Source organism: Carettochelys insculpta, chromosome 2, assembly GCF_033958435.1.
Source record: "Carettochelys insculpta isolate YL-2023 chromosome 2, ASM3395843v1, whole genome shotgun sequence".
Lineage (NCBI taxonomy): Eukaryota > Metazoa > Chordata > Testudines > Carettochelyidae > Carettochelys > Carettochelys insculpta.
This window is the reverse complement of record NC_134138.1, coordinates 2,115,747-2,229,912: the sequence shown is the minus strand read 5'-3', so window position 1 is coordinate 2,229,912 and position 114,166 is coordinate 2,115,747. Positions and strand designations below refer to the sequence as shown.

At 57.8% G+C, this 114,166-nt stretch overlaps 2 protein-coding genes across 8 annotated transcripts; both read right to left on the bottom strand.

Annotated features, from left to right (window-relative positions):
- Positions 1-218: 218 nt before the first annotated feature.
- Positions 219-67,604, bottom strand: WDR97 (WD repeat domain 97). 5 transcript variants are annotated; one of them, XM_074986435.1, is made up of 26 exons: positions 67,439-67,604; positions 65,962-66,087; positions 65,463-65,611; positions 64,305-64,888; positions 63,415-63,536; positions 53,293-53,956; positions 50,906-51,054; positions 49,297-49,533; positions 46,849-46,939; positions 45,296-45,428; positions 44,770-44,903; positions 41,829-41,904; positions 41,252-41,407; positions 35,407-35,562; positions 34,921-35,076; positions 34,242-34,397; positions 33,840-33,950; positions 30,502-30,639; positions 29,332-29,424; positions 22,978-23,103; positions 21,490-21,687; positions 19,818-19,939; positions 18,154-18,319; positions 16,481-16,674; positions 15,509-15,570; positions 219-928 (listed from the first exon to the last, which is right to left on the bottom strand). In XM_074986435.1, the coding sequence occupies exons 2-26, from the start codon at positions 65,993-65,995 to the stop codon at positions 726-728; spliced, it is 4,410 nt and encodes a 1,469-aa protein (XP_074842536.1). In that variant the 5' UTR covers positions 65,996-66,087; positions 67,439-67,604; the 3' UTR covers positions 219-725. The 5 variants fall into 5 exon arrangements, with proteins under 5 accessions (XP_074842536.1, XP_074842535.1, XP_074842538.1 ...); XM_074986434.1 differs by lacking the exon at positions 67,439-67,604 and having other exon boundaries at positions 65,962-66,329; XM_074986437.1 differs by lacking the exons at positions 30,502-30,639; positions 67,439-67,604 and having other exon boundaries at positions 65,962-66,329.
- Positions 67,605-69,419: 1,815 nt separating this feature from the next.
- On the bottom strand, positions 69,420-100,346 carry MAF1 (MAF1 homolog, negative regulator of RNA polymerase III). Of its 3 annotated transcripts, none has more exons than XM_074986431.1 (8): positions 100,004-100,346; positions 81,699-81,838; positions 75,082-75,210; positions 74,373-74,538; positions 72,976-73,097; positions 72,331-72,450; positions 71,768-71,887; positions 69,420-71,492 (listed from the first exon to the last, which is right to left on the bottom strand). In XM_074986431.1, exons 2-8 carry the CDS (start codon positions 81,779-81,781, stop codon positions 71,471-71,473), a joined length of 762 nt encoding a protein of 253 aa, XP_074842532.1. In that variant the 5' UTR covers positions 81,782-81,838; positions 100,004-100,346; the 3' UTR covers positions 69,420-71,470. The 3 variants fall into 3 exon arrangements, with proteins under 3 accessions (XP_074842532.1, XP_074842534.1, XP_074842533.1); XM_074986433.1 differs by having other exon boundaries at positions 81,699-81,842; positions 100,004-100,305; XM_074986432.1 differs by lacking the exon at positions 100,004-100,346 and adding an exon at positions 99,760-99,774 and having other exon boundaries at positions 81,699-81,842.
- Between the last annotated feature and the right edge of the window lie 13,820 nt (positions 100,347-114,166).

The following is a 114,166-nucleotide window of genomic DNA, read 5'->3' as shown; positions in this document are numbered from 1 at the left end:
GTCCAGGCATATATTGTACCACTTCCCCTCTCCAGAACAGCTTCTGCACTGCTGGTTCCCTACAGGCAAATGGTATCATGTTTTCAGGAAGGGATAACAGCATCCTTCCAGGGACCTAATCCAGGGAAAAAATGCTGAAAGGCCGTTCACTCCTTGTGTAGCTCCACTCATGCAGTGGAGGTACACCAGGGAGGACCACTACCCAAAATCAAAAGCCCTTACAAGCCTGCATTGTAAACTCCACTCTGCCACTGGTCAGGGTGTGTTTTCATCCTTGCTCTTGTCTTCTTATGCATATGTGAAAGTGCTGTCTGTCCTGATACCCTGGACTTCCCCTTCCCACAGGCAGGCGGGGATCTGAGCAGGGCTTACTCACACCTTGCCACACATTTTTATTTTCGGATGGAACAAGAGACTTGGTACCACACCGTATCCAATCAATGAATTCTTCATCCCAATTCAGGAAAAGAGAAGAGGAGATTGTAACGAAGCTATTGAATAGAACATTTATTATTTCCCCAGTGCGTTTGTTTTGTGTCGCTTGCTCTATCCAGTTGTTGGCAGACAGCTCCCAGCTGAGCCTCCCATCTTTACCAGACAGATGGTTAAATTCGTTCCTCACAGCCAAATCTAGAAAATCCCATTATCATTCCGAATTCAATGGCCTCTGCTAATTATCAAGTCCGGGAGTCCACCTATGCAGAGCCATCGAGGGTGGCCATGCTTCAAGGATAGCTATCTGCAAATGAGAACTTTGGGATGAAATATTTCTGGACTTTCTGACGCATGGAGATGAATGTATTTTCTGAAGACGGCATGTCAGAGTCCGATGGAAATGGGTTCATGTTGATTCTTGGCACTGGCAATTTAATAGCATGTACAAATCCCTTCAACAAAGGGAGTGGAAAGATGCGGGGAAGGTAGAAACCTGTGTTTCAAGCAGAGAAACAAAAATATATTAAACTAAGACTAGAAAAAGGAAGTGTGTTTTATACATATCTTGTCTGGCACTGGTAAAGGGCTTACCCTCTGTTACTATAAGACTAGAAAAGAGACACACAACAGTTCTGAATAGTACCGTGATGGCTGTTCCTTTCCATCAGGTGCGTTCCTACCGCTGGCCAAAACGGATGTTAGTGTGTTACCCAAATATCATACAATCATCCACACATTTATGGTATGAACTTAAGATTGCCAATAGTGCACGTACTGGGATTGAACTTTCACAACAGCCCCTGTGCCCCAGAAATGACTGACTAGAGGAGAGCACATACTATAAAAATGGCCTGAATGGGTCAGAGCAATAGCCCAGTAACCTGTCTTCCGACAGGTGCCAGTGCCAGGCGTTCAGAGGGAATTAACACAACTGGGCAATTTCAAGTCATCCATGCCTTGTCGTTGTCCAGTCTTAGCTTCTAAGAATGGGAGGTTTAAGGACATCCAGGGGATACGGCTGTGTCCCTGACCATCTTCGGTAATAGCCATTGAAGGATCTGGCTTCCGTGTACTTATCTAACTCTTTGCTTTTGGCCTCCACACCCTCCCCTGGCAAAGGAGTTCCACAGGTTGACGTGTTGTGTGAAGTACGTCCTTCTGTTTGTTCTACACCTGCTGCCTGCCGATTTCATTGGGTGAACCCTCGATCTTCTGTTATGTGAAAGGGAAAATAACATTTCCTTCCTCATTTTCTCCATAGCATGCACGATTTTATAGACCTCGGCCATACCCTGTTAGTCACCTCTCTCCTAAACCGAACAGCCCCAGGCTCTAATCTCTCACTGGATGGAAACTGGTCTACAACTCTAATAATTGTTCTCGTCCTTCGCTGAACCTTCTCCAGGTCACACACTGTGTATTTTTTGAGATGGGGCAACCAGCACCGCACAGCTCTACATACAGCTGCAGCTGCTGACTGATCCCTGGCTTGGTGGGAATATAAGAATAAAAGAACGTAAGAACGGCCATACTCGGTCAGACCAAAGGTCCATCCAGCCCAGTATCCCGTCTGCCGACAGTGGCCAATGCCAGGTGCCCCAGAGAAGGAGAACAGAAGACAATGATCAAGTGATTTATCTCCTGCCATCCATCTCCTGCCCTTGTTCTGAAGGCCAGGGCACCATACTGTACCCCTGGCTAATAGCCATTTATGGACCTAACCTGCAAAAATTTATCAAGCTCTTTTTTAAACCCTAACAGAGTCCTGGCCTTCACAGCCTCCCTGTTTTAATTATCCCTTCCTGTTTTAATTATCCCTGTTTTAATTATTCCTAACATCCTATTTGCTTTACTGACTGCCGCTGCACATTTTGTGGATGTTTTCAGTGAACTATCCACTATAATTCCAAGATCCCTTTCCTGATCTGTCGTAGCTAAATTTGCCCCCATCATATTGTATGTATCATTGGGGTTACTTTTCCCAATGTGCACGACCTTACACTTACCCACATTAAATTTCATTTGCCATTTTGCTGCCCAATCACTCAGTGTGCTGAGATCTTTTTGAAGTTCTTCACAGTCTGCTTTGGCTTTGACTATCCTGAACAGTTTGGTGTCATCTGCAAACTTTGCCACCTCACTGCTTAGCCCCTTCTCTAGATCATTGACGAATAAGTTGAACAGGATCGGTCCCAGGACTGACCCTTGGGGAACACCACTAGTTACCCCCCTCCATTGTGAAAATTTACCATTTATTCCTACCCTTTGTTTCCTGTCTTTTAACCAGTTCCCAATCCATGATAGGATCTTTCCTCCTATCCCATGACCACCTAATTTACATAAGAGCCTTTGGTGAGGGACCGTGTCAAAGGCTTTCTGGAAATCTAAGTATACTATGTCTACTGGATCCCCCCTTGTGATGGGGTTCGGGGTCCCCCAAGCTCTGCACCCCATCTGTAGGCAGGAGTGACTCTCACTCAGTAGGAAAACAGTGGGTTTATTAGCCGACAGGACACAGCATCGAACAGAGGGCAGAGACAGGCAGTCCAATCCATGTTGGTGAGACGAGGCCCTGAGGGGCCCCTGGAGCCAGAGCCTTACCCCCTCCTTGGTCTCACTCTCTCCCAGCCCAGACTAACTGCTTCCAACAACAAGTGGGTCTGTCCCACGAAAGCTCACCAAATAAACTATTTTGCTAGTCTTTAAAGTGCTACTTGACTGCTTTTGGTTTTGATACTGTATAGACTAGCACGGCTTCCTCTCTGTTGCTTCAAACTCCCAGTTCCAATTCAAACCCATCAGGCTCCACCTCCTCCTTTGTCTCCAGTACAAAGGTGTTACCTGGTCGTCAAGGTTACCCTCAGCAGGAGCCCCACACCTTCTGTGAGCCACTCACATACACACAGGTATCCCCCACTCCATCACACCCCTGTCCGCATGCTTTTTAACCCCTTCAAAGAACTCTAATAGATTAGTAAGACACAACTTCCCCTTACAGAAACCATGTTGAGTTTTGCTCAACAAACCATGTTCTTCTACGTGTCTGACAATTTTATTCTTTACTATTGTTTCTACTAATTTGCCCATTACTGACGTCAGACTTACCGGTCTATAATTGCTAGGGTCTCCTTTAGAGCCCTTTTTAAATATTGGTGTTATATTAGCTATCTTCCAATCACTGGGTACCGAAGCTGATTTAAAGGATAGGTTACAAACCACCGTTAGTGGTTCCGCAATTTCACATTTGAGTTCTTTCAGAACCCTTGGTTGAATACCATCCGGTCCCGGAGACTTGTGACTGTTTAGCCTATCAATTAGTTCCAAAACCTCCTCTAATGACACTTCAGTCTGGGACAGTTCCGCAGATTTGTCACCTATAAAGGACGGCTCAGATTTGGGAAAGAAAGGTTACTCACCGTAGTAACGGTGGTTCTTCGAGATGTGTCCCCGTGGGTGCTCCACATTAGGTGTCGGGCTCGCCCGGCGCCGCAGATCGGATCTTCCAAGCAGTTTCTGCCGGACCGCACATGCGCCGGTGCGCGCCGCTCCCCCGCGCGCTCCCGGCCATGTGCGCGATCCGGTCCCCGCCAGTTCCTTGACCAACCGCCTCGGATGCTCCTGCAAAACACTAAACAGAGATCCGGAGCGGGGAGGATGGGCGGGTAGTGGAGCACCCACGGGGACACATCTCGAAGAACCACCGTTACTACGGTGAGTAACCTTTCTTTCTTCTTCGAGTGTCCCCGTGGGTGCTCCACATTAGGTGACTACCCAGCAGTAACCCAAGATAGGAGGTGGGTAATCGGATTATGTGCAGCTTGTCCCCGAGAGGACCGCTGCCAAGAGACGGGTATCCTCTTGGAATACCCTGTGAAGGGCGTAATGTTTGGCGAAGGTGTCACAGGATGACCAGGTCGCCACGCTGCAAATGTCTTTTAGCGCAACGCCCTTGAAAAAAGGCTGTTGATGCTGCCACCGCCCTAGTGGAATGAGCCCTGGGCGTGGCCAGTAAAGGAGTCTTTTTGAGTTTGTAGCACATTTTTATGCAAGATACGATGTGCTTAGAGATTCTCTGCGAAGAGAGACATTCTCCTTTTGATTTGGGAGCGATAGAGACTAGGAGCCTATCCGTTCTCCGGAAGGACTTGGTCCTGTCCATATAGAAAGCTAGCGCCTGCTCACGTCCAGGAGGTGTAGGCGCACCTCTTTGTTAGAGTTATGAGGCTTTGGATAAACAAGGGTAAACAATAGGTTCGTTAGTATGAAACTCAGAAAGAAACTTTAGGAACAAAGGCTGGATGCAGCCGTATGGTTACCGCCTCCTTGGAAAAACAGCGCAGGGCGGCGTTGCCATAACTGCCTCAAGCTCGCTCACCCTGCGAGCTGACGTGATTGCGAGAAGAAAGGTCGTCTTCATCATAAGGAGGCGGAGGGAAACCGTGGCCAAAGGCTCAAACGGTGGTCCCCTTTTCGCATTAAGCACCAGGTCCGAGTTCCACAGAGGTGGAAGCGGTTTCTGAGGGGGGTATAGGCTTACCAGCCCTTTGAAGAACCTGGTAACCATGGGATGGGCGAACACCGTGTGCCCTTCCTCTTCGTGTCTGAACACCAAAATGGCGGCCAGGTGGACCTGAAACAAGGATAGCGAGAGTCCTCCTCTCTTGAGGTCCAGTAAATACTCTAATATCACAGCCATAGGCACCGAAAGGGGGCTAGCTGTTTGGTAGAACACCATGCCGTAAAGCGAGTCCATTTCTGCTTGAAGGTCTTCCTGGTGGAAGTCCTCCTGCTACTTTCTAGGACTTGCTGCACTTCCTCCGTACATGTGCTCTCTAGGGAGCTGAGCCATGGATTAACCACGTTTGTAGTCGCAGGCTTTGGGGGTGCGGATGCACTATGGACCCCTGGGCTTGCGTGAGCAGATCCCGCGCCACCGGAGGGGACATCGGTGGCCGGTCCGACATGCGCAGGAATAGGGGGAACCATTGCTGTCGATCCCACGTTGGGACTATCGGGATCATTCAGGTTCCTTCCCTCCTGGCTTTCTGCAACACTTTGTGGATGAGCACTGTGGGAGGGAAAGCGTAAAGCAGGGGGCCCCTCCATGAGATCGCGAAGGCATCCCTCAGGGACCCCCGTCCCAGTCCTGCCCTGGAGCAGAATCGTGGGCACTTCTTGTTGTGCTGAGTAGCAAACAGGGTCTATCTGGGGAAAAACCCCATGCGTGGAAAAATCGGTTGCAGCAGATCGGGACGGATCTGCCACTCGTGCGTGAGTGCGAAACGCCTACTCAGCTGGTCTGCCTTCAGATTGCGAGCGCCTGGTAAGTACGAGGCTTTCAAGGTTATATTGTTGGCGATGCAGCAGTTCCACAACCGGACTGCTTCTACACATAAGGCACGGGACCGAGCTCCTCCTTGCCGATTTATATAAAACATGGTGGAGGTATCGTCTGTACTGATCCCGACTACCTTGCCTTTCAGTTGGTCTCGAAAGTGTCTGCAGGCGTTGAACACTGCTTTGAGCTCCAGTATATTTGTGTGCAGTGACTGCTCCATAGAGGACCACAGCCCTTGCGTCACCTCTTCGCCCATGTGTGCTCCCCACCCTATGAGGGGGGCATCTGTAGTAAGAAAAACCAATACGTGTGGTTGGTGGAAGGGTACCCTTGTTAGCAGGTTCTCGGGGTTTACCCACCATTGCAGGGATTTGCGCACCTCCGTTGTGGGCGACGCCATCCTGTGAACGGTGTGTGCTGCCGGTTTGTATACGCTCGCCAGCCAATGCTGCATGCTGCGCATGTGTAACCTGGCGTTCTGTTCTACGAAACGTCGCTGCTGCCATGTGGCCCAGCGGCTGTAAGCACGTCAGAACCGGCACCATAGGGCTGAAGGTGAAGCCTTGCGCGAGGGAGCCGATGGCCCGAAAGCGAGTCTCTGGTAGATACGCCCTCGCTGTAATAGAATTTATGCGTGCCCCTACGAACTCTATGTCCTGTGTGGGGTCTGTCTTTGATTTTGTCAGATTGATAAGCAGGCCGAGCGAAGAGAACGTGCCTGCTGTGACACATATTATGCGTAGTACCTCCTCCTTTGAGGCCTCTTTGAGTAGGCAGTCATTCAGATACTGGAATATAAATACCCCCTGTCTGTGCAGGTAGGCTGACACCACTGCCAAGGTCTTGGTGAAGACTCTGGGGGCTGAGGAGAGCCCAAACGGTAGGACCTTGTAAGTCGAGGGCTGCGAACCAATCTCCATCGTCTAGTGCCGTAAGGATGGAGGCGTTTGTGATCATCCGAAAACGTTGCTTGCGCAGGTACCGGTGAGGCCTCGAAAATCTAAGATGGACCTCCCCGTGAGGAAGTACCTCGAGTAGAACCCTCTCCCTTGCAGTTGCTCCGGCACTCTTTCCACTGCCCCTACGAGCATGAGATGGTCTACCTCCTGCTTGAGCCTCGCTACATGGGAGGTCTCCTGGAGGTGGGGCCCCGGGTGGAGGTCATGGCGGTGGGAGCAACTGGGAGGGGATGGCGTACCCCGTGGCTATGATCTCCAGCACCCATGTGTCTGTGGTGATCCTTTGCCACTGGTTATAAAATGGTCGGATGATGGCCTTGAGCACTGGTTTCGTGCCCTCTGGAAGCGAGTCCATGAGGGAGGTCAACCTAATGTGGTTGTTGAAATTATGGTTCGCTAGATGCGCTGCGTAATTTGCCATTGGCAACAGTAGCGTGGAGGAGGAGTAGACCTTTCTGCCCAACAGCTCTAGCTTTTTGGCATGTTTGTTTATTCCCCCACGTTGCGATGACTCCACCACCAAAGAATTTGGTTGTGGGTGGCTGAACAGGAACTCCATGCCCTTCGTGGGCACGAAGTATTTTTTTTTTTTTTTTTTTGCTCTTTTGTGGACAGGCGGAATAGTCGCAGGAGTCTGCCATATCATAGTGGCAGACTCCAAGATTGCGTCATCAGCGGTATTGCTATTTTGGAGGAGGCCGGAGGTCTCAGATTTTTGAGGAGCTTATGGTGTTGCTCTTGCACCTTTGCTGTCTGGAAGCCTTGCGTGAAGGCCACCCTCGTAAAACAGCTCTTGGAACTGTTTGAGATCGTCCGGAGGATGGACGCCCCCCGGGGCCGTAGCCTCATCCGGGGAGGAAAGCGAGGAACCGCTGGGGTACGTCTTTCTGGACCCTTCCGGTTCCTGCTGATGATGGTACACCCTCTCACTAGAGGTGTGCGAGGAAAAATCTTGGGGTTCCATAACCAGTCCCCCCTGAGATGCTTAAGTCTCTGTCACCGGTCACAATTGCCCTCGGGGGTACGAGATCGTTCGTAGGGATCTTTCCCTAGTAGATTGCCGATGGTGTCTATGCCCTGCGTGGTAGGGGCGACCACGGCAGTATAAGCACTGGTCTTGGGAAGGTGACCTAGACCACTCCCTTGGTGCATACCCTTTGAGTCTGGGGGAGGGAGACCGTCGAGACCCTGGAGAGAGCGACTTTGCCTAATAGTCCAGCGGTTCAAATCCCAGGAAGGGTGGAGGTGGTCCCAGCCAGGGTGAGGCTGGTTGCAGAAATGGAGAAGGGGGCTCCGGGTAGGCCAAGGAGGGGGGGGACCCCTGCCTTCTAGTTGGAGTCTGCAACATAGCGGAGGGCTGTGAGAAAGCAACTACACAGCCCTGTGCGGAGAGGGGCTGCAATGCCTCCTCTTGTGTGCAGTCTTCCCCCTCCCTTGAGGAGGTAACTGCGCCCCTGACATACAGGGGATCCCGGTCCCGTCCGCACCGAGCTCGGCACACTCGAAGTCGGTGCCGCATGTGCGGTGTCCTTCGGTGCCGGCAGGCTGCGTGCCTGCGCGCTCTGCACCGCCGGTTTTCCGGGGGTCGGTGGTACCGGCGCTTGTTTAGCCGCCGCCCTGCCCGCGGTGCGGGGCGGCTGGCTGATTATCGAAGGGTGAGCCGCTTGCATGTGGCTCTCCGTGCCGCCGCCGATCAGCTGTTGCTGCGGCTGGGGGCTGCTCGCTCCTCCTGTCCCGCTCGTTGTTGCTGCCGGCAGGGATCGGGCTGGGGGGCATACAGGGCATTCCGGCGTCCGCACCGAGCTCGGCACGCTCAAGGGCGGTGCCGCACGTGCGGTGTCCTCCAGTGCCGGCAGGCTACGTGCCTGCGCGCTCTGCACCGCCGGTTCCCCAGGGGTCGGTGCCGCTGCCCGCGGTGCCGCTGGTACCAGCGCTTGTTTAGCCGCCGCCCTGCCTGCGGTGCGGGGCGGCTGGCTGATTATCGGAGGCTGAGCTGCTTCCACGTGGCTCTCCGTGCCGCTGCCGATCAGCTGTTGCTGCGGCTGGGGGCTGCTCGCTCCTCCCGTCCCGCTCGCTGTTGCTGCCGGCAGGGATCGGGCTGGGGAGCATACAGGGGATTCCGGCCCCGTCCACACCGAGCTCGGCACGCTCGAGGGCGATGCCGCATGTACGGTGTCCTCCGGTGCCGGCAGGCTGCGTGCCTGCGCGCTCTGCACCGCCGGTTCCCCAGGGGTCGGTGCCGCTGCCTGCGGTGCCGCCGGTACCGGCGTTTGCTTAGCCGCCGCCCTGCCTGCGGTGCGGGGCGGCTGGCTGAGTATTGGAGGCTGAGCCGTTTCCACGTGGCTCTCCGTGCCGCCGCCGATCAGCTGTTGCTGCGGCTGGGGGCTGCTTGCTCCTCCCGTCCCGCTCGCTGTTGCTGCCGGCAGGGATCGGGCTGGAGATACTTTCCTCCGTTTCTGCGCTGATGGAGTGAGGGAGGCAGCTTTCCTTTTAAGGGCCCCGGAGGGTCCCTCCTGCTGCGGCCGCTCCGGCGCTTCTGGCTGGAGGGCCTTATCAAGAAGCAGCATTTTTTTTTTTTTTTTAAAGCCTGAAGAGGACATTGTTGGTGAGTCTTTGAGTTTTTAAGTGGGTACTTAGCACCTTCTTTGTGCCGTTTTCCCCGTCCGATGGTCTGCCTTAGCAGGAGGGCTGATAGCCCTAGCTCCTGGCCTCCGGCGCTTGTTACTGGGACTGGCTGAGCTGTCCCTCTCCTAGCTTGTTCGTTGTTGTTTTTTTTTTTTTTTTTTTTTTACAAAATAACAACCGGCTAGCTTATAGTAGCCTAAGTGCCTGAAAAAAACTTTAAGAAAAAACAGATAAAGTCGTTGAATACACTACTTGGCCTTAGCCTAGTTGGATTCCGTCTGCAGCCGACGGCGGTTAAGAGGAACTGGCGGGGACCGGATCGCGCACATGGCCGGGAGCGCGCGGGGGAGCGGCGCGCACCGGCGCATGCGCGGTCCGGCAGAAACTGCTTGGAAGATCCGATATGCGGTGCCGGGCGAGCCCGACACCTAATGTGGAGCACCCACGGGGACACTCGAAGAAGAATCTCTCTAACATCCTCAGCTGTGAAGACTGAAGCAAAGAAATCATTTAGTTTTTCCGCAATGGCATTATCTTCCTTGATTGCTCCTTTTATGTCTCTATCGTCCAGGGGCCCCACTGTTTTTTTAGCAGGCTTCCTGCTTCTAATGTACTTAGAAAACATTTTACTATTGTTTTTTGAATTTATGGCTAACTGTTCCTCAAAATCTTTTTTGGCTTTTCTTATTACATTTTTACATTTAAGTTGGCAGTGTTTATGTTCCTTTCTATTTTGATCACTAGGATTTGACTTCCACTTTTTAAAAGATGCCTTTTTATCTCTCACTGCCTCTTTTACATGGTTGTTAAGCCACCGTGGCTCTTTTTTAGGTCTCTTAGGCTACGTCTACACGTGAAGCCAACATCGAAATAGGCTATTTCGATGAATAACGTCTACACGTCCTCCAGGGCTGGCAACGTCGATGTTCAACTTCGACGTTGCGCGGCACCACATCGAAATAGGCGCTGCGAGGGTACGTCTACACGCCAAAGTAGCACACATCGAAATAAGGGTGCCAGGCACAGCTGCAGACAGGGTCACAGGGTGGACTCAACAGCAAGCCGCTCCCTTAAAGGGCCCCTCCCAGACACAGTTGCACTAAACAACACAAGATACACAGAGCCGACAACTGGTTGCAGACCCTGTGCCTGCAGCATGGATCCCCAGCTGCCGCAGCAGCAGCCAGAAGCCCTGGGCTAAGGACTGCTGCCCACGGTGACCATAGAGCCCTGCAGGGGCTGGAGAGAGAGCATCTCTCAACCCCCCAGCTGATGGCCGCCATGGAGGACCCGGCAATTTCAACGTTACGGGACGTGGATCGTCTACACGGTCCCTACTTCGACGTTGAACGTCGAAGTAGGGCGCTATTCCGGTCCCCTCATGAGGTTAGCGACTTCGACGTCTCGCCGCCTAACGTCGAAGTTAACTTCGAAATAGCGCCCGACGCGTGTAGCCGCGACGGGCGCTATTTCGAAGTTAGTGCTGCTACTTTGAAGTAGTGTGCACGTGTAGACACAGCTTTACTGTGTTTTTTAATTTGGGGTCTACATTTAAGTTGGGCCTCTAATATGGTATCTTTGAAAAGTTTCCATGCAGCTTGCAGGGATTTTACTCTAGTTACTCTACCTTTTAATTTCTGTTGAACTAACCTCCTCATTTTTGTGTAATTCCCCTTTTTGAAATTAAATACCAGAGTGTTGGACTGCTGCGGTGTTCTTCCCAACACAGGAATATCAAATGTTATTATGTTACGGTCACTATTTCCAAGCGGTCCTGTAACAGTTTCCTCTTGGACCAGATCCTGTGTTCCACTCAGTACTAAATCAAGATTTGCCTCTCCCCTTGTGGGTTCCTCTACCAGCTGCTCCAAGAAGCAGTCATTTCAGGCATCAAGAAATTCTCTCTCTGAATCCCTTCCTGAGGTGACATGTACCCAGTCAATATGGGGATAACTGAAATCCCCCATTATTAGTGAGTTTTTTATTTTGATAGCCTCTTTAATCTCCCTTAGCATTTCAGCATCACTATCACTGTCCTGGTCAGGTGGTTGATAATATATCCCTAGTGCTATATTCCCATCAGGGGAAGGAATTGCTATCCATAGTGATTCTGTGGAACATTTTGATTCATTTAGGATTTTTATTTCATTTGATTCTGTATTATCTTTCCCATACAGTACCACTTTGCCACCCTCTCAACCCATTCCGTCCTTCTGATATATTTTATATCCCGGTATGATAGTGTCCCACTGATTGTCCTTATTCCACCAGGTTTCCATGATGCCTATTATTTCAGTCTCCTCCTTTGATATGAGGTACTCTAATTCACCCATCTTATTAGACAGACTTCTGGCATTTGTGTAAAAGCACTTTAAAAAACTACCACTGTTTATATGCCTGCCCTTCCCTGACGTATTGGATTCTTTTATATGTGATTGTTTCTCATCTGATCTGGCCGATACTCTATCATCTCCCTTCTTCTCTTTCTGACTGAAATCTAGAGAATCTCTATCAGTGGAGTCTTGCCTAAGAGAAGTCTCCGTCCGATCCACGTGCTTCGCCGCACCAATCGGCTTTCCCCCATCTCCTAGTTTAAACTCTGCTCTACGACCTTTTTAATGTTTAATGCCAGCAGCCTGGATCCACCTTGGCTTAGGTGGAGCCCATCGTTCCTGTATAGGCTCCCCCTACCCCAAAAGTGTCCCCAGTTCCTAATAAATCTAAACCCTTCTTCCCTGCACCATCGTCTCATCCACGCATTGAGACTCTGAAGTTCTGCCTGCCTACCTGGCCCTGCGCGTGGAACTGGAAGCATTTCTGAGAATGCCACCACAGAGGTCCTGGATTTCAGTCTCCTTCCTAGCAACCTAAATTTGGCCTCCATGACATCTCTCTCCGACCCTTCCCTATGTCATCGGTACCTACATGTGCCACAACCACCGGCTCTTCCCCACTACTGCATATAAGTCTGTCTAGATGCCTTGAAAGATCCGCAACCTTTGCATCAGGCAGGCAAGTCACCATATGGTTCTCCTGGTCATCACAAACCCAACTATCTACATTTCTAATGATTGAATCACCCACTACTAACACCTGCCTCTTCCTAACAACTGGTGTTCCCTCCCCCAGAGAGGTGTCCTCGGCGTGAGAGGATACCATAGCACCCTCTGGAAGGAGGGTCCCAACTGTGGGATGGTTTCCCTCTGCCCCCATTGACTGCTCTCCTTCCCTGAGCCTTTCATCCTCCTTACGAGCATCGGGGCTGTCAGATTGGAGGTGGGACAGCCCTACTACGTCCCGGAAAGCCTCATCAACATAGCTCTCTGCCTCCCTTAGCTCCTCCAGTTCAGCCACCCTGGTCTCCAAAGCCCGCACTCCGTCTCTGAGGGCCAGGAGCTCCTTGCATCGAGTGCGCACATACGCCACCCGTCCACAGGGTAGGTAATCGTACATATTACACTCAACACAATAAACAGGATAGTCCCTGCTCTCCTGCTGGTCCTCTGCCTGCATTTCCTCCTCTGATTTAATTTAACTCTATAGGGGGTTTTAAGTGAAAGTTTCAGAGGGGGATGTTATAAAAGATTTAAGGATGTTAGAAGTAACTAGCTCCCCCTCTAAACTCCCCTCTCCAAACTCCCGCCTGTTAGCAGTCGCCCAGTTTGCAAGAGCCCCGGTCGCAGCTGCTGCAGCCAGACACAGGGAGGTGGGCACCCCTTGGCTTTATATAATAGCATTATGATATTTTCTTGTTCTTTCTCCGTTTCCTAAGGATTCCTCCAAGTCTCAGTTTTTTTTGACTGCCACTGCAGCTTAAGCAGATTATTCAGAGAACTCGCCACAGTGACTCCAAGAGCTTTTGAACGATAACAGCTAATTTAGGTACTGTCATTTTGTACTCATGTTGAGGTGATTATTTCCAGTGTGCACTACTTTGTATTTGTTAGCATCAAATTTCACCTCCCCTGGTGTTGCCTGGTTTGTGAGATCTCTTTGTAATGCTTCACAGTCAGCTTTGGACTTAACCATCTCTCACAATGGGCAGTCTATAGGCAGTCTTGCCTGGCGGTGTGAGCAGGAATAGGAAATCAGGCCAGGCCAGTGCAGAGATGGAGCTAGTACATTTGCAACCTAAGCAGAAATATTGGGCGGGGGGGGGAGATTTACTTCTCATCCCTCCCCTAAAAGTACTAATGCTTTATTTCCATAAAACAAAATATCTACACAAGCTGTGCTAATGCACTTGTTACAGAGCCCATGTTCAGTAGGAGGAACGGTATTGCCACAGACTCACAGAACATTACAGCTACAAGGAACCCCGGGAGGTCATTGACTGCAGTGTCCTGCCCGCATGGCAGGTCCACGCACAATCTGGAATGATCATCCCTGACAGCTGTTTGTCCAGCCTGCTCTTAAGACTCTCCCGTGACAGTGATGCCACAACCTCCCTAGACAATTTATTCCAGTGCTTACCCAGCCTGACAGGTATGAAGCTTTTCTTAATGTCCAACCTAAACCTCACCTGCTGGAATTTCATAGCATCCTAGGGCTGGAAGGGACCTCAGGAGGTCATCTAGTCCAGCCCCCTGCTTCATAGAATCATAGAACGCTAGGACTGGAAGGGGCCTTGAGAGGTCATTGAGTCCAGCCCCCTGCCCTCATGGCAGGACCAAGTACTGTCTAGACCATCCCTGATAGACGTTTAACTAACCTGTTCTTAAATATCTCCAGAGATGGAGATTCTACAACCTCCCTAGGCAACAAACACGATCAACCCCAACTAAATCATCCCTGCCAGGATCTCGTCAAGCTGGGACTTAAAAACCTCTAGAAATGGGGAATCCACCACCTCTCCAGGTAACGCATTCCTGGTGAAGTAGTTTTTCCTAATATCCAGGACACAACCAGCAGACCAATCATTAATTTGCTTCCCCGCCTCCCTGCCAAACACAGCTGGAAAGGGTAAGTCCCACTCTTCCCAGCCATGAGTTCTAATGCACTCAGGACATACTCAGGGCTTGGCCAAGGGGCTGGAATGAGAACCACGCTGTGATGGGGTTCTGGGGTCCCCCAAGCTCTGCACCCTGTCCGCAGGCAGGAGAGTCTCACTCAGCAGGAAAACAGCGGGTTTATTAGCTGACAGGACACAGCATTGTATAGAGGAATTAGTACAGCAGGCAGAGACAGCCAGTCCAATGCATGCTGAGGACAGGAGGCCTCGAGGGGCCCCCAGAGCTGGGGCCTGGCCCCCTCCTTTGTCTCTCTCTCTCCCAGCCCAGACTAACTGCTTCCAACTCCCAGTTCCAATTCAAACCCCTCGGGCTCCACCTCCTCCTTTGTCTGCAGTACAAAGGTGTTACCTGGTCGTCAAGGTTACCCTCAGCAGGAGCCCCACACCCTCTGTGAGCCACACACACACACACAGGTATCCCCCACTCCATCACACACGCAAGAGAGATGTTGGTCACCTACTCCTCCAGTTCCCTGCCTCTCTGGGCCGAGCTGCGCTCAGGGACAGAGCGAAGCGGCCGCTGGGGCAGGAAACCATTTTCACTGCCTCAGCCTGGCAGCAAGCAACATTCCCGCTGGCCTCAGACCGCAGGTGACAACGACTGCAGAGATGTGGCCCTGCTCCAGGCACCCGCTGTGGGCCACTAGGACAGCAGGGAACTCCCACCACCGGCTTTATTCAGTCACATGCCCCTTTTGTAACTGAGCTGGCTGCAACCCAGGTCACACTAGTGGAATGGCTGTTCCCACGGGAGCCCTTTTATTCCCCCGCCCCCGGAACGGCTGTGGCTATGGGAACCATTTGCTCGATGCCCCGCCCCATATCCATAGGTTGGTTGGTTGGCTGTACTCGTTGGACATCTGGTCCCAAACTGCTGTTTGAGCTTTCTGCCAGGAGATCTGCTCTCTCCCCGCGTGTTTGTCCTGGCCCCAGTACCTCAGGGCCCCAGTCCCAGTGAAGGCTTCGGTACTGAACTCAGAGCCCTGCGCCTGACCAGGCAAAGCTTTTTGGGAGGTCACTATTAACGCAGGCGAGAAACAGCCCACATGGAGGCAGCAGGTGGCAAAGCAAGGACCAGGGCAAACTGTGAAAGTCCATCTCCTGGAGAGTGCGCTAGTGAAGGGGGGAGCCATTACTTACGCTGGGGTGGCCTCTTTCGAGCCAGAGCATTGGTCTCTCCCAGACGCAGGATGGCCTGGCTCCTGGCATAGAAACAGGAGTTACTCTCCGCCCTCTGCCAGGAGAGGGTGCGACAGGGAACCTGCACGCGTGAGCCTGCTCCTGGCTGGTGTTATGACATCCCGCCCCGCCCCATGAAGTTGCTGTGTGGGATTTCCACGTGCCATGTTTCTGTTTGGCGCTGATGGGATGGGACAGCAGCGTGGAATGAACAAGAATCAAAGGCCAGCAGCTTTAAAAACCGCTTTAGCCCAATCTAAGGGAACGTCTGCACAGCAGCCAGACGCCAGCAGCCCTGGGTTCAGACAGCAGGGCTATAAAACCACAGTGTACGTACACAGGCTCGGCTGGGCTCTGGATGCCCGCAAGGGGGCAGGCCCCAGCCTGAGCCCAGATAACTGTGCTGTGATTTTATAGCCCTGCCGCCCGAGTCAGCTGGTGCAGGCTGGCTGCAGGTGGTTTACCTGGAGGCTTCAGCCACTGCTTTACACTAGTGACTATCTGAGGGTTATTGCTCTGCATCCCTGCAGGGCACAGGGACGGTTGTGTGGTGCCTTAATTATGGATTTCCAGGTCTTAGCACATTTAGACCTAAGTTTAACCCGTCCCTAACTGTGACAGGGCACTGTGCCGACTCAGGGCACATTTCCCAAAGCTCTGACTGCGAGCGCTTTGAGCCAGGCTCTGAGTCCCTTATTGCTCTGCTAAGCCCCCGGCATTGTAAGCATAACAGCAGTACAACGCAATCAGACCCCACCTCCTCCCAGCGCCCGTGGCACTTGCTGTTACACTCGGCACCGTGAGGCTGGCTTTGCCTACAGGGCTCAGAAGAACAAACTGCTGTAACCCTTTGCAATGGCCACCCAAGGGCTTCTCGGCAAAGCCATGGGGACCACACAGCCTGCAGTGCGCACACCCCTCAGCGGCGCTCACCTCCCAATGGACGGCAAGGCCAGCACTGCGTTCGCACATTCCCATCTTCCAGCAGATTCTGGCTGCTTCAGATTCTCCAAATCCCTCTTCAGTTGCATTTTACAGAAATGGTTTATTGCGTCGATTGGCTCCACGGAGGCCTCTGGGCTGCTGGCAGCTGGAAAAGCCTCGCTCCTGCCCGCAGCTCTCTTGGCCTGCCAAAGGAAGCCAGACTCCGGTTCACATGAGCAAGGGCTGCCTGTGCAGGGGAGGTGCTGCTGCAGGTGTGACAGGCCACACATGGGAGACAGGCAGCCCCCACCAGGTGCATCCAACATGCCAGGCTCTGTCCCTTGTGCAGGGGAGAGCCTTTGAACACGCAGGAAAATCCTTCCTGCAGACACCCCCAACGTGAACACAGCGCCCCACGTCCCTGGTACCTGAGTGGCAGGACACACCCCTTCCGACGAGTGGGCACTAGCTGTGGGGGCTGCCTCTTGGGCTAGCTCACCCCATCAGCCCCTGGAGGGGCACAGCTGGGCCCCCTCTCCTGTGCGGGATCAGCCTGTGCTGGCCCTGCTCAGCTGCAGTAACTGCATCGTTACAGGGCTCAGGCTGCAGGCACTGGAGTGGGGGTTGGCCCAGGCCCCACCCTCCCCAAGACAGCCCTGGCTGCAGGTACCCGGCGGGGCTGGGGGGAGGTGAGGAAGCAGCAGGAGCAGGCAGGTGGTGGGGCTGGCGTGGCATTGCGATGTGTCCCTGGCAGACACTGGGCCGTGCCATGGCAGCTGGGCACGAGAAGGTCTCCACGCACCGACCTCACCTTTGGGCCACTGCCAGGGAAGCGCCTTTTCCCCACCCGGGCCTGGAACGGCTCCTCCTGCTCCACCATGCTGCTCCGGTGACCCGGGAGCAAAGGGACGAACCCAGCCAGCGCTGACCCCCACCCCCGCTCGCAGCACGCCGGGAGGGGAGGGGAGGATGTGGGAAGGCCACACTGCCCCAGAGCCGTGGCCGCCCTACAGCCCCATTGGGTTGCGCTGGTGCCACAAGCTGGGGGAGAGGGGTGAGCGGGCAGGAGGCGGCTGGCGCCAGGCTGGGAGCAGCAGTGAGACGCAGCAGCTTCCCCTGCTCTTGCAGCCCTGCCCCGGTGGTGCTGGAAAGGCCGGGCGTCCCCCCAGCAGTGTGCAGCCGCGGGATGAAGAGAGGAACCACACGGAGCTGGGGGGCCTAGTGGGTGCAGGACTTGGCTGGGCATGTTCGTGTGACGGGATTTCCAGCGCCCAAGAGAGGGCCCTGACCAGGGAGGCCAAGGAGCAGTGTGTGGGCACAGCCCCTTTCACTGAACCTGGCCCTCCCTTCCCCTGCCCCCACATCCCAGCAGCTCCGGCCCCACCCCGGCTGCTGGGCTTCACACGTGCACAGCTGCAAGGGAAGAGAAGGCCCCACGGGGTTCCCTGCGGGGCCAGCCCTGAAGCCCCCCTCATCTCCCGCATCCCACCTGGGTGTGTCAATTCCCTGCCCCCGCCAGGCCCCCTCCAGCACAAGCATTCCAGAAACCTGGCAGCCCTCAGCCCTGCCTGGCCGTGGCCGTGCACCAGTTGCACTGGGGCTCCCAGCCGTCACCTGCATCCCTCGGCCAGGCCCAGGTTGGTCCAGGTGAGAGGGTGCTGGGGGTGGGGTGGGGGTGGCACCTGGAGATCCTGCATCACTCCCTCGAGCCAGCGCGCGCAGGTCCGCCTCAGGGCCGCGGCGCTGCCAGGCTTCTCCCGGGCCAGGTCCCAGGCCTCCAGCTCCTGGTAGAAATAGCTGTGCGGGTCCTCCAGGCCCACGTCCCTGAAGAGAGCCTTCAGGGGGCCCCTGCGAGCGAGGGCGAGAGCAGCGCTAGAGCACGCGGGCCCCCCCCGGGGACCCTGTCCTCAGCCCTGGCTCAGAGAGCGCCACCGCGGCCCTGCTGCCCAGGGAGCCGCTGGCAGCAACCGCCTGACCCCAGGGGCTCTGAGCAGCTTGTGCTGCATGTACCCGCCCGCCCCCCACCAGGCCCGGCACGTGGGGAGCTCTCCCTCTCTCCCACTGGGGGCCTGGGAGGGGCTCTGCGGCTGGCCGGCCCAGCTCCCCCAGCGGCTGCCTGCCCTGGGCGCCCCGCCTGGCCCCTGGGTTGGAGTGTAGGGCGCATGTGCGGGAAGTGGGGGTGCAGCGGGCGCCACAGCAGCCCAGGTGTTGGGTGTCCTGACCACATGCCCCGTCACTCAGGGCCCCGGCTGGCAGCCTTGCTGGTGCCCAGGTCCCACTTGGCTCCCTGCTCCCGGGTTCCACACAGCTGCTGGCCCTGACTGGGGACCCTGCAGGAGGGGTCCCGGCTGCTGGCCCCAGCTTGGGGGGCAGAGGGGGGGTGTGTGGCTCAGCACGCCCACTCCAAACACAGATCCAGCACCGCAGAGGGGAGGGCAGGAGGGGACCCCTCCCACCTGCACACCTGCCCCCAGGGATGGGCCCCCCTGAGAGCCGGGCATGTGCCCCAAAGTGCTGCTGGAGTCCAGCCAGCCAGAACTCAGGCCCTCTGCCCCAGGGGGTGGGGGCCTGTCAGGGGTCCCCGCGTCCCTCTCTCACTATGCACCGGCTGGAGCCTGGACCCTCAGCCCCAAGCAGCCTGGCAGCGTGGCCAGCCTGTGACAGGCGCTCCTGTGCTCTGGGGCCAGTCGGCTTCCCCGAAGGGCAAAGCCGACCCCAGAAGTGATGCCCCCGGCCCCCCCACAGGCACTGAGCTCCCAGGCACGGGCTCTTCCGCCATGGGCATCTCCTCCGCGTAGGCGTGTCCAAAGCGCCCCTGCCCGCCAAGGACAGCGGGAGGGCAGCACAGGGCCCAGCCAGCCAGGGTGCATCGGCCCCGCTCGCTGCCGCGGACGGACCGGGCTCCGAGGCAGCGAGGGAGCAGAGGGGCGAGCTGGTGCCGATCCTGGGCCTGCCCTTGTTCTGTCCGGGAGTCTGGAGTCAGCCGACGGGCGCCTGACGACCGCGGCTACTCCCCGGCTTGGGCTGCCCTCGCTGGGCTCCCTGCCCGCTCCCAGGACTGCGCGCACAGCCCCTTGACTGGGGCGCGGGCACGAGGGCGGCTGGGCGGGGGCCATCCTGGCACGGCCTATGATCGCAGCACGCTGAGCGCAGCCCTGGTGTGAGGCATGTTCCCCAGACTTCCCTCAGCCACAGCATCCCATCCCCCCAGAGCCACAGCCCCAAGCTCCCCGTGTGGGGCAGAGGAGTCGTCTGAGGGCCCTGACAGAGCGTGGGGCCCTACACCCCGCTCAGCTCCCCTGCCGCGCTGCAGGCTAGACCGCCCTGCCCACCGCCAGGCTCACACCTGCTGGAGGCGGGACTGCGCAGAAAGGTTGCCATCAGCTCCAGCAGCAGCTCCTCCTGGTCCCTGCAGAAGGCTACGAGGCCCTTCAGGGCTGCCAGGACAAACCTCCTCTGAGTCCTCTCCTGAGAGGCGAGAAGACAGAGCCTGAGTGGGCCCCAGTTGCCAGCAGGAGGGTGATCCCCCAGGACAGCTCAGGGGCTCAGGCTGGGGCTGGCTAAGAGCGCTGAAAAGGTACTCACACGGCAACATGCTGGTGCAAGGCGCAGGGCTCAGCAGACGAGCTGCTGAGCAGGGGTGGCCCCGGAGGGCAGGGGCACGTCGGCAGGGACAGCTCTGGGCTGCCGAGACCCCACTCCTGCAGGAGAGGGCAGGGAGGGGTGGGCACCTGCCCACAGCCGCCCAGAGAGTGGATGGCAATGGAGCCGTGTACACAGCTGTGCGGTGCCAATACTAGTGAGTGAGTGCTCACGCGCCATCCCTAGCAGGCACAGGCTGCCCCAGCAGGGCCTGGCATGCCCCTGGCAGGCTGCCCGGACTCCCAGATACTGGCACTGGGGTGCAGATCCAGGAGGCCACTTGCACATGATACGTGTGTATCCCACACACCTGGGGAAGGGGTCACTGTCCCAGGGATGGCACCCACACCTCCAACACAGGGGCAGGGGGCATTGCCCCTCTGGCCTTAGCTGGGGGCAGCTGGCTTCTAGCTCGCTCCGCAGAGGCCCCTGCGCTGAGCTCCAGAGGCCGCCCGTGCGTGGTCACGCACGCACTGAGTGCCCATGGCAGGTTCACTCGGGCACTTCCCGCGCTAACACACCGGGTGCTGAGGCCGTACCTGTTCCTATCCACCTGTCAGAGCACTGCACGGGCTGGCCCTGACCCTGAAGGTGGCACCCGTCACCTCCGGGGGATGTGCCCCCGCGTGCGCGGTGCTTGGGGGGACAGAGCAGGGATCCCTGTTCACCAAGCACCGACTCTCCGGCACAGGGCTCCATGCACACCCCCGTCCACCCGGCAGCGGGTGCCACGCGCGGCCTCTGCTCAGCCACACCCGGCAGAGGGAACTGGGCCTGGTTAGCACGTGCCGCAGTCCTGCCTCCAGGCACGAGCTACCCGGCTCAACCCCTCCTCCGGGTCTTTCTGTGGGTCCCGGCTTCTCACACCAAGCCCTTGGCTGGGCCTCACCTCAGACTGGGCCTCTCAGCCCCTCGCTTCCAGCACCTGCAGCTCCCTTGGCCCCTGGAGGCAGCAGAGTGGGGGCTGTTACTCTCAGGCTGCCCCCCCGGCCACTCCCTCCAGCCCTCGCGCACCCCTGGTCTCCCCCTGTGGCGCAGGGCTTGTCTCCTCTGCCGGCTCCCGTCACCAGGACAGGGGCTCTGACAGCGCGTGGGGCTGTGACCAGGCCACCGGACTGCGGGCAGGAAAGCCCCTCTCCTGTGCTCTGCTCCAGAGGGGCTGCAGACGCCCCGACCCAGCCACTCGGGCCAGAGCTGCCTCCAGCTCCCTGCAGATCACGGCAGTGGCCAGGAAGGTTCTGCACACGGAGGGAAGGTTTCGACCAGCCGGCGGACAGGGGCGGCGCAGGCTCACCGCTGCCCTTCCACGGCCACGGGTAGGCAGGGTGCCCTTAGCCCAGCCAGGGCGTGCCAGCCCCTGCCCCAGGGACCCTTACCGCCAGCGTGGGTGGGTTGCGCCGGTGGAGGATGTGGAGCAGGGCCTTGCAGACCTCCTGGCCGCTCCCCAGCCCCACCTGCTCGTGCAGCGTTAGGATAGCTTGGACGATGTCTGGCTTCAGAGCGTCATCCACGGCGAGCAGCGCCTCCAGGAGCTGGTGCACAAATCCGCTCACGCTCAGCCCACGCAGGGAATCCTGCCAAGGGAACCATTCTGAGAGGCTCCTCTGCCCTCTCCTGCCTCCCCGCCGGTGGGGGGAGAACTGGCCTGCTCAGAGCTGCCTCCCCAGCCACAGCCAAGCCAGCTGCCGAGGGTCTGCCATGGCAGGGCATGCACGGGGGCAGCTCTGCAGCGTAAGGAACAAGGCAGGGAAAATCGTCGGCCTGCAGAAATTAGCGCTAACCCCAGTGCCTCCTGGGAGAGGCGAAAGGGCCTGGCCGCCGCTGGCAGAGGCGGGAGAAGGGAGGAGCAGTACCAGGCATGGGGAGCCGCCGCAGTGATCACCAGCACCGTGCGTGCACGCACAAGCACGAGCCAGTGCACCGCCCTGTGCCGTGCTGACATGGGCCCTCCCTGCCTCCTGCCAGGGCTGCAGAAAGACAAACCTTCCAGCCCCAGGCAATGGGCAGGCAGCTTCTAACTCTGCATCACACCAGTACCTGGGAGCAGGGCTGCCCTCAGGGCAGGGGCACGTGGGGCAGTTGCCCTGGGCTCGGCGCTCTGGACACTGCTAGTTTGGCAGATGCAGCAGCTGGTGTCCAGGCCCCTTAAAAACGCCACGGCCGCGCTGCTCTGGCTGCACACAGCTGTTGTGGGGGGGGCAGGCCTGCAGTCTGGGCGGCACTGGGAGCTGCCTGCCCTTGGCCCCACCTCTTCTGGGCACAGAGCTGGTCCCTCGCCCCGGGGCCGTGACGCAGCCCTCGACAGCCGTGGTGGGCGCGAGAAGGCTCCTTCCCCTCTGTGGGCCGCAAGCTCGGCGGACCCAGTTTTGCTCTCTGTGCTGGCGTACCTAGCATGTGGGGGCTGGGTCGGGGGAGCGGCAGCCGCATTCTGATTGGCTGCAGAGGGAGCACGTGGCTCTCGCGGCCAATGCGGCGCCCAGTCACCGCCCTGCCTGTACGTGTGGGTCCCGTACGTTACTGGTATGACCAGGAAGAAAACGACGTGGACAGAGCCCACTGGCTGCACTGTGGCACACATCTCCCGTGCCACGCGCAGAACCCCCCAGGGTGGCACGTGGCCGGCGCATCATTGCTTGATAACCGCACAGCGCTGGGCCACTGCTAACGGGCTAAATGGCAGGGCCCCGGGAGGCAGCTCCACCTCATTGCCCCACTGGCAGGGCGCCGGCTCGCCTGGAGCCACACAGCGAGGGCCTGGCCCAGACAGGGCTAAACCCAAGGTGCTCCTCGCTCCCAGGCCTGTACTCAGCCCCCGGGGCCCCGGCTGGCTCCCGCCGGCAACGCCGACAGGGGCAGATCCTCACCACTGCGCCGCGGAAGAGGTAGAGCTGCTGGAACCAGTCCATGGCCTCGAACTGCAGGATGAAGCCGGGGATCTCGCCTCGGAGCCGGCCGTGCTCAGACGCGTCCGGCTGTGTCAGGAGAATGCTCTGGAACGAAAGCCGGCTGAGTCAGCAGAGCCCACTGGTGCCCCGGGGAAGCCGGCGCCTCTGCCGTTAGCCACCTCCCTGGTCCGCAGAGTCCTGCCCGCCCTGAGGGCTGTGATGAGAGCAGGGCGCAGCATGAGCAGGCCTGTGCTGTCCTCCGCAGAACTGGCACTCCGGCCGTGCTTGTCCTGGCTGCTCAGCTCGGCTGCTTCACTCCTGCCACCAGCCCTGGGGCTCCGCCAGCACCCTCACCTCAGGCCACATCTGCACCTTTCTGGCCCTTCCAGTCCTGCCTCTCGCATGCGGGCTGTGACCAAGTGCAGGGAGAAACGGTGCGAGGTGTCTAATGAGAGCTGAGGACACCCTGAATCAGAGTCTGCTACTTAAGTGTCTGTATCATGTTTGTCGGCAGAATTACGCCTTTGAGCTCTCTAGCTGCATTAGCAATCTTTCAGTGCTAAGCTTCGCATTAGCAGGCGTGACCTCAGCCCCAGCCAGGATACCGGGCTGAACAATGGGATGGAAACCAGGTGCTCAGACAGACGAATGTACATCCTAGAAATGTGGGATGCAGTCCACTGGTCAGGTGACCTGGGCTGAGCAAAGGAACTGAAATGAGAGATGCCCAGACATCATTCCCACCTGTCATGTAAATAACTGGGACGTGCTGGCGAAACCAGCGACCAATGGCAGTTTGTTACAGCAGCTCACCTTGGTCAGGTGACTTTGACCCTCAGGTGTCTGATGGGAAGGAGAAAGGGCTTTGTGCCTGGACACAAGGGAGGACCATGAGGTGGACCTAGGCGCATCCACCTTGAGGAGAGAAGCCTCTTGTACCCATTCCAAAGATCCATGTTCCAGCATGGCCAGATCTACAATTCTCCAGGAACTAAGATTAAGTAACCAAGAATGGACTTTCAGACTTACAAGAATCAGCAGATAACACCCCTGGCCTGCATCGACAGCTGTAACTGGCGTACGTAAAGTATCACTTTAACAATTTTTCTCTCTAGCCCTGTTCTTTCTCTTTGCTAATGAACCTTTAGATGTTTAGATCTGAAGGACTGGGGAGCATGGTTATTTGGGTAAGACCCAAGTGTATGTTGACCGAGGGGCTGTGGCTGGGCCCTTTGGGGCCTGCAAGAACGTGTGGAGTTGGTGAAGAGGTTTAATAGCCTCTCACCTGAAGTTGGGGGTTGTTGGGCTGGGCTGATAGAGCAGCTGGGAAGTCTGTGGGCTTGCTTGTGTGGCCAGTGGGGCTGCAGAGGTACTTTTGTGGCTGATTGGAATTGCCTTAGTGAGAAGGAAATCCCAGCCTGGGGATGTAAGTAGCCCGGTTTGAAGGAAAGGTACCTGGACTGATTTTTCTAGCTGTGTCCAGAAACCCGACCATATTACACCCGCATCTCAAAAGGGATGTACTGGTATTGGAAAAGGTTCAGAAAAGGTCAGCTAAAATGATTAGTGGGTTGGAACAGGTCCCAAATGAACAGAGATTACAGAGACTGGGATTTTTCAGCTAAGAAAAGAGGAGACTAAGGGGGGATATCACAGAGGTGTATAAAATTATGAGCGGTGTGGAGAAAGTGAGGAAGGAAAAATTATTGACTTGTTCCCATAATATCAGGACTAGGGGACACCAAATGAAATTAATGGGCAGCAAGTTTAAAACAAACAAAAGGAAATTCTTCACACGGCGCACAGTCAGCCTGTGGAACTCCTGGCCAGAGGAGGCTGGGAAGGCTGGGACTGTAACGGTTTTAAAAAGAGCTGAATAAATTCTCAGAGATTAGGTCCATTAATGGAACGGTGGCCCTCGCCTCTGTTTGTCAGAACCCCAAGACGGACGGCAGGAGAGATCGTTACCTGTTCAGTTCACCCCTTCTGGGGCAACTGGTATTGGCCGTGGTCAGCTGACAGGATGCTGGGCTAGATGGACCTTTGGTCTGACCCAGTCTGGCTGTTCTTATGTTCTCTAGTTTACAAACAAACACTAAATTGGGGAAAGTGATAGCACTGAATACAGGTCAGCAATTCAGGCACTTCATAAAAGGAGAAGCTAAAAATTATAAATGAAAAACCTATAGTCAGGAGAATTAAGAATAAGAAGAAGGAATCATTTGAATACATCATGAACAACCCCTAGTAATTGTATAGGTCTCATACTAGATAAGGATGGTAAAGCGATCAATCATGATGAAGAACAGACAGAAGGATTCAATCAGTGTATCCATTCTGTGTTCAGAAAGAAGCAGGGAGATGCGTTTATGTTTTGCGGTGACAATGAAACCCTTTCTCTTCCATCTGTAATTAGACAAAACAGCAGTCATGTAGCATTATAAAGACTAACAAAATGATTTATTAGCTGATGAGCTTTTGTGAGACAGACCCACTTCTTCAGATCTGTAGCGTTTCCAGTCCAGAAGAACAGTATATAGCACAGAGGTCCAAAACACTGCAATAAAAACTGACAAATCAAATACATAGGACTGAAGGAGGGGGTGAGGGATGGGGGATGTTACGTATCTTGCCTGAGGTCATTACAAACATCAAAGGAAGGGAAGTCGTCCTTATGACGTGGGAGGTAGTTGCTGTCTTTGTTCATACCGAGTGTTAATGTGTCGAATTTGAGCATAAACCCCAGTTCACAAATCTCCCAATGCAATCTGCTGCTGAAGTCTCTTTGCTGTAGGACGCACAGTCTCAGGTCTTTAACAGAATGGCCCACTCCACTGAAATGCTCACTGCCACGTAAGCGACATGACAGTTGGTTTGTTTTGTTAGAATACAGACTAACACAGCTCCTGTTCGTCTGTAAGTAGGGAGGATATAGACAACGACTACTAAAGTGAGTCTGTTTGAAACCCCCAGCACCAGAGACCAGGCACCAACTGGTGGGGGAGCGTTCTCAGTAGGGAGACCATATCTCCCTGTCCCAAGTACAGGACAGGGAGATATGAGCGGAAGGGGCAGCTCTTCCCAGCTCCACCAAGCCCTGGGGAGCTAGGAAGGAGGCTGCAGCTGCAGGCCTGCCTGGGAGCCCAGGGAAGCGGCAGCTGCCAGAAGCCCCGGGGAGGCAGTAGCCATGGGCACGCCCAGCCCCAAAGAAGCAGCAGCTGGAAGGCCCAGGGAAGCAGCAGCTGCTGGCATGCCAAGCCCCGGCGCCCTGGGGAAGCAGCCGCTGCTGGGAGCCCTGAGGAAGCAGCAGCATCCAGGAGCCCCAGGGAAGTAGCAGCAGCCAGGAGCCCTGGGGAAAAGGCAGGGCTGTGGCAGCCACCCCCTCTCCCCCACCTTCCTGAGGCTCAGGGAAGTGGCACCTGAGCAGCTGCTGGTGGGAAAGGTCAGTGGCGGGGATGGCTCAAATATGGGACAAATTGTCCGTTTTAAAAAATAAGTCAGGACGCCTTTCTGGCGTCCCCAGTACAGGACTGTCGCACCCAATGCCAAGCTGGGAGGGGTTGCAAGTGCTTTGGAGGAGAGGGTCAAAATTCAAAATGATCTGGAGAAACTGGAGAAATGGTCTGAGGTAAACAGGATGAAGTTTAATAAGGACGAATGCAAAGTGCTCCACTTGGGAAGGAAAAATCAGTGTCACACATACAGAATGGGGAGAGACTGTCTAGGAATGAGTACAGCAGAAAGGGATCTAGGGGTTATAGGGGACCACAAGCTAAATATGAGTCAACAGTGTGATGCTGTTGCAAAAAAAGCAAACCTGATTCTGGGATGCATTAACAGGTGTGTTGCGAACAATACACAAGGAGTCATTCTTCTGCTCTACTCTGCGCTGGTTAGGCCTCCGCTGGAGTATTGTGTCCAGTTCTGGGCACCGCAGTTCAAGAAAGATGTGGAGAAATTGGAGAGGGTCCAGAAAAGAGCAATAAGAATGATTAAAGGTCTAGACAATGTGACCTGTGAAGAAAGGCTGAAAGAATTGGGCTTGTTTAGTTTGGAAAAAAGAAGATTGAGGGGGGACATGATAGTGGTTTTTCAGGTATCTAAAAGGGTGTCATAAGGAGGAGGGAGAAAACTTGTTCTTCTTGGCTTCTGAGGATCGAAAAAGAGGCAACGGGCTTAAACTGCAGCAAGGGAGGTTTAGGTTGGACATTAGAAAAAGTTCCTAACTGTCAGGGGGGTCGAACAGTGGAATAAATTGCCGAGGGAGGTTGTGGGATCTCCATCTCTGGAGATATTTAAGAACAGGTTAGATAAATGTCTATCAGGGATGGTTTAGACAGTACTTGGTCCTGCCACTGGGGCAGGGGGCTGGACTCGATGGCCTCTCGAGGTCCCTTCCAGTCCTAGTGTTCTATGATTCTGTGAATGAGGGACGGATGGGCACCCCAGCTCCGAGCCATTCATGTGGAGTCTGAACACACCTTGCAAGGCTGGGGAAGTCCCAGAGGCCTAAGTTAAACATCTGATGCAATGCGTGTGTTTGCAAAGGGAAAATGGACCAAGACAGGAAACTTCAGGCCAGGGAGCCTGCACAGATCCTGGTGAAGTCCGGGGCCGGCTGATAGGGGATGCAGCCAGTGAAGGAGTGTAATTAATACCCAGCAGTGTAATTAATACCCAGCCACATGGCTTCATGAAAACCCCTTGTCAGACCAATGCGAGACCCTTTCGTCAGATTACAGCTTTGGCTGATAAAGGTACGCGCTGCCAGGTGATGCCTCGATAAAAGAATTAGCTCCATTCACAGTCAATGCAGCCTGCAGCAACCGGAGTAAAATCCGGTTACCTGAGAGGTTGGAAACATGCTGGTAAGTGGGGAACAAGGCCTCAGCCGTGTGGGGGAGGAGGCTCGTACAGTTCTGCTGAGCTCTGTTCTCAGACCAATGCTGCTCAGTATCTCCATCAGTGAACTCAAGCAAGTGGAGGATAGAAAGAGGAACCTCAAACAGGCAGGGCCCAGGGTGTAGCAAGACCCCACGTCCTTCTCTGCAGCCCTGGTTACACCCTGCACCCCGAGCTGTTAGGCCAGGGCCCAACACCCCAACGTCCACCTGCCTCGCCCCCCGGGGTCGCCCCCGGGCACAGCAACGCCCCAGCGAGGCAGTCGAGAGGCCGTGGGAAGGCAAAAGAGGAGAACGAGAGCAGCCAGGAGGTCTGGGCGGGGGCTCCCGGCAGGGCTCGCACACGGCAGTGCCAGCAGAAGGGCCCCAGCCCTCTCTCTGCCTTCGGAGGCGAGCACAGGGAGATGGATGGCGCGAGGGCAGTGCCCAGCCTCAGCCGAGGGGACGAGACGGCAGCGATGAGGAGCCTGACACTTCCTAAGGAGGTCGAGTGAAGGGAGGAAGCCTGGAAACCGAGGCGGTGGGGGAGCCCAGAGACCTGCTGGGGGCTGACGGGGGAGATGGGCAGGACGGTGCAGCCGGGGCACAGGGGGTGGGGAAGGGGCAGCTGGAGGCAGCTCAGTGCTCCCAGCAGCGCCGGGCAGGGGCTGTGCTCCGAGTGAGGAACAGAGAAGGGGATGAGGCTGCAGAGACCAGGGAGGAGCCCGTCCTTTGAGGAGGGCTGTTCACCGGGCTCCCAGCTCCCTGTGTAATGCCCACGGCTGGGCCGAACCTTCGCTCGCTCCTTGATTCCTGCAGCAGAGGCTTCCGGCCCTGGCCTGGGGGAAGGCTGGGGCTGGGAGGAGGCCAGATCACCGCGGCTTCCGGAGCTGCATCACTGTGCAGTCACCAGGGCTGGCAATGCCCTGTCCTGGCCTCGGAGCCCAGACTGCAGGTGCGCACCCAGAGCAGCTCTGAAAAGGCACTCGTCAGAGCCGGGCTGGGCTGGGGGAGTGCGCTGAGGCCACCAGCTGCTGACCCCTGCAGTGACACACTCCCCCAGGAGGGCTCAGGCCAGCGGCTGCAGCACAGCCCTGGGAGGGGGTGCAAGGCCCACGCAGGGAGGGACCTAGGCGTACCGGCACCAGAGACTCCTGGATGAGAGGTGCCGGCGTGAACCCCGGGCTACCTCGATGGGCCCTGCTGCCACGTGTCACTAGCCTGCCCTGCCCTCCCACCCAGTCCCACCATCCCGTGCGGCCCCTTCTCCCCGAGCCACGGCCCTTCACCAGCTGCCCCTCGGGCAGGACACCTGCGCAGGGCCTGGGGCTTGTGGGAGGAGACATGGCATTCAGTAACGCGCTGTGGGATGGCCCTGGCACCCTCCCTCCCGCATGCAGCGTGGGCAGCCGGCACAGCCCTGGCCCTGCTGCTGCGAGGTGTCTCCACTTACCTCCTTCCTCCCGGGCACAGGCAGGGGGACGCTGGACAGCTCTGGAATCACCACGCTCCTGGCCACCTCCTTGTCTTCCTCCTCAGCGCCATCCTAGCAAGGAGGAGGTGGAGTTGCCCCTTTCTGCCTGCTGCAGCCCCACTGTCCCGTCCTTGAAACTCAGGGATCTGGGAGTTTAGAGCTGGAAATTCACTGTGCCTGAACACCGGGGGGCAGGCGGCTGTAAGCAGCACAGGACGGGGTGCAGGTGCCTGGGGGTGACCCCAGTGGGTAACTCTGGGGGGCTGGGGGGGCAGGCAGCTGTGAGCAGCACAGGACGGGGTGCAGGTGCCTGGGGGTGACCCCAGTGGGTAACGCTGGGGGCTGGGGTGGGGCAGGCGGCTGTAAGCAGCACAGGACGGGGTGCAGGTGCCTGGGGGTGACCCCAGTGGGTAACGCTGGGGGCTGGGGTGGGGCAGGCGGCTGTGAGCAGCACAGGAGGGGTGCAGGTGACTGGGGGTGACCCCAGTGGGTAACGCTGGGGGCTGGGGTGGGGCAGGCGGCTGTGAGCAGCACAGGACAGGGTGCAGGTGACTGGGGGTGACCCCAGTGGGTAATGCTGGGGGTGCAGGGGGCTGTGAGCTGTCACAGGGTCTGTGAGAAGGGCCAGGAGACCCGTCATGGCAGGAACTCCCTGCTCTGCTCTCCTGGGTCTGACCTCAGCCACAAGAGAGGCCCTGGCTGCCCATCTGGGGCTCTGCCCCGTGCCCAGCCCCCCGCAGGGGAGGGAGTGAGGAGACCGGCACTAACCTCAGGGGCGAGACAGGGCCCCCCCCGTGTGCTCTGCTCCTGGCTCCTGGCTCCAGCTGCAGCCCCATCCCTGGCACGGCGAGGCCAGGAGATGCTCGGCCCACGACCCCCATGCCCACCACGGCTGCCTGCCCCACCACGGGGAGAAGGCTGGGCTACTGCAGGCAGTGGGGCCCAGGCCCCCAGCAGGGCCCAGCCTGGCCCCCGGCTGGACAAGCAGAGCGCCAGGCAGGGAACCGCAGACTAGGGGAGAGCAGAACACCCCTGGGGGCCTCAGAGCAGCGCCCCGCGGCAGCTCCTTGGAGAAGGGGGGGGAGCAGCAGCACCCTGGGGCGCACCTGTGCAGAGCACCTTCGCTGTGGGCCCCTCCACACTCCCTACCTCCTGCTCTTCCAGCCCCAGTGCCGGCACCGAGGCCCCTGGAGACTCGACGTCCCGCTGGCGCCAGAACTGCTGCAGCACCACCGAGTTGGGCAGGGAGCCGGGCGCCAGCCGGCGGGCGTGGAGATGGGACGCGTCCTGAGAGACGGAAGCGAGCGTTGCACAGCGGCTCCCTGGGGACGGGGCGGCCGACCCGGGCCTCTGGGGCCACACGTGGGTGCCAGCTCCGGGGCTGGAGCCGCAGGTGCCCCCTTTCCAAGGTGCCGGGGTGCTGGCTGCCCCACCCTGCCCCTTACGGTCTAGTCCGGGGCGTCCAACACACTGACGTGGCCGAGCGCGGCTAGTTGGCGTGAACAACAAATCCGTCTTGCGACGACCGCGGCTGGTTCTCCACAGCAGCAGCCACGACCGCGGTCACGGCGCCAGAGCGAGCCGGACGCCCCAGGCCGGGCCGGGCCGGTGCTTGGGCTCGGCACCAGCGCAGGGACCGGACCTAATGACTTGCAGGCTCCTGCCACTTCCATGACTCGGTCATTCCCCAAGTCCCGGCCATTCCTACCCCCGCCACGGGGCCTGCCGCAGCCTCGCTCCTCCCAGCTGCCCTTGGACCGCCTGCGCTGACAGCTGGCGGCCTCGGGGAGGAGGCACGGGGAGGCAAGGGGAAGGGCGGATGGGCAGGAGGTGGGAGCCGCTGACATGTTACTGTGGCTCTTTGGCAACGTACGCTGGTAAATTCTGGCTCCTTCTCACGTCCAGGTCGGCCACCCCGGCTCCAGCAGTGTGACAAACCACAGCCCAGAGAGCCGGGCTGGGGCTGCTCCGCCATCACTGCCCAGGACAGACACCGGGCTGGGCCATGCAACCACTGCATGGCCATCGCCACGGAGGGACCCAGGCCAGGCCGCACAGCTGCTCTGCCACCACTGCCCGGCGGGAACCAGACCGGGGGCCACTCCCTCGTCACCGCCCATGGCGGGAACCGGGCTGGGGGTCGCTCTGCTATCACCGCCCATGGCGGGAACCAGGCTGGGGGTCGCTCTGCTATCACCGCCCATGGCGGGAACCAGGCTGGGGGTCGCTCTGCTATCACCGCCCATGGCGGGAACCAGGCTGGAGGTCGCTCTGCTATCACCGCCCATGGCGGGAACCAGGCTGGGGGTCGCTCTGCTATCACCGCCCATGGCGGGAACCAGGCTGGGGGTCGCTCTGCTATCACCGCCCATGGCGGGAACCAGGCTGGGGGTCGCTCTGCTATCACCACCCATGGCAGGAACCGGGCTGGAGGTCGCTCTGCTATCACCGCCCATGGCGGGAACCGGGCTGGGGTTGCTCTGCTATCACCGCCCATGGCGGGAACCAGGCTGGGGGTCGCTCTGCTATCACCGCCCATGGCGGGAACCAGGCTGGGGGTCGCTCTGCTATCACCACCCATGGCGGGAACCAGGCTGGGGGTCGCTCTGCTATCACCGCCCATGGGGGGAACCAGGCTGGGGGTCGCTCTGCTATCACCGCCCATGGCGGGAACTGGGCTGGGGGTCGCTCTGCTATCAGTGCTCATGGCTGGATTCAGAGAGGGGCTTGAGGGCTGCAGCTGGTAAAGCCCCCCTGGGCTTAGCACAATGCTCAAACCACTGAGCAAGCCCTGAGCCCTGCTACACCCTCGGCCCCACCCAGACCCCCCACCCCCGCACACTCCCCCTCCCCAGAGTTCAGACTTCAGCGGGCGCGACCAGCACATGCTGCAGCAGAGCAGGGGGCAGTGAGAGCATTGGGGGGGGCAGACTGAGGACAGTGGGTCGGCAGTGATCCTGAGTGTGCCCCTCCGCACCCACCGCCCCTGGGGGAACTGGGCTGGGCCCCACCGCCACTCTGCATCCTCTGCCCTCTGGGGTAACCAGGCCCCACAGCTGCTCTGCAGCTGCTGTCACTGGGAAGGGGGGGCGGCGTGCAGGCAGCTGAGAGCTGGAGGGAACAGACAGCAGTGAGGCAGATGGCCACAGGCAGGGGAAGGAAACATGCTGAGTCCAGGGGTTGGAGAGAAGCTGGGGCCTGGGCAGGGGTGACGCAGTGTGAGGGAGGGTTTATTCTCCTGGTTAGGTAGCACGTGTTTCCTATACTGCGGCAGTAACCCGAGGTAGGTGCCTCAGTTTCCCTCAGCACAGCATCAGTGCATGGTGCTGAGGGGCGTTTCGGTGTGATGACGTCTCACACGTAGGCCAGGCCCTCCCTGCACTGTGTAACCCACGCAACCAGTTGAGCTCTTTCTTCCCCAGGAAACAGGACAGAGGGGGCGGAGGGGCCTGGCAGGTTTGAATGGGACCTGGGCAGTGGGGAGGGCAGGCTGGGCTGGGCAGGCTGGAGAGGGAGGGAGGGGGCCCAGGCCTGGCTTGGGGACCCCTCTTCCCAGGATGGATTGTACAGTAGACCCCTGACTTACACAGTTTCAACTTTTGCGTTTCTTGTAATGGTGTGAGTGGAAATCCTGAGCGGTGAGGAGCTGGGAACCAAGCGTCTGACTGGCTCCTGGCTCCCCTCCACCTGCAGGAGCCGGGAAACTAACCAGTGCTACTGAATATCTGAATAGCTGTTAGTCTGTGGGGTGCCACAGGACTTCTCGTTTTGAGGAGAAAAGGGGTGGGTGGAGCTTGCCCCATTTGAATTGCAACAGGGAGTTGGAAGGCAGGTAGCTGGGACTAGGGGAGAGGCACAAGGGATGGGCAAGGCCCTGGTTTGGGAGACTCCCCTCCCCAAAATGGTTTGAATTGCCTGTTTCTGGCTGTACCACCCTGCATCCCTGTCACCTAATAACCCTCCTGTTCTCATAGAAGCAAAGAATCCCAGGGCTGGCAGGGACCTCAGGAGCTCATCTTGTCCAGGCCCCTGCCCCCCGCTCAGGATCAACCCCAACTAAATCCTCCCAGCCAGGACCTTGTCCAGCCAGGACTTAAAAACCTCCAGGGATGGAGGATCCACCACCTCTCCAGGCAACACATTCCAGTGCTTCACCTCCCTCCTGGGGAAGAAGTTTTTCTTAATATCCAACCTACACCTCCCCCTCTGCAACTTCAGACCATTGCTCCTTGTTCTGCCCCCTGACACCACTGAGAACAGTTTCTCACCCTCCTCTTTAGAGCTCCCCTTCAGGAAGTTGCAGGCTGCTGTTAAATCTCCCTGCTGAGAGAGAGTCATCCTGGCTGCGGATGGGGGGGCAGGCCCCTGAACCCCGTCACAAGAATCACCTCTGCCTGGAGGCCCCCCTCCCCAACACCAAGGAGGTCTAAGGGGCAGGCCCAGGGTGCCGGGCAGGCTTTGCTCATCTTGGACAGCTGACTGCTGACCTGAGACGTGGAGTGTTCCCGACTCTTCCCTGTGAGGATCTTCCGTGACGGGGACCAGCTCCGGCTGCTGCTGTGCTGGTTCTTGCTGGCTGCAACGGCCACCTGGCGAGCCTTGGGCGGCCAGATGCAGAAGGGATTTATTCCACTCGTACTGCCAGCTGTTCTGGCTGTGTCTGCACCTTCTCCCTTCGCCCCGCCCCAACCCAGCACATGCACCAGTGCCACAGCCACGGCAGGGCAGGCCTCCGGGTAACAGCTTTACCACCCAGCCAGCTGTGAGGCTAGAGATCCCCTGACCCAGCCAGCCCCTGGACCCCTGCCCCAGCCAGAGCTGGGTGAGCTCAGACCCGGCCAAGGACCTGCTGCCAGCCCGAGCAGCCTGCCGCCGACCCCAGCCCTCACCTGCGATATCTGACCGCGGACGGCTGCCAGTGAGGTGCTGCACAGGGCATCACCCAGCAAGTCAGACGTGTTGGGGGCTGGAAGAGCCGAACGTGAGCCATGGCCTGTGCGAGGCTCCGGGGTGTCCTCTGGGCAGAGCCCATCTGCTGCGGGCGCCTGGGGGTCAAAGGAGCTGGGTGGGAAGGCGCTTTTATATTGGCCTGTAACCAGAGCTGGGTGAGCCAAACACGAGCTGCCCTGCACCCGTTGCCAGCGGAGTCCGTTCCTGCTGCACACAGCTCTGCCAGCGCTCGCCTGGCCGCCTCACGCCCTCATGCAGCAGCAACCAGGCCCTGCCCGATGCTGTGTGGCTGCTGCCCACACACCCGCCGGCCCCGCTGCCTGCTCACCCCGTGGCTGCTCCCCACAGCCGGGCTCACTGCAGAGCACCCATGGCCCAGGCTGCTCCCAAGGGAGGCGAGTCCCAGGGCCAGAGGCTCAGAGGGACCCGGGTGGCTCTGGGACCTCGCTGCCGACAGACATGTGGGGGTGGGATGGGAGCTGGAGGGTTTGGGGTTGATGGAGACAACCTCAGCCAGACAGCCCCTGGACCCCTGCCCCAGCCAGGCCTGGGTGAGCTCAGACCTGGCCAAGGACCCGCTGCCAGCCCGAGCAGCGTGGTGCCGACCCCAGCCCTCACCTGCGATATCTGACTGCGGACGGCTGCCAGCAAGGGGCTGTGCAGGGCGTCGTCCAACACTTTGGACGTGCTGGGGGCTGGAAGAGCCGAACGTGAGCCACGGCCTGCGCGAGGCTCTGGGGTGTCCTCTGGGCAGAGCCCGTCTGCTGCGGGAGCCTGGGGGCCACAGGAGCTGGGTGGGAAGGTGCCACTCAGCAGGCAGCCCCCCGCGGCACAGTGAGGCAGACAGATCCGCAGCCCAAGGTCTGGAGAGGAACGTTGGCAAGGGAGCAGTGCGGGGGACGGGGACTGGGAAGAGGCCAGGGGTCCCCAGGGCTTCTCTGTTGCCCCAGGCTTGGTGCGCCAGGCAGGCCACCCCTCACCTCCCCACCTGCAGTGGAAACAGCATGGCCTAGTGGCCGGAGTGCCCGAGTCCTGGCCTGCCCTGACCCAACGCCCTGGCTGCCTGGGGTGAGGCCACCTGCCGGAGCCGTGCTGCACATTCACCTTGAGCAGTGGGGGGTCGGCGTGCTCCTCGGCGCCGCAGGGGAAGGCCCCCAGGAAGGGGTGAGACGCAGCCGGCACGTAGAGGTACGGCACCGACTCACCGGCGAGACAGGCCTCCAGAACCATGTCCGCATCAAAGGCGTCCGTGTGGGGGATCTGCATGGAAAGGCAGGAGGAGGCGTCAGCCAGCTCCGCCTGTGCCCCCAACCGTGCCCTGAGGCGCTCAGCCTGGGGAGCTGGCTGGGGCAGCCGCCACCCACCACACACGAGGCTCGGCACTGCCACGAGGTCCTGGCTGCCGCACGCGTGGGCTGTGCAGCTCTGTGGCCAGCTGCTCACCCCCAGCACCCAGGGGAGGGCACGTCAGTACATCCAGCCGAGTGCTGTGCAGACACTGCCCAGCCAGCCACTTGCCCCCAGCACACGCTTGGTAACCTGCCAGCTGGCCTGCACCTGGCGGGTTCACATTGCCACACTCTTGTGCCCCACCAGGGGGCGGTCACGCTCCCCTCACCGCCAGCTCCCGAGCAGCCATGCCTGGTAGGAATGGCCAGGCTGGGTCACAGCGCCAGCAAGCACAGGGCCTTGTCTGGAGACTCCGGAGGAAATGAGCAGAGCCGGGCAGCGTACAGAGTGATCCACCCTTGGTGGCCAGTCCCAGCTTCTGGCAGTCAGAGATTTGAGATACCCAGAGCCCAGGGCTGAGTCCCACCACAACTGCCACAGGGAAGTCAGCCGTGGAGCCGTCCTCCGGGGATTCAGCTCGCTCCTTCTTAATTCAGTCGCAGTTTTGGCCTTTGCAACATCCCCTGGCAGACGGGCCCACAGCTGGACTCTGTGTTGTGAGAACAAACACGCCCTTTTGTTAGGTTTAAACCTGCCGCCTGTTCACTTCACCTGGTCACCCCTTTGGTTTGGTGCGTGAAGGCACAAGTGCTACTTCCTTCTGCACTCTCCCTCCCATGCATGATTTCACAGACCGCTCTTGTATCCCGCCAAAAGCGTCTCTTTTCCCTCGTTCCCGTCCCGTCTTTGCAACTCCTGCGTGTGGGATCCGTTCCATGCCCAGCCATTCTGGTTGTCCTTCCCTGTATCTTTGTAAATTCGCAGAGATCTTCTTGGAGCTGGGTGACCTGAACTGCATGCAGCGTTCTAGCTGTGGGTGTACCATAGATCTGTGTGGTAGCATTGAGAGCGAGAACAATTTTTCGAAGGAGGAAGGAGAAAGAGCAGTGAAGCAGCTAAAGAACAATAAGAGCCCTGGAAGTTATAAGATCACAGGAGAGATGATCAAATACGGCAGAGAAAGTGTGACTCAGGAAATACACCGGCTATGTAATATAGTGTGGAAAGAAGGGAAGGCACCTAAGGAACGGACAACATCCGTGCCAGTGACAACACACAAGAAAGGAAGCCCGATGGAGTGCTAGAACTACAGAAGGATTGCCCTGACCAGTCACCTAGGCAAGGTGCTGGTGACGATACTGACAGAGAGACTGAGGTCACAGATAGAAGAACATCTGGCCGATGAGCAAGCAGGGTTCCAGAAAGACAGAAGTACCATACAGTAGATATGGCACTAAGACTGATAGTGGAGAAAGCTCATTGAATGAACAACAACATCTACAATTGCTTCATCAATTTGCAGAAGGCATTTGACAGTACAGATCAGAAAGTGACTTGGGTGCTGTTGGAGTCGCACGGAGTGGATAGCAGATTGATATGGTTGTTGAAGGACATCAAAGACAATGCGGAGGCGGTGGTGGGAACATGCAGGGAGTTGGAAAGTTGGTTTAGAACAAGTACAGATATGAGACAAAGAGATCCGATACTGCCAAGTATCTTCATCGCGCTCCTAGAGAGAGTGATGGACAAGATCAAAGAAGAGGTAGAAGGGACATCTGTGCACAGCATAAGAATTAACAACTTGAGGTTTGCAGATAATATAGTTATCACTGAGGAAGATGAGGAGAAGCTAGCAAAAACAAGAAGTGTGGAGTCCTGCACGGGGGCAGAAGAATCCCAAGCATTGTTATAGGCTGGGGACCGACTGGCTCAGCAGCAGTACAGTGGAAAGGGACCTACGGGTTATGGTGGATGAAAGGCTGGATATAAGTCAACAGTGTGCCCTTGTAGCCAAGAAGGCTAATGGCATATTGGGGTGCATTAGGAGGAGTATTTCAAGCAGATCTAGAGAAGTGGTTTCTCCCCTTTATTTGGTACTGGTGAGGCCACATCTGGAATATTGTGTCCAGTTTTGGGACCCCAGTATAAAAAGGATGTGGATTTGCTGGAGCAGGTTCAGCAGAGGGCAACAAAAATGATTAAGGGGCTGGAGCACATGACCTGTGAGGACAGGCTGATGGATTTGGGCTTGTTTAGTTTGCAGAAGAGAAGTCCGAGGGGCGATTCGATAGCAGCCTTCAACTTCCTGAAGTGAAGCTCTAAAAAGGAGGGTGAGAAATTGTTCTCACTGGTGTCAGACGGCAGAACAAGGAGCAATGGTCTGAAGTTACAGAGGGAGAGGTGTAGGTTGGATATTAGGAAAAACTACTTTCCCAGGAGGGTGGTGAAGCACTGGAATGTGTTGCCTAGAGAGGTGGTGGATTCTCCATCCCTGGAGGCTTTTAAGTCCCGGATCGACAAGGTCCTGGCTGGGATCACTTAGTGGGGGGTTGATCCTGCTTGAAGCAGGGGGCTGGACTAGATGACCTCCTGAGGTCCCTCCCAGCGCTCTGATTCTATGGTGCAGGTGCTAAAGGAGGACAGGAAGCGGTCTGGACTGATTATGAACATCGATAAAACAAAAACAATGGTATTTGGAGATAAGAAAATAGGAAGGAACATCAGGGTAGATGGGATCGAACTAGAAAACGCAGACAAGTTCATGTATCTGGGGAGCAACATAACGTATGATCTAGACTGTAAGAAGGAAACAGCGAAAGCAAGAGCGAGTTTGAAGGCGATGGATAAGATCTAGAAAAGCAAAGCAATTAGCTTAGGAAGAAAGCTGAGTGTCTTGAAAAAGTGTGTATTCAGCAGCATGTTGTAGGGCTGTGAGACACGGGTGATAATGAAAGATTCAAGGAGAAGAATATTGGCATTCGAGAGAAATTGTTCTAGAAAGATTCTGAGAATAGGATGGATGCAGAAGGTCACCAACGAGGAATTACATAGGAAGATACAGCTGAAGGAGAACCTACTACAGAAGGTTACACAATGCAAGTTACAGCTATTTGGGCATATTTGCAGAATGAACGACAAATGAATAATCAAGACCCTGGTATTCGACATAGCGGACGGTTTGAACAGGAGAGGCAGACCCCACAGGGAATGGGTAGATGATGTAGTAGATTGGTGCAGCGGTGGTCAACAGAAACCAAGCCACTCTGCACTGGACAGGGAAAGAGGATGGAAGGAAATATTGAGGGAAGCATCAGACTCCAAAGGGAGCTGAGCCTGTGGTGGTGGTGGTTGTTGATGATGATATATATTCTGCCTCGTTATCCGACTCTTTCCTAATGGATCCAAACATTCTTGTCGCTCATTTCACTGTTGCTGCACGGTGAGCCAATGTTCACAGAACATTATGCACCATGATTTCAAGATCTTTCTTAAGTGGAAATAGCTAATTTGGTCCCCATTGTTTTATATGTACAGGTGGGATTATGTTTTCCATTTGCATTATTTTGCATTTATCAACATTGGAACTCGGAACTGCAAACTTGCTTTGTTAGGGCAGCAGCATGGTCAGCGTTTGCCCCGGTCATGTCATGGGAGCAAACAGTCCTAGTCTATCGCTAGAAGCTTTGATTCACCATCAGGCAGGAATAGGAGCATTTAGGATGAAACTTGACTGGAGGAGCATTCTTGCTCATGGGTCTCTTTGAAGGTTCTGCTAACCTGTATGTGCGCTGTTTAACTGTTGACTCTTCCTCCACAAAGCTCGGCCGCCAGCGTCTGGAGTCACAGCTGTGTTCTTTACCACACTTCCAATCAACTTGCCTATTACTGCAGTTAGATTTACCAGCTGGTGTTTTCAGGATCAGCTCTGGGGGAGTGGTCCTGTAAGTTGTGTGCTTGGGCGGCTGCTCGGGGGAGAGCCCAGTGCCACCCAGCAGGGCGACCACAGACCCCTCCAGCCGGCAGCGTGTGATTCTGCTGGGGGTGCACAGACCAAACTTCCTTAGCTCGCGGATGGAAAAGAGTAGAGGCCCCGTTTCTCTGGAGCGTCCCTTTCGCTGTCCTGCCGTCACCAGGCACAGGCGCTGGCTTAAGTGACAGGCTACAGCCGCACTGCGTAATTCTGCAATCTCACACGCGCGTTCCCGGGCGCGATGGGGGATGTGAGGAAGTCACGGCACTTCGATTGCGAAGGACTCCTGGGTTCCTTTCAGATTTGAACTACTGTGACTCCAGGCTCGCTGTGACGGATGGTGACGCTCCCGCCGCCAGCGCGGCCAACGCTGTCACTCCTGCCTACCTTAGACCGGGGTCCTGGGGGTTATGCTCCAGCCACCACTTCCGGGCAGCCTGTTACGTCAGTTCCCTGTTTGAAATAGGTGCTCAGGCTCCCCCGTGTCAGCGTGCAGGCTTCCAGCCTCGTGTCCAAGCACTCAAGGCACCTCTCGTACCTGCCTTCTCGTGATGTCGCTGACCGAGACTCTCGTATTGGACAGTTTCTCGCTTTCATCCTCTCCTCTTTACTGGGCTCGAGAGAGTCCCGGTAACGCTCCCTCCCCTAAGGACTGTCTCCATCCGAGCCACTTGGGCCTCTGCTCCTGCTGCTTTCCCTCAGCTCCCAGTTTCAATAGTCCTCCATGACCTGCGTGCTCTAGCGGTCTGGTTCCAGCCTGGCTCAGGTGGAGCCACTCCTTCTCTGCAGACGGTTCCCTGGTTCCTAGTAACCCTAAATGCCTCCCCCCCCGACCCCTCTGTCTCACCCACACTGAGCCCGCAGGTCTGTCCTGCTGGCCCTGCGCATGGAAGTGGAAGCACAGCCAACGCTACCATGGAGGTTCTGGACTTTAATCTCTTGCCCACATTTGATCCTTAGGAGCTCTCTCCTACATTCCCGTACGTATGTTGCTGGTATCCCCATATGCCACAACCACCGGCTCCTCCCCAGCCCTGCACACACGTCTGGCTGGAGGTCTCAAGCGATCTGCAGCCATTGCAGCAGGCAGGCGTGTTCGTCCCATCCAGGGGTGCGCAAAGTGGGGGTGGCTGAAATTTTGCTAAGGTGAGTGCAGTCTGCGGCTCACCCAGCTCACGTTGCCATATGCTGCTGGTTTTCAGCCCGTGCACTCAGGTTTACAGACCGGTTAATAGCGCTTTGCCTTCCACCGACTTGTTTTCTGACACGTGCCGAAAGGGTTTGTTTGATATTCCCGTCGGCTTGGTTGACGTTAGACAGGTGGGGAACGGGGGGGCTGCTATTTGCAGGGAGGAAAAGCAGGGCCCCATGTAGAAAGCTCAGTTCATGCAGGTGCTCAGACCAGCCCTGGGGAAGGCACTTCCTGCAGCGGACGTCAGCTCCTCCTTCTCCCGGCACGCCCAAGACCAGTCCTCATCCGCCTGGGACTTCCAGCAGCTCAGAGGCGCACGCGGCCTGTCCCAGCCATCACAAGCCCAGCTACCTGGTTCCCGTTATTGGCTACCCAGTGCAATTCCCCGTCTCTTCCTCCTGCCTGGGAGTCATCTCCCTGTCTGCCCCGACAGGTGCTGTCTGTGCCAGGGGACGCCATGACACCGTCTGAAAGGAGAGTCCCCCACAGGGGACAGCAACCCCCCCTTGTCTGTCCTGCAAATGCCCAGCCAGTCACCTCCCTGGCCACACTGTCACCTGGATCCTGGGCTGCTGCCTGTAGACAAGATGCATGTAGCGTTCAAAGGCCTCGTCCCGCAGCTGCTGGTTCAGCCTGGACTTCTGGGGGGTGGAGAGCTTCGCCTGCTGGATGAGGAGCAGATCCTGGTCCCTTGCAGCCAGCTCGGCGCAGGCCTGCAGCATTCAAAGGGCTCCCGGTCACACCACGCAAGCAGAGGAGGCTGGCTGTCTGCGGAAGTGGCAGGGTGGGGACGTGGGCCAGCTGCCCAGCAGCCACTGGCCCGCAGCAGAGAGCAGCTATGAGGGTAGGGGCGGGGTGCAGGACGCTGGGACTAGCAGATGTCTGCCCAGCTCTGGGGGCTGTGCAGGGACTGATGGGACGGGGCTGCACAGGGACCAGAGGCGCAGGCCTGGGTGCCCACGGTCTGAGACCAGGGCCCATTCCTCGTCCATCTCTCAGCCCCTTGCTCCAGTGCCCCACCCCGCTTGAGGAGCACCCAGGGGTGAGCTCTGGGCCTAGTGGGATGGTGCTTCGGCCCATCATGCAGGTACTCGGACCAGTCCTGGGGAAGGCGGCACCGGCAGCGGACGTCACCTCCTCCTTCTCCTGGCACGCCTGAGACCAGTCCTTGTCCGCCTGGGGCTTCCAGCGGATCAGAGGTGCATGCAGCCTGCAGAGAGGGGACATGCCTGTCAGTGGCCAGGCTCCCAGCCGCCCACGAACACCCACCAGCCCTTGGCCAAGTGGCCGAGGTAGGAGAACCACACGTGGCCCTCAGCCCTCAGGGAACCAAGCGACGCTCAGCAGCTGCAAACAGCCCCAGCATCCCTCAGGGATCTCAGACAACCCCACGTGCCGCACACCCCCTGCGAGGGCACCAGGGCAGCTGAGGCTGGGCTGCCCCTCCACTCCCTTTCAGGGGGACAGGCTCCTGCCAGGGGCTGCCCTCAGCCCGCCCACAGCCAGGAGCCACGACCCAGAGCAGCAGGGGGGCACCCAGCACTGCCCCATAGAGAGCCACACAGCTCAGCCACAGACTGTGCAGGGCACGTTGAGAGGTGGGGGACCCTGTCTGTACGTCTGTCTGCTTCACCCACGTGTGTCTAGCTGTGGGGGAGCGGGCGTGCTGGGGGGTGGGGGTGGGGCTCTGTGGCCGTGGGGCAGTGGGTGTGCCGGGGGTGGGGGAGGGGGAGCGGCTCTGCAGCCATGGGGCAGCGGGGCAGCTGGGGGCAGGGGCGGGGGCAGGGGCGGAGCTCTGCGGCTGTGGGACAGCAGGTTGGCCAGGGGCGGGGGCTGGGGCGGGGCTCTGCGGCTGTGCGTCAGCGGGTGTGCTGGGGGTGGAGGCGGGGCTCTGCAGCCATGGGGCAGCAGGTTGGCCGGGGGTGGGGCTCTGCAGCCGTGGGGCAGCAGGTTGGCCGGGGGCGGGGCTCTGCAGCCGTGGGGCAGCGGGTTAGCCGGGGTGGGGGCAGGGCTCTGGGGTAGTGGGTGTGCCAGGGCAGGGGCAGGGCTGTGCGGCCATGGGGCAGTGGGTGTGCCAGGGCGGGGATGGGGCTCTGCGGCCGTGGGGCAGCGGGTTGGCCGGGGTGGGGGTGGGGCTCTGCGGCCATGGGGCAGTGGGTGTGCTGGGGGTGGGGGCAGGGCTCTGCGGCCGTGGGGCAGCGGGTTGGCCGAGGGTGGGGCTCTGCGGCCGTGGGGCAGCAGGTTGGCTGGGGTGGGGGCGGGGCTCTGCAACTGTGGGGCAGCGGGTTGGCCGGGGTGGGGGCGGGGTTCTGCGGCCGTGGGGCAGTGGGTGTGCCAGGGCGGGGGCGGGGCTCTGCAGCCGTGGGGCAGCGGGTGTGCTGGGGGTGGGGGCGGGGCTCTGTGGCCATGGGGCAGCAGGTTGGCTGGACTCTGCGGCCGTGGGGCAGTGGGTGGCTGGGCTCTGTGGCTGTGGGGCAGCGGGTTGGCCGGAGGCGGGGCTCTGTGGCCATGGGGCAGCGGGTGTGCCGGGGTGGGAGCGGGGCTCTGTGGCCGTGGGGCAGCGGGTGTGCCGGGGCAGGGGTGGGGCTCTGCGGCCATGGGGCAGCGGGTGTGCCAGGGCGGGGGTGGGGCTCTGCGGCCGTGGGGCAGCGGGTGTGCCGGGGCAGGGGTGGGGCTCTGCGGCCGTGGGGCAGTGGGTGGCTGGGCTCTGTGGCTGTGGGGCAGCGGGTTGGCCGGGGGCGGGCCTCTGTGGCCATGGGGCAGCGGGTGTGCCGGGGTGGGAGCGGGACTCTGCAGCTGTGGGGCAGCGGGTGTGCCAGGGCAGGGGTGGGGCTCTGCGGCCGTGGGGCAGTGGGTGTGCCAGGGCGGGGGTGGGGCTCTGCGGCCGTGAGGCAGCGGGTGTGCCAGGGCGGGGGTGGGGCTCTGCGGCCGTGGGGCAGCGGGTGTGCCAGGGTGGGGGAGGGGCTCTGCGGCCGTGGGGCAGCGGGTGTGCCAGGGCGGGGGCGGGGCTCTGCGGCCGTGGGGCAGTGGGTGTGCCGGGGCAGGGGCAGGGCTCTGCGGCCGTGGGGCAGCGGGTGTGCTGGGGCGGGGGTGGGGCTCTGCGGCCGTGAGGCAGCGGGTGTGCCGGGGCGGGGGTGGGGTTCTGCGGCCATGAGGCAGCGGGTGTGCCAGGGCCGGGGTGGGGCTCTGCGGCCGTGAGGCAGCGGGTGTGCCGGGGCGGGGGTGGGGTTCTGCGGCCATGAGGCAGCGGGTGTGCCAGGGCCAGGGTGGGGTTCTGCGGCCATGAGGCAGCGGGTGTGCCAGGGCCGGGGTGGGGCTCTGCGGCCATGAGGCAGCGGGTGTGCCAGGGCCAGGGTGGGGTTCTGCGGCCGTGAGGCAGCGGGTGTGCCAGGGTGGGGGTGGGGCTCTGCGGCCATGAGGCAGCGGGTGTGCCAGGGCCGGGGTGGGGCTCTGCGGCCGTGAGGCAGCGGGTGTGCCAGGGCGGGGGTGGGGCTCTGCGGCCATGAGGCAGCGGGTGTGCCAGGGCCGGGGTGGGGCTCTGCGGCCGTGAGGCAGCGGGTGTGCTGGGGCGGGGGTGGGGCTCTGCGGCCATGAGGCAGCGGGTGTGCCAGGGCCGGGGTGGGGCTCTGCAGCCATGGGGCAGCGGGTGTGCCAGGGCGGGGGTGGGGCTCCGTGGCCATGGGGCAGCGAGTGTGCCAGGGCAGGGGTGGGGCTCTGCGGCCATGAGGCAGCGGGTGTGCCAGGGCCGGGGTGGGGCTCTGCAGCCGTGGGGCAGCGGGTGTGCCAGGGCGGGGGTGGGGCTCTGCGGCCATGAGGCAGCGGGTGTGCCAGGGCGGGGGTGGGGCTCCGTGGCCATGGGGCAGCGGGTGTGCCAGGGCCGGGGTGGGGCTCTGCAGCCGTGAGGCAGCGGGTGTGCCAGGGCGGGGGTGGGGCTCTGCGGCCGTGGGGCAGCGGGTGTGCCGGGGGTGGGGGAAGGCCGCGGTCGTGGCGGTTTGGAGGCGTGTACTTGCTGCGCCCAGGCCTGGCAGGCGCTCAGCACATCCAGCCCGGCCCAGGCAGACCGCGGGGGGCTCACTTGGCGGGGCGGGTGCGGGAGCTCGGCTCCAGGAGCAGCCGCTGTCGGGCGTCCCCGCCGAGGGCTTGCTGGGCGCTCTGGCTGACGGGGAGTGGCGAGTCCGCGACGGGGTCCAGGAGGCTCGCGCACAGCAGCTGCAGTGGAAGAGGCCCCGAGTCGGGCCCGCTGCGGAGGGGCAGCCGGCTCGTGGGGCAGAGCAGCGCCCAAGCAATGGCACCGACAGGGAGAACCGGGCCCCTGCTGCCCCCGCTCTGCTGCTCAGTGCGCCCACGGGGACCCCACCCCGGCGTCTCCCAGCGGGCGCTGGCTTTGGGGGGCTCCCAGCAGCCCCGGCCCAGCAGGGGCGCCGTGGGGGGCAGGGCAGGGTGCTGGCTCGGGGTGCGCCCCATGACTCCAGCTCCACGGCTGCCCGGCGCTGGCGGGTCTGGCAGGGGCCTGGCCGGTGCCACCGGGGTGCAGGCGGTTCGCAGAGGAGGCTGCTGGGCCAGGTGTCCCCGAGCTCGCTGGCCTGCGCGGCCGGGCGCACCTTGGTGAGGTACGGCCGGGGCAGGTACTGGCTGTGGCGTACGCAGTACAGGTGCTGCTCCAAGCCCAGCAGCAGGTCGCCGCGGTCGTTGGCAAAGGCCAGGCTCTCCGGGACCGCGTTCAGCCGGAGGTGCCTGAGGGGAGAGGCCTGGGGCAGGGGAGCGTCAACTGGCCCAGCCTCCCCTCCCCAGCAGCGCCCGCCAGCCGCGCAGCCGCCTCCTGCTCTGCGGGGAGGTCCGACTGGCACAGCGAGCACGACGCAGCCGGCCCTGCCCTGCCCTGCCCTGCCCTGCCCTTCCCCCCGCCGCGGCCGGCCCTGCCCTTCCCCCACACTACAGACAGCCCTGCCCTTCCCCCCGCCGCGGCCAGCCCTGCCCTTCCCCCCATCGCGGCCGGCCCTGCCCTTCCCCCACACTACAGACAGCCCTACCCTTCCCCCCGCCACGGCCGGCCCTGCCCTTCCCCCGCACTACAGACAGCCCTGCCCTTCCCCCCGCCACACCCAGCCCTGCCCTTCCCCTGCACTACAGACAGCCCTGCCCTTCCCCCCGCCGCGGCCAGCCCTGCCCTTCCCCCACACTACAGATAGCCCTGCCCTTCCCCCCACCGCGGCTGGCCCTGCCCTTCCCCCTGCCGTGGCTGGCCCTGCCCTTCCCCCACGCTACAGACAGCCCTACCCTTCCCCCCACCGCAGCTGGCCCTGCCCTTCCCCCACACTACAGACAGCCCTACCCTTCCTCCCGCCGCGGCTGGCCCTGCCCTTCCCCCACACTACAGACAGCCCTGCCCTTCCTCCCTGCTGCGGCCAGCCCTGCCCTTCCCCCCACCACGGCCGGCCCTGCCCTTCCCCCACACTACAGACAGCCCTGCCCTTCCCCCCGCCACGGCCAGCTCTGTCCATCCCCCACACTACAGACAGCCCTGCCCTTCCCCCCACCACGGCCGGCCCTGCCCTTCCCCCACACTACAGACAGCCCTGCCCTTCCCCCCGCCACGGCCAGCTCTGTCCATCCCCCACACTACAGACAGCCCTGCCCTTCCCCCCACCACGGCCAGCTCTGTCCATCCCCCACACTACAGACAGCCCTGCCCTTCCCCCCGCCACGGCCAGCTCTGTCCATCCCCCACACTACAGACAGCCCTGCCCTTCCCCCCACCACGGCCGGCCCTGCCCTTCCCCCACACTACAGACAGCCCTGCCCTTCCCCCCGCCACGGCCAGCTCTGTCCATCCCCCACACTACAGACAGCCCTGCCCTTCCCCCCACCACGGCCGGCCCTGCCCTTCCCCCACACTACAGACAGCCCTGCCCTTCCCCCCGCCACGGCCGGCCCTGCCCTTCCCCCACACTACAGACAGCCCTGCCCTTCCCCCATACCACATCTCAGCCAGCCCCGCCCTTCCCACGCGCCATGGCCAGCCCTGCCCTTCCCCCTTCCCCCGCGGCTGGCCCTGCCCTTCCCCCACGCTGCAGTCGGCACTGCCCTCCCGCCCCACCACATCAGCAGCCTGGGCAGGGGCTGGGAGGCCTCAGCGGGTGCCTGCGCCTCTCACCTGAGCAGCTGGTTTCGGGCGTTCCAGACCCTCACGGACCCGTCCCTGCTGGCAGAGGCAAAGAGCTTCAGCCTGGGACAGCAACACAGGCCTGCAGGGCAGGGGAGAGCCACCGTTACACAGGGAGACCCACCCCCACGCCACAGCTGGCTTCGCCCCACATGCCCCGGCAGGGCCGGCCCGAGGACACAGCGGAAAGCTGGCAGGCCGGGGCCAGCGCACGCTAAGGCCCTTTTGTCTTGAGGGAGGGCTGGGGCCAGCCCGGCGTGAGCGTATCGTTGCTGGGTCGTGAGCTGAACGCTCAGATCAGCGTTGCAACCGCCTTGCTAGGTCTGCCCCAAGTCTTGTACCACGTGGGCCGGGCGAGGGGTCAGTGCAAGGCTGACGGTCCGTTCGCTGGCTCAGGCTGTGCTAGCTGTGGGGATCTGTGTGATGGAGTGGGGGATACCTGTGTGTGTATGTGAGTGGCTCACAGAGGGTGTGGGGCTCCTGCTGAGGGTAACCTTGATGACCAGGTAACACCTTTGTACTGCAGACAAAGGAGGAGGTGGAGCCTGAGGGGTTTGAATTGGAACTGGGAGTTGGAAGAAGTTAGTCTGGGCTGGGAGAGAGAGAGAGACAAAGGAGGGGGCCAGGCCCCAGCTCTGGGGGCCCCTCGGGGCCTCCTCTCCCCAACATGGATGGGACTGGCTGTCTCTGCCTGCTGTACTGACTCCTCTGTACGATGCTGTGTCCTGTCGGCTAATAAACCCGCTGTTCTCCTGCTGAGTGAGAGACTCTCCTGCCTGCGGACAGGGTGCAGAGCTTGGGGGACCCCAGAACCCCATCACAATCTGTCGTCTGTGCACTCGAAGACACGCACACGAGCTGTGTGTCTGTACGTCACACGTCAGCCCCGGAGTCGCGCCACCGAGCGTCCAGCCAGCCTGCCCGGGGAAAGCTGCTCAGGGTGATCGGCCCATCACGGACCATTCCCCGGACGATGAGCCTGGGAGGCCCCGGCGGCACTGACCGGACTGTCCTGCAAACCCTCAGTCTGCAGCGTGGCGCTGGCGTCCGCCTGCACGGAGCCGAGCCAGGCCTGGACAGGGACCGGCCCGTGGGACTCCGGACTCCAGCGTGGGACAGACTGTTCCAGAGAGAGCAGCAGGAGCCCCGCACACGGCCCAGGCGATACAGAGGGCCCTGGGAACCCCTCCACTGCGTCTCCAGGCCGGCTCCTCCCCTCCAGAGGAGCTTTGCCGTGAGCGGGGGCTCTGAGCAAAGGACTGAAGGACCCGGCCCAGCTGCGGATCTATTCCAGGGACTTAGCAGAAAGCTCCCGCTCTGCTACAAGCGTGACCCCGGAGCTGATCCCTTTAACAACTGAGCTCTCACCCTGTCTTTCTTCCCCTTTATGAACAAACCTTTAGATGTTAGATTCTAAGGGACGGGCCCAGCGTGGTCTCTGGGGTCGGATCTGAGGTGTAAACTGACCTGCGGATGTGGCTGATCCTTCATGATAAGCAGAATTAACAGAACAGGGCAATTTCCTGAGGGAACCTGATTCTCTCAGCCGGTCCCAGCTTTTGGCCGTCAGACACAGACACCCTGAAGTTCTGTCCTTGGCCATCTTTTAAGCGGTTTCTGATTCGCAAGATACTTTCCCTCTTCTCCACAACGTGGACTTCGCTTATGAGGTGTTGGGTGGAACCCTGGAAAGGCTCCAGGGTGTCCGAGTCGGGGGTGTAGCTGGATGACCCTCGCCCACGTCTTGACCCTCTCAAGGAGTTCTAGCAGCCGCTGGGCCGTGACTTCCCTTTCCAAACGCCCTGCTGGCCCTGACCCCCAGGCCAGCACGCTCGGCTGTGCGCTGAGAACTCTGTGCTTTACTGTAGCTTCCATCCGTTTTCCAGGAACTGAAGTCAGGCTTAACTGCCTGGATCCCCTCCAGTCTGAGGGAATTGCTCCCCTGGGGAACAGGATGGGGGCAAAGCACCCCAGGGCCCGGCCGGGACTCTCTGGTCTGGCTGCTGTAGGGCCTGAGGAACTCACACCTGTTGTGCTGCTGAAGCCTAAGTACAGAGCTAGAAGCCAGTGTGGGGCTGGGGCTGGGGCTGGGGCTGGGGCCGGGTCCTGGCACACTGCCTGCCCTGGGGCTGGGTCCCCGCACGCTGCCTGCCCTGGGGCTGGGTCCCCACTCTGGAGCCATGGCAGGCAGTTTGACTCACCGCTTCTCTCTGGAGCATGTCCCCTTCCCAGGCCAGACACTCCCCGGGCACCTTCAACCCCCACCCCTTGGGCTGGGGGCTCCCCAGTCATGCGCTGCTAACCCCTGGGCATCCCCCAGACACCAGTGCTGGATGCTCCCCTGGGGCAGCACCCGCCCCACCTGCATGCCAGGCTCCTGCTCTGGGGCCCACGCAGGCCGCTGGCAGAAGCAGGAGGCCCAGGCAGCAGGGCTCTTACCTGTGATCTCGTCCAGTGGGTCGTCCTCGGGGCTGTGCTCCTGGCGGCTCTGGGCCAGCAGGTCGTACTGGACAACGCTGTAGGTTGCGGTCTCGGGGTCTTGGAGGGCGGCGCCCAGCGTGGAGCCCAGCAGGCACATGTGCAGCGCGGGCTGCGGGCAGGAGAAGCTCAGCAGCAGGGTGAGGCTCTCCTCGACGTAGGGAAAGATGCGCCAGAGCTTCACTGTGCGATCGCCACCTGCACCGGGCAGGGCGGAGGGGCACTGCCAGCCTGCTCCCGCCCTGGCTGCCCCACCCTGCTCCACGCACGCCCCCTGCCCTCGCCCTGGCCGCCACCGCCTGCCGGGGTGCCGGGCTCCCATGGGCTCGCTGCACACGCCCAGACCGTGCCCCTCAGGCGCCCGTCACGGAGCTGTTCGTTCGTTCCACAGAACGCAGGGGGTGCGTCTCCGCTGCAGCGATCTGCCGGCGCTTCCGACAGCGAGCGCTCGCTCGGCCCCTGCTCTTTCCAAAGGGTGGGCCGGGACCGAACCCCGCCGCCAGGAGGACTGCTCCTTGGGAACAAGGGCCCCCCTGCTCTTGCGAAAGCTTGGAGCGCCGCCGGACCCGAGGGCGGAAGGGGCGCCCCGAAGAGCAGGATCGGAGGAGCGCTTTGTGTGTGGGCGCTCGGCGGCATTTTCCCAACGACCTTGCGAGCACAGACGTGGCCAGGGAGTGGGCGGAAAGAGGGACAATCCCTCAGCTGCAACCGAGAGACGCTCCCCCAACCCAGGCACGAGGGAGCGCCCCGCCTTCCCTCCCTGGACACGAGTGAAAGCCCTTTCCCCGGGCACGAGGGAACGCCCTGTCGTCCCCCACAATCCAGGCACAAGGGAACACCCTGCCCCCCTTCCCCAGGCACGCGGGAACGCCCTGCCCCCCTTCCCCCGGGCACCAGGGAACGCCCTGCCCCCCTTCCCCAGGCACGCGGGAACGCCCTGCCCCCCTTCCCCCGGGCACGAGGGAACGCCCTGCCCCGCTTCCCCCGGGCATGAGGGAACGCCCTGTCCCCCTTCCCCCGGGCATGAGGGAACGCCCTGCCCCCCTTCCCCAGGCACGAGGGAACGCCCTGCCCCACTTCCCCCGGGCACGAGGGAACGCCCTGCCCCACTTCCCCCAGGCACGAGGGAACGCCCTGCCTCCCTCTCCCTGGGCAAATGTCCTGCCCTGCCTCCAGGTGCTGGGAAATGCCCTAAAGAGAAATGCCTCCTCCCTGCCAGGGCACGGGGAACATCTGGCCTCCCCCGGGGCACGGGGAACACTGGACCCACCCCGCCCCCCAGCATAGGGGAAGGTGCTGCCAGGCCATGCCTGAGGCCCTGGACTCTCCTGGCGGCACAGGGTCCCCCCCTACCCTGAGGCTCACTTCCTTTTAGTGACGAGGTTTTGGGCTCTCTAGGGCCAGGACTTCTCCAGCCCCAAGGGCGCAGCCCCTGCAGGCCCTGTCCATGCCGTCAGTGCATGGGGCTGTGCTGACCTCCAGGCTGCACGGGGACCCTGCCCCACGCCGTCGCTCAGGCAGGGTGCACAGGCAGCTGTGCCACCTGGCCCTCGGGGCCCAGTGTGCTCACCAGCCGAGATGATATAGGTGTCGTGGGGGGAGGCAGCCAGCGCAGTCACCCTCTCCCAGCTGTGCGCTTCCACCCGGTGCTGAACATGCCCCGTGAACCAGTGCAGCACACAGAGCGAGCCGTCCTCCTGCCCCAGCACCAGCAGGTACCTGCGGGCAACAGTCATCCGGTGCACGTCACGAGCTACCACTGCACCGCAACAGGCAGCCCACAGATCGGGGGGCAGTCGCCAGGAGCTGCCCTCCACCAGCGCTCCTGTCCCACCGCCCTCAGCACCTCCTGCTGAGAGCTCACCCTGCTCCCCACGGCACCCCCGGCTGGCAGCTCCCCCGGCACCACTGCCCGGCCCTACCCTGCTCCCCACGGCACCCACGGCTGGCAGCTCCCCCTCCACCACTGCCCGGCCCTGCCCTGCTCCCCACGGCATCCCCTGCGGGCAGCTCCCCCGGCACCACTGCCCGGCCCTACCCTGCTCCCCACGGCACCCCCGGCTGGCAGCTCCCCCGGCACCACTGCCCGGCCCTGCCCTGCTCCCCACGGCACCCCCGGCTGGCAGCTCCCCCTCCACCACTGCCTGGCCCTGCCCTGCTCCCCACGGCACCCCCGGCTGGCAGCTCCCCCTCCACCACTGCCCGGCCCTGCCCTGCTCCCCACGGCACCCCCTGCTGGCAGCTCCCCCTCCACCACTGCCCGGCCCTGCCCTGCTCCCCACAGCACCCCCGGCTGGCAGCTCCCCTCCACCACTGCCCGGCCCTGCCCTGCTCCCCACAGCACCCCCGGCTGGCAGCTCCCCCGGCACCACTGCCCGGCCCTGCCCTGCTCCCCACAGCACCCCCGGCTGGCAGCTCCCCCGGCACCACTGCCCGGCCCTGCCCTGCTCCCCACGGCACCCCCGGCTGGCAGCTCCCCCGGCACCACTGCCCGGCCCTGCTCTGCTCCCCACAGCACCCCCGGCTGGCAGCTCCCCCGGCACCACTGCCCGGCCCTGCCCTGCTCCCCACAGCACCCCCGGCTGGCAGCTCCCCTCCACCACTGCCCGGCCCTGCCCTGCTCCCCACAGCACCCCCTGCTGGCAGCTCCCCCGGCACCACTGCCCGGCCCTGCCCTGCTCCCCACGGCACCCCCTGCTGGCAGCTCCCCCTCCACCACTGCCCGGCCCTGCCCTGCTCCCCACGGCACCCCCGGCTGGCAGCTCCCCCTGCACCACTGCCCGGCCCTGCCCTGCTCCCCACGGCACCCCCGGCTGGCAGCTCCCCCGGCACCACTGCCCGGCCCTGCCCTGCTCCCCACGGCACCCCCTGCTGGCAGCTCCCCCGGCACCACTGCCCGGCCCTGCCCTGCTCCCCACGGCACCCCCGGCTGGCAGCTCCCCCGGCACCACTGCCCGGCCCTGCCCTGCTCCCCACAGCACCCCCGGCTGGCAGCTCCCCTCCACCACTGCCCGGCCCTGCCCTGCTCCCCACAGCACCCCCGGCTGGCAGCTCCCCCTCCACCACTGCCCGGCCCTGCCCTGCTCCCCACAGCACCCCCGGCTGGCAGCTCCCCCTCCACCACTGCCCGGCCCTGCCCTGCTCCCCACAGCACCCCCGGCTGGCAGCTCCCCCGGCACCACTGCCCGGCCCTGCCCTGCTCCCCACCGCACCCCCAGCTGGCAGCTCCCCCGGCACCACTGCCCGGCCCTGCCCTGCTCCCCACGGCACCCCCGGCTGGCAGCTCCCCCGGCACCACTGCCCGGCCCTGCCCTGCTCCCCACGGCACCCCCTGCTGGCAGCTCCCCCTCCACCACTGCCCGGCCCTGCCCTGCTCCCCACGGCACCCCCGGCTGGCAGCTCCCCCTCCACCACTGCCCGGCCCTACCCTGCTCCCCACGGCACCCCCGGCTGGCAGCTCCCCCTCCACCACTGCCCGGCCCTGCCCTGCTCCCCACGGCACCCCCGGCTGGCAGCTCCCCCGGCACCACTGCCCGGCCCTGCCCTGCTCCCCACGGCACCCCCGGCTGGCAGCTCCCCCTCCAGCACTGCCCGGCCCTGCCCTGCTCCCCACAGCACCCCCGGCTGGCAGCTCCCCCTCCACCACTGCCCGGCCCTGCCCTGCTCCCCACAGCACCCCCGCCTGGCAGCTCCCCCTCCACCACTGCCCGGCCCTGCCCTGCTCCCCACAGCACCCCCGGCTGGCAGCTCCCCCTCCACCACTGCCCGGCCCTGCCCTGCTCCCCACGGCACCCCCGGCTGGCAGCTCCCCCGGCACCACTGCCCGGCCCTGCCCTGCTCCCCACGGCACCCCCGGCTGGCAGCTCCCCCTCCACCACTGCCCGGCCCTGCCCTGCTCCCCACGGCACCCCCATCTCAGGGCCCGGGGTGGGGAACGGCGCCAGTGACGTTTCTTACTTGTTCTTGTCCTGCAGCTTCAGCGGGAGCTGTGCCCAGTTCCTCCTGTCCCCGCCCTGCTCCCTGATCTCCTGCCACTGGGCGTAGGCTTTCTGGGGCTCCACGAGCTGGCTGTAGAGGAGCAGGCAGCAGGGCCGTGCCGACTCGCTCCTGGGCACCACGGTCTTCTTGACCCGCATGGGGTTGACGGCGGCGTTCACCCTGAGGAGCTGGCCCTGCTCCAGCAGCACAAAGAGCATCTCCTTGGGCAGACAGTACGCCACCTCCATGGCCTGGCAGGGCCTGTCCAGCAGCAGTGTGGAGACGACTTGGCCAGTGTGCGCAGCCACGAGCCGCACGCAGGAGTCCTGGCACACGCACACCGCCCGCACCGGGAAGCTGCCCACACCACTCAGGTCCACGGTGCTGATGCGCGTCACGGCAGCACCCAGACGGCTGTGCAGGGAGTACAGCTGGTTGACCTTCCAAAGGTCCATGGTGGTGCCAGACAGCGAGACCACGTACCCCTCCTCTGGGTGCGTCTGCAGCTGCTCCACCACCTCGGCCACGTGCATTTCATCCACCTGGTCAATGGTCTGCAGGTTCCAGGTGCGGAGGGTGCCGTCCTGCGAGGCAGAGAGGATGAGAGGTCTCTGGGGGTAGATGGTCACAGCCGTGACAGGCCCTGCCAGAGAGGAGGAAGCAGGGCTGGGTCAGAGCCGGGGCCAGGCTGCCTGTGAGCTTATTGGGTTGTGAGAGGAACATCCAACTTGTCGTGCAACCGCCGTGCTCAGAGTGCGCCAAGTCTAGCGCACGGTGGGCCGAGAGAGGGCTGGAGAAAGCTGAGGAGTGGCTGGTGCTGTTTGTGCTGCTCATGTGCAGGGAGCTCGTTTGGATTAGACGTTCAGAGTGCTGGCTCTGCACTGGTATTTCACGCGTGTGCTTCTGGGCAGCCGGGCGCTCTGGTGAAAGGGTCCCTGGCCTAGCAAAGAGCAGCACTTCATTGCGTCTGGGCCGCCGGCGGGGCCACGCCACAGCTGATGAGCTTTGCTGCGGCCGTTCAGACAGCGGGAGAGCTGTCCAGGAAGGACGGAGTCAGGCATGGACAGGGGATGGCTCAGGTAACAAGCGCTATCCTGGGTCACACTTTCACGCAGCCAGAGCAGTGGGATTCTCCCTGCATGGGTGAGAGCTATAGTGGGGGCCCTGGGATTCCTCCGTGTTGGGCTTCCTTCTAGCTCATCTCCTCTGGAGCATCTCTGCTATGACCCAAACTCGGACGGACGGACAGACGGACGGCTCATCCAAAGAGCGGACGTGTGCCGGAGACTTGTTTTAAGACAGCAGGCTCGTCCCCTCTACCAGCCTGCCCCAGGGACTTTGCAATCGGTCTAAGTAATTTGATTCCTTCAACAGCTTTTCTATCCACCTTTTCAAGAATAAACCTTTAGATGCGAAAGGCCAGGCCCAGTGTGCTCTCTGGGGTCAGATCTGAGGTACATTGAGCAGGAAAATAACAAGTCCTGTGGTACCTTATAGACTAACAGGTATTTTGGAGGATAAGCTTTCGTGGGCAAACACCTGCATTGTCAGATGCATTGGTGTGATGCATGCAGTGTGATGGGGTTCAGGGGTCCCCCTGCACTGCACCCCATCCACTGGCAGGAGTGACTCTCACTCAGCAGGTACAACAGGAGGTTTATTAGGCAACAGATGCCCAGTTTCTCACAGAAGTGTCAGTGCAGCCAGCAGAGACAGTCCTTCCAACCCGTCCTTGGGAGAGGAGCCCGAGGGGTGCCCCTCTGGGGTGTAGCTTCCCCCTCCTCAGGCTGGCTGCCTTCCAGCTCCCTCTCCCCCCAGCCTCTAACTGTTGCCCACAATTCAAAACCAGCTTGGTGTGATGGGGTTCAGGGGTCCCCCTGCACTGCACCCCGTCCGCCGGCAGGAGTGACTCTCACTCAGCAGGTACAACACAAGGTTTATTAGGCAACAGATGCCCAGTTTCTCACAGAAGCGACAGTACAGCAGCCAGAGACAGCCCTTCCAACCTGTCCTGGGGAGAAGACCCCGAGGGGTGCCCCTCTGGGGTGTAGCTTCCCCCTCCTCAGGCTGGCTGCCTTCCAGCTCTCCCTTTTCCTAGCGTCTAACTGCTGACCCCGATTCAAAACCCAGCTCAGCTCCTCCCTGCTCTTTGTTCAGGCAGAGGCGTTACCTGCCAGTTGTAGCCCCAGGGTCATCCTTAGCCACTGGGAGCTGCTGCTTGCCTCAGACATCCAGCCTGACTCACACATGCACTCCCCCCACTCCATTACATCTCTCCCCGCTTCCAGACCGAACTGAGCGGGGTCACTTAGCCAGTGACCTGGGGAAGTTCGGGGCCCTCCCTGCGTGACAGGGCATCGGCTATAGTGGTGTTGTTCCCCTTTACATGGACCACCTCCATGTCGTAGTCCTGCAGGAGCAGACTCCACCGCAGGAGCTTGGCGTTGGCCCTTTTCATGTGATGCAGCCAGGTCAGGGGTGAGTGATCGGTGTACACGGTGAAACGCCGTCCAAACAGGTATGGCTGCAGCTTCCCCAGTGCCCACAACATGGCCAGACATTCCTTCTCTATGGCTGCGTAGTTCTGCTCCCGGGGCAGCAGCTTCTTACTCAGGTACACGATGGGGTGTTTCTCCCCTTTGTCAGTCACCTGCATTAGCACCGCCCCCAGCCCCACGTCCGAGGCATCGGTGAACACCAGGAAGGGCTTGTTGAAGTCTGAATTTGCCAGCACTGGGGCCCTGACCAGAGCCTCCTTCAGTGCGCAGAGGGCCTCTTGGCACTGCTCGGTCCACACCACCTTGTCAGGCTTTCCCTTTTTACATAGCTCCGTGAGGGGGGCTGCGATGGAGCTAAAGTGGGGCACAAACCTCCGGTAGTACCCCGCCATCCCAATGAAGGCCTGGACCTGTTTCTTAGTTTGGGGTGTTGGCCAATCTCTGACAGCCTCCACTTTAGCTGGCTCTGGCTTTAAGCAGCCGCTGCCCACCTTGTGGCCCAGGTAGGTCACCTCAGCCATCCCCACCTTGCACTTCCCTGCCTTGATAGTCAGACCAGCCTTCTGGAGTCGGTCCAGCACCTGCTTGACCTGGGACACATGGTCCTCCCATGTCTGGCTGAAGATGCAAATATCGTCCATGTAAGCCAGGGCAAAGCTCTCCATCCCTTTCAGTAGCTGGTCCACCAGACGCTGGAAGGTAGCAGGTGCCCCCTTGAGGCCAAAGGGCAGGACCAGGAACTCGTAGAGCCCCACAGGGGTGATGAAAGCCGACTTCAGCCGGGCATCTTGGTCTAATGGCACTTGCCAGTACCCCTTGGTGAGGTCTATGGTGGTGAGGTAACGGGCTCCCCCCAGCTTGTCTAAAAGGTCATCAGGCCTGGGCATGGGGTAGGCGTCCGATACAGTGATGGCGTTAAGCTTGCGATAGTCCACACAAAACCGAACAGACCCATCTTTTTTAGGGACTAACACCACGGGAGAGGCCCAGGGGCTGGAGGAGGGTTGGATCAGCCCCAGAGCCAGCATGTCTTCAACCTCCCGCTCTATGTCCTGAGCCGTCCTCCCTGTGGCTCTGAATGGCACACACTTGATAGGGGCATGGGTGCCTGTCTCTATTCGGTGGACAGCCAGGTCAGTGCGTCCGGGTCTGTCCGAGAACAGCTGTTGATGCGAATGCAGCACCTCCTTGATCTCCGTCTGCTGGGCAGGGGTCAGCTGGTCTGAGAGGGGAATAGACTCCAGCAAGGAGCCGGCTCCAGTCCTTGTGAGTAAATCCACCAAGGGATCATCCCCCTGCCCCTCCCAGTGTCTGCACACGGCCAGCACCAAGTTCTGTCTGTCCCAGTAAGGTTTCATCATGTTCACATGATAGACCCGGTGGCTGTGGGCCCGGTTCGACAGTTCCACCACATAATTCACGTCATTTAGCTGTTTGACGACCTTGAAGGGCCCATCCCAGGGCACTTGCAGCTTGTTCCGCCGCACAGGTACAAGGACCATCACTTGATCCCCGGTGGCACAGGCTCGGGCCCGGGCGTTACGGTCATACCAGACCTTTTGCTTCCTTTGGGCCATGGAGAGGTTCTCCCTGGCCAGGCCCATGAGCTCGGTGAGTTTTTCCCGGAAGGTCAGTACATACTGTACCACTGACTCCCCTTCAGGAGAGGCCGTCCCCTCCCACTCTTCTCTGAGCAAGTCCAAGGGTCCCCGTACCCTCCTTCCGTACAGCAGCTCAAACGGGGAGAACCCCGTGGATTCCTGGGGCACCTCCCTGTATGCAAACAGCAGGTGGGGTAAGTACTTGTCCCAGTCATGGGGGTATTGATTCATGAAGGTTCTCAGCATCTGCTTCAGAGTCCCACTGAACCTCTCCACCAGTCCATTGGTCTGCGGGTGGTCGGCTGTGGCCCAGGTGTGCCGGACCCCACACTTGTCCCACAAGCTTTGCAGTAGGGCCGACATGAAGTTGGACCCCTGATCTGTGAGGACCTCCTTGGGGAACCCCACTCTGCTGAAAATGGACAGCAGTGCATCCGCCAGGGTGTCAGCGTCGATAGAGGTCAAGGCCACAGCTTCTGGGTATCGCGTGGCAAAATCTACCACTACCAAAATATATTTCTTCCCCGAACGTGTTGCCTTGCTGAAGGGTCCCACTATGTCTATAGCCACTTTCTGGAAAGGCTCCTCTATGATGGGCAGTGGCCTCAAGGCAGCTTTCCCCTTGTCCCGGCTCTTCCGCACCCTCTGGCAGGGATCGCAGGACAGGCAATACAGACGGACAGCTGCAAAGATCCCTGGCCAAAAAAAGTTCTGTAACAACCTTCTCCTGGTGCGGTGGATCCCCTGGTGTCCCACGAGTGGGACCTCATGGGCTAGGTACAGCAGCCTGCGCCGGTACTTTTGGGGGACCACCAGTTGCCTCTGGACCTTCCATGGCTCCGCTTTGCATCTGGGAGCCCATTCCCGGTACAGGAATCCCTTTTCCCACAGGAATCTCTCCCTGCAGCCCTCCCCCAGCTGTGGAGCTGGGCTGAGACTGGCCAGTTCCCTCAGCTTCTGCAAGGAGGGGTCTCTCTGCTTCTCTGCCTGGAATTCTTCCGCTGGGGCAGGGGCGGATGCTACTCCCCCATCCCTGCCTGGCTCCAGCACCCCAGGCCTGTGAGATCTGGTTTTTGGGGGCCCCCTTTCTCTCAGGGTTGGCACCTGTGGCTCCTGTGACTTTGGCTGGGCCTGTACCCCTGAATCTGGGGAGCGCACCCCTCGTTTTCTTTGGCTATGGGTCAGGACCAGGGCACGAGGGCGTTCACCTTGCCAGTTCTCCAGGTCAGCCCCCATCAGTACACCCACTGGCAAATGGCTGTGCACGCCCACTTCCTTGGGGCCTTCCTTGTTCCCCCATTTCAGGTGCACCCTCGCCATGGGCACCTTGAAAGGGGTCCCGTCAATTCCTGTTATCGTCAGGTGGGAATTGGGTATCATGCGGCCCGGTGCCACCACCCTGGGTCGGGCCAGCGTCACGTCAGCGCCTCTGTCCCAGAACCCCGTGACCTTTTTCCCGTCTACTTCGAGGTGTTTGAGACACTTGCTCCACAGAGGTAGTGCCGACCCCACTCTGTAAACTGACCTCTGAGCATTTGGTCCCCCTGAGGAGCTGGTCTGTGGGGCGGACTCGGCCCAATCCGAGTGCCCATTGTCAGCACCACCCGCCTTGGCCGCCAGCCCCTCTGGCTTCTGGGACCCCACCTAGTTGACTCTATGACCCCCCGGCCTGCTTAACCTGTCTGGGAGCCTGGGGCACTGGGCTGCTCTGTGCCCCTTTCGCCCACAGCGGTAACAGCCTGGGTCTTGTTGTGTCCCTCGGGCCGGCTGCTCTGTCCGGGCTCTGTTTGGCTGTCTGGGGGGTGGGTGGCTGGCCCCTCTTTCCTGGGCTTGCCCAAGAGGTGGTCCCCTCTGTCGTACAGTTAGGGACCGGTCTCTCTGAGATTCTCGGTTTCTCCGGGACTCCCTCTCTCTCCGAGACTCCCTCTCTTTGTGGGGCTCACTTTCAAACCTGGCCCGGCTGTTTGTGAAGTCATCTGCCGGTTTCCCTGCATCGTGTGAGTCCCCCGGCTTCCGGTCCACGAGCCACACCCTCAGGTCAGGTGCGCACATCTCGTAGAATCGCTCCACGACCGCCAGCTCGATCAGGTCCTCTACGGACTGGACTCCCATCCCGAACGCCCACTTCCGGTAGTATTGCCTCAGGCGGGCGGTTGTATCTACATGGGTTTCCTCTGGCCTCTTCTGCACCTCCTGGAACTTCTTCTTGTACATCTCCGGAGTCAGCCCGAACTTATGCAGCAGGGCCTGTTTGAACCGTTCATAGTCCCCAGGCTGCAGCCCCTCCAGCTGGCTGAGCACCGCTGCAGCCTTCTGGCCCAGCAGGGGGGTGAGGTGCTGGAGCCACTCATCTGGGGGTACCTCATGCAACTCACAGGCTCGCTCAAAGGCGGTAAGGAACTCGTCCACGTCCCCTCTGTCCTGACACTGGGCCAGCACACGCGTCTCCAAGTGACTGGCCACCCCGAGCCGTCTGGCCCTCTCCCCGCTTACCGCAGCTGGGGCCTCTTGGCGTCTCGCCTCTGCCATGGTTCGCTCATGCTCCCGCTCTCGCTCTCTCTCCTCCCGCTCTCGCTCTCGCTCTGTCTCCTTCCGTTCTCGTTCTTTCTCCTCCCGCTCTCACTCTCTTTCCTCCCGCTGTCTCTCTTGTAGCTGGCGCTCGTGCTCCCTCTGCCGTTCCTGGGCTTCCAGTTCCTTTAATTTCACCTCGAGTTCCAGCCATTGCAGCTCTGCGGTGGGGGACTCTGCCCTCGATGGACCACCGCTAGCTGAGCGCAACCTGGCGGGCACCGCGTCTGTCTGACGGCGTCGAGCCCCTGCTCCTGTCGGAGAATCCGAAACGCTTCCCGAGGCTGACCGGCCACTTTCTGCCGGGACAGGATCTGGCCCCCTGGATCGGTCATTCTCTTCCAGCTGGGCAATCAGCTGGGCCTTGGTCGCCTTTCCCACGGTCAGGCCCCTCTCTCTGCACAGCCCCGCTAGCTCTGCCTTTAGGAGTCGGATATAATCCATCTCCCCGCTATCTCCCGGGGTATCCACTCACCAGCAGCAGCTGCAGGAATGGCTCTGTTCCCCCTCTGGCTCTTGTGAGACTCCTTCCTTCTCTTGTACTCAGTCAGCCACTGCTGGGAGCTCATCCGTGGGTGCAGTGCATCCCACTGCTGACACCAGTGTGATGGGGTTCAGGGGTCCCCCTGCACTACACCCCGTCCGCTGGCAGGAGTGACTCTCACTCAGCAGGTACAACACAAGGTTTATTAGGCAACAGAAGCCCAGTTTCTCACAGAAGCGACAGTACAGCAGCCAGAGACAGCCCTTCCAACCTGTCCTGGGGAGAAGACCCCCAAGGGGTGCCCCTCTGGGGTGTAGCTTCCCCCTCCTCAGACTGGCTGCCTTCCAGCTCTCCCTTTTCCTAGCCTCTAACTGCCGTCCCCCTATTCAAAACCCCAGCTCAGCTCCTCCCTGCTCTTTGTTCAGGGCAGAGGTGTTACCTGCCAGTTGTAGCCCCAGGGTCATCCTTAGCCACTGGGAGCTGCTCTGCTTGCCTCAGACATCCAGCCTGACTCACACATGCACTCCCCCCACTCCATTACACTCGGCTCCTCCCTCCTCTTTGTTCAGGGCTGAGGTGTTACCTGCCAGCCTAGGTTACAGCCCCAGGGTCATCCTTAGCCACCGGGAGCTTCTCTGCTTGTCTCACACACATCCAGCCTGAGTCTCACACATGCACCCCGCCCCAACTCCATCACCCCATGGCAGTGGGGCATTGCTGGCACACGATGGCATATATTGTATTGGTAGATGTGCAGGTGAATGAGCCCCTGATGGTGTGTTTGATGTGGTTAGGTCCTGTGATGACGTTGCTGGTGTAGATATGTGAGCAGAGCTAGCAACCAAGGTTTGTTGCAGGGATTGGCTCCAGGATTAGAGTTATTGTGGTGTGGCCTATAGGTGCTGGAGAGAATTTCTTTCAGGTTGTTGGGCTGTCTGCAGGCGAGGACTGACCTGCCTGCAAAGGTCTGTGACAGTGAGGGATTGTTGTTCAGGGTGGGTTGCAGATCACTGATGATGCGCTGGAGAGGCCTTAGGTGGGGGCTGTATGTGATGGTCAGTGGTGTTCTCTTGTTTTCCTTGTGAGGCCTGTCTTGCAGCAGGTGGCTTCTGGGTAGCTGCCTGGCTCTGTCAGTCTGTTTCCTCAGTTCCTTAGGTGGGTGTTGTAGTTTCAGGAAAGCTTGGTAATGGTCTTGTAGGTGTTTGTCTGATTTGAGGACAATTTATACCTTCGAATCAGTGGCACTGCTATGGGCACCCGCATGGCCCCACACTATGCCAACGTTCTTATGGCTGACCTGGAACAACCCTTCCTCAGCTCTCGTCCCCTAGCGCCCCTCCTCTACTGCGCTGCATTGATGACATCTTCATCATCTGGGCCCATGGGAAGGAGGCTCTTGAAGAGTTCCACCCTGATTTCAACAGTTTCCTCCCCACCATCAACTTCAGCCTGGACCAGTCCACACAAGAGATTCACTTCCAGGACTCTACTGTGCAGAGAAGTGGTGGTCACATAAACACCACCTCATACTGGAAACCCACGGCCTGCAGTGCTTACCGACACGCCTCCAGCTTCCACCCAGGGCACACTACAGGATCCATCGTATAGAGCCAGGCACTCAGGTACAATCACATTTGCTCCAATCCCTCAGACCATCAGGGGCTCTTTCACCTGCACATCTACTGATATAATACATGCCTTCATGTGCCAGCCATGCCCCGCTGCCATATACGCACTTCAGTCTCCCTGGACACTCAGTAACAGACTTAAAAGTAGCCGTCCTTAAGCAAAAAACTTCAGAAACAGACTCCAAAGAGAAACTGCAGAGCTGCAATTCATTTGCAAATTTGACACCGTCAACCAAGGACTGAACAGAGGCTGGGAGTGGCTGGCCCCTTACAAAAGCAGTTTCTCCACTCCTGAGGTTCACACCTCCACATTAGTACTGATAACGGGCCACATCCTCCCTGACTGAACAGACCTTGTCAATTCTGGCCCTCCCCTTGACTCCCTCCTTCTCATAACCCTATATTCAAACCCTCCTCTGGACCCTCCACTCATGCATCTGATGAAGTGGGTCTTTGCCCATGAAAGCTTATGCTCCAAAACACCTGTTAGTCTATAAGGTGTCACAGGGCTTGTTGTTGTTTTTGAAGGTAGACACTAACTTGGCCACCCCTCTGGTACATTGACCCGGAGAGGTGGCAGGGCCTTGGGCACTGGAAGAACCTGTGTGGAGGTGGTGAGGTTGGTTCCATAGCCTCTCAGCTGTGCGAGGAGGGGATGGGCTGTGGCCCACGGGAGGCTGGAGTGTGTGAGGGAATTGCTGGTGGGACCTCTCGCTGGCCGGCGTGGTGACAGCTGTGCTCTGTGTGATGGGTTTGGGGCCTTGTCTTGGAGGACCCCAGACCTGGGCTGTATCTAGCTCTGCCTCCCTCAGCAGTTCACCCTGAATTGACCCCCTGAACGGTGCCCCAGAAACCTCTTCCCTTACACTGTCAGCTGGGGGACACTGCCAGTCCAAGAGGCAAGTTTGCTCCAGGACAAGAGTCTCTAGTTGACGGCCATGTGAGAGCTGGGGAGCTACCTTATAAAAATGTGCATGTAATTGGAGCTACACATCTCCTGGAACTGGAAGGGATGTCACTGAGTCCAGTCCCCTGCCCTCTTGGCAGGACCAAGCATCATCCCTGACATCTATTTGCCCCATTCCCTAAGTGGCTTGCTCAAGGATGGAGCTCACGACCCTGGGTTTCCAAGCTTAATGCACAAGCCACTGTATCATGAGTCCCCACCCCCCGCGTGATGGCAGTGGCAGGGCAGCCTGCATGGGGCCTGAGGGCAGCCCGAGACAGGGATCCGGGCAGGGAACAGCCAGTTCAGATGGCACCCGCTCTGCCCCAGAGGGGGAGGGCGTTTGCAGCACTGGGCTCAGCCCTGCCCCGCTCACCGGTGTGTCCCACGAAGATAGTCTGAATCAGCCACTTCTCGTCCCACACCTTGATGGTGGTGTCGCGGGAGGCGGTCACCACGCACGCCGCTGCCTCACAGTACGCGAGGTCAGTGATGGCCCTGGGAGAGAAGCAGCCTTGAGCCCTCCTGCCTGCCCTGGCTCCCTGCCCCCTCCCGAGGCCCCACAGGGCAACGGGCACCAGTGCAGGCACAGGCAGGGTCACCCTAGGAGCGCACGAGCCCAAAGCACCTGGCTAACAGAGGTGGTGGATTCTCCATCCCTTGCGGGGTTTAACTCCTGGCTGGACAAGGCCCTGGCTGGGATGACTTAGTGGGGCTGATCCTGCTTTAGGCAGGGGGCCGGACTCAGTGACCTCATGAGGTCCCTCCCAGCCCTAGGACTCTCTGATTCTACGATTCTAACTGCGCTGGTGCCTGAGCCTGGGGGTGGAAGCCTGGGGGGCTGGCAGGGCTGTCTCAGTTGTCGTGTCCATGAAACAGCAGCGCCAGGAGCCAGGGAGGTGCAGGGAGGGCCCAGAGAGGGTTCTGTAGAGCCCCAGCCAGGGCTTGAGCAGGCAGTACATGAGCCTGTCTCTCTTTCTGAGCGTAGAGACAAGAGCAGCCTCTGACCGTGGGCTTCAGCCAGATGGGAGGTCTTAGTGCACATGGAGGAGTCCTGGCGCACAGACCTGGCCAGCCGCACCCCATCCACTCCCCCAGGCCAAAGCTGGGCAGCCGCTTCCATCGCTCAGCACCTCAGCCCCACCCCCATCCATTCCCTGGGCAGCTGCCTCCCAGGGCCCAAGCCCTCCTAGGACGGGGTGAAGTTCCCCGGAGGGGCACCCGGGGCTGGCGGGGCAGCGTCCCACTGCCTCGCACAGCCGTTACCTGTTGTGAAGGTCCCGCTGGAAGGTGACCAGCTCCCCCTGGTCAATGCTGAAGACAGCGACCCCAGTGCCGCTGGCAGCGAAGCAAGCCTGGCTGGGGCCGGTGCCCAGGGCCAGGCGGGTGAAGGCATCCCGAGGAGACAGGCCCTGCTGCACGGTGAGCTGGCACTGCAGCTGGTGAAAGCCGTAGCGGAAGGCCCAGACGGACAGGCTGCCCGCACCGGTGGTCACCACCTGGTTGAGCTCGGGGCTGTAGAGACAGCAGTGGACGCCGTGCAGTGCCGACACCTTGGAGAGGACTTCAAAGGCCGGGCCCAGCACCTGCAAGTTGCTCTGGTCCCAGGCCACGTACTTGTTGACTGGGGCGGCGTAGAGCAAGCCAGTGATGGGAGCCGGGGCCGGCACGCCGCGGCTGAGCCAGCCGTCGGCCCTGTGCAGGTGCATCCGGCTCTGCGCGTCCAAGACTGCGAAGAGGCTGGCGCGGCTGTTGTAGGCCACCTGGCGCACGGGCTGGGAGAAGCTGAGGTGGCGCACGTGCTGGAGGCCGTGGGTCAGCTGAGCTGCCTTCAGCTCCTCCTTCTTCATCTGCCAGGAGGAGGGGGAGGGTCAGGCAGCGCTGTGAGCCCCCCCTCTGCCTGCACGGCTCAGCAGGCAATAGGCAGAGGGCCGGGGTAGCCCCAGGTCCCAAAGCACCCTGCGGCTTCCCCAGACGAGGGCGCTGTGGATCCGGCGCCCAGCAGCTACCAGGGAAGCTGGCTGCCCCATGACACACACTGCCAGGGCCCCGGGCCTGCTGCCGGTGGGCTGGGCTGGGCTCCTGTCCGGCGCCCGCCATTGAAGAGCAGCCCCCTGGTGCCCCTCTGTGTGAGGCTCCAGCAGAATGACCTGGAGGGGCAATCGGCCCCAGCTGCAGCCACAGCTGGCCCGGTGAGCAGCCACGCAAGGGCAGGTCACTGCCGCACAGGCCTCCACGGAGGTCAGGGGAAGGCAGGTGCCTGGGCAGGGCAGCGTGAGCTGAGCGGACGGGCGTGGGGGTGTGAGGCCTGGTCATTGTGGGGGAGCAGCTGGCCCAGCCCAGCCCAGCCTGCTCATCACTGCCAGATGCCCCAGCACCCGTGGGACACCAGGCCTCGGGCTGCTCCCCCGCCCCACCTCATACCTTCTCTGTCGTGGCCTGGATGCCCTGCCGGAGCAAGGCCCAGAGCCGGCGGGCACTTGTCGGACAGGTCTCCTCCCTTGGCCCCAGCTGGGCGTTCTGGGGCCTCATGGCGACTGTCCTCACCAAGGCCGCTGCTGCTGGAAGAGAGGCTGGAAACCCCGTCCCATTCATTCACACGCCCCCCGTGTCCAGGCAGCAGGGCTCGCGTGCTCCTGCCCCCTGCCCCGTGCCGGGCACACATCTGCTCTCGGGACTCCCGACACACGGCTGGGGCCCCGCGGGCTCCAGGTAACAGCTGGGAAGATGCATGTGCCAGAGGCACCAGACTGGCGGCAGCAGGAGGGAGGCCATGGGTCAGAGGGACCCGGCTTTGCACCAGGGTCGGCTTGGCCGCCGTGCACAGAGAGGCTGTGCCTGCAGCCTGAGGCATGGAGAGCCATGCAGAGTTAGCAGCCGGGGCTGGGAGGGGCATGTTGAGGGCAGCACTGGGGCAACTTACAGCCAGGAGCCTGCGATTCCCTTCTCTCCACCATGGCTGTGAGCAGCAGCTCCTCCGGTCACCGTCTGTCCCAGAGCCCCGCAGACGGCTCGGCTGGGCCGCGGCGAGTGGCTCACCTGCAGGGCTCTGGGGGCGAGAGGGAGCCACTGCAGAGCCCAGGGCGACCCCCTGCCCAGAGGTGGCACCAGCACCCCCATAGCAACCCCCCCAACTCACCTGGGGGGTCCTGGCAGCTGTGTCAGCCCCCCAGCAATAGCTCACCAGCACACGGGGCACTGGGTCCCCTCCTACCTGCCAGCCCCTCCCTGCCAGCTCTCAGCCCCACGCTGCAGCCAGGGCTGCTCAGCACAGGTCAGCCAGGGCCAACGTCTTCCATGGGCACCGCCTCCCCTCCCCGCTGGCGCCCGAGCTCCCCCACAAACCCCATGGGCGTCACCCCTCCCCCCTGACCCGAGCTCCCCCACAAACCCCGCGGGCATCACCCCTCCCCCCGACCCGAGCTCCCCCACAAACCCCGCGGGGTCACCCCTCCCCCCGACCCGAGCTCCCCCACAAACCCCGCGGGCATCACCCCTCCCCCCGACCCGAGCTCCCCCCACAACCCCCCCGGGCATCACCCCTCCCCCCTGACCCGAGCTCCCCCACAAACCCCGCAGGCATCACCCCTCCCCCCAACCCGAGCTCCCCCACAAACCCCGCGGGGTCACCCCTCCCCCCTGACCCGAGCTCCCCCACAAACCCCGTGGGCATCACCCTCCCCCCCGACCCGAGCTCCCCCACAAACCCCCCGGGCGTCACCCCTCCCCCCGACCCGAGCTCCCCCACAAACCCCGCGGGGTCACCCCTCCCCCCGACCCGAGCTCCCCCACAAACCCCGCGGGCATCACCCTCCCCCCGACCCGAGCTCCCCCACAACCCCCCCGGGCATCACCCCTCCCCCCGACCCGAGCTCCCCCACAAACCCCGCGGGCATCACCCCTCCCCCCTGACCCGAGCTCCCCCACAAACCCCGCGGGCATTACCCCTCCCCCCGACCCGAGCTCCCCCACAAACCCCGCGGAGTCACCCCTCCCCCCGACCCGAGCTCCCCCACAAACCCCGCGGGCATCACCCCTCCCCCCTGACCCGAGCTCCCCCACAAACCCCGCGGGCGTCACCCCTCCCCCCGACCCGAGCTCCCCCACAAACCCCGCGGGCATCACCCCTCCCCCCTGACCCGAGCTCCCCCACAAACCCCGCGGGGTCACCCCTCCCCCCGACCCGAGCTCCCCCACAAACCCCGCGGGCGTCACCCCTCCCCCCCGACCCGAGCTCCCCCACAAACCCCGCGGGGTCACCCCTCCCCCCGACCCGAGCTCCCCCACAAACCCCACAGGCGTCACCCCTCCCCCCGACCCGAGCTCCCCCCACGTCCCCAGCCGGTCCCGAGCCCCTCAGCAGCCGGGCCGGTCGGGTCGGGTCGGGGGTCGTTACCCACCCGGCTCCCGCAGCAGCCGCAGCGCTGGGAACGGCGGGTTGCCGGGGAGACGGTTCTGTTTGGAGCCGCCGGATTTCCGAGCGTGGCAAGGCGGGGGGGCAGGTGTCTGGCCGGGGGGGCAGGTGGCTGGTTTGGGGGTCAATGACTGAGGTGTAGGGGCCCAGGTGCCTGGTGGGGGACAGAGAGGGGTGCAGGGGACCCAGGTGCCTGGCAGGGGGTGTTGATGGGTGTGGGGGCTGCTGGTGTCTGGCGGCAGGCACAGGGAGGTGCAAGGGCCCAAGTGCCTGGTGGGGGGTGTTGATGGGTGTGGGGGGTCACAGGTGTCTGGCGGGGGTGTTGATGGGTGTGGGGGGTCACAGGTGCCTGGCGGGGGTGTTGATGGGTGTGGGGGTCACAGGTGCCTGGTGGGGGGTGTTGATAGGTGTGGGGGTCGCAGGTGTCTGGCGGGGGTGTTGATGGGTGCGGGGGGGTCACAGGTGCCTGGTGGGGGGTGTTGATGGGTTTGGGGGTCGCAGGTGCCTGGCGGGGGTGTTGATGGGTGTGGGGGCCCAGGTGTCTGGCAAGAGGTGTTGATGGGTGTGGGGGTCACAGGTGCCTGGCGGGGGTGTTGATGGGTGTGGGGGCCCAGGTGCCTGGCAGGGGGTGTTGATGGGTGTGGGGGTCGCAGGTGCCTGGCAGGGGGTGTTGATGGGTGTGGGGGTCGCAGGTGTCTGGCAAGAGGTGTTGATGGGTGTGGGGGTCACAGGTGCCTGGCGGGGGTGTTGATGGGTGTGGGGGCCCAGGTGCCTGGTGGGGGTGTTGATGGGTTTGGGGGTCGCAGGTGCCTGGCAGGGGGTGTTGATGGGTGTGGGGGTCGCAGGTGTCTGGCAAGAGGTGTTGATGGGTGTGGGGGTCACAGGTGCCTGGCGGGGGTGTTGATGGGTGTGGGGGCCCAGGTGCCTGGCAGGGGGTGTTGATGGGTGTGGGGGTCGCAGGTGCCTGGCAGGGGGTGTTGATGGGTGTGGGGGGTCACTGGTGTCTGGCAGCAGGCACAGGGAGGTGCAGGGGGCCCAAGTGCCTGATGGGGGGTGTTGATGGGTGCAAGGGGCCCAGGTGCCTGGTGGGGGTGTTGATGGGTGCGGCGGCCCAGGTGCCTGGCAGGGGGTGTTGATGGGTGCGGGGGCCCAGGTGTCTGGCAAGAGGTGTTGATGGGTGTGGGGGTCACAGGTGCCTGGCGGGGGTGTTGATGGGTGTGGGGGCCCAGGTGCCTGGCAGGGGGTGTTGATGGGTGTGGGGGTCGCAGGTGCCTGGCAGGGGGTGTTGATGGGTGTGGGGGGTCACTGGTGTCTGGCAGCAGGCACAGGGAGGTGCAGGGGGCCCAAGTGCCTGATGGGGGGTGTTGATGGGTGCAAGGGGCCCAGGTGCCTGGTGGGGGTGTTGATGGGTGCGGCGGCCCAGGTGCCTGGCAGGGGGTGTTGATGGGTGCGGGGGCCCAGGTGCCTGGCGAGGGTGTTGATGGGTGCGGGGGGTCACAGGTGCCTGGCAGGGGGTGTTGATGGGTGTGGGGGCCCAGGTGCCTGGCAGGGGGTGCTGATGGGTGCAGAGGGTCACAGGTGCCTGGCGGGGGTGTTGACGGGTGCGGGGGGGGGTCACAGGTGCCTGGCAGGGGTGTTGACGGGTGCGGGTGGTCACAGGTGCCTGGTGGGGGTGTTGATGGGTGCGGGGCGTCACAGGTGCCTGGCAGGGGTGTTGATGGGTGCAGCAGCCCAGGTGCCTGGCGGGGGTGTTGATGGGTGCGGGGGTCACAGGTGCCCGGCCGGGGTCTGTCAGTGCCTGCAGGGGCCCATGTGCCTGGCTGGGGTGCGTTAAGGGCAGAGCAGCAGGAAGGGGGATGCTCTCCCTCCAGTCAGCAACTCCAGCACCACCTGCCCCAGGCTGCACCCCTCACCCAGCCTCCCGCCCCCAGCCCCACACGTGGGCTGGATTCTTTACAGGAGGGGGCATCTGTCACAGACGAACTTTATTGGTGTAACGATACATTGTTATGCAGTAAAGTCAAACCTCACAGGGAGTTAAACACGGAACTGCCCCAGCGCCCTGCCAGGCGCGCAGGAGACCAGAACAAGGCACCGCACGCGCTGCCGCTGGGGAGTAGCTACAAGCTCTCGAAGCAGCACAGGGGGCAGCAGCTGTGCCCTACCCGGGGGAGCAGGGACTCCTGTGCCCAGAGACCCGCTGTGCACCACTGGGGCCAGACGGTGACCACAGCACAAAGGCAGGCGCGGGAATGCCAGGTTCTCGGTGGCTGGGCTGCGAATTGGCTCCCAGCTCAGCCGTGGATACTGGGCACATGACCCAGTCTGGTCAGCGTGGTGGAGCTTGCTGTGCTCCCCAGCCCTCTGCCCTCACACCCCTGCAGAGATGCCCCCCGCACCCAGGGGGTGGAGGAGTCCCACCCCGCAGGGCTGGTGCCAGCACGACTCCCCGCCAACGAGTCTGCAAAGGTTGGGAGCTCTGGCCAGAGGGCAGGGGAGGCTGTGCCACTAGCAGGGCTGCTCAGTGCACGTGGGCAGGAGGTTACAGCCATAGCCCCGCGCCAGGAAGAGCAGCCCCTATCCACCTGCAGGTTCCCTCCACCCGCCAGCAAGGCCCAGGCACAAGGGGGCAGATGGTTCCGGTCATGACAGCCCTTGCCAGCAGTGACGGCAGAGCTGATGAGCACTACCCCCGGCCGACAAGCGAAGGACCAATGCCCCCCACCCCTCCATGAAGAGGTGGCTCTGGGGGTAGCCCGCAGGCCCTGGGCTAGCCAGGCAGGGCTCTAGCTGTAGGGAAAGCTGCAGCTCAGCCCCACTGCCCTAGGCAGCTGCTGCCATTCCTGGGGCAAATTCCATCAGTCCAGGTGGAGGCTGGGTGATGAGCCAGCTAAGGTGGCCAAGGCTGGTGCGTGAGCCAGCAGCAGAGCCAGGGGCTGCTGCAGCTTTCCCCAGGGGGCTGAGGGTGGCAGGGCACAGCTGGCTTAGTGAGGGAGGACCTGCCTGTGCTCCAGGGCTGCATCCCACTCCTGCTACGGCTCTGGGACAGGCTCACCCCCAAGGGCGGGGAGAACCTGGCGGCCTGCTGTAGGTGTACCAGTGCTGGGGCCCTGGCTGAGCAGGAGGGAGTTAGAGCAGAGCATGAGTCAGGCCTGGCAGTGCTGAGCTGAGCTGAGCCGAGTGCCCTGCCAACCAGCCCTGCCCTTCTGGAGAGTGGAGCTGCTCCCACCTCACAGCTGCTGCCAGAAGTCATAGGTGGTTTAAAAACAAAACCAACTGGCCAGTGGCCCCCGCCTGCTCTCCCAGCCAGGTCCTCCGCACAGGAGCAGTGCTCAGCAGGACAGCTGCTATGGCCTCCGAGGTGAGCAGGAGCCAAGCAACCCTCCCCACCAGGGGCTCTTCCCTGGGGAGCAGGCTGGTGCCGTGGGGGAGGGGGGCGGATCGCCACCCGTTCTCAGAGGAGATCCAGGTCAGCTCAGCTCAGACAGGGGGTTGGAGGAGGGTGCCCCACCACTGTTGCTGCTGTGGCAGGAGGCCGTTTGCTGGGTCGCTATCAGTAGAAAAGTGCCCAAGGAGCGGCCTGCCCTGCTTCAGAGACAGCAGGAGCAGGACGGTCAGTGCAGCCAGCAGGTCAATTCCTAAAGTGCACTGCAGCGTCTCAAGGCCCTGCACAAGCCTGTGGCGAGCTGGAGCCCAGGCTGGCAGAGAGAGTGCAGCCACTGCAGCCCAATCACACATCACGAGGGACGTGGCTGGAGGGAACCAGTTTGGAGCAGCACCGGCAGCTGAGGGACGTCTGCAGCCCAGAGGCACCAGTTGGTTTCCACACCCACTGCTGTGATGCAGGCGCTAGGGGTGCTCCAGAGCCCCCAGCGCCGAGAAGCAGAGCAGTGCTGCAGGCTGGGTGCATGGGAGAGATCAGGTGATGGCCAGGGCGGGCCCATCCTCCACGCTGACGCACTGAAGACTGGAGGGCGGGCTCAGCGGGGCGAAGTACTTCTTGGAGCTTGTGTGACGCTCACATGCAGATAACCTGCACCCTGCAAATAAGCACAGCTGTCACTGCTCCCGCGGCCGCCAAGGGCCCACACAACCTGCTTTGGGGGAGCACAGCTGGCCACAGCCTAGAGCTGCCCCGCCCCGCCCCGCCCCGCGGCTGCAAAGGGAGCAGCCAAGTGCCCCTCCACCTGTACAAGTTTCAACTCAATAAGGCAGGGCTGGAAGCTCTGGTCCCATCAGGGCAGACGGGCTGTCAAGTCCTGGGGGCAGCCCTGCGCCACGCACGCCCTGCCAGCCGAGCGCCGAGCTCACACACCTGTCCTCCTCGATACTGCTGCTTTCCTTGTCGTAGGCATCCATGCTCCCCTCCTTGTCGTCTTCCCCCAGATCCATATCCAGCTCGTTCCCCGACTCCGAGCGAGGGTACGTGGACCCACTGGGGAAACAAAGAGCAGAACCTCTGCTAAGGCACAGACTCACTGACACCAGTCGGCAGCACCAGCCTCTTGGCGGGAATCCTGCCTGAACTGAGCAAGGCCCCCATTTGCCCAAGTCAACCCCCAGCTGGCAGAGGGAGGACGGGCTTGTTGCAGGGAAGATGCCCTTTAGCGAGGGAGGGCCTGAGTGCCAGGCAAACAAGTCCCTCTCCCTGGAGCTGCAGCACCCACCCAATTTGTCCTTCAACATGAAAGAGAAGCTGTACGCTGCAGGAAGATCAAAGAGACCAGGGTGCCCTGACAGATCTGTCCTTCCCTCTCCTGGGGAAGTGGGGTGCAGCTCTAGCTCAGGGCACTGCTGGGAGTGCTGGGCCACAGGGATCCCCATGCAGGAGGCACTGCTTTCAGGCAGGATCACTGCTCAGCAGTCGGGCAGCCTGACCTGATGGAGCGGCAGGTGAAGAAGACAATTCTCTTCAGTCTCTTGTTGTAGAAGAAATAGTTGAAGGACCAGAGGCTGCCTTCTTCGCCAAAGGGGTCCGAGTCCAGGTCTGGGTTGTAGCTGCAACACCAATGGTGCAGGGGGTGAGAAATGCTCTGCCTCGGGTTGCCTCTATACGAGGGGCTCGCAGCACCCAGATTCCTGCTCTTAGCCTAGGCACGCTGCTCACTCAGGCCTGGCACGGATGAGACAGAGCAGAGCCAAGTCTTGACACTATGTGGCCAGAGCACCAGACAACTGGTAATGACCCAGCCACCCCCACAGACCAACCTCCAAAGCAGGCTGGTGCCAGGATCAGTGTCATGCAGAGAGAAACTGATGCAGGTTGATAGCCTGTTGGGCCAGCAGTCCAGCCCTCAGCTACCTGAGCAGCGAGCTCATGATGGAAAAAGTGTGGGATCCTCCCTTTCTGTCTACCTCGACAATGGTGCCCCTGCAGCCATGCCAGCACCGGCAAGCTGTTCCCCAGGATCAGCCACGCTACGCACACCCAGCCTTGAAGACAGCCCCTGTTCCGTATTCCCCAGTGGCACATGGCCGGGCCACTGCAGGGCCTGGGGCTGCCCTATGTCTAGTGGGACAGACCTGTAAATGTCACACTCTGAGAGACAGATCTCTTCATCCACAGCATCCCACAAGTGAGGCTTCAGGGCGTTGAAGTCCTCCCGGACTGCTGAGAAGAGGCTGCAATTCACAGCATTCACCACCTGGAGGAGACCACGACACGCACCTGTCAGGACCCTGAGCTTTCCAGAGAGGAGCAAAGCATCCCTGCACAGGGGCTCTGCCATGCCTGGGACAGGGCCCAACTCCACTGCACCCCAGGGGCCAGGTGGGCATGTCCAGAGAGTCTGGAGGGGAAGGCTGGGACACTGGCAGGCCCTGAGGCCTCTCTCTTCCAATGGGAAGGATCCATTGCTTCCCAGGGCACCTGCTGGAAGGTAACATCAGACCAGGCAAAGCAATTGGTAGTCACACAGCACTTTCCACGAAAGTCAAGTGTCACTGGGAGGCCAGGGGGCAGGAGGAGGGGAAGCAGCACCAAATCCAGAATACAGGCAAGGACGCCAGACGGATGCTGGGCAACGGGCACCCGCGTTGGGCACAGAGAAAACCTCGGGAGAAGCAGGAGAAGATGCAGGAACACACTGTGGGGCAACAGGAGCAGCGGGGGGCCTGCTGCTGCCACAAGTCCCATCATACATCAGATTACAAGGAGCTGCGCTTGGCTCCCCTGAAGCTGTCTGGGAACAGGGCACACTACCCCACCTCTCACCAGCAGACGCAGCCGGCTCAGTGCCCAGGAGCACTCTGGGAGCTCTTTGCTCTGTCAGGGTAAAGCATTACCCACTTCTCGGGGCAGCGGGGAGGAGGGGCTGGGCAGGTAGGGTAAACCATAGAGCAAGAGGGTCTCAAGCCACTGGAAAAGTCTAACTCAGCCCCCACTTCTACCCAACCAACAGCAATGCCATGCCAGGCCCCCATCCCCACGGACAACCCTACTACCAGGGAACAGACCAGTCTAGCTGAGCCAGCACAGCCCAGGAAGTCAAACCCCTCAGGCACCCTCCCAGGAAAATGGCTGAGGTCACAGAGCTGCTGATTTTACATGGGCAGTGCTCAGACTCGGCGGTGACGGTCGGTGGGCCCGTCCCTGCAAGCCGCACAGGACAGGCAGAACTTCACTCCGGGGCAGAGGGAGCAGAAGGGGAAGGTGTCACATAAGAGATGGCAGAGCATCTCATGGGGAAGAGCTGGGCTGCAGCCCCCCTCACAGTGGGTGGACATCAGAGATCTAAACCCCCGGGTGGGTCCCTGGGGGCCCCCCCAACATACTGAGCTGGAGGGAGGCCCTTTTCAGCTGGTCTGAGAAGGGGCGGGACAGGCAAGACCCCCAACTCTGCCACACTCCACCACCAGGAGCCCTCTGCCCCCAGGCTACCTCTGAGGGAGCCTGGCTGTGCTAGTGCTCCCACCCGTACCCAGTTGAGGCTCGGCTCCCTGCTGAACTCGTGGCTCTTGGCAGCACTGAAGTCGTAGTCGGGCCGGAAGGACTCATTGAGCGTAGCGATCAGGTAGAAGAGGGTCTTGCGGCTGCACTTGTCATTTAGGGGCCCCTCTTCATCCCTGCTCTGACTCTTACTGAGCCTGTCAACACAAGACAGCTGGTGGGCAGCGCCTGCCTGCCTGCCAGCCACCCACAGGAGGCAGTTGCCAGCAGTGCCCCTCCACTCCCAGGGACAGGAATCCATCAGGAACAGCTCATCAGCTTTGGCCCCAGGGACATCCTCAGGTCACCCTGCACCCCTCAGGACAGCATGTGGTCGAGGCACTTCCCAGACGGCCTGAGCCGAATGTGCACTTAGACCCACCACAACCCAGGGGCACTCAAGGTGCTCAGCATGCCAAGCTGCACATTCTACCTGCACAGAGGGGGGACCTGGGAGACCATAGGCCCCACGCACACCGCTGCACCTCAGCCTCTGAAGCTCAGGAACAGGGAGCGCTAGCTCCAGGCTGCCCGTCCATAGTGGGACAAGATCAGCTGCAATGCCTGGGCCATCTTGGGGCCACACCACATGTCTGAAAGGGGGCTTCTGCCCTAGCCCCTTGCTACCTCTTTTGCAGGGCCTCCCAGCAACTCCCTGCAAAAGTCACATGCTGCCCAGTCCCCAGCCCAGCCTGGCCTACCTGCTGGGGCTGATTCCTGCGGTTTGTGGCGGTGAGAGTGCTTCAAGAACATGAGGCTGGCCCTCTTGGCAGAACTGCTTGAACATATGCTTGTCATCACCCGCCATCTTACAGGAGTAACTCTCAATTCTGCAAAGAGACAACACTGCGTGAAGCAGGGCAAGGACTCTGGGCCCACACCTCTCCTCGGAGCAAGCATGGTAAGGGAAAGGCAGGGGACCAGTGCTGGGCACCTGGCCCCAGTACACAAAGAGATCGTCACTCACAGCACTGGCACCGAGCAGGGACAGGCCAAGAGGAGCCGAAGCACTTCCAGCACAGACACAGGAGTCTTGGAAATCTCCTAGGCTATAGCTACACTTGCCCTGTACTTCGAAGGGAGACTTTGGGGAGTAAAGGCACTTCGAAGCGCCTGCAGCTACACAGCATGCCGGCACTTCTACGTTTGACACTTCCAAGTTGCTGTGGGGGAGCATCAGCCTAATGAAATGCTGCATATTTGTCGCAGCACTTCATTAGTAATCTCTCATTAGCCTGATTACCAGACCCCCTTCCAAGTACAGGGCAAGTGTAGACACAGCCCTAATGCTCCGCATCAGTCCATCCTGGTTCCATCCAGGGCTGCAGAGGCTGCCACTTCAGAGAGACTTTAACTAGGGCTGTAGATTCATCACAGATATTTCACATAATTCCCTTCAAGTAATCTTGATAAATCACAGTTCTAACTGCACTGTTACACAGGCTGCCAGTTGAAATTCATTAACTACATTTGAACATTCTTTTGTGTGTTCAAGTGCATGCATTGATTTCAGTCACAATACAGACTACAAAGTGCTCAGTGCTCACTTCACATTATTTTCATTACAAATATTTTGATGGCAAAAAGTGATAACAGTATTCTGCAGTTCACCTTGTGCAAGTATTGTAGTACATACAATCTCTTTCTCATGGAAGTGTAACTTACAAATATAGAGGGTTTTGTTTGTTTTTATAATTACCTAGCTGCACTCAAAAACCAGAGCCTACAAACCTCTGTCCTACTTCTTGTCCAGCCAATCGCTCAGGCAAACAAGCCAGGTTACATTGACAGGAGATCCAGAGGATATTGTAAACAAGAAATGGGCAGCCTCACATGCTGTAGTTAGTGCTGCAGGATAATTACACACCAGAGCCATGTCTACACGTGCACGCTACTTCGAAGTAGCGGCACTAACTTCGAAATAGCGCCCGTCACGGCTACACGCGTCGGGCGCTATTTCGAAGTTAACTTCGACGTTAGGCGGCGAGACGTCGAAGTCGCTAACCCCATGAGGGGATAGGAATAGCGCCCTACTTCAACGTTCAACGTCGAAGTAGGGACCGTGTAGTCATTGCGCGTCCCGCAACTTCGAAATTGCGGGGTCCGCCATGGCGGCCATCAGCTGAGGGGTTGAGAGACGCTCTCTCTCCAGCCCCTGCGGGGATCTATGGTCACCGTGGGCAGCAGCCCTTAGCCCAGGGCTTCTGGCTGCTGCTGCGGCAGCTGGGGATCCATGCTGCAGGCACAGGGTCTGCAACCAGTTGTCGGCTCTGTGTATCTTGTGTTGTTTAGTGCAACTGTGTCTGGGAGGGGCCCTTTAAGGGAGCGGCTTGCTGTTGAGTCCGCCCTGTGACCCTGTCTGCAGCTGTGCCTGGCACCCTTATTTCGATGTGTGCTACTTTGGCGTGTAGACGTTCCCTCGCAGCGCCTATTTCGATGTGGTGCTGCGCAACGTCGAAGTTGAACATCGACGTTGCCAGCCCTGGAGGACGTGTAGACGTTACTCATCGAAATAAGCTATTTCGATGTTGGCTTCACGTGTAGACGTGGCCCAGATGTGTTAAAGATTCATCGGTCCCTTCATGCTTCAAGCCCCATTTCAGAGAACATGCATCCAAGCTGCTGACAACACCGAGAAGCGCAGATGCTCATTTTCACTCTCATGAACCGAGTCAGGGACCACCAGCACAAGGCTGACTTTCCTTTTCTGGTGGTTTGAGCTCTGTAGCTTCCACATGAGGGCACTGCTCTTAAAACTTCAGAAAGCTGCTGAATACCTCACCCCTCAGATTCTGGGTGGCACTTCAGGTACCTGCACCTTGGGCTGAGCACTGCAGCTTGTTTTAGAAATCTCACATGCTTTGTGTTTTGTCTGATCTGTAGTGAAAGTGTTCTTAAATCAATGACAAGCTGGATCATCACCTGAGACTGTTCTCATGTCAAATACATGGCAGAATGTGGGTACAACAGCAGCAGATATATAGTTCTCCCTCAAGGAGTTCAGCCAGAAATGTAATTTACCCTTTTGTTTAAAAAAAAGGCTTCCCCTGCGGGGAAGAACATACATCCTCTGGAATGGTGGCCAACGGCTGAAGGGGCATACGAAAGTTCAGCAGATCTGGTGTGTAAATATCTTGTGATGCTGGCTACAAAAGTGCCATGTAAATACCTGTTCTCGCTTGCAGACGACATTGTAAAACAAGAAGTGAGCAGCTTTATCCTCTGCAAATGTAAACAAACTTGTTTGAGCAATTGGCTGGACAAGGGAAGGGCTGCTTGGGCTTGTAGGCTCTACAGCTGCACACTGTTTTGTTTTTGAATGCAGGTGTTTGTTTTTCCTTTTTTGCCCACAATTCTATATTTGTAAGTTCATCTTTCACACAAGAGACTGCACTACGGTACTTGTAACAGCAACGAAGGGTCCTGTGGCACCTTATAGACTAACAGAAAAGTTCTGAGCGTGAGCTTTCATGAGCACAGACTCACTTCATCAGATGTGAAAGCTCGAAAGCTCATGCTCAAAACTTTTCTGTTAGTCTATAAGGTGCCACAGGACCCTTCGTTGCTGTTACAGATCCAGACTAACACGGCTACCCCTCCGATACGGTGCTTGTGTAACCCACACACCTTCTGGGTGCGTTGAATGGTACCAGGTAGCGGCACTGAGACCACTTACAGAGAAAATAATAAGCCTGGGTGCTACTAACCAGCAGGCTAGAGGCTCATGTGGTAGATGTTTACACACTAAGCTCCAGAGGTCCAAGGTTCGATTCTGCCCGCAGATGACTGGGGTCTGTCAGTGTTACACTCGCATGAGGTAAACTGAAAATTACTACTTTATCTTTTCAGTGTAAACAGATGTAACCAAAAACACAAAATTAGCACTGTACACCGTGTATTCTCTGTTTTAACCAACAATCAATGTATTTGAAAAATGTGGAAAAACAAACAATTTTTTAACAATGTGAGTGGTCTTTTTATTTGCTCAACAGCCTTAACTCACATGTGACCATCCAGGCATGCTGCAGAAGGGGCAAGAGGAGAGGGATGCCGCACAGGACCCAGCCAAACTTCGCCAGGCAATGAGACACGGACCATGCCCACAAACTGTTCTAATGAGGTCCTATGCACAACCGCAGAGCACCCCACCTGGGGCACAGAGGGGCAGAAGCCCAGCTGACCAAGGCAGCACCCTGACCCACACTAGGTTCTGTCCACACCAGGAAGTTCAATGACTGCCAGTACGGTTGTGAGAAAAGAATTCCTGAGCCAGTGCTGGAAATGGTTTAATGGCCACACTGCACCAGGACTGAAGCCCCCCAGCACACACTTTCCACTACTCTCAGACTCTCTGCGCTGGCAACTAGCCAATACTGCCCCAGTGCAAGGACAACAGCAAACCAGGCACTGGTCAATTCCAGGTGCAGCAAGGCAGATGTGCTAGGCAGGGACACTCCAGCTGCGGCTGAAAAGCCCTCCTGAGGGAGCTTTTGGATGGGTGGTAAGGTGGAATCCCAAGGAGACCGGTACTGCGGGGCCCACCTGTTTTCTCAGAAGGGCCCTGGGTGAAAAAAGTCCCCAGGGCCGCCTGGGGAGGAGAACAGATACAAGCCTGGGAGGCAGAGGAGGGAGCTGGCTTGGCAGTGGCTCTAGCAGCCCTTGGAGAGCATTTGGTCTTAGTCCCTGGCCAGCTGATGCTGGAGCACTACAGAAGCAGCCATCTGCTCCGAGGGCAAAAGGAAAGACAGACCGACCTCTGCTGCCTGCTGACATCCTGGCGGACTCAAGAGGCCGCTGAGCTCTTTGGAGCAGCAGGAGCACCTGGGTGACACCATGGCACAGAAAGGACAGGATCTGCCACCCAAGGAGATGCTGCTGGCTCTTATCCCCCACTCAGAGGAATTAGCAAGCCACGGTCTGCTCAGAAACCAGTCCAGGGCCAGACCCACACTTAAAAATTCGATCAGCTCAGCGACACTGCACAGGGCCAACGTGCAGCAGTTAGGGCGGCCTAGCCCCGAAACACAGAGGAATTCTTGCGCTGACCAAGCCAGCGCCTGCCTGTCAGAGGTGGATTAAGGACAGCACAGTGGCTATGCCGTGGTACAGCTGCAGCACTCTAGCTGTGCTGTTGTAGCAGTTGTGCAGACACGCAGCTGCCTGGGCCACCAACACCGAGAGCAGTCACACGTCACATGATCTGGCAATGAGCCCACCCCCCTCCTTTTTCCTTTTTCTCCTGTTTAACAAGAAGCCAGTCAGTTTCACCTCTGATTCTCATCACTTCTGGGCTGTCTGGGCTCAAGCAGGGTGGGAGCTGCTAGACACACACACCTCATGTCACCTGTTCATGGACACATTTCTATAGGCCCCCTAGAAATCCTGGGGAGACCCCGCTCCTGGCTGCCCTGCGAATGAGCTACCCAAAGGAGGAGTGAGCTGCACACACTGCCAGCTGTCACTAGAGCAGGAGCTGGGAGTCTGCAGCCTCCAGTTAGAGGCTACACCCAGGCACTGGTGGGGCTCCAGACACTGGGAGTGGGCGTGAACAGGACGTGTGCTGCCCAGGCTTGCAGACAGGACATGAGGGGCCCGGCAAACACAGGGCCATGTCATCGTCAGAGGCCTGCTAGCTGTGGGGGAGGGACAGACTCCTGTCCCCTAGCTGACCCCCTGGGCACACAGCACTGACGCTGGAAGCCTACACAGAGCTGTGGCCCGGCTGCTCTAATGCTCTGTCCCAGCAAACTACAAGGGAGACACCTATTACCGAGATGTCCTAGGCTGCTGTCAGGATGAGCTTTGCTCAGCCAAGGAAACTGCCATCACCTCCTCCCACCTTGCTCCATGGCTGACCGGGGTGTGACAAGCACAGGTTGGTCCATCCACCATCTCAGCTGCCCAAGTAGAATGGGAGTTATTAGCTGACTGGCTCCATCCCCCCGGCTCAGTCAGGCCTAGAGAGCAGATGGCTCTTCACAGCAGAGAGGGACCAGGCTGAGGCTAAGTGTGGTGCCCCGCTCACTGGACAGATTCAGAGAGGAAGTGCACGGGGCCAGTGACAGCATGAGCACCAGAGCCTGGGAGCCTACAAGCGCTGCCCTAGCCACACCCCCTCACTGAAACCCCCCCACCCGACTGTAAGCACCTGGAAACCAGGACATTGCTCGTAAGCTTGGATGGGAGCTGGACCAGCACCTCTGACCTGCCGTCCCCACCCCAGCTCTGTCAGATACATGGGTCTCAGAAAGGAGCCATCCAGGTGCTCGAGTGCAGGCGCTCAGGCTGGCCTCTGCTGATCCAATGGCCAGTGAGTCCTCAGCTCCGGGGCCTTGGAGAGGCCCAGCCAAGAGTCACACATCACTCTGCTAGGACGCCTGTAAACATGCCTGGAGAGCAACAGCTGGGCGAGCCCTGCCTGCAGGTCCCTCTCTCAAACCCTTCTCCCTTCCCAGCTGCCCTCCGACAGGAGCAGGACCTCCCAGGCAAACAGCGACACTGAGGCAGGCGGACATGCCAAGGGTAGAAATAATAAGTATAAATAAATATTAATAAGGATGAGCATCAGCCACAGTCCAGGGAGCACAGTGGCACCTTTTGTTCCCAAGTCTGCCTGAGACGGCACGCTCTGCCCCGCTGCTGCGTGGCATGTGCAAGGTGGGGCCTGTGAGTATCTGTGCACACAGCCTGACTCTCTCCCCTTCTCATCCCACTCCCCCGTGCAGCCGTTCAGAGCAGGAACAGCTCTGCTGGGCGGGAGGGACTGTAGACAGGCGTTAAGGCAACGGCACCCAGGGTAACTGCGGGGAGGCTGGAAGCAGAAAGCTGAGCTGTATGTGCTATGCAGGAGCACACCGCGCAGCACAGGAGACTCCAAACCCCACAGAACCAAACAACTGGAAGGGCCTTTAGAGGTCGTCAAGTTCAGCCCTCTGCCCTCAGAGCAGGGCCAAGCACCATTTAGCTTGTTCTTCTACATTTCCAACTATGGAGATTCTACAACCACCCTCGGCAATTGACTCCAATGCCCATGGTAGGTTGGAACGTCACAGGCAGCTGGGTGGAGGCAAAGAGGTCTGTAAAGTCTATGAAGTTCATTCCACCCCACATATATGTTAGCAGCAACTACCTGGCCAGCACCCATTCAACATTCTGCTGGTACATTGGCCACGCCAGCTTTAAGTGTTCCACCTGGGTGCTCCCCAGCCGAGCAGCTCGCACAGCACTGCCAGAGCACTCAAGCTTGTACGGCCTGTCTTAGGGACCTTCTGGCTCCAGTCCCTGGGAAAACGTGGAAGGAAGCTTTGACAACACTCACCTGCCAATGATGTGAGCATCTCCCGTCTCCACTGTCAGCTGAGAGTTTATTGCTTCAAAACTTGAGTTCTCTAAGAGCTTCATCGTCCCACCTTTGGCTCCAGAGCAATGGTCAGTGCAACGACTGCAGCAAAGCTGGTACTGCCTAGCACAAAGAGACAGGCTCTATCAGCTGCCCTCCCAAATGCAGCATAGCAAGTCTGCAGATGAGACAAAAACAGCCCTGACTCCTGGGCAGCCCACCACTGTGCTCAGAGGTCAGCCCGGCAGCTTGAAATGGGTTTGGGTAGACTGGCAGGCAGTGATAACCCAGTACAGAGTTGAGGAGGGGAGGGAGAGGTCAGGAGGCAGACGCCCTGCTAAGCAGAGAAAACAAGAAGAGATCTCACATTCCTAGGCCCGAGCCAGGCAGTCTCCCAGCACTGCTCTTTCTCTGTCCCAAGTGAATGATGCTCCATGCCCTACAAAAGGCAAGCTGATCTGCAGTTCTCCACACTCACCAATCATATTCTCCAGCAATCAGCCCCTCCTCAGCACCTAGGCCTTACACCCCACCCGCCAACCTGAAACAAAATCTCACCAGTAGCTACACACTACACCACAGTACCTCTAGCTCAGGAACCAATCCCTGAAACAAACCTTGGTGCCAACTCTGCCCACATATCTACACCAGTAGCACCATCACAGGACCTAATCACATCAACACCACCATCGGGGCTCTTTCACCTGCACATCTGCTAATGTAATATATGCCATCATGTGCCAGCCATGCCCCACTGCCATATACTTTGGCCAAACTGAACAGTCTATGTAAAAGAAAAAATGGACACAAGTCAGATATCAGGAGTGGTAATGTACAGAAACCTGTAGAAGAACACCCCAATCTCCCTGGACACTTAGTAACACATTTAAAGGTAGTCATCCTGCAACAAAGTCACTTCAAAAACAAACTCCAAAGAGAAACTGCAGAACTATAATTTGCAAATCTGACACCATCAACTAAGGATTGAACAAGGACTGGGAATGGCTGACCAACTACAAAAGCATTCTCTCCTCTCTTGACGTTCACACCTCCACACCAGCAGCTGGAAGAGGGCCACATCCTTCCTGACTGAATTGACTTTGTCAGCTCTGGCCTTCTTCTTGATTGGGGCTCCCTTCTCTTCATGAGCCTGCATAATTAGACCTCCCTCTGGAATCTCTGTTCCAATTCATGTGAGGAAGTGGGTCTTTGCCCACAAGAACTTATGCTCCAAAAAACCTCCGTTACCCAAAAACAAAAAAACTGTTAGTCTGCAAGGTGCCAGAGGACTTCTTGTTCTTCTTACAGATACAGAATAACATGGCTGCCCCTCTGATACTCCAAAGGGAGGGCTATAAATGCCCCTTCAACCTCCAGGGCTAGGTCTTCCAACCCCTAACCCCCAGGGAAGGCACTTCTTCCCAGCCACACACAGCCTGTGCTCCATGATGTTACCTGTCCCGCTCAGCCAGGGCAAACCTTTCCCTTTGATATACCAGCAGGATTTGGAATGCTCCTGGATTCAGCAGGGCCTCCCCAGCAGAGAGCCTTGGCTCCAGTATTTGCTCCTTCCATGGTCACTATGGGACCTGAGGACACAGTCCCCCAGCTATTTGGTTACCCTGGCCTGAGACAGTAGGTGGGGATGGCTCTGGCTCTTACTCCCCAGCGCTGGCAGACAGAAGAATCTGGGCTCTTAAGACCTATTTCCATTTAGGGCAGTTTCACCCCAGACAGGCTTTGTCTGAAGTATACAGACTTTGTCAGACATGCTGAGGGGAATCACTAAAGTCCCTGCTGGTTCCTAAGTGGGAGACATCCCTATTCCAGAGCTCCATGCCCCACCCTCTCCTGCCCCCAGCTGGGGCCTGTTGTGCAATCTTTGGCTGCAATAGAAGAGGCAGTAAACAATTAGCAGCTATGGAGGGCGGGGGGAGGAGGGCACCAAGCCTCTCCAAGAGCAGCGATCCCTTAGCAGCCTGCTCTGGGAGGCGCTGCTGGCTGCTCCAGACACAGGGAGCCAATGTGTTTTCTGATAGGAGCTGAGGAGATAAGCCCTGGCAGAGATGTCCTTGGGAATGTGGAGATTCAGGGCCAGCTACTAACCACACCTATGCAGCTGAGTCCACCTCAGCTCCAGGCACAGAAGTGAGCAGCAGAGCACAATGGTAGGTAGGCAGGCATCCTTCAGTCTGCACAGACTATGGATCGCGCCCTTTAAACTTTCAATTGAGGACTTCATTTACAGCGTCTATTGTGACTATAAAGACCCACACGAGAGTGACAGTCCTTGCTGCATCTCTTGCAGATGTGGTGGGTGTCTGGCAAGTCCTTATTGTGCTTTCTGTGCGCTCGCTTCTCCTCTGCTAGCTGTCTGATCTTCATCTCGCCCTTCTGAAGGCCCTTGTGTAACCCCTGCCTCCATCTGCTGCGGTCGTCTGCTAGTTCTTCCCAGTTGTTCAGCTCGATGTCTACCTCCATGAGGTCTCTCTTGCAGACGTCTTTGTAGCGCAACTGGGGACGTCCGGGGGGGGGTCTTTTGCCAGAGGCTAGCTCACCATACAGGATGTCTTTTGGAATCCTTCCATCATTCATCCTGTGGACGTGGCCAAGCCAGCGGAGTCGACGCTGCCTGAGGAGGGTGTGCATGGTTGGGATTCCAGCTTGCTCGAGGACGGCGGTGTTGGTAACTGTCCTTCCATGATATCCCAAGGATGCGCCTGAGGCAGCGCAAGTGGAAGACGTTCAGCCTCTTTTCCTGGCGGGCATACAGGGTCCAAGTCTCGCTGCCATAAAGGAGGGTGCTGAGGATGCAGGCTCTGTAGACTTGCATTTTGGTGTGAGTGTACAGCTTGTTGTTATTCCACACTCTCTTGCTGAGTCTGGACAGAGTTGTGGCCGCTTTTCCGATCCTCCTATTTAGCTCAGTGTCCAACAACAGGGTGTCAGTGATGGTGGACCCGAGGTAAACGTACTCATGGACGACCTCTAAAGTATAGTTGTCAATGCTGATTGATGGGGATTCAGCAACATCTTGACCAAGTACATTTGTCTTCTTTAGGCTGATGGTAAGCCCAAAGTCCTTGCACGCTTTGGAGAACTGATCCAGCAGTTTTTGAAGCTGGTCTTCTGTGTGAGACACTACAGCAGCATCATCTGCGAACAGCATCTCTCTGATGAGGACTTCTCGCACCTTAGTCTTAGCTCTCAGCCTTGCAAGGTTAAACAGTTTCCCATCAGATCTTGTGTGCAGCAAGATGCCCTCTGTTGAAGATCCAAAGGCATGCTTCAGGAGGAGTGCGAAGAAGATCCCGAACAAGGTCAGAGCAAGCACGCATCCTTGTTTGACGCCGCTCCTGATTCTGAAAGCATCCGATAATGCGCCGTCATATTGGATGGCTCCTCTCATGTTTTCGTGGAACGACTGGATCAACAAGAAATGAGAAACATCAACAATTTAACCTTGCTTGCTGGAATGTGCGGACCATGCTGACCGGCTTGACTGAAGATCTTCAGGCCATCAGTGACACCCGCAAGACCGCTGTCATCAATGAGGAACTGAAAAGGCTCCGAGTTGATATCGCTGCACTGCAAGAGACGCGACTTGCAGTTTCGGGATCTCTAAAGGAAAAGGACTACACCTTTTTCTGGCAGGGTAAAGCCCAAGATGAACCCAGAGAGCATGGTGTTGGCTTCGCTGTCAGAAACACCCTTCTACAAATGGTTGATATAGTCATGGGCGGATCAGAAAGACTTCTTCAGATCACGCTTCAAACGTGCACCGGTCCTGTCCACCTGATCAGCGCTTATGCCCCAACCCTGTACGCCGCACTGGAAGTAAAAGACAAGTTCTATGACGTGCTTAGTGCTGCTGTAGCGCAAATACCTGCTTGTGAACAACTGTACGTCTTGGGTGACTTCAATGCAAGAGTCGGAGCTGATTGGGCCTCATGGCCTTCCTGCTTAGGACACTTCGGTGTGGGAAAAATGAATGACAATGGACAGCGTCTCCTTGAACTGTGCACGTACCACAATCTGTGCATCACAAACACATTCTTCGGAACAAAGCCACAGCACAGAGTGTCGTGGAGAGACCCACGCTCGAAGCACTGGCACCAACTAGACGTGGTCATCACTAGGCGTAATAACCTCAAAAACATCCTTCTGACACGCAGCTATCATAGTGCTGACTGTGATACAGATCACTTGCTAGTTTGCTCGAAGCTCAAGCTGAGACCCAAGAAGCTGCACCGCTCTAAACCTGCTGGAAGGCCCCGCATTGACGCCAGAAAGACGGCAAACTCGGAGAAAGCTGAAAAGTTCAGAGACCCTCTCCAGGAAAATCTGCGCAGCGGCCCTAGGGGCGCCGATGCGCCATCCAAATGGCAACATCTGAGAGATACAGTTTACAACATGGCCTTGTCGGTGTTTGGAAGAAGAGCTAGACACACTAACGACTGCTTCGAAGCTAACTCTGATGAGATGATTCCAGTCATTGAAAAGAAGCGCGCTGCACTCCTGGAGTACAAACGCTCACCGAGCCAGAGTACCCAGCTAGCGCTTAGAAAGGCCAGAAGAACAGTACAGCAGACAGCCAGGCGCTGTGCCAACAACCACTGGCTCCAGTTATGCAGCAGCATCCAGACCTGTGCCGACTTTGGTAATCTCAGAGGAATGTACGAGGGTATGAAGGAGGCATTAGGACCCACCCAGAACAAGATGGCACCTCTGAAATCCAAATCTGGTGAAGTCATCGCTGACAAAGCCAAACAGATGGAGCGCTGGGTCGAGCGCTACTCCGAGCTGTACTCATGCGAGAATGTTGTGGTTGACGTAGCCCTCGATGCTGTCGAGCTCCTACCAGTAATGGACGAACTGGATCAAGAACCGACTGTGGATGAACTGAAGGCAGCCATCGACAGCATGGCAGCAGGAAAGGCCCCTGGTCAGGATGGTACCACCAGAGGTAATCAAATGTGCCATGGACACACTCCTGGAACCCCTGCATGAGCTGCTGTGCCTGTGCTGGAAAGAGGGTGAGGTTCCACAGGATATGCGCGACGCTAACATTGTAACGTTGTATAAGAACAAAGGAGACAGAAGCGACTGCAACAACTACCGTGGAATCTCCCTCCTAAGTGTCACTGGTAAACTGTTCGCTCGCGTCATCCTTGGCAGACTCCAGAAGATTGCTGAGAGGGTGTACCCCGAATCGCAGTGCAGATTCCGTGCAGAGAGGTCTACCATTGACATGGTCTTCTCTCTAAGACAGCTTCAGGAGAAGTGCAGGGAGCAGAGAAAGCCACTCTATATAGCCTTCATCGACTTGACCAAGGCTTTTGACTTGGTCAGCAGGGATGGTCTGTTCAAACTGCTCCACAAGATAGGCTGTCCTCCATGGTTACTCAAGAGCACAATGCCAGACCAGGAAACCCACCCTCCCACCCAGCAAGGTCAAAGAGAGGGCAGCTGTGGAGGCTTGGAGGCCCAGCCAGGTTGCACCACATGGAGGACTGAGGCTGCTGATATTCTTCTCTGGACAGAGTCCCAGAGAGGTCACGTGTTACCCTGTAGCTTCACAAAACAAACCAGCAATCATATAGCACTTTAAAGACTAACCAAATAACTTACTAGGAGATGAGCTTTTGTGGGGAGACCCACTTCTTCAGATCTGGAAGTATCTGGAAGAAGTGGGTTTACCCCACAAAAGCTCATCCCATAGTAAGTTATTTGGTTAGTCTTTCAAGTGCTACTTGACTGCTGGTTTGTTCTCCAGACAAAGCCCTGGGCGCGCGGGGGGCGGGGGGGGGGAAGAGAAATTAACACAGGCACTTGCCAGGCACAGACATGCAGAGCCTTAGCAGTACTATGCAACCCTGACTGTGCTCCCCCAGACAGCCCCAGGGAACCTGCAAAGAACAGCCACTCTCCAGCCCGAGCATCACAGAGGCCACAGGGTGCCAGGTCAAGGGAAAGGCAGCAGATCTCCGCACAGACACTCCAGGATGCAGCTCCTTGCCTCACAGGAACGCCACAGCAGCTAACCACCTCCCACGCTGGGGTGGGAAACTCTCACCAAGGGGCCAAGCCACAGCAATGAACAAGTCCTCAGGAACCCCAACTTTTCTTTCAGGAGTCTGCGACCCCTTGGATTCCCCAGCCCAGTCTCTCCTGGGTGCAGACACTTGCCATGTCAGTCCCCCAACAGGTAGAATCCTGCATTTCCCAGCAGTGCCTGGATCAGTCCCGTCCAAACTCTTTAATGGCGCCAGCGGTTCTCGGACCAGGAGGAGAAATGAATGAGTCCTCAGCAGGGAAAGACAGGCTCTCAGGCAGAGAAGTAGCTGCTAAATGAGCAAGATGTACCAGAAATCTAGTGACCACAAAAATACTTTCACAATCGTCTAGGACTAATTTGGTCCTGGCTCAGCAGCACTGTCAAACCAAAACATATACTACATCATGCTTCAGATTGCAAGTACATCTGAAGGTCCTGCCTGTCATCTCCAGGAAGGGGGAAGAGTCATAAGAAACCTACAAACCTGATCTGGGACACACTGTGAGAACGGCTACTACAGGCTGGGGAGGCAGCCTCAGACTGCACAAGAATACACTCTCCTTGTTGTGACATCGGCTACTGCAAGGAACAGCCATGGCGGGGGGGGAGGGAACCTAGCAGTGAGAACGTTGCAGGCCAAATGCCACAGCCTCAAGCATGGAAACGATACTTGGGTAATACTGCTACATTAGCACACAGAGGTCTCAGCCACTGTGAGGAGATGGAATAGCTGAAACGCTGGTCTGACTCACTATGGCCATTCTGATGTTAGTCTTTGTGGCCAAAAGTGTCACACAGGACGTTCACATTCAGCTGACTGGAAAACAATTGGGGGTCAAGCAGTGGACACAGCCCCTGCTTCTCAGGCCAGTCTCCCATCCTATAAGCATGGCCGTCAGTCTTTGCTCCTAAACTTGTATATTTAGCATATTAAAACACACACTGTATGCTTGTATCCAACTTCTCAAGTGAGCTGGATTGCTCTGTATCAGTGACTTGTCTACGTTATCATTTGCCATGTAACCAATTCTGGATCTTCTATAAATTTTATCAGTGACATAAAAGTGTTCAATAACCCGAAGCCAAGAACCTGTTCCCCTCAAGATCCCTCAGGAAACACACTTGCACAATGGCAGTTCCCTATTTAGTCTCAAAGGCCGTGTCTACACTAGCCCCAAACTTCAAAATGGCCATGTAAATAACCATTTCGAAGTTTACTAATGAAGCGCTGAATATGTATTCAGCGCCTCATTAGCATGCGGGCGGCCGCAGCACTTTGAAATTGATGCGGCTCGTCCCGACGGGGCTCCTTTTCGAAAGGACCCCGCCTACTTCAAAGTCCCCTTATTCCCATCTGCTCACAGGAATAAGGGGACTTTGAAGTAGGCGGGGTCCTTTCGAAAAGGAGCCCCGTCGGGACGAGCCGCGCAGCGGCGAGCCGTGTCAATTTCTAAGTGCCGCGGCCGCCCGCATGCTAATGAGGCGCTGAATATGTATTTCAGCGCTTCATTAGTAAACTTCGAAATGGTTATTTACATGGCCATTTCGAAGTTTGGGGCTAGTGTAGACACGGCCAAAGTGTAACAAGAATCAGCCAGACGTTAATTCAGTAAGTGTGCACCCTGAGACTGTATCATTCAGAGTTTTTCATCAGAATGTTGGGAGGTATCAAGTCGAACACCTCACAGAAATCTATGTACAGTATAGCAACAGTTCCACCTCTATCAAGCAAACTTGTAATCTGATCAAAACAAGATATCAAGTTAGTTTGATAACTGAATGAGCCCATGATGATTTGCATTAATTACAGCAAACGCCTTTACGTAGTTATTAATCAAATCTTACATCAATTGCTCTTTTATCTTGCCCAGGATTAGTGTCGGGCTGACAGACCTATTACCCTGGTCACCTTGTTTACCCTTTCTGAAAACTGGCACAACAACATTAGCTTTTTTCCCCCTGTACCTTATTATTAGGGTATACTTCTGGGTGCTCAATCTTCAAAGACCTTCTGAGTTGGGTTAAGCAACACGGTGCTTAAACCACCACCTGCCACCTGGAGCCCTGCTTAAAGTAAGCCTCCTGCCACTGATGTCATATCCATGACAAGGGTGAAAAGCACAGCCAAAAAATCCCAACACATACACAGCTTCCATGCAACTGAAAACCAACTGTAATCCCAACACAAAGGAGGCGAAGCGGTCCCTGACTGATAAGCAAACAGCTGCATGCAGCTTTGGTAGCCTTAGGCCCAGGACAGCATCTCAGGGAGTGCCCTGTCCTAAGGAGCCCTCTCCACAGTCTACTTTGAAAGCATCCAGTGGCCCTTGACTGCAGGGAGATCGGTAAGGAAGGGATTTGCTAACTGAACTCATCTCGGGAAGCTACTGAGAGACTGGCAACACCACAGAGAGAAACCCTCTTTGTCAAAAAGCCATTGTCTGAGTCCCGGAGGTCTAGTTACAAGGCTTTACAACTCCAGACAATAATGAACAAAGAGAAGACTTTTGGATGTTGAGACCTAAAGGAAAACAGACCAGAGCTACTCTCTAATGGTGCCTACAGGGAGAGGGCAAGAGCCCTGCAGGAGACAGTTAGGGAATAGGTGGTAGCATATGCTTCAAGGACAAGGCTTGAGAACTTCAGTTCCTACCCCTATTCCCCCCACCCCCACCTGACTGCATTCAACTGTCCCCTGGGCTGGATAAGGCCAACAGGCTGCACATTAGCTGTAATTTGAGCTACCATAATCTGAAATGCAGTCAGCCAAACTCTGAGGGATTGAGTTGGCATCTGAAAGGGCTGTATGAGCCAGGTGACGGAGCATTGTAGAGATACTTGGACTGTTCAGAGAAAATAAAATATTAAACAATTACAATCCATAACTGATAGGGACCAAATTCTGACAGAAATTTTTCCTGAACCCACTCTTCTGGATGAAAGTACTCAACCTCATCATCAGAAGCACACTCCCACACACCAGGATACCAACTTAAAGTGGGACCAGCCTCACCCAGAACAACCACTACAAAACCTCCAGACATGCCTCCACTGCCAGGATGCTCAACCCACTCAGGGCACACCCTTCAAGATCCATGGGTTGTACACAGCCTTTCACAATGTGTGCAAACCTCAGGCAGGGCACTAAGTGCCCCAACACTACCACAGTGGGCGAAACCAGACAACCACTGAACTCTCCAATACACTTGAACAGGAAAATGATAAAAAGACAGAACACACCGTATGACCAAAGAGCAAACACTTCATACCATGATCCCTTCAGCTCTGACCTCTCAATCCCTGCCTGTGACAGAAGCCTGCACAGCACCTTCCAAAGACACACCTGGCAGCTTCAGCTCCTGCCTGGGCTAGACGCTAACACTCACGAACTGAGCAGATACATTGAATTTATGGCTCATTACAAAAAACCTGTCAGCCACTAAACTTTTTTTGTCCTCTGACTGCAACTGTACTGACAGGCCACTTCATTCTAGTGTCTTCTGCAGTGTGTGGAAGCTCCTTCATTTTTAGTTTCAACTGGTTTTTAACTGAAGAAATCCTGAGTTTTACCAAAAAAGGTATTGTTTCTTTGCCCTATTTCTACCATGGTGTTGTACCATTCAAATACATAAACACATAACTAATTAGGAAAGTACAATATATTGCATAATATGAACATAAAGTAGTAGGATAATACATTACGCTATGTGTATACCAAAAGCTGCCTGTTGAAGTCATGCAATATATTAGTAGAGGAGACACAAACAGGCACACACTCAAGCTCCAAAGTATGCATGCACCTGAATGTCCTGATGAGTTGCATGCCCACCACATATGTAATTCAAGTGGGTTGGTAATGGTTTAAAGATATGACACATTCAAATGGGAAGAAAACAAAAATCTGTTTCAGAAAACAAGGAAGTATTCAAAAGTTGTAAAAAACAAAAAACAGGAGAAAAGGACAAAGCTGAGTATCTGTATGCTCCTCAAATGGGGTGGCCCAATTATTAAACGTAAATGTTTATAAGGTAAAACAGTTCTAAACCTAAAATGGTAAACTGTTTATTGAAATGAAGTTTTACTTGTGGATTAGAAATATTTTTTTTTTAACTTGGAGGTGGAACTAGTTTTGAGTTCTGTTTTAGTTCTGCAACAAACCACATTGAGTCCAGTTCATCAAATCATGAATCTACACTTCTCACCTATCCTTCTGTCCATGAAAATAAACCACAATATTTTCCTACCATTTTCATCTGTTTTTGTTGTTGTAGTAAACAAACATTGAAAAATTCTGAGGAAAAATTAAATAGAATAACCCCCCAAAACAACGGGACCTAAATTTGCAGTAATTATGTCTTCTAAACAATACGTTCCACCTTGTATTTAGCTGTGACGCTCACAGAGTGCCCTTCCCAGACCTGAAGAGCTCTGTGTAGCTCGAAAACTTGTCTCTTTCACCAACAGAAGAAAGAAAAAAATTATTGCCTCAAGAGCAAGATACTCGTCAGAAGGTAAAATTCAAGAAACAGCAATTTGTGCCAAATGCGTAACTGGCTAAAAGACTTGTGGGAAGAGTCCCAGAAGGAACCTTTGAGCTCTGAGCTCACTGCACAGACCAATTAGACTCCAGCTGTGGAGAGATTTTACTGTTGACAATAAAGCATACAGAGTGCAGGTGACCCACTTCCCACCTCAGCAAAATCAAGCACATACCCAGCTGTAATTAAGACCATACCCAAAGACTTGCTTTAAAAACTAATTTATTTTCCTCATAGGTCTCAGCAAATCCCCTCTCTGAGGCCAAGCACCTTGCTCTCCTTGGGGAGCTAGCCTTCCCCAGCACTTCCCAAAGAACCTCAGCTTTCAGTCAAAAGCATTAGAAGCCTGATTCTCATCTCTGCTTCAGCAGCACAAAGCTGCCACAACTGGAAGAGGCCCCCTGTGCATTGAATGCTGTAGGACAGCAGCTCCCAGGCTTACCTTCCAGCCCCTGTCCTGGGTAATGGGGCATCTGTATAAGCCCTAGATACAAGAGCAGGGAGTTCATCAATTAGAGCTGCCATGTCAGTTCCATTCTGCTGCTAGAGAAGTCCTACTAGGGGAAATGAGGCAAAATGCTATTGCCCCGCAAAGGAACAGTGAAGATGTCCACAGCCAGAGAAATAGATGGCATTACAGGAACCCTGCACTGCACTGAATGAGTGGGACCATGATACTTCCACACAGTTATGGAAGAGACCCAGGTAGATTTGCTGCTACAGAAAGGCAACTGAGACAGGGCTCCCCACTGCAAGGACCATTTCTCTGTAGTAAAGGAGGAAAGACCAATCAGCAATGGTTTAAGCAGTAAACTTTAAAAATTCATAGTCAGAAATGCTTCCCTAAAGAAAAAGGATAATTATATAATGGAACAGGAAACCAATCAAGGTTACAAGATCATTATCCTGCTACATGACCAGACGTGTGGCTGATGCTGAAAGCTAATAAAAATGATTTGACAGTGAGGCAAGAACAAGTCTGTGAGCTAACAAATGCTACAATCCAAATATTTATGCAAACCACCATGCTATATTAGTGAAACATTAAGACTAAAAATCTCTCATCTGAGAAACTGGCCAACTGTGGGAGAAACCATTGAACAAGCCAGTAAGCATATGGCTTATAGGTGTGTTTAGTGGTTAATGACTTTAGTATCCCTAATTTGATTTCAGTTTCACACTGTTTCTCTCTCTTGTTCTCTTCCTGGAGTCATAAAAGATCCTTTTCTCCCACCGTTGGCCAATTTCTCTGATGTGAGATTTGCTCCTGCCTCACTGTCCGTAAAATGAGCAAACACTGCAGCTAGGTCCATTTCTGGGATCTGGGATCTCATTATTGTAGCATATATGGGACTCTGTATAGCAGATTACTACTCACTTCTGGGCTGCTTTTCATATCAGAGTACCAGGAGCATGTCCTAGAGTGTGTACCCCTACTGAATTATCAGCAAGTGAATAATGACGGAGAAAGAGTGAAAGGGAGTGAAGAAGGACCTGCGCATCTCCTACTGCGCAGACTGCAGCCAGAGGCGTCATCCACACAGTCTGTTCACAAAAGACACCCTCGACTTGGGCAGCAACTTTGTCTAGAAGAGACTAGGAAAGGCAGAAAGCAAAGTATACGTGTGAAGATTACAGAATGGGTAAAGGCATAAATATTGTAGCCTTTACTTTTAGTCCATTCCTATCACCCGGCAGGAACTACTCTTGTGGTTTCCCTGCTACCCAAATGCACTCTTGGACTTCTTGCTTTTTAGTAAGGCTGTTGCTCATCGGAGCAGGGACTCAGCCCTCCAACCCCTTTCTCTAAATCTCCAGTTAGCGTGTTCAGAATCAGGAATAGCAGGAGGTACCTTCAACTGCAAAACAGTTGTCAACTACAGTGAGCAAAGCTCTGGAGCAATAAGGGGCCTACCTAGGCTAGCAGGTGGGCCACGAGTGGCCCCCCTCCATCTCAGTAGGCCACAAGATGGTGTCCCAGGATAGGACCACTTTTCTAACTGGGCTTGTACACCTAGAATTCGTAGGATGTGCTTTGTGAACCAAAGCAGCACTTTGACTGTGAGAGCTGTGTGCTCCCTCAGCATCCAATGTGTGCAATCAGCATCCACCTCACTTCATGTGCCCTTGTTTTATGTGCATGTCACTTTTGTAACACCAACAGGGGAAAAAAAATACGTGGATGGAAACCGGCAGAATCTGGCAACCCTGCACCTTGACAACAGTAAGCAAAAGGTCTTGTGGGCTGGACAAAGAACCCTGACAGGCTGCATATGGCCTGAGGATTGCAGGTTACCCACCACTGCTCTGTAGATTCCCAGGACAGGAACCCATAAGAATCTAAGAGCTGCCATATATGCTAACAGCAACAGCCCATACAGATGAGTATCTTGTCTCCAAGAGTGGTCTGCACCAGAGGTTCAAGGAATGTTTACCAAACAGGGCTTTTGGAGATCCATCCATTCTCCTTCCCGACTGGCAGTCAGAGATTTAGGGTTGCTTGGAGCACAGAGTTGCAATCCTGATCAACATTCCCTCTAATATTTTCCATCTGTGTGCAGAATAGATTTATTTATGTGCACCACCACTAGAAACAAAAACCTAGGTGTGGCACTCTGCTAATCAGCTAGGCAGCATCTGAATATCTCCTGAGTGGCTGCACAAGTACACAGTGTATAGGGAACACTGATCCTGACCACTTTGGCTAACACAGAAAAAAACAAAATAAAACCAAACCAAACACCCAAGCAGTCCAGCACCTTAAAAACTAATAATTTTGTTTATTTGGTAATGAACTTTGTGGGCTAAGGGGAGACAATGACTATCTTCCACTAACTTTACCTAGATCTTTTCTTTTTCCCAACTAAGTGGTTATACTTTTGGCCATAACAACAACATCCCATAGTGACCATTTCCACAGGTTACCTGTGCACTGTGTGAAAAAATATTTCATCTTGTTGATATCAAAAGTACTGCCTACTGATTTCATCAGTTGACCACTAGTTTTTGTCCTGCGGAGACAGTAAGACATTATCTACACAGGCAGATGAACAACACAAGTTTTCCTTTTCAGAGGTGTTGAGCAAGCAAGCAAGCACGCATCCCCAGGAAAGACAAAAGCTCTGCAGACAAGTGCCTGAGTGCATAGTGATTTGTCAGCAGAAGAGCTCTCCTGCTGACAAAGCTAATCCCACTAACTGGGGGTGAAAGTTTGTTGGCTCTCCTGTCAACGAAAGAGTGACTACACTGTGCAACTTTTAGTGGCATGGATGTGGCAACAGTTACATCATTAAACACTGCATAGTGTAGACAAATCCTAAAGAACACTTCTCTATTCACTTTTTCCATACCAAGTACAATTTCCCCCACCACTTAGTCATCTGTTTTCCAAGATGAACAGCACTAATCATTTTAGCCTTTCCTCATACAGAATCTGTTCCATACTCAACCATTTTTGTTTCTCTTCTCTGAATCCTTTCAAATTTCCTCTCTGAGATGAGGCAACCAAAACCAGACACAGCATTCAAGCTGTGGGTGCACCAGGGATATAAAGCACTGCATTATGGTATTATCTGCCTTACTTTCTATTCCTTCTTAATACTCAACATTCCCCCTCTGTCCCATCACCATTGTGTGTATGTGTAACTGGAATTATTTTTTCCAACATACATTACTTTTTTCTTCTAAGTATAGGGTTTCCTTCATTTGACATTATGTTTCTCAGTCACCCAGTTTTGTGACATTCTCCTAGAACTCACTGCACACAACTGTGGGCTTAACTGTCCTGAGTAATTTTAGATCATCTGCAAATTTGCCATTTCACTGTTCACTTCCTTTTTCAGATAATGAACGAATATGTTGAACAACACAGGTCCCAGTACAATCTTGGTAACCACTCTCCACTGGGGAAACTGACCATTTATTTTTACTCTTTGCTTCCTAGCTCTTAACCCATTATTGATGCACAAGAACAGATTCCTTGCTGATACTTGTCACCATGCAAGGCACTGTATTTAGCCGTATTGAGTGGAATCAAAGATACAGACTAATACGGCTACCGCTCTCATACTTGCTCTCCTGTGATTATTCGGTTCCCTTAAGAGCCTTGGGTGAGTGACCTTCTCAAAGACTTCTGCAAATACATGCACAGCTTATTCACTTGATCAGCTATGTCCATGTGCTTCCTGACAGCCACAAAATATTCTAATAGATTAGCGAAACATGACTTTCCTTTACAATAATCAAATTGTGTTTGTTTGTGTGCCTAATAATTCTGTTTTGTTTTTATAGTTTACACCAATTTGTCCAGTATTTACATTGGGCCTATCAGTCTGCAAGTGACAAGAATCAACTCTGAAGCCCTTATTTAACATTGGCATTACATTAGCTACTTTCCAGTCATCTAGTACAGATGTTTGTTTCAGAGTTCGATGACAAGCTACAGTGAGTAGTTTTGCACTTGCAAATGTGAATTTCCAACAACTCTTGGGCTAATACAATCTGGTCCTGCAGACTTATTACTATGTAATTTAACAGCAGGCAATCTTTCAACTTATGAGTCAATTCTGTCAACCAGGATCAGTTTGGAGCCAATGGTATCATAAAATATACCATATATGTGACTAAGCCTAATTACATCTGGGCTACGTCTACACGTGCACCCGACTTCGAAATAACTTATTTCGATGTTGCGACATCGAAATAGGCTATTTCGATGAATAACGTCTACACGTCCTCCAGGGCTGGCAACGTCGATGTTCAACTTCGACGTTGCTCAGCCCAACATCGAAATAGGCACAGCGAGGGAACGTCTACACGCCAAAGTAGCACACATCGAAATAAGGGAGCCAGGCACAGCTGCAGACAGGGTCACGGGGCGGACTCAACAGCAAGTCGCTCCCTTAAAGGGCCCCTCCCAGACACACTTTCATTAAACAGTGCAAGATACACAGAGCCAACAACTAGTTGCAGACCCTGTATATGCAGCACGGACCCCCAGCTGCAGCAGCAGCAGACAGAAGCCCTGGGCTAAGGGCTGCTGCCCACGGTGACCACAGAGCCCCGCAAGGGCTGGAGAGAGAGTATCTCTCAACCCCGCAGCTGATGGCCGCCATGGAGGACCCCGCTATTTCGATGTTGCGGGACGCGGATCGTCTACACGTCCCTACTTCGATGTTGAACGTCGAAGTAGGGCGCTATTCCCATCCCCTCATGGGGTTAGCGACTTCGACGTCTCGCCGCCTAACGTCGATTTCAACTTCGAAATAGCGCCCGACGCGTGTAGACGTGACGGGCGCTATTTCGAAGTTAGTGCCGCTACTTCGAAGTAGCGTGCACGTGTAGACACAGCTCTGGTGATTTGTCCCAGGAATGCCATAAGTGTGTTTATTGGTAGCAAAAGGATCACTCTGCTCACCATAATAGAAGTGATGACTGACTAAAGTCTGTTATCTTACGTCTAAATCTGTTGTGGAGAAGCAGAGGTCAGAAGAAATTGGTTTTGGTAGCTGATATAACAGGTACCCTGCCCACCCAGATTCAAGAGTTTTATCTTACCAAAAGACAAACAACACTGCCTTGGGACAGGAGTCTGGCAAGAATACCAAGATAATATTTAGGCTGGTATAATACTTTTCTCCCTCCATCCGAGAATTTCTGAGGCGTGCAATACTTTAAGGCAGGGATTCCCAACCTATGGTTCGGGATCCTGTGATGGAGTGGGGGGAGTGCATGTGTGAGTCAGGCTGGATGTGAGAGGCAAGCAGAGCAGCTCCCAGTGGCTAAGGATGACCCTGAGGCTACAAATGGCAGGTAACACCTCTGCCCTGAACAAAGAGGAGGGAGGAGCCAAGCTGGGTTTTTGAATGGGGGAAACGGCAGTTAGATGCTAGGGGAAGAGGAGCTGGAAGGCAGCCAGCCTGAGGAGGAGGAAAGCTACACCCCAGAGGGGCACCCCTCGGGGTCTTCTCCCCAGGACGGGTTGGAAGGACTGTCTCTGACTGCTGTACTGTCGCTTCTGTGAGAAACTGGGCATCTGTTGCCTAATAAACCTTGTGTTGTACCTGCTGAGTGAGAGTCACTCCTGCCAGCGGATGGGGTGCAGTGCAGGGGGACCCCTGAACCCCATCACAGACCCAAACATGGGTCACAATTAGATTTGCTAAGGGTGACTGGCTGGGCTCTTAAGGAGCCATTTGCAGCCACTTGACTCCTCCTTGGCTCCTAGTGCCATGCTGAAACGGAACTCAATTTAGTTGGTTTAACAGCTGGCAGGGGGGATCCTACCCTGAAACCAATTAAACTGAGTATCATTTAAGCCAGCAAGGGGGGAAGGGAATAGGAAGGCTAGGCCGGGCAGAGGAGACGGCAGCCCAACAAAGGAGCAGTGGTGGTCAGCAGTGGCAACTTGGAACTCCCCTGTGATGTGGGGATGGCTGGGGTGGCTAAGACAGGTTTAAACCTGTGGATGCAGGGAGAGGGGATGACAGCTGTTCCGGGTTCCATGCTCCAGCTGGATCCCAGCACGCTGCTGCGGAGTCCCCGACTCCCTGACCTGGGATCCTGTGGCTGGTGCTGCTGGCCAGAGCTAAGCACCCTAGCTGGCTTCAAGGACTTGGAGCTGGAGGGGTTTGCCTCCACGCCCGCTGGAGATTCCACAGCTGGCACTGCCGGCCAGGGCTCTGTGTCCTAGCTGGCTCCCAGCTGCAGGGTCTCCACCTGTGCCCCGTTTTTTGGAAATCTTATACGGAACAGGTAGCCCTGGCTGGGGATCCCATGGGTGAGGCTACCCGTCCCATATAAGTTTTCCAAAAGTCTGGCAACCCTAGCTGAGAGGCGTTTAAGCCCAGAGGGGTGGGGAGGAGTCGAGAAGGGTTTAAGCCAGAGGGTGGAGGGGTGCACTTTCCCCAGGGGTGAACCTCCTCTCTCCCCGAGCCCCCTCTCCAGTCCTGAATTGCCTTTGGTCTGTCTCAGGGTCTTCCTGAAATGTGAAAACGGATCCCCATCTCAAGAAGGCTGGGACCCGCTGCTTGAGGGCCTCCCTATCTAGCCATGGAGAGTGGGAATCAGGCAATGTCGGGGCCACACAACACCTCCTGCCCATCCTTTAATGTACCGTCTCCTCCCTCTGGCACCTGCCCATGAAACCCACTCTTGAGGCAGGAGGCCTCGGCCTGCGGCCAGGGGCAGCGAGGGAGTCACTGCTGGGCAATGACGCTACTGACCTCCGGGGCGGTACAGTCAGGAAGGAGGGCGGATTCCAGTGCGAGGCGCCAGGCGCCGGGCGACTGGTCCCAGGGCTCGCACTGCACCCCCGGGGCGCCCCTCCCAGCCGGTGACCCCGCTCCCAATGCCCAGCATGCAGTGCTCCATCCCGCCCGGGCACCCCCCGGAGCGCGACGCTCCGGCCCCCGCCCGACCGGGGTGCAGCCCCAGGGCACCCCACCTGCCGCCCTGCACCGCGCCGCGCCGCCAGGACCGGGCTCGCGGCCGCTGCAGGCTACAAACCCCACGGCGGCGGGTGCAGCGCGCAGTGCGTCACAGGAGTTTGGCCAGCCCCCCAGACTACAACTCCCAGCATGCCAAGCGCCGCCGCGCCGCTTCCGCCCGCTCGGCCCTTCTGGCGCGCTGCACGCTGGGAGCTGTAGTCCCAGCGCTCCCGCGCGGTGAGACGTCGGGCCAGGACCTACGCGCGTCTCGCTGGTCGGGTCCCGGCAGGTCTCGCGGCGGCGGCGGCTGCTCCCTCACTCCCGCGGGGCCCGCGAGCGGCACGGGGGGCGGGCAAAGCTCGGACGGGGCGTCTCCACCTCGGCCGCCGGCCGGCTCCTCGTCGCGGCCCGCCGGGCCTCCGCCCGCCTCCACATGTCCCCGGCTGGCCGGGACGGAGCGACTGACCGACGGAACCCGCGACCCCTGGCTGGCGGCGGCAGCTGCCCCGTCTCCTCAGGCGCCGGATGACAACAGGAGCGCCGCCGCCCCCGCGCCGCGATTGACCCGCTGTCCCGTCAGCCCGCCCACTCCTATTGGAGGAGGTACATGCCAAGCACCGCGCTTCTAGCCTCTAATTGGCTGCAGAGGGTGCAAATAAAGACGAGGACCCGCCCACCGACGAGCGAGAACCTCCGTCTGATCGCGGCGGCTGTCGGCCTCTGGTTGGCTGGTGGGACAAAGCGCGGGCCGCGGCCCGGCGAGTGCGGGGGGGGCGGCGTTAAAGGGGGCACAGGCCTCAGGGGGCGTGGGGCCACCCCCGGTGCATCCCGGCCACCCCCTCCCCAGGGAGAGCCACCCCCCGCGGAGAGCCACACATCCCCCCGTGCATCCCAGCCACCCCCCCCTCAGGGAGAGCCACCCCCCCCCGGAGAGCCACACATCCCCCCGTGCATCCCAGCCACCCACCCCCAGGGAGAGCCACACATCCCCCCCCCTGCCCCCGTGCATCCCGGCCACGCCCTCCCCAGGGAGAGCCACACCCCCCCCCCCCCCCCCGGTGAGTCCCAGCCACACCCTCCCCAAGGAGAGCCACACCCCCCCAGTGCATCCCAGCCACCCCCCCCCCCCGGTGCATCCCGGCCACCCCCTCCAGGGAGAGCCACACATCCCCCCGGTGAGTCCCAGCCACCCCCCCTCCCGCCCCCGTGCATCCCGGCCACGCCCTCCCCAGGGAGAGCCACACCCCCCCCACCCGTGAGTCCCAGCCACACCCTCCCCAGGGAGAGCCACACCCCCCCAGTGCATCCCAGCCAACCCCCCCACCCCCAGTGCATCCCGGCCACCCCCTCCAAGGAGAGCCACCCCACCCCCCCCGTGCATCCCAGCCACCCCCTCCCCAGGGAGAGCCACACATCCCCCCGGTGCATCCCAGCCACCCCCCCCCTCCCCAGGGAGAGCCACACCCCCCGGGTGCATCCCAGCCACACACACACACACACACACCCCCGGTGCATCCCGGCCACCCCCTCCAGGGAGAGCCACACATCCCCCCGGTGAGTCCCAGCCACCCCCCCCTCCCGCCCTCGTGCATCCCGGCCACGCCCTCCCCAGGGAGAGCCACCCCCCCCCACCCCCCCCCACCCCCGGTGAGTCCCAGCCACACCCTCCCCAGGGAGAGCCACACCCCCCCAGTGCATCCCAGCCACCCCCCCCCCCCCCGGTGCATCCTGGCCACCCCCTCCAGGGAGAGCCACACATCCCCCCGGTGAGTCCCAGCCACCCCCCCTCCCGCCCCCGTGCATCCCGGCCACGCCCTCCCCAGGGAGAGCCACACCCCCCCCACCCGTGAGTCCCAGCCACACCCTCCCCAGGGAGAGCCACACCCCCCCAGTGCATCCCAGCCAACCCCCCCACCCCCAGTGCATCCCGGCCACCCCCTCCAAGGAGAGCCACCCCACCCCCCCCGTGCATCCCAGCCACCCCCTCCCCAGGGAGAGCCACCCCCCCCGGAGAGCCACACATCCCCCCGGTGCATCCCAGCCACCCCCCCCCCCCCAGGGAGAGCCACACCCCCCGGGTGCATCCCAGCCACACACACACACACACACACCCCCCGGTGCATCCCGGCCACCCCCTCCAGGGAGAGCCACACATCCCCCCGGTGAGTCCCAGCCACCCCCCCCTCCCGCCCCCGTGCATCCCGGCCACGCCCTCCCCAGGGAGAGCCACCCCCCCCCCCCCGTGAGTCCCAGCCACACCCTCCCCAGGGAGAGCCACACCCCCCCCAGTGCATCCCAGCCAACCCCCCCACAGCCAACCCCCCCCACCCCCAGTGCATCCTGGCCACCCCCTCCAGGGACAGCCACCCCCCCCCCCCCGGTGCATCCCAGCCACACCCTCCCCAGGGAGAGCCACCCCCCCACCCCGGTGCATCCCACCCACCCCCTCCATAGGGAGAGCCACACCCCCCGGTGAGTCCCAGCCACCCCCTCCATAGGGAGAGCCACACACACACACCCGGTGCATCCCAGCCACACCCTCCCCAGGGAGAGCCACACCACCCCCACCCCCCCGTGAGTCCCAGCCACACCCCCCGGAGAGCCACACATCCCCCCGGTGCATCCCAGCCACGCCCCCTCAGGGAGAGCCACACATCCCCTCCGGTGAGTCCCAGCCACCCCCGCACCCCAGTGCATCCCAGCCACACCCTCCCCAGGGAGAGCCACACCCCCCGGTGAGTCCCAGCCACCCCCCCCCATGCATCCCAGCCACCCCCTCCATAGGAAGAGCCACACCCCCCGGTGAGTCCCAGCCACCCCCTCCATAGGGAGAGACACATACACACACACACACACACACCCTGGTGCATCCGAGCCACCCCACCCCCACAGGGAGAGCCACACCCCCCGGTGAGTCCCAGCCACCCCCTCCATAGGGAGAGCCACACACCCCCGGTGCATCCCAGCCTCCCCCCCACACCCCCCCGGTGAGTCCCAGCCACCCCCTCCATAGGGAGAGCCACACCCCCCCGGTGAGTCCCAGCCACCCGCTCCAGGGAGAGCCACCCCCCCCCCACCCGGTGAGTCCCAGCCACCCCCTCCATAGGGAGAGCCACACCCCCCCGGTGCATCCCAGCCTCCCCCCCCCACCCCCCCGGTGAGTCCCAGCCACCCCCTCCATAGGGAGAGCCACACCCCCCCGGTGCATCCCAGCCTCCCCCCCCCAGTGCATCCCAGCCACCCCCTCCCCAGGGAGAGCCACACACCCCAGTGCGTCCCAGCCACCCCCTCCATAGGGAGAGCCACACCCCCCCCCCCCGGTGAGTCCCAGCCACCCCCTCCATAGGGAGAGCCACACACCCCCCGGTGCATCCCAGTCTCCCCCCCCCCACATACACGGTGCATCCCAGCCACTCCCTCCCCAGGGCAGGCCAGCGCCTGGTGCATCCCAGCCACTCCCTCCTCAGGGAGAGCCACCCCCCCAGTGCATCCCAGCCACACGCTCCCCAGGGAGGGCCACCCCGCCCCCTGGTGCATCCCAGCCACTCCCTCCCCAGGGAGGGCCACCCCGCCCCCCGGTGCATCCCAGCCACTCCCTCCCCAGGGAGGGCCACCCCGCCCCCCGGTGCATCCCAGCCACTCCCTCCCCAGGGAGAGCCACCCCGCCCCCTGGTGCATCCCAGCCACCCCCTCCCCAGGGAGGGCCAGCCACGCCAACACTTATAGGTGCATCCCCTCCCTAGGGAGGGTGCAGCCCCCATCCTCTATTGGTCCATCCCAGGCATCCCCAGCGTTCCTGGGGAGGGGATAGTGCCCCTTACTCACTATGACAAAAGTATCCCCTAACTACCTCTTCCTCAGGGCCCAGGTCTGCCCCGGCCCAAGTTAACTCCCCAACCTTACTTCACACCCTCACAACAAAGCCTCCTGCCTCCTTGGAGAACCAGTCCCTCAGGCTGACCGTGCTGCTCTGGGGCTTGCAGAGGGCATTGCTGGCATACCCTTTGCTCTCAGCAAGAGCCTTGGAAGCTAAAACTTGGCAAACTCTTCTCTGCTACCACCGGTATGAGCCGACCACTGATGCTGACTGGCTGTCCCTTCCCAGAGCATATTAAAGTTAAAGGGACAACTGAAACAGCTACTGGGGAATCTCAATATTGAGTGTAGCAGGAAAAGGTTTCGCAAAAGTAATCTGAACACCTGCAACAGTAGGTGAATTGTGTCTTCTTGAATCACAAAGAGGATTCAGAGTTGAAAGATCCACTATAGACATGATATTTTCTCTGTGTCAACTCCAACAGAAGTGTGAAGAGCAAACCCAACCATTGTACATCCCCTTTGTGGATCTAACCAACTAATTCAACCCAGCACCCCAGGTCTGGTTGCAATACTCAAAAGGATAGGATACCCATCGACAAGGCTCTCCCTACCAACCTACAAAGTATGCATCCCCCGTCCTGTCCCTTCCCCTGGGCTGCACCCAGCAAGGCCTGTCAGAGAGGTTTTTTCTGGGCACTGCTAAGAAGGTCAAATCAGGGCAAATTCCTTAAAGACATGGCTACTTACAGCCCAGGTCTGGGGTCCTCCACTGTAAGGCACCAAACCAGTCACACAAAGCACTTCTATTGCCACAGTGGCTAGCCAGAAGTCACACAAGGAATTCCCTCACACACTCCAACTTCTCTTGTGCCACAACCAGTCCCCTCCTTACACAGGTGAGAGGTTGTGAAAACCAGTCGCACCATATCAGAACAGGTTCTTCCAATCCCAAAGGACCAGCCACATCCCCAGGTCAATGTACCTCTCACATCTTACCCCCAAGAGCACACTGGGCCAGTCCTTTAGGGTCTAAAATCTAAAGATTTATTTATTTAGAGAGGGAAAGTTGAAAGCAAAATTATTAAAGCAATCTAATCACATACCCCAATGACAACATTCTTGCTGCAGGCTCTTAGCAGAGATGGAGTAGACTGCGTCTCTTGAATACATCCGTCTGTAGGGTGAGTCATCAATTCTCCCGGACCCAAGTTCATGGTAAAGATGATTCTGAAGTGATGAGCTGCAGTGAAGATGAAATAGAGGAACCCCGGGGCCCTCTGTATCCCCTCGCCCCCGTGGAGGGAATTCCATTGTTCTTACTGCATGGAGGTACCTCCCAAAGTGGAGCTTGTCAGAGGAACAAGTCACCCATCCATGTCCTCTTTAGGCAATCTGCCCTTGCCTAGCTGCTGGTCTGAACGTTCATAGCAAAGTTCCTCAGTTGTGGATTAGCATCTGTTAAGGCCCTTTGTCAGTTAAGAACGGATTCACTTGTCTAGTGACCCTTTCACAATAACAACAAGCAGTCCTGTGGCACCTTAGAGCCTAACAAATTTATTAGGTCATGAGCTTCCCTGAGTAAAACCCATTTCACCAGTTGGGTGGAAATAACAGAATCCAGCGTATACGTAGCAGGGAAGAAGGGAAGAAGAAAAAGGAAGTTACCTGTCATTAATGGGACAATGGCAAATTAAGCTGGTTCTGTCTCATTCATAGCATGCGATATAGAAGTGTCAATATCAACGGTGGGGAAATTGCCCTTATAGTGCAATAGCCAGCCAAGATCTTTAGTCAATTCAGATGTCTCCCTCTGTAATGGTGTAATAAAATTCTTCAGTAGAAGACCGATGACTTTTAAATCCCTTAGTGAATGTCCAGGGAGATTAAAGTGTTTTGCTACAGGTGTAACAGTGACAGAGAGATAGCTGTGCTAGTCTGTATTCTATCAAAACAAAAAAGGAGTCATGGGAGCACTTTAAAGACTGCTTTTTTCCTCAGCAGGTTTGTGTGTGTTCCCATTCTTGATGTCGGATTTGTGTCCATTTATTCTTTGGTGCAGAGGTTGTCGGGTTTGTCCAGTGTGCATGGCAGAGGGGCACTGGTGGCACATGATGGCATTTATCACGTTGGTGGATCTGCAGGTGTATGCACCCCGATGGTGTGGCAGAATCAGGTTAGGTCCAGTGACGGTGTCACTTGTATAGATATGTGGACAGAGTTGGCAATGGGGTTTGTGGCAGGGATGGTTCCCGGGTTAGTGTTTCTGCAGTGTGGGGTGTGGCTGCTGGTGACTACACTCAGCCCTTGCTTTACCAGCACAGTTGGTTCCCAACTTTCAGCTCGTAGGCAGAAACTCGTAAGAGGGACACTAAATTCCTATTAAAATCCATGTCAAAGTCTCTGATTAGTTCCTAGGGCTCCCACCTCAGGGAAGGAGTGACAGCAGGTGGTGCTGCTTTTGAAAGGTGAGTGAACCTTGGGCTGGGGAGGATTAAAGGCTGGGAGTAGTTTGGGGCTGTGAGCAGGAGGGAGGGTTCAGGCTGCTGCGGTTTGGGGCCGGCAGGTGGCGGGGTTTTAACTGCGGGGTCCAGCGGCAGCAAGGGTCTGGCTGTCTGCCTGCGGGCTGGAAAGGGGGTCTGGCTGCCGTGGTTTGGGGCCACAGGGCCAGCAGGAGTCAGGCTGTGGGGCCATGGGGGGGTCAGGCTGCGGGACCTTGGGGGTTACAGGTGGGGGGGGGTCTAGCCGTGGAGCTGAAGGAGGGGCTGGCCACAGGAGGTACAGGCGGCCATGGAGCGGTCTAGCTGTGGGGGGTACAAGCACCGGTGAAAGGGGTCAGGCCACGGGGCCAGCAGGGGTGTCAGGGTATTGAGCTGCGGGGCCGTGAGGGTTACAGGTAGCAGCGGGGCCTGGCCGCGGAGCCAGCAGGGTGTCAGGCTGCGGGGCCAGCAGGGGGCCAGGCTGCAGCGGGTTGGGGCTGCAAGGCTGGTGGGGGACGGTCAGACTGGGGGAGTTGGAATGGTGGGGAGGGGGGTAAGGCTTGTATGAGTGGGGGAAGTTCACTCATAGAGTGAACTAAGGGAGGTAAGTGTGTCCCTCGTTTAAGCGAGTACTCGTAAATGAAATACTCCTTTAACGAGGGATGGGTGTATTTGCTTCAGGTTGGGGGGCTGTCTGTAGGCAAGGACTGGCTTTCACTCACTCTCACAGACCTTGGGAGGCGGGCCAGTCCTCACCTACAAACCACCAATGTGGAGCTAATACTCACCAGCAGTCACACCACACCACACCACACCACAGAAAGAGCTCATCAGTAAGACCCAAATGCTAGTGTGTCATGCTTGCATCCTCATTACTCTCACGCATGGTGGGGAAACATGGACAACACATGCGCAATGGGAGAAAAGGCTAAACAGCTTCCACCTCTGCTGTTTACACCACAAACTCAGCACCCCATGGCAAGATAAAGTCACCAATGCAAAGATACTTCAAAGAGCAAGTTTACCAAGCATGACAGCCAGCTCAAGCAAAGACGACTGCGCTGGCTGGGCCGGCTAAGTACATTAAAAGATGCATCACACCCAAGCACATGCTATACGGGAACTATCAGAGGGATCAAGAACGACAGAACCTCTGAACTACACTACAAAGACACCCGTCCAACAAGAATAGATCCTGACCAATAGGAATCATGGCCAGTGACAGTAACAAGTGGCGCTACTGTCTCCATCATGGCATCAGAGTCCATGACAGGAGCTGGCTCCTATAGCCTGACGACAAAAGAGCTCATACGAGCAAGCAACTCCCAACCGAGATCCATGCATTTGCAAGAACTGCCAGGGGTAACACAGCTCTCCAGCTGGACTACTCAGTCACACGAGACACTGCAAACCATCTACATCATAGGCTGCAACTCCCACCATCTTTCGCAGACAAAAGGATGCCAACAGTAGCCTGAGCTGCTTCAAAAACTACCCAGCCATTTGTGAGCCTCCCAGATGGTTGTGTGCTACAGGAATGCCAAATCGAGAGCCAGGGCAAGACAGGTGCCTGACACACATAGCATTTCCGCTGCAGGGCCAGCGAGGGACACTTCGGAGAGCAGATGAACTTAAACCTATGTCCCAGTCTGAATCCAAGGCCCTGTCACTCATCCAAGTATCAGCTCAGCCAGAAACGGGGGATATCACATGGCAGAAGTAGAATGGAAGAAGGAAATTAAGCCAGACATAGCCCCGGAAACAAAGGAAACAGAGAGAATGGCCACTGAAAAGGCACAGAATAACTCAAATCCCTCTTTAATTGGTGCCTGGCGCTTAGATGGGAGCTTGACACTGCAAATCAGAACCTAGACAGGCCTCCTCCTGAGGAGGGTATATTCATTTCCAATATCCATTGAGACAGGACAGGCTGCTGTCCTGGTTCCTCTGCTTGGGAACAGACCATTTATTCCCTCTCCTAATCTGGCTGGGGTCTGTGCTGATGCCTTGCCAAATCCCACACTTGAGATAAGCCCAAACATTTCTACCCGGTCTGTTTACTACAAATAAGCCAGTGAGAGGTTTGTGAACTGACTTGAGAACAGGGGAGCAGGTGTGAGAATTCACCCCAGCTCACCAAATAAGATTTTTCCTCTCAGCTTGCCAGACTCACAGGTCAGAATGAATGTCTGCAAGGCTGCTGTGCTCTGGGCCCAGCTCTATAAACACCGAGTGGAGAACATGCAGCTGTAACATGCAGCCAAATGTAACTTCCCAGTTCTTACTATGCTGCATGCAGTGACCACGAGGAGAGTCTGAGCTCCTCCTGCCAAGCCCCTGCTGCTCAACTTTCAAAGAATCTCCTTTAGCTGGAATCATACACTGGAGCAGTTCTGCTTCTCTTCATTCGGGCAGCGGTGCCCTAGAGCCTAGCCAGCTCATGGCTGTTAGCATTTGTTACAATGACAAAGCAGTTCATAAAAGCCAGTGTGGTCCTGCTTAGCTAGCAGCTGGTCATTGGCAGTAGTGTGTGAGAGATGCTCTGGAGGGCAGGTGGTGGGAAGCCTGAGCAACCATGTGTATTCTAACGTTTGAGCTGTACATGATGAAGAGAATCGATACAGAGTGATCCAGACCACGTACTCAGCTGGAAACAAGCAAATAAGATACATCTTGGGATGTCTAAAGGTAAGGACAGACGTCCAGGAACAAAAACTGTAGGTCACTCTGATGTTCCTCAGGGTATCATCTGGACTGATGGCAGCTCTGTCCCTCTGTGCTCCAATCAGGGTGCCATTTGCATTTCGCTGTGAGAGTCACCTCCGCTGGTCCCCCCAGAACAGCCTCCAGTATGTCAATCTCCTCAGCTATGTTCGACAAGTGCTCTCGCCAGCCACTCATGAATTACGTTACAGGGCAACAGCAGCAAACTCCGAGTCCCAGACTTCCCATGGAAGCGTGCATCTGGTACTGCTAGCACCCTCCTGGACAAGACCTGCTCATGGGAAGTCCACTGGCTATTAATAGCAAATGATATACACAAACCTCGTTGTCTGAGGGCTTATCCCTTCACTCTCCCACCTCCCTGGTCTTTCTCATGTGCAGAGAGAACAGCAATACCTGACATCCAGAGAGACAAACAAGTCAGTTTATTGGGGTTAGCTTCCAGCACGCATGAATAGCTTCCTTTCCTTTTTTCACTTGTTTTTCTCACCTACTTCCTGTTTGCCCCCAATGCAGACAGCAGTATTTTCCGGTACACCCTAACTAATCATTCACCTGGCATTTAACTAACCAGTCCTAACATAATTACCTAACTTCTTATATCCCACCACCTTCACTGGTTTACGCCCAGTAAAACTAATTATACAGCAGACAGAAACAATCCAAGAAGCAGGCACAGGCAGTGCAGATAAACAATAGCGTGGTGGGGAGAACAACCACAGAACAGTACAGAAGTTTGGATTTCACAACCCCAGCTATTGATAAGTGGGTCCTTGCCGGAAGGAAACCTAGCAAACTACCTTTGATTTAAATCTCCTGGGCCCTTCCCTTTACATGCATTGACTCTCCTTTCCCACAGCCCCAAACCACTATTTCAGTGTGACTGGTTTGGACTGTGTCAGGCTGTGACTGGAAATGGATGTCAGGAGAGGGATCGCTTTGGTGATTCCCTGTTCTGTTCCCTCCTTCCAGGGCATCTGGCACTGGCCTCTGTCAGCAGACAGGACGCTGGGCTAGATGGACCTTTGGTCTGGCCCAGTCTGGCCATTCTTATGACCGTACATTTCCTGGCCTACAGCTGTCCCTGCTCCTTAGCCAAAAGCCTTGTCACACACAGATGGATTTTGATTCTTTATTTTGTAACCTTGTGTGATGGGGTTCAGGGGTCCCCAAGCCCTGCGCCCTGTCTGCAGGCAGAGTGACTCTCACTCAGCAGGTAGAAAGGGAAGTTTATTAATCGGCAGAGGCCCAGCTCAGCACAGAGGAGTCACTGCAGCCGGCAGAGACAGTCATTCCAATCCATGTGGGGGAGAGGAGGCCCCGAGGGGCCCCCAGAGCCAGGGCCTTGCCCCCTCCTTTCTCTCTCTCTCCCAGCCCAGACTCACTGCTCTCCAACTCTCAGTTCCAATTCAAACCCCTCAGGCTCCACCTCCTCCTTTGTCTGCAGCCCAGAGGTGTCACCTGGTCACCTCGATTACCCTCAGCAGGCGCCCCCCACCCTCTGTGAGCCTCCCCCCCCCACGTATCCCCCGCTACATTACACCTTGAGCAGCTCAAGCATGACTACAGGGCTCTGGGAGTACAGGGGAAGGAGGTGGGAGGGCAGGTGGTGTTCTCAATCCTTCCTGTCAAAGGTAGGGGCCCAGGCAGAGACAGTTGCATCCTGGAGGTGAATGCCCGGCTGTGAGGATGCTGTCGCCAGGAGCGCTTTGGCTTCCTTGATCACGGGATGCTGTTCCATGGAGGACTCCTAAGCAGGGATGGAATTCACCTTTCACGGAACGGGAAGGATGTATTTGGATCCAGAATGGCTAACCTAGTCAGGAGGGCTTTAAACTAGGTTTGATGGGGACAGGTGACCAAAGCCCACAGGTAAGTAAAAAACCTGGAGACCTGGGAGTTGGATTGGAAATGGGAGGGATCATGGGCAATAATAGCAGAGAAAAAAGAGGGACTAGGCAGAAGTGGGAGGCAAAAGGAAATCAGTATCTTAGATGCCAATATACAAATGCGAGAAGTATGGGGACTAAGCAGGAAGAACTTGAAATCCTAATAAACAAACACAACTATGACAATTGGTATCACAAAGACTTGGTGGGATAACACACAATTGGAACTGGTATAGAAGGGTTCAGCTTGCTCAAGAAGGATAGGCAGGGTAAACAGGGAGGAGGTGTTGCCTTTTATATTAAAAATGTGTACACCTGGACTGAGGTGGAGAGGGATGCAGGCGACAAAGATGTTGAGAGTCTCCGGGTTAGGTTAAAAGGGGTAAAAAACAAGGGTGAGATCATGATAGGGGTCTACGACAGACCACCTAGCCAGATAGGAGAGGTGGATGAGGCTTTTTCCAAATAATTAAAATCATCCAAGACACTAGTGATGATGGGGGACTTCAACTATTCAGACATATGTTGGGAAACTAACACAGCGCAGTACAGACTATCCAGAAAGTTCTTGGACTGCATGGATGACAATTTTTTTATTTCAAAAGGTGGAAGAAGCTACTGGGGGGAAGCAATTCTAGATCTGATTTTAACAAATAGGGAAGAAGTCACTGATAATTTGAAAGCTTGGGAGAAAGTGACCATGAAATCACAGAGTTCATGATTCTAAGAAATAGTGAAAGGGAGAACAGCAAAATAGAGACAATGGCTTTCAGGAAAGCAAATCTTGGTAAACTCAGGCAGCTGGTAGGCAAGATCCCATGGGAAGCAAGACTAAGATTAAAAACAACTGCAGAGAGCTGGCAGTTTTTCAAAGGGACATTATTAAGGGCCCAGAAGCAAGCCATACTGCTGCATAGAAAAATACAAAGTATGGTAAATGACTGCCTTGGCTTAGCCAGGAGATCGTGCATGATCTCAAAATCAAAAAGGAGTCCTATAAAGAGTGGAAATTAGGAGAAATTACACAAGATGAATATGAGCAAGCAATACATGTATGCAGGGGCAAGATTAGAAAGGCTGAGGCACAAAACAAGCTCAAACTAGAAAGAGACATAAAGGGTAACAACAAGTCATTCTATAAATATATTAGAAGCAAGAGGAAGCCCAAGGACAGGGTAGGCCCACTACTCAGTGAGGAGGGAGAAACAATATCAGGAAACTTGAAAATGTCTGAGGTGCTTAATGACTTCATTGTTTCGGTCTTCACCAAGAAGGCTGATGCAGAAATGCCTAACACAATGTATGCCAGTGGGAAAGGGGAAGGTTTAGAGGATAAAATAAAAAACAAGTTAAAAATCACTTAGAAAAATCGGATGTCTGCAAGTCACCAGGGCCTGATGATATACATCCCAGAATACTTAAGGAGCTGATAGAGGAGGTTTCTGAGCCTTTAGCTATCATCTTTGAAAAGTCCTGGAAGTGGGGAGAGATTCCAGAAGACTAGAAAAGGGCAAACATAGTGCCCATCTATAAAAAGGGAAAAAAGAACAACCCAGGAAACTACAGACCAGTCAGTTTAACTTCTGTGTCGGGAAAGATAATGGAGCAAATAATTAAGGAATTCATCTGCAAACATCTGGAATAGGGTGATGGGTAACAGCCAGCATGAATTTATAAAGAATAAATTATGTCAGACCAATCTGATAGCTTTTTTTGACAGGATAACAAGTCTTGTGGATAAGGCAGAAGTGGTGGATATGGTATATCTCAACTTTAGCAAGGCATTTGACTCGGTCTCGCATGATCTTTCCAGCAATAAACTAAGCAAGTACAACTTTGATGGGGCTAATATAAACTGGGTGCATAGTAGTAGTAGGCGGCATCCTTCAGTCTGCATACGCTATGGATCGCGCCCTTTATAGTTTCAATTGAGGACCTCATTTACAGCGTCTACTGTGACTATGAAGACCCACACGAGAGTGACAGTCCTTGCTGCATCTCTTGCAGATGTGGTGGGTGTCTGGCGAGTCCTTAGTGTGCTTTCTGTGCGCTCGCTTCTCCTCTGCTAGCTGTCTGATCCTCATCTCGCCCTTCTGAAGGCCCTTGTGTAACCCCTGCCTCCATCTGCTGCGGTCGTCTGCTAGTTCTTCCCAGTTGTCCAGCTCGATGTCTGCCTCTCTGAGGTCTCTCTTGCAGACATCTTTGTAACGCAACTGGGGGTGTCCAGGAGGTCTTTTGCCAGAGGCTAGCTCACCATACAAGATGTCTTTTGGGATCCTTCCATCATTCATCCTGTGGACGTGGCCAAGCCAGCGGAGCTGACGTTGCCTGAGGAGGGTGTGCATGGTTGCGATTCCAGCTTGCTTGAGGACGGCGGTGTTGGTCACTCTGTCCTTCCATGATATTCCAAGGACGCGCCTGAGGCAGCGCAAGTGGAAGACGTTCAGCCTCTTTTCCTGGCGGGCATACAGGGTCCAAGTCTCGCTGCCATAAAGGAGGGTGCTGAGGATGCAGGCTCTGTAGACTTGCATTTTGGTGTGAGTGTACAGCTTGTTGTTATTCCACACTCTCTTGCTGAGTCTGGACAGAGTTGTGGCCGCTTTTCCGATCCTCCTGTTTAGCTCAGTGTCCAACGACAGGGTGTCAGTGATGGTGGACCCGAGGTAAACGAACTCGTGGACGACCTCTAACGTATAGTTGTCAATGCTGATTGATGGGGATTCAGCAACATCCTGACCGAGTACGTTTGTCTTCTTTAGGCTGATGGTAAGCCCAAAGTCCTTGCATGCTTTGGAGAACCGATCCAGCAGTTTTTGAAGCTGGTCTTCTGTGTGAGACACTACAGCAGCATCGTCTGTGAACAGCATGTCTCTGATGAGGACTTTCTGCACCTTAGACTTAGCTTTCAGCCTTGCACAATTAAATAGTTTCCCATCAGATCTTGTGTGCAGCAAGATGCCCTCTGTTGAAGATCCAAAGGCATGCTTCAGGAGGAGTGCGAAGAAGATCCCGAACAATGTCGGAGCAAGAACACATCCTTGTTTGACGGCGCTCCTGATTCTGAAAGCATCAGATAATGAGCCGTCATATTGAATGGTTCCTCTCATGTCTTCGTGGAACGACTGGATCATCTTGAGTAACCGTGGAGGACAGCCTATCTTGTGGAGCAGTTTGAACAGACCATCCCTGCTGACCAAGTCAAAGGCCTTGGTCAGGTCAATGAAAGCTATGTAGAGTGGCTTCCTCTGCTCCCTGCACTTCTCCTGCAGCTGCCTTAGAGAGAAGACCATGTCAACGGTAGACCTCTCTGCGCGGAATCCGCTGGCTGGATAATCATTCTCCGATAGTAATTATTAATGGTTTGCAGTCGTGCCGGAAGGGCATAATGAGTGGGGTTCTGCCCGGGTGTGTTTTGGGACTGGTTCTATTCAATATCTTCATCAACAATTTAGATATTGGCATAGAGAGTATGTTTATAAAGTTTGCAGATGATACCAAGCTGGGAGGCGTTGCAA

Excerpts from the sequence above, each read along its gene's own strand:
- WDR97 (XM_074986435.1), bottom strand. The coding sequence starts at position 65,995 with ATGGTGGAGAGAAGGGAATCGCAGGCTCCTGGCT. Across the intron at positions 46,940-49,296 it reads CCCACTGGACGAGATCACAG|GCCTGTGTTGCTGTCCCAGG; the intron begins GTAAGAGCCCTG and ends CCTGCCCTGCAG. Across the intron at positions 45,429-46,848 it reads GCCCGAAACCAGCTGCTCAG|GCACCTCCGGCTGAACGCGG; the intron begins GTGAGAGGCGCA and ends CTCTCCCCTCAG.
- MAF1 (XM_074986431.1), bottom strand. The coding sequence starts at position 81,781 with ATGAAGCTCTTAGAGAACTCAAGTTTTGAAGCAATAAACTCTCAGCTG. Across the intron at positions 74,539-75,081 it reads GCAGGAATCAGCCCCAGCAG|GCTCAGTAAGAGTCAGAGCA; the intron begins GTAGGCCAGGCT and ends TTGTGTTGACAG. Across the intron at positions 72,451-72,975 it reads TCAGAGTGTGACATTTACAG|CTACAACCCAGACCTGGACT; the intron begins GTCTGTCCCACT and ends TTGGTGTTGCAG.